The 143,401-nt window shown below is 44.0% G+C and overlaps 3 protein-coding genes across 8 annotated transcripts; 1 reads left to right on the forward strand and 2 right to left on the reverse strand.

The window, feature by feature from the left end:
- Nucleotides 1-9,877: 9,877 nt before the first annotated feature.
- Nucleotides 9,878-19,330, reverse strand: TMEM230 (transmembrane protein 230). Of its 3 annotated transcripts, none has more exons than XM_087445573.1 (4): nt 19,210-19,330; nt 17,006-17,119; nt 15,579-15,701; nt 9,878-10,964 (listed from the first exon to the last, which is right to left on the reverse strand). In XM_087445573.1, exons 2-4 carry the CDS (start codon nt 17,102-17,104, stop codon nt 10,824-10,826), a joined length of 363 nt encoding a protein of 120 aa, XP_087301699.1. In that variant the 5' UTR covers nt 17,105-17,119; nt 19,210-19,330; the 3' UTR covers nt 9,878-10,823. The 3 variants fall into 3 exon arrangements, with proteins under 3 accessions (XP_087301699.1, XP_087301698.1, XP_087301700.1); XM_087445572.1 differs by lacking the exon at nt 19,210-19,330 and adding an exon at nt 19,060-19,175; XM_087445574.1 differs by lacking the exon at nt 19,210-19,330 and adding an exon at nt 18,715-18,833.
- A 551-nt stretch (nt 19,331-19,881) lies between these two features.
- On the reverse strand, nt 19,882-27,406 carry PCNA (proliferating cell nuclear antigen). Its single transcript, XM_004433778.3, has 6 exons — nt 27,016-27,406; nt 26,010-26,107; nt 25,780-25,847; nt 23,846-24,040; nt 21,265-21,388; nt 19,882-21,180 (listed from the first exon to the last, which is right to left on the reverse strand). The coding sequence occupies exons 1-6, from the start codon at nt 27,234-27,236 to the stop codon at nt 21,101-21,103; spliced, it is 786 nt and encodes a 261-aa protein (XP_004433835.1). The 5' UTR covers nt 27,237-27,406; the 3' UTR covers nt 19,882-21,100.
- An 8,460-nt stretch (nt 27,407-35,866) lies between these two features.
- Nucleotides 35,867-92,355, forward strand: CDS2 (CDP-diacylglycerol synthase 2). Of its 4 annotated transcripts, none has more exons than XM_004433777.3 (13): nt 35,867-36,180; nt 75,061-75,197; nt 76,448-76,544; nt 77,280-77,377; nt 79,108-79,247; nt 81,309-81,367; nt 81,997-82,079; nt 84,718-84,805; nt 85,319-85,387; nt 86,297-86,449; nt 88,872-88,991; nt 89,439-89,542; nt 89,805-92,355. In XM_004433777.3, the coding sequence occupies exons 1-13, from the start codon at nt 36,124-36,126 to the stop codon at nt 89,935-89,937; spliced, it is 1,338 nt and encodes a 445-aa protein (XP_004433834.1). In that variant the 5' UTR covers nt 35,867-36,123; the 3' UTR covers nt 89,938-92,355. The 4 variants fall into 4 exon arrangements, with proteins under 4 accessions (XP_004433834.1, XP_014645581.1, XP_087301702.1 ...); XM_014790095.2 differs by lacking the exon at nt 35,867-36,180 and adding an exon at nt 58,219-58,316; XM_087445575.1 differs by lacking the exon at nt 35,867-36,180 and adding an exon at nt 74,186-74,236.
- The last annotated feature ends 51,046 nt before the right edge of the window (nt 92,356-143,401 follow it).

Consider the following 143,401-nt stretch of genomic DNA (forward strand, 5'->3'; position numbering starts at 1 on the left):
AATTTTATCTAATGCCTTTTTGGCATCTATCAAGAGGGACAGAGGATTTTTCTCCTTTAACCTATTGAAGTAATGAAGTCCAACAACAGATTTTCTTTTTCTTTCTTTTTTTTTTTTGTGAGGAAGATCAGCCCTGAGTTAACATCCATGCCAATCCTCCTCTTTTTGCTGAGGAAGACCGGCCCTGAGCTAACATCTATTGCCAATCCTCCTCTTTTTTTTCTCTTTTTCTCCCCAAAGCCCCAGGAGATAGTTGTGTGTCATAGCTGCACAACCTCTGGTTGCTGTATGTGGGACGTGGCCTCAGCATGGCTGGACAAGCGGTGCGTCAGTGGGCGCCCGGATCCAAACCCGGGCCACCAGTAGCGGAGCGCGCGCACTTAACCGCCAAGCCACGGGGCCGGCCCCCAAATTTTCTTAATATACCTTTGACTTTGCCTATTTCTTTTAACCCACAGCTGGAATTGATCTTCTTATAATTTATTCACAATTTTTAAATCAATATTCATAAGTGAGTTTGGTGTGCACTTTTCTAAAACATTTATTAGGGCAAGCTTTGATATGGGGGCTACACTAGGCTTATAAAATAAATAGTGATGCTTCTAAACTTTTCTCATGCTGTAGATTCTAGAAAGTAAAAACTATCTATAGTCTTTCTTGAAGATTTGCTAGAAACTTTCCACACTATTGTCCATCCGGGTCTGAAAATTTGGGGGAGTAAGACCTTTGAGGACCTTTTTCCTACGACTAGAGTTAGTGGGTCTGTTCAGGTTTTCTACTTCCTCCTGAGTCAATTTTAGTAATTCATGTTTTATTTTAAAAAATCCATTTCATTTCCAATTTTAACTCACATAAAGTTGTACCTAATATTCTGTTATCTAAGTGTCTATCCCTGAATCCTAAGTTTCATCTGAAAGCAGCATTCTTGGACTCCAGGTTGCCCTCTCCAATCTCACCACGAGTATGGATCTCCCTTTTGTACAAATTTCCCGTTAAAAACTCTCCTCCAATTTTCTTGCTCCATTTTCTTTTGTGTTCCTGAATCTTTTCACTAGCCAAATGCTTCTTCTCATCTTTATCCAAAGGAGTCTGTTTTTGTTCAGTGTCAGGAGTTTGATGGGCTTCATCAAAGACTGGGGTTTCCTGTTCTAACCTTCTAGTCTCAGACAAAGTCTCTGGGCTTATTTATCAGATTTAGAGGATGAGATGAGAGTGAAGAGAAGAGCTGGGTCCCCAGCTGGGGTAGGGGACATTAGGTCACACTCTTTCCCACGGCATAGAGGGCTCTCAAGAGCCCACAGGCATCCTCTCCCAAGGCCTCTCCTGTTACAACCTACCAGCCATAAAAAAGTCGGGCAGGGGCCGGCCCCGTGGATTAGCGGTTGAGTGTGTGAGCTCTGCTACTGGCGGCCCGGGTTCTGATCCTGGGCACGCACTGATGCACCACTTCTCTGGCCATGCTGAGGCCGCGTCCCACATACAGCAACTAGAAGGATGTGCAACTATGACATACAACTATCTACTGGGGCTTTGGGGGAAAAAAAAAACGAGGAAGATTGGCAATAGATGTTAGCTCAGAGCCGGCCTTCCTCAGCAAAAAGAGGATTAGCATGGATGTTAGCTCAGGGCTGATCTTCCTCACAAAAAAAAAAAAAATTCTTCAAACACAACTAATTCTAATTCAATTTCCCTTTAAAAAAAAAAAAGACACGGTATTTTCCATGGGAGATAGAGGTTTGAAAAGGAAGGAAGCTATTCCTATTTTGAGAGTGTCATAAAATATATTTATGGAGCACTTCTGCTCCATAAGTGAAGCAGTCAGTGAGTGAAGTGGTGTCTGCGCCTCCTAACTTGGCTAGGTCAGAAGTGTGAGCAAAAGCCAAAGATCCAGGTCTAATAATTGAGAGGGGGCACTGGTGATCAGAGATGAAGCAGCAAATAGAATGACACTGTTGATGACACAAGCTCATCTGAATATGGGTGGTGGGAATGCAGCAGAATCCAGGTCCTAGAAGGGTTTGTGGGGAGAAGAGAACAGGGGTATGAGCAAAGGGCCTGTGGTGGGGATCCATGCAGGAGAGCAGGAAGGAGGGATAAGAAAACAGAGCCAAACACAAGAACTGGGTGAGGCAAGAGGAACAAGGTCAGGGCTCAGGTACTGGAATCATAACTCATTTTGCTTCCCATTCATGGCACAGAAAGCAAAGAGAAAAAACGTTTGTGTGTTGCTTTGCTGTGACATTGACAGCTGGAATCCTTTCATCCAGGGCCAATACAGACCTCAGCTAGGACCCCAGGCAGTTCTAGGAGAGCAGTTCATGTGCTCAGTGTCAAGTAGACTGGGCAGACCCTCCCACTCTCACTTTACTCCCAATTACTAGGGAATGATGAATCCTGATCATAGGGGAAAAACCAGAGAAGCAACATGATTTTGTATACAGAACTACCCAAAACTCAGGAATTGATGATGCCACGTACCTCTAAAAGCAGGTGTAAAGGTGAAGCATACATGAGTGAATTGGCTAAAAGTCCATTTAAGAATTAGACTTTATGTGTTTGCTTGCTTTATAATAATACATCAAGTTTTTGATTTGTGTACTTTTCTACATGTATACTATACTTCAATAAAAAGTAAAAAATAAAATGAGTTAAACTCTACCTCTCCTCTCCAACTCTAAGCAACAGGGCAAAGATCACTCCCATACCCTGGCAGAAATCTGGAAGTTTGTTCTTTGGAGAGGGATTCTGAAATCAGGGTTGTTGTTTTTTTTTTTTTTGTGTGTGAGGAAGATCAGCCCTGAGCTAACATCCATGCCAATCCTCCTCGTTTTGCTGAGGAAGACTGGCCCTGAGATAACATCCGTGCCCATCTTCTTCCACCTTATGTGGGACGCCGCCACAGTGTGGCCTGACAAGCAGTGCATCGGTGCACGCCCGGGATCCAAACCCGGGCCTCCAGCAGCAGAGCGTGCGCACTTAACTGCTACACCACGGGGCCGGCCCAAATCAGGGTTTTTGACTGAGAGGTTGGGAGATACCATTTACAGTTGAGGTGGGAGCACTAAGATGAGAACAAGGGGTTAAGTAAAAGTCTACATACTGAGTGTTGAGACTCCCAGCCTTCTTCACCAACTTGGTTCCCAGACATCAGTAGCCAGCCCTGTCTGGGAAAGATGAGCCTCAGGGAAAGATCTAAAGTTACTGACTGTCGGTATTCCCCAATGAATGACCCAGGCAGATTGTCCCACAAAGAATCCCACAGTCAACAAGGCCCTTCCACAGGCACAGAGCTGCATTGGATTTTGTATCCTCACTCTTTATAATGGGTTGACAGCCAAGCATCACCTGAAAGAAAGACACTAAAGCAAATAAATAGAAATAGCAACATAGACAAAAGACAGGCATGAAGGGAGAAAGAAACTTCAAAAACAAATCATGAATATCTTCAAAGAGATTCATTCATTCATCCTTTCACTCAACAAAGATTGTTCACGTCCCATGTGCCAAGCATGGGTCTAAGGTGCTGGGAACAACAGGGAACAAAACAGAGATGTTTGCCCTTATAAGCTGATATTCTAACTGAGGTGGGGTGAGGGAGTGAAATCGAACAGAAAATGATGAAGAATACACACAATAAATAAGTAAAATTAAATAGTAGGTTAGAAAGTGACAGTTGCTATGGAAAAGAAGAGTGGAACAGGAAAAGAGAGACCAGGAGTGCTGACCTAGGGATGGGATGGACATATGGGCAGGCTGCAGTACTAAACAGAGGCCAGGGCAGGCCTTTGAGAAGATGTGATTTGAGAAAAATCTTGAAGGAGTGAGGGATTCTAGGCAGAAGGAACAGCTAAAGCCAAGGCCCTAAGGTGGGAGTGGGCCCAGAGAAGTCAAAGAACACCGAGGAGGCCCGTGTGACTGCAGCAGAGTGAACAAGAGGTAGAGAGGCCGATGACGTCAGGGAGGCAACAGGAAGAGAGATCATATTGGGCTTTGTCGGCCAGGGCAAGAATGCAGGCTTTTCTGTGAGTCAGATGTGGAGCCACTGTGCAATTTTTAGAGGAATGACATGATATGACATATTTTAAAAGAATCACTTTGGCTGCTATGCTCATAAGTATATATTTTATGTCGATGAGAGCATATTGAGATAAGAAAAGACATTACAGCCACAAAATAAAAATTCATTTCTATAAAAAGAACATGCAAAACATTAAAGAGAGTCCTTGGACATTAAAACCACGATACCAAAAAAATAAAAAGTATAACAGAAGAGTTGGAAGATGAAGCTGAGGAAATCAGAATTCCATAAAGGAGATCAAAAAGACAAAATACGGAAAGAAGACATAAATGTGGAAGATAGGAGAGCAAAGATAACAACCAACATTCCTTGTTGATGCCTAGCAAAGTGCTATGTCTACAGTAGGTGCCCAAAAAATGTTTCATGGATGAACTCAGAAGTAGAATTCAAGGTGAATTAATAGGCAAATTTAAATCAAAGTCTGGAGATTAGACTAAGGTTAGATTCAAGCTGTGACTGATAATAGTTAGGACATGCAGAGGACCTAATTGTATCAAGATGGACCTGCTTTCAAAGCTCTGTGGTCTACTTTATTTGGTTAATGTTTAAGTTGAGTTGTTTTAATAAAGAGATATCTTCCCCTCAAAGTACTTTCATGTATCAAGTTTCAGTGACCCGGGCCTTGGTAAGTATGGGTCCACCCAGCCAACACCCTATGTGACTTATAGACTTTGTGCCTGCCTTCTTTGTTTTTCTCAATTGTAAAATCCTAATCTTTGTGCCTTGAGAAGTTAAATTATTTTATTGCCAATCAATGAGATAAGACCGGAAGAGAAAGAAGACTCCTTGGCCCCCTGCTGGAGGCAGGAAGCAAACACCTGGGAGAGCAACACAGTAGAAGATCATCTTGAGTCAATGTTCTGAATGAGAAGGATTGATCCTGGGCCAGCAGCATTCCACAGCTCTTTTGGTCTCACTCCCTATTAAATGGGGGAAAATACTTGGCATTTTCTGACATCCCCAAGAAGGGGAAACAGAACTCTCAGCAAGTCCCCTGTCAGTAGCTCTTAAGTCTTAAAATGTTCAAATCACAGCTACAGGGACAGGAGCTTGTAGCTATGTCCAGAGAGATTTGATTTACCCCAACTCCTCATGGTCGCTCCTCTTGCCCGATGCAAGTCACCTTCTACCAGGTCACAAACCCTCCTGGGCTGTGCTGGTGATTCTGCTGCTGCCATCTTTTCAGTTGTAGGGGGATACTGGTCCTGTGGGTGGTGGTCTCAGAGCAAATTCTGTGGATATTAATCCCAGAGAAAACCTTCTTGAAGGATTAGCATCTTGGCCAAGAGACTTGATCCCTCAGATTAGAGCATTTTCTAGTTGGCTTTTCTCAAGTTAGTGAGAGGAATGAAAGAATGGAGGCATCAGAGACAGAGGGAGTAGTGCCTGGGAAGAAGCTGAGGAAGGAGAGAGACAGGGAGGAAAGCCAGCACCTCGTGTTCAGGATAAACTCCCGAGCCACCAGGCGTGCCTCCCACAGAAACTGAGAGAAAACGTACCCTGCCTCTCACTGGGTCATAAATCACACATTGTTCCCTTCCCCTGGCCTTCAGAGCACCAAAGCGTGTGTCCACCCCTACCACAGACCTTCCCCAGCTGTGAGACTTCTGTTTTGATTTCTCACTCCTCACAAAAAGGATCTTCACAAAGCCTTCTTGTGTTGTTTCTGTGCTATTTCTATGAAGTTTCTTCAAGACCCTGGAAGTTACCATTTTAGCTTGAGAATAATGGTGGATTGAGGAAGAGGGGTTATACCTTCTTGGGTGCCCCCCACCCCCACCCATGGGCACTACCAGAGGTCCAATCCCAAAGTGAGGAAATGGACTAGGAGGAACAGGGCAGCCCAGACCAGTGCTTCTCAGACCTGATACATAATGGACCCCTTAGAGGTCTTGTTTAAATGTAGGTTCTGATTCAGCAGGGCTGGGGCAAGCTCAAGATTCTGCATTTCTAACAAGTTCCCAGGTGATGCTGATGCTCCTGGTCCACAGACCACACTTGGAATAGCAAGGGGCAAGACTGAGGAGAGGAAGTGCAGAAAGAGGTGAAAATAGAGCCCATGGAAAGAAGGGAGCAGAAAGAACCACCTCCAGGGAGAGGCGGTCTGATGGTGCTCCAGCTGCATCACCTTGTCTTCACCGCCTTCCCTGCAGGGCCTTCCGGGGCAGGGGCCTCTGTGGCCCATGTCTCGGCTACAATGGGGTGCTTTAGTCCTCCCCCTTCCTCTCTTGTTCCAGAACTCTGGAGCACACAGCCTCCCAGGCCCAGCTGCATGCTAAAGAAGGGCCAGGAGACCTCCTCACACCCTCCCATTGGCAGTTCTGTCAGGGAAGGGAGCTCTGCCTTGGCTGGGGCTGCCTGCTGTGCTGGTTCCAGCCCCGGGCTCTGGGGTAGTTCCACCATGGAACAGCAGGTTCTTCAGATCGGCCCCAGGGACAACAAATGGTCTCTCTCTCCTCTTCCTCAGCTTCATCCCAGGCACTACTCCCTAAAGCCAAAGGAAGGACCTTCTTCACTTTCTCAAACAGCAGCTTCTATTTACTGAATGCCTGCTATGTGCCAGGCTCTGTGCAAAGCACCCTCCCATATTGTTTTATTTAATCCTCACAACTGCCTTACGGGATAGGAACTGGTTTACCTCCACTTTACAAGATAAGGAAACTGAAGCTCCAGAGATAAACTGCAATACCTTGTAATAAGCTAATAAGATTCAATCTGTTCCCTTCCCACCCTGGCACTAAACCATGACTGAACTTGACAGCTCTGACGCCAGAAGCCTCTGTGACTGAATCTAGGAGAGACATCCCAGGATAGGAATTTAGATGACAGAGCAAGGCAACTAAGGTGTGTTGATTTGGTTTAAGACCCTTGGAAGGTCAACAGAAAAGTCAAGCCTGTTATTGTCCCTCTACCAGCTTCCCTCATGGCACCAGTAATAGGAAGCTCTTCTGTGCCAGCTGGCAGGGATGAATGACCCTGGAGGAAAGGACTTGCAGATGATTGTGAACTGGACTCACTGGCCTGAGCAGAGGGTGCCAGGCAGAGACTTGACTTGCCAGGTAGCACCCAATCTGTTTGAAAAGTAGCTGGCCTGCCAGGCAGCTGACAGATGGTCACTTAGGAAAGTCTGAATCAAATGGTACCAGCCCACCTGTTCATAACCCAAAGGAACATGGTATCCTGGGATGGAAATGCACTCTTGACTTGGGTTCTTCATTCAATAAACCTAAATGCCCACAAGCACTGTGCTAGACTTTGTGGGACCGTAAGACACACTCTTTGCCCTTTTTTTTTTTTTTTAAAGATTTTATTTATTTTATTTTTTCCCCCCAAAGCCCCAGTGGATAGTTGTGTGTCGTAGCTGCACATCCTTCTAGTTGCTGCATGTGGGACTCGGCCTCAGGATGAACGGAGAAGTGGTGCCTCGATGCGCACCCGGGATCCAAACCCGGGCCGCCAGCATCGCAGCGCGCGCACTTAACCACCAAGCCACAGGGCCGGCCCACTCTTTGCCCTTAATGAAGAAAATTAGCAGGTTGGGTACAAAAGTAGTCAAGCAGTGTTGGGAACTGCAGTGAACTGGAGACTTCTGCTCAGCCAAAGCTGCTTCACTATCTTGTTCTAGTTGGTTGTAGCCTCTCACTAACGAAGAAAAATCTATTGACTTTTCAAAAGCCCAAAATCAAGATCATGTGAATCTTTCCACTTTTAAAAACAAAATGCAGGCCAACATGTGCAGCCACTAGTTTGCAACCTCTGCTCCTCACTGACCAAGCCCTATCTTGTCCTGTTGTACCCTCAGCATCTAAAAATTCCCAGTAGAAAGCAAGTAGTCAATGTGCTTCTGGCACAATGGCCAGGTGAAGCTCATCCAAGGGCAATGGGTCTGGAATCACCATATGTGGAACAGCTGATGCAACTGGGGAGGATTTTTAGCCTTGGAAACGACTAATGAGAGGCATAACAGTTGTTGCAAATAAGAAAATCCTCATAAAGCTAGGGCACATGGTTTGGCCAACACTATAAAGAGGGGAGGGATGGGCCAGCCCTGGTAGCCTAGTGGTTAAGTTGGGTGTGCTCTGCTTCAGCAGCCCAGGTTTGGCTGCCAGGCACGGACCTACACCACTCATCTGTCAGTGGCCATGCTGTGGCAGTGGCTCACATACAAAAAGAGGAAGATTGGCAGCGGATGTTAGCTCAGGGTGAATCTTCTTCAGCAAAAAAATAATAATAAAAAAATATATAGGGGGGAGGGAGGAGATGAAGGCCATTTTTAGGTAAAATACACATTTGACAACTGACCTTGGTCCCGACTACTGCTGTCCATGCCTCTACACTCCCCCCATTTCTTTACTTGTCCAGCCCCTAAACACATTTGGCTTTCATACTTGGTAAAGAGAATTCAGGCTTTGCCTAAATTTGAGTCTTGAATATCCAACCTATTACCTCAGAATCTTACCCAACTCAGGGTTTTTCAAAGGATTAAAATGAAACAGATTACATAATAAAAGTGCTTGGCACAACATTTGGCAAAGGGTTCAAGAAACATTCACCATTATTATGGAGGTTTAGAAGTTTTCTATAAAACACTAGAATATACAATTACTGTTAATGCATAGTTACAGGGAAACTGATTTTGGCTTAATAAATAATACTTCTGTAACAATGCCAACTGGAATGAGAATATGAGCCTGAAAGTTCAAATAGAACAGCAAGTGCTGTTCCTCATCTGAGAGGATATTTCTGCTCCAGGAACCTGACTTTTACGGTCTCTGCTCTTAGGACCCTATGACTACATGCACAAACATGGAAAACTATACTTATAATGTATATTAAAAAGAATGTGGCTAATCTCCATGGATATGGAAAGATACACAAAATAGAATAAGTGGAAAAAAAGAAATTTTAGAACTATAGAATGGGAGCCTGAGTTTTTAAAAGAAGAATATATATGTTTATGTGCTTAGAACATTTCTGGCAGAGTATACAAGCAACTTAATTAGATAATGTTGGACTGGGCTGGGGGAACAAATGTTTACTCCTCCCCACCAAGTGCTTACTTTTGACTTTACACCCTTCTGTTCCATTTTGATTTTTTTTCTCTTACCAGCCACATCATTACTCTTATAAAAACAACCAAATAATTTGGCCAAAACCTTCTGGTCTGAGCTTTGCTTTGCAAACACTGCCCAGGATAAAGCCTTATATTATTTCCCCACATCTTCACTGTCAAGGCCCAAGAACTTTAATTAGACTACTGGAATCCCCAGCCTACCCTCCCATTACCAAATGTACCCTAACCTGGGAGGCTGCTTCATGTCACCCTCTTTTTCGTTCTTCCTTTCTTGAGTCCTAGTTTTTTTCCCATGTGCACTCACTCCATAGGTCCCCAGGGCTCTGAGATATTGTCCCAACACTGACTCCTAAATTTCTATCTCCAGCCTAGACTCTCTTCCTGAATTCCAAACCTGCACACTGTAATTGCCTACTCAACATCTCCACTTGGATGACAAGCAGATATCTAAAATTTAACAAACCCAAAGTTGAACTATCTTCCCAATAAACTTGCTACTCACAGCCCTCCAAATCTCCAAAGCCATCCCTCTTGATGGCACGTGGAGGCTTCCAGTCACCCATGTCCATAACCTCAGAGTAAAAGAATGACTGGAAAGCAGTCTGACCCACAATGCCAGTTATCTAAAAATTAAGGCAGTCTTGGGTATTGCAATCAAAGATATCATATAGTCATTAAAACATTTTCTGAAATATGTTTAAAGTAAACTCATTTTAAGTCTAGGATTTAGATTTTGACATTTTAATTTCTTTTGACTATAAGCCACTTTTTGCAAGCTAGGAAACAGAATCAAACTAAGGCAGTCTAGTCCTCTAGGGATCCAGGCCAAGTCTTGAGATCTTCAGCAGCATGACATCATAATACAAGGTGCTAACAATGGGGTTATAAAGTCTAAAAGCCACTTATCTACATTTTTCCTTAGGAAACAGCCAAAAGTCCAGTCCTTAAAGGCATGATATACAGTACATCTTGATCTACAAAGGACAGAATGACCTTAATTATATGCTGGCCAACCTACTGGTGAACCAGATCAGAGCTGGCCAAAGATTGGTGAAAAGAGAAAATGTTTACATTTTGAAAACTGCTCTGAGGTTTAAAAAATTCCTGGTTGCTGGTTAATAAGCAAGCAAGTAAAAAACATTACAGATGCACCCACACTGATATTTGACTTTGCCAAGGTCTTCCACTAGAACACGAAGTTAGAGATGAGTAGAGGGGATAACTTAGATATTTTCAAAATAAATTACTTAGTAATAAGAAATTTAACACACCATATTCTTCCATTTGTCACAAGAGCAAACTGATGATGAGAACTATTTAAATAAATGCTCAATTCTAAAAAGGGTGGTGGCAGCAACACTTTCCACTATAGAGTACCCTCCTGCTTTCCTGTACAATTACCACTGCCATTCTTGCATGATACACATTCATGTGGAAAAACTTGTCACAAGCTTTTTCCAGGGCCAGGAGATGAAAAGTAGAGCATGTCCTAATCAGCTATTTGTAACCTCAGTTAACATCTTTAGGGTGGACCCATAAAATCTGGCCATTGTTTTGTTAAACATCTGCAAACTGCAGAATTCCTTAGCCCTTAGTCATAGTTTCTGCTCAATGTCTTGAAGCTGGGCTCAGTCCCATCTGTGACTCTTCTCCTCAGGGCTGATGTGGGTGCTAGTCATCAAAGTCTGGAATGTCATCGTAGGAGTAACCCCGGTAGCCTTTGTATGCATAGAAGGCGATGCGCAGGTGGTAAAATCCTGGCAGGAACATCAAGATGCCAATGATCAGGAAGGGAACGGCCTGGTTTGCCTCCTGGTGGCAGAAGGAGGCAAACGCATTAGCACCACACAAGTTACAAATTTTAAAATAAAATAAAGCCATGGGTCCCAATTCATAGATCAGTATCTTAATTTTCAGAGCATTTTCTTCAGGTAGTACACTACCAAGGGAAAAGGTTTACATCTCTTTTCCTCCTGATTATCAATTGTAAAAAAACTGCAAAGTACTAAAAATTATAGAGAAAATAAATTATCCATGTTCATCCATAGATATTTTAGCTTATTTCCTTCTGCTCCCTCTTTAAAGTTTTTAGTTGGGAACACATCATACTCTGACTTGTTTTTGCCTCTTATTAGAACAAGCACTTGCCAAATTATTATTAAAAGCTCTTCATTGGGGGGTGAGGGGTGGACGAAACGGGTGAAGGTGGTCAAAAGGTACAAACTTCCAGTTATAATATAAATAAGACCTGGGTACATAATGTACAGCATGGTGACTATAGTTAATAATACTGTATCGTATATTTGAAAGTTGCTGAGAGAGTAGATCTTAAAAGTTCTCATCACAAGAAAAAAAAATTTATGTGTGGTGATGGATGTTAACTAGACTTACTGGGGTGATCATTTCCCAATATATACATATATTGAATTATTATACTGAACATCTGAAACTAATATAATGTTATATGTCAACTAATTGTGTGTAATATTCCACTGTAATGGATGTACCACAATTTTACTTAACCACTTCCCTAGACTCTTGGATAATTTGGTTGTCTCATTTTTTTGTCATTGTACAGAATACCATAATAAACTTAAGTGTTTTTCTTGGCCTTTCAGATTAATTCCTTACTGTATATTCCCACAAGTACAATTCACACGTCAAAAAGAGAGGAATGGTGTTTAGTCTCTTCATCAGTAGGGCTTCAACTTTTGGGAGAGTTCCATGAGGACAGAGACTTTGTTTAGCCCTGTATCCCCAGCGGTGCCCAACATATCGTAGACGCTCAATAAACGTGCTGAATGAATGGATTCACCTTTATAAAATTACTTTGTCTTGTTTTTTTAGGTGCAGTCTTAAATGTTTATACAGTTAAATTTGTCCTCCTTTTCCTCAATGATTTTTCCATTGTTTTTAAGCTTAGGAAGATTTTCCTCATTCTAAAGATTTACACACAATCTAAAAGTCTCCTTTTGGGGCTGGCCCCGGGACTTAGCGGTTAAGTGTGTGCACTCCGCTACTGGTGGCCCGGGGTTCAGACCCTGGGCACGCACCAACACACCACTTGTCCGGCCATGCTGAGGCGGCATCCCACATACAGCAACTAGGATGTGCAACTATGGCATACAACTATCTACTGGGGCTTTGGGGAAAAAAAAAAAAAAAGGAGGAGGATTGGCGATAGATGTTAGCTCAGGGCCAGTCTTCCTCAGCAAAAAGAGGAGGATTAGCACGGATGTTAGCTCAGGGCTGATCTTCCTCACAAAAAAAATAAAAATAAAAATCTCCTTTTACAGGGCTATTTACACAATGTATATTGACAAGTTAACTAATTAATATCATTTTGGCTGCTTCATTCACATATAGGAGTATTTACTTCATACAGCTATAGTGAAAATTAAATGAGGTAATACATGTAAAGCAAATGGCCCCAGCTGGCACACACTAACTCAATAAACACAAGCTTAAAACCAAGGGAAGAGAACTTGAAAGGGCTCCCTCAGGCCAAAGATGGACTTTGTGAATGTCAAAAAGAATAAAGTCTACAACTTCACAGTTGACATACTTGGTGCTATTTCTGTTATCATATTTTACATTTTCTACCTTTCTGTTTCTTTTGTTGTTTGCAGGATTTTGAATGTACATCCCTAATGGGATATATCCTAAGGATTAAAAGAACTGCAAAGAAAATTTATACTGCATTCAGACTTCTTATACTTAGCATTAAGACTGCTACTATTATTTTGAAGCTATTATATGTATAATTTAGAATAAGGCAATTAAGTATATCAATATCATTAGGATAGACATACATAATATAAAATCAAAGAAATGAAGCTCAAACTCTAATCTTAAATTTGCATGGGAAATATCTATATATTATTATATCTATGTATATTACATAAATGTTATTTTCCCTTGTTTTCTATTTTTTTTTTTAAAGATTTTATTTATTCAGTTTTTTCCCCCCAAAGCCCCAGTAGATAGTTGTACGTCATAGGTTCACATCCTTCTAGTTGCTGTACGTGGGACTCGGCCTCGCGTTGGACGGAGAAGTGGTGCCTCGGGGCGCTCCCGGGATCCGAACCCGGGCCGCCAGCATCAGAGCGCGCGCACTTAACCGCTAAGCCACGGGGCCGGCCCCCCTTGTTTTCTAAAAGATATCTATTTCCTGATTCTGTCACTGAAAAGGCCTAGAAACAATGAAAACCAATAGCAATGAGCAACACTAATGCCCAGTTTGTGGTCTCTAAATCTAACCCCCATAAAGAAATCAGGGCTCTTTAGAGAAATGGCTGTTTACAAGTTGGGGTGGGGGAAGGCAAGAAATGTATAGATGCGCTGGGATAACTTGTGCCAGAAAGCTATCAAAAGCTACTGGGGTCAGGTTTAAAAGACACAGGAGTAACTTGAAGGGGCTCCTACTGAGCAAATATAGGACAATTTATATGTTAAAGACTGCAACTGATTGAAACACAAACATACTTAAAAATGATGAATTTATAATGATACTAACAACTCTTTGGTCGCCTTTTGGGGTCGCTAGGTGTATTTTTACAGAAGTTGATCAATAAAGAGAAATAGTCAAACATTTTTTTCTACCTTCACTATACACATTGTATTTCAGGGTAACCAAACAGCAGATTTGAGAAAGTTCTTTATAGAAGAATTTCAGCTGATAAATGCAGAAAATGACAGAACTGGATTACCATTAGTGCAGAGTAATGGTGAAATTTATAATAAATGAATTAGGCTGAAGACACTTGAACCCAGTAATCAATCTTGAAATGAACTAAAAATTAGGATAACCATTATGTGCCTCCTAAAGTAATGCTATAGCAATGGTTCTCAAAATGTGATCCTTGGACCAGTGGCATTACCTGGGAACTTGTTAGAAAGGAAAATGCTTGTGCCCTGCCACAGATCTACAGAATTAGAATGTCTGGTAGTGGGGCCAAGGAATCTTTGTGTTAACAAGTCTGCCAGGTGATTCCGACTGACACTGAAGTTTGAGAACCAACGTGCTATAGCAAATATACAGCACCTCCTATGAAATACTCTTTCTAAAACAAAACTAAATTAAATCTGAATCTAAGCAAGTCCCTAAATCTAACAGTATGCAAGAAATAATACGCAAGAGAAAAATAAGGTAAATGATATTAAGAAAGCACCCCTAGATTTACGTAAAAACTGTTAGAGATGTATACTGAAGATGTATACTTAAAAATTTACCAGCAAAATGTAAATCTGGTATTTGCTTTAATATACAGAAAAAAAAGTTGGGGGGATAGATGAAACAAAATGTCTGTAACTGTTGATGCTGGGTGGTGGTCACATGGGGGATCGTTATATTATTCCATCTACTTCTGTTTTGTTTGATATGTCTGTAATAAAAAGTGAAAAAAAAAACCAAAAAACAAAACAAAATCTATTGGTGATTTTCTTAATTAACATCTTTATCCTTATTTATCAAGTAGTCTTTTACAAACCACATAAGGTGAAATGATACTTATTGCATGTGGATCTCACCTCCGCTCTCCATTTGTATAACATCATTAGTAGATGCCTTATTATACCCCTGGGATTAATACTGCTGCAACGAAAGTTAACTGAAGGCACAGTCCTCAACTTAGGTGTTCAAATTGAGACTGCACCAAGTAAGCATCTGGTGGCCATATAACAGTTTTAAATAGCTAAGGACCTAAGGCAAATCAGATACACTTCTTAAAAGCCATATGCAGCCATTTTATTGTGACAGTGCTACTATTCCCAATTCCAATGATAATTCTCAGTTTTAGCTCTTGGCTGTGTTCCTTCTGCAGAGCAATATGATCACCATACCCTTGCCTGGTGTGTGCTGAAGAACAGACATGAATTATGGTCAATATTAATTCAGTACAACTTAGACACTGTGTGTAAGCATCTGTATATAGCCCAAGAGAAAACCACCAGACACCACTAAGGCATCATATGGAAGCTCAACAGGAACTCCAACCAAACCCAACATTAAGAAGGATCTGATTCATAAGTCTAAAGTCCTGAATTGGTCAGTGGCCCAGACCTATACAAGCCTCAGTGCTTCTCCCCAAACACTGACTAGTATGTCTGCGGCACTGCAAAGCTACAATAACAGCATTCTATCCCAGTTACAGCCTTTGCTGTTTCAAACTATGACAGTAGGAAAATCGCCCAACATCTCAGAGGGAAAATTTGCCTATCTGCCACCATCCACCTCATAGGAATTGTGGGAGAAGTCTGCTTTTGCTCAAGAGAAGAAACACGTTTTGTTATCAGAGGAAAAAATCTAAAAGAAAACCTTTTTCTTTCTGCTGGAATCTGCTGTACTAGATAGAAATATAAAACAACAGAGCTCTGGCTCACATTTTAAAGATCTCATGGCACATTCCCACAAACCCTTCAGCTTACCCCTTTGCTGATATAGCCCGCCAGCAGGAGGGAGCCTATGATAATAAGAAAGGCGCCAAACAAAAACAGCACTGTAGCAAGCGCAATGGCCTTATATGGGATCTTAGGAGGGCTTTTCTTAAACTGGAAGAGAAACAAACAAAAAAAATACAAGGAAGAGCATTATGAAAATACCAGGGCTCAGACACTTTACAGCAGGGAGGGGAACAAGAACCAATCTAAATGCTTTGTGTCTCTTGAAGTAAGTCCCACCACCCAGTGCAGCTCTGGGAGAGGAAAGGGACAGGCAGAGATGAAGCTCTAGTTACTGCTCAAAGGAGTCCCAGCAAAACGTTATTCTTTCTAGTTCTAGCCTCATTCCACGGATCATTCATTGTACCATAAAAAACTATTTTCTTATACAAACAAAAAATACTTTATGGTCATTCATTGATTAGACATGTGTTTATTAAGTGCTTGGCACATGGAAGGCTGTACTAATCTATAGGGATTCAAGAGTGAACATCATGCTCTGGAGAAGTAAAGAAAATAAGTAATTTCTGGCATTCAAAGTCAAGTCAGCACATAGTCAAAGGTTTTAGAAACAGCTTTTTCTAAAGCATTAGTTGCCTGCCCCATGGAGCAAGTAACCTGCCTTATCAACAAGTTCAATTCAAGATTAAGATTCAGAGACAAACTTTCTAAGGTTTGGCTCATGGTTGTATCTGACCTAACTGGCTGGAAGCTTCCCAGACGTACTTTTAAAAAAATCTCTCTCCTTCAAGTGCGGGTCCAAAAACTAGAAAAAATAATTGATTTGTTTATTTTCAAAAGGATGGGTTCCTGCTACTCCCTCCTTGGCCCTGGTTCCACCTAAAATATTCTATTCTAAGGAGAAGTGGGCAAAAGGAGATGTTACATGATTAAATATTTTATAAACAATGATCAGAGTAGGATACAAGATAAATATTCTCTGTTTTACTCACTGTTTGCCACAAAAAATACCTTTAATAAATTGGATCTCATGACAGCAGGAAAGAAGGAAGATTCCCACAATCTGCTGGCTTTAGAAGTTAGTTTCTCCCTTAAAAGATGAACTGGCTTTGACTAAAGTGTAAACAAACCAATGACACAGTCTTTAAAAAAATTCTACTTAATAAAACACAATATGATTATTTTCCAGATAAACTAAATAAAATTTGCAACTACTGGCCTCTGGTGTTACAAATAAAAAATCTTAGAAATGGACATTTATATTGGCTTGAAACTGCTCTGCCAAGGTCCCTCCTTCTGCAGGCTATGGCTGAAAGGGTCTCAGAGGTTGTTTCCCCTCCTGCTGCTTACTCTAATCCCCAGGGACAGTTAGCAAAACCTCGACCTGGAAGCTCTTCCTGCTAACTCAGCAGAAACAGTGCCAGCGAGTCTCATCAGCACCCTTCCGCATTTACCTGAAGGTCAATGTAGCCATCGTCTGTGCTGGAAAGCCTTGAGTATTTCACTTTACTACTGGGGATTCCAGTAGCCAGGTTGGTACGAGACGGCATCATAACACGCTGACACAGCTACAGTCCGAAAACAAAAAGAAACCCTGTTATTGTCTGCAAGTGACAACAGTGTGTTATATATATCAGCGTTCTGGGTTGCAATGTCATACCAGCAACTGGCAATTTAGGCTCCGCTGCTCTTAGAATGTTTTATTCCTTTGACAAAATGAAAACACTCTCATTATGTATCTACTCTAGTTGTCCTGGTAGAATGAGAGTCACGACATTTGCCAAGAACCAGATCTGATGTCTATCCTGCCACTAACATTCCCCTCCCTCCTAATTTTTCCCAAGTCACACAGAGAGTAGGTAGGAAGAGTGGTAACTTAAATCCAAGTCCACCTGACACCAAAGTCCATATTTTCAACCATTCTGCTATAGTATTGCCTGTCCCCTGTCCCTGCTTCAGGAAAAATCAAGAGGAGCATATACTCAAACGATTCTCTCATTCGCCAGGGAAAGGGTGGAGGGGGGGGGGGGAATACACTCACATCAGCATTTGCCTCTTTCCCCCTGATGGATATCATCCTTTTAATGCAGAGGATCTGTAAAGCTTCCTCTTGTAAATTTGTTTTTTTTTTAAATTTATTTATTTTTTCCCCCAAAGCCCCAGTAGATAATTGTATGTCATGGTTGCACATCCTTCTAGTTGCTGTATGTGGGACACGGCCTCAGCATGGCCCAGAGTGCGCGCCTGGGATCCGAACCCGGGCCGCCAGCAGCAGAGCGCGCGCACTCAACCGCTAAGCCACGGGGCCGACCCACCTCTTGTAAATTTGGATAAGCTACTGGCTCTGGCTATCAGTACTGTACCAGTGCCTCCTGATTTGCCTGTCTCTCTGCCCTACTCCAAGCAGTGAAAGTAGTGATTTCATTTCCCAGATTACTTCTTTCGTTGCATTAAAAAAAAAACTGAATAAATATCTGGTGTTTGTTCAAAATAGTCAAAGCTGACTTCAGTAATGAAATCACGGTTATTTTGTCACCATTTTAAGAGACAGTAAATAAGAGTTAAAAATGACATTTAAATCAAAAAACATTTGTAATTTGTGCACTTTTCCTTTATAAAATCAGTTATATTTATAAAACGGGTAAATCTATTTTAATCGTTGAGCTATTTGATTTCTAAAAATGAAACATCTTTAGAAAAAAAATTATTTCAATAAAAGAAACAAAAATTCACATAAAGACTGGCCTTCCTCTAGTATGACACTTTGCAAATAATCATTATTATAACAATGGCAGGTAATAATTATCTAGCGGTGGTTAGGTGCCAGGTACTGTTCCAAGTGCTTTATATATATATTTAATCCCGAATATTAATGAGCTGTTTTAAGTGGCCTGCAGTCAACCTAAAATAACTACCATTATGAAGGAACTGGCGCTAGTCAGTTCCCTTTTTAGTAATGACATACTGGGGCAGAAATCAAGTACTGAAAAAATAAGAGTATGCGTCAAATACTAAGTTTTTAAGTGTCGCGATCCAAATTACACGATAATCTAAATTTAATTCTATAAAACTTCAAGTCCAAACTACAAATATGTGGGGGTTTTGGGGGCATTTAACCATCTCTAATTTGTATCAGTCTTTTTTTTAGTTTTACGTACTCTACCTTTAACTATTCATACACCCGCACCACACATAAAAAAGCGCAGGGCGTGAGGGAGAAAAGAATGCGTATTGATGGCAAAAAGTAAGAATTCTAAAAGAGGGGAAAGGAAAAATGTATGTCGATGTTATCAAAGTACCAATCCAATTTCCCAAAAGGCTTTTTTACAGCTCCAACGGAACCCCCAAGTTCCCTCAGCACCCAAATGTTGCAAGAATTTTAAAAGCACCAGCAAAGCACTGAGCACAGTGCCCGGCACTACGCGCCTGCACACACACTACTCTCTGCAGGCCTCGCTCGGAAGAGGAATAAGAAGCGACGCGAATTTAGACGAAAAACAAACAAAACCGGTTTCTGGAAAGAGACCACCATGCCCTGGGCGGGCGAACGCTCCACATCAAGAATCCGGCGCTTGCTTTCTGCGGGAAGCGTAACCTCAGCCACGCCTTGAGCCTGAGGAGGGCGCTTCTGCTCCCGCCCGCCGCACGCACGCCTTACCGGAGCGCCGCGCCCCGCAGCCCGCACGCCCACAGCTCGCTAACGGTTGGCCGAGGCGTCCGAAGGCTCATCGCACGCCTCACCTAGCCGCCGCCCCGCCCCGACCTGACCGGTGTCGGAAATGGCGCACCGGAAGGCGGCGCGCCGGAAGTGGCGTCACCGGGAGCGACGCCTTCTCGTCCCGCCAGCCGGGGACGTCCCGTTTAACTCCTACGGTAGTGCGGGAGGTGTTGGAATTCTCGGGCGGCGCGGACAGAGGCTGCCTCGTGTGGTTTCGGGAGGCGCCACGGCTTGCGCTTGCTGCCGGTCACCTCTGCAGGGGCGGGCGGGTCCCTAGGGTGCCTGGCCGCCTGGGTTATAGTCAGGCCCGGGGCAAGCCGGCCACGTTTGTTTCCCTGACCCCCTCGGGCAGTGTAGGGAGCTCAGCGGCGTCCCCCGGGAGGCGGAAGCCGAACCCCTCGGAGCTCCCGGAGGACCGGAGCTGCCAGGTCGCAGATCCATTGCACAGGGCAGTCAGCCCTCTATAGGGGCGCGCCGCGGTCTCTGCCCGTCAGTACCCCACCACTACTCTCTTTAGCAGCCCCACGTTCTTGTGCTTGTTTCCTTCTCCTTATCACCAAGCCTTGCCCAGGTAAGAGGCCCGCCCACAAGGGACATTTTGCTACACGTGAAGCTTTTTAAAATGTCAGATTTATTAAGGTACAATTTAAATACAGTAAAGTACAACTGGATGAGATGTGACAAATGCATACAGTCTTGGAACCATCACCATAGTCTATTTTTATCACCCCCCAAAAGTTCCATCAGGCCCCTTTGCAGCCAGTCTCCTTCCCCCAGGCACACACAAGGTAATGAATAAGTTACCTGCTGGATGCAGGGAGTTCTCAAGTCCAGTAACTAGAACTCAGTCCAGGTACAACAAAATCATTTAATCCACCAAACACAAAATACACTGGGAAAAAGGACTATAATAAAGTAATTCTCAGTATGTAGCATGCCAGTTTGTGTCCCTGTTTTAAACAGTCTATTTCACAACTGCTGGGCCTTGCACTTTCTTGGTTGAATCCAACATCCATGCCTCAAACAAGGCTACTTATACTGGAGAAGTTATTTTTGCATTAACATACTCCTTGGGCCCTATCAGATCTACTAAAACTTCCAAGGTTCTTGTAAAAGGTTCCCTAGGCTAAAGAAACACTGCCCTGTAACAATGCTAGTCATAAAACCCACACAACTTTGAGTACATTAAGCTGCTGAAAAGGGTTAGTTTTTGCTAACAAACATGACAGAATAATGAAATACATAACGATTTGTTCTACTCTCCTCTGTTCATTTCTTGACCTCAAATTAGAATACCAAAATAAGTTTGGCAAATGAATCCCCCAAAATACCTCATCACCTACTGTATTTGGAATACTTTTAATTATTATGTCTAACATATTTATATCAGGCTGCTCTAGACTGAAAAAAATAAACACATTTACATTCCAGGGTAGCTTTAGCTGTGAATTCCCTAGGATACTTGCAACAGTCGTTGTCTAAATGAAGGCACTGTCCTGTGATGTTTAAAATTCAAATAACTTTTATTTAAATTGAAAACAATTCTTAAAACTGCATTTAGAGTCACAACCCTTTTGTTATAAAAATCACAAGGAGTATTTCTAGGTAAGGCAGAAGTCTTTCTAGGTTAACAAGACCAGATTTGACTTTGGACTTTATTCTTTAAAAAACTGTAGAGAATGGAGAAAAAAATAGGTTATATACAGAAAACATTATCTACATATGTACTCAGAGGTACAAATTTGGTGACAGAAGACACTTAAGTACATGGTGGCATCTCAGAAGCAGTTCTCCAAGAGCTTAGTTTTATTTTCTTATCTTTTAAGAATGCCTAAGATGCATCTTCATCTTCAATCTTGGGAGCCAAGTAGTACTTTAAATGTCCCATATCAGCAATTTTATACTCTACAACTGAAAGAAGACAAAAACATAGTTCATTAATGAGAAGTACCACATATACTACCTACAAAACAAGATTCAACAAATTTATCTTACCAAGGGGTACATCTGCAGACATACTGAGTGTTACTGTAGGAGAGAGTGGAGTGGCTTTTGTGAAGAAGTTCAGGTACCTCAGTGCAAAAGTTAGCTGAACTGGCTCATTCATTTCTATGGTAACCTAAGGGAGAAAACAAGATTCATCATATTGAAAAATGTCAAGCAAGTTGCAACCCATTAGTTTATGATATATATTTAAAAACAAATTAAAAAAAACCCTTTATTGGTTACTTTGGAGGATGCTCTGAAACTAATTTTTAAGATAGGTAAATAAAGCAAAAATAAATAAATAAATCAAGTATTTAGCCTGCCTTTCCTATAGGTAACCAAATTATGTGATGAGAGCTTCTTTTTATGGAAATATTTTCTAATAAATAAATCAACTAATAAATGAAGAAAGAATTAAATATATTAATATATTACAACTCTGCAAACCCTAATGACTTAATGAATGTAGACAATGCTTACTATGGCTGCTAAAATCACAAAAAGATATCCAGATACTTCATGCCTTCTACTGGAGGTACATACCACTGTCTATCAAGTGTTCTTGCTCTCCCACCCCCAAACAGAACACCCTGAATATCATCAAGCCTCTAAAGCTATGGCTACCAGTTTATAGGAAATACGAGGTAGAGGAACATATTAATTGACACAAGGGTACAATCGGCAAAATCCAGACTCTGGCAAACTCGATGACAAATGACCTAGTTTCTTCAACAAATAAAACTGTAATAGACAAGGGAAAAAAGAAATTGGAGAGAACCAATGGAATGAAAAAAATTTAAGGGGCATACCAACCAACTGCAATGTACGGACCTTATTAAAATTTTGATTCCAACTGTTCTGAAATAACTAAGGAAATAGGAACACTGATAAATTCCTTAATATTGAATAATTTCCTTAGATGTGTAAAGTTTAATGTTTATACTTGACATAATATTAAAATATTTATGGAAGAACTAATATTTGAGATTTAAAAACGAAGTTGGCAGGGGAGTGAAATGTAATTTAGGAGACAAAAGTCACAATTAGCCTCTGGGCTTTTGTTATTAATATTTTTTTAAAACATCTTTATTTAAATGGAGTTTTACCTTCATTTAAACTGAGGGTTGGGGGCCGACCCCGTGGCTTAGCGGTTAAGCGCACGTGCTCCGCTACTGGCGGCCTGGGTTCGGATCCCTGGCGCGCACGGATGCACCACTTGTCCGGCCATGCTGAGGCGGCGTCCCACATACAGCAACTAGAAGGATGTGCAACTATGACATACAACTATCTACTGGGGCTTTGGGGAGAAAAAGGGAAAAAAAGGAGAATTGGCAATGGATGTTAGCTCAGGGCCGGTCTTCCTCAGCAAAAAGAGGAGGATTGGCATAGATGTTAGCTCAGGGCTGATTTTCCTCACAAAAAAATAAATAAATAAATAAAATAAACTGAGGGTTGACTACTCATGCAAGGGACAAGAAAATAATATCTAATATTTACTATAGACTTACAATATGCCAGATGCTGTGTTAAGCACTTTGAATGTTACCATATTTAATCCTGATAATCCTGTGAGGATAGGACCTTTAATTGTCCTTGATTTACAGAGAGTTAACTGATGTTCATAGGCTGGCAAGTATAAGTTTTATTTTAGTACAGTTACCAAATACTAGTTTATAAATACTCCAAGGATCTAAAAAAAGGACTTGATTACAGGAAAACTCTAATTTAAGGATATTTAGGAATTAGCATGTGCTTTATTTTTTTGGTTAAATGAGGGTTCTCTAGGCCCCCTTTTGGGCCTACCACAAAGAAAGTTAGTATGAGGATTACATACCCCATAACAGCTAGATTATTACCCTGAACAAGATCCTTCTGGTGAACGGCTGTCCTATGCTCAATTATTTGCTAAAAGCAGAGTAAATACCTCCAGAAAGCTAAAGGTTAGAGACACCTAGTTTCCCAATCCTGTCCATAGAGTATGTGTGGGTTTGACACACAAACCCATTGTTCTGTGGTTTATAAAGAAAGCACTGACTTTGCATTCCCTTCTCACAAATTATAAATTAAACGGCACTTATAAATCACCTGCAGATTTCAACACTATCTTTTAGTTCTCACAAATTAGTTACTCAGAAATGCAGTTGTCTATTTTTCTTTAGAGTTTTCTTTAATTTTAGCAATTACACCTTGTTCTAGACTGAATGTTTGTGTCCTCCCCCCAAATTCATGTTAACATAGAATCTCCAGTGTCACGGTATTTAGAGATGAGACCTTTGGGAGGTACTTAGGGTCATGAGGGTGGAGCCCTTACAAATGGGATTAGTACCCTTATAAAAGAGACCCCAGAGAGCTCCCTTGCCCCTTCCACCAGTGAGAAGGCTGCCATCTGTGGACCAAGAAGCAGGTCCTCATCAGACATAGAATCTGCCAGCTTCCCAGCCTCCAGGACTGTGAGAAATAAATTCCCATTGTTTATAAGCCACCAGTCTATGGTATTTTGTCATAGCAGCACAGACTAAGACATAACCTAATGTTAAGCCATGTTACAATTCTCTTCAAAGTATTTTCTGTTTACTTAAAAACTACTTACAGCTTCCTCCTCTTTATCAACATTACTTGTTTGTGACAACTTAATATTTCCATTTCCAAGTTCTCCACTTGCAGAAAATTTCACTCCATCTTTTGCACAGGAAATTACAACAGCATCTCCAATATGACTGAGATCTCGGCATATACGTGCAAATTCGCCAGAAGGCATCTTCACTACACAGCTATACTCTTGTTCCTATAGAACAAAAAAAAGTTGCTGGAAATTAAAGATTTGTCACCCTCACTTTCTGAAGAATCAGCATCTAAACAAGAACTCAGGGGGCCAGCCCGGTGGCTGAGTGATTCCAGTTCGGCACGCTCGGCTTCAGCAGCCCAGTTTTGTGGGTTCGGATTCGGAGCATGGACCTATACCACTTGTCAGCCGTGCTGTGGCAGGTGACCCACATATAAAAAATGGAGAAAGAATGGCACAGATGTTAGCTCAGGGCTAATCTTCCTCAAGCAAAAAAAGAGGAGGATTGGCAGCGGATGTTAGCTCAGGGTGAGTCTTCCTCAGCAAAAAACTCAAAAACAAACAAACCAAGAACTCAGAATTTAAGATTTTCTAATTTTGAAATATCACTCATTGTGCAATTCCCTAACACACTCTAACCACTCAAAAAATAAATGCAGATATAAATACGTATGTTATAAGAAAACAAATAAGAAGTTAAACCTTTGACACTAAATGCACTGTCCAGGGAACTAGAGCCTCCCTGTAATAACCCTCCAGGGCTAAATCAAGAGGACATTAGAGAACGGCATACAAACTGCAAACAATGATGGTGCAAGCAGGCCTACCTGCCTCCCAAAACAAAACAAGAGAATATGATATTAAATATTTTATTTATTTTTTGTGAGGAAGATCATCCGTGAGCTAACGTCTATCACCAATCCTCCTCTTTTTTGCTGAGGAAGATTGGCCCTGGGCTAACATCCATGCCCATCTTCCTCTACTTTATATGGGACGCTGCCACAGCATGGCTTGACAAGCGGTGCGTCAGTGCGTGCCTGGGATCCGAACCCTGGGCTGCCGCGGCGGAGCACTCGCACTTAACTGCTATGCCACCGAGCCGGCCCACTGATATTAGGTATTTTAAACATCCCAACACCTCTTCTCTCCTTTGACATTGATAAACCTAGTCTTAATAAAAACCAAGCATTCTAAGGGGAAAAAAACATGCATGGAGGTTAATGCAAATATGCACACTTGGCAGCAACGAATTCAACAAATGATCCATTTTAGAGTACTGTAGTATAATAAAATGACAAATGTGTCAGTCTAAATACTAAAACCCCACTTTGGAACATGCATCAGCAGATATATAGAAAAAGTTCTATTAGGAAGTAGGCTTTAAAATTATTATATTAACATGTGTAACTATCATGGCTATGTACAGTACACTCATCAGAAACTTTGAGGGGCTGGCCCCGTGGCCTAGTGGTTAAGTTTGGCATGCTCCGGGGGCCGGCCCCGTGGCTTGGTGGTTAAGTGAGCGCGCTCCACTGCTGGCGACCCGGGTTCGGATCCCGGGCTCGCACCGACGCGCTGCTTCTCCGGCCATGCTGAGGCCGCGTCCCACATACAGCAACTAGAAGGATGTGCAGCTATGACACACAACTATCTACTGGGGCTTTGGGGGGAAAAAATAAATAAATAAAATCTTTAAAAAAAAAAAAAAAAGTTTGGCATGCTCCACTTCAGTGGCTGGGGTTTGTGGGTTCAGATCCCGGGCATGGAGCTACACCACTGTCAGCCATGCGGTGGCGGCAACCCACATACAAAATAGAGGAAGATCAGCACAGATGTTAGCTCAGCTACCAACTTCCTCAAGCCAAAAAAAAAAGAGGAAGACTGGAAGATTGGAAACAGATGTTACCTGAGGGCAAATCTTCCTCAGGAAGGAAAAAAAAAAAAAAAACTTCGATACTCACTGGAATTCCAAGTTGTTCAACATCTAAATCCATCAACTTCATTTCATAGTCTGAAACCTTTTCTTGATCTACCAAAAGAAAGCAAATGTTGAAGAAAAGCATGTAAGTTTATAACTATAATGTAAATTTTACAAGCATCATAAACATCATCTTAAATTTCTCACAGCTTTGAGAAATACTGACACATTTTAATTTTCTCTAGCATAACTCAGTAGAAGAGTATGACTTACTTGGAGCTTCAAATACTAGTGCCAAGGTGTCTGCATTATCTTCAGCCCTTAGGGTAATGATGTCTTCATTGCCAGCACATTTTAGTATTTTGGACATACTAGAACGTAGAAGACACAGGGTTTAAAATCGACACCATCTTCTCAAGATCATTAAATTTCTAAGCAATTAAAACAAGGAATTACCATTTTTACCCATTAGGCTGTCTGATGAATTGGAGAGTGAGGTAAATGTACTGCAGGAGGATGTAGAAACCGTTCCAGCCCTTTTGAAATGCAATTTGGCAGTATTTGCACTTAAACTAAAAAGCCCACACCGTACCACCAGCAGTTTCATTTCTGGATATAAATAAAAGAGCAGTATTTTCTGAATTGCAAATCTCTTTTAGTGGGTGAAGTAAATTATTGGGCCGCGATGACCATTATAAACGATCTAATACACCTATTAAAACACACTGCATGTAGCATGGGTAAATATTTCTCATAAGCTTTTTACAACTTAAACATGTGTATGTGCTAGACAGTGACCAAAAATTGAAAGCCACTGCCCTGGAGAAATCGTTCCTCAAATCCAAGACCTTGGGTGCTCACTGCAACTTTGTAATAATAAGACACCAGCAACAACCTATTGTCCCTAAGTAAGGAGACAGGCCTAGAGATCGTTATAAAGCGGTTAAAGTCAGCCGGGACCAAGGTTTCTCATCCAAGGCCCCCGGCACCCAATGACCAAAGAGCTCTGGAACAGTCTTTTCCTGGCACCGCAGAGAAGCCCGTCATTTTCCCGCCACCACCGCTTTGTGACTTTGGCGCGGAAAGAGCCGGTTCGCGCGGCCGCCAGCGCGGGCTTTCGGAACCGCGCGCTGCGCTGGGTCCCGCCCCCCAGCACAGCAGCCCAATGACAAAGCACAGATGGCCCACGCCGGCCAATGAGGACCCGGCTCGGAGGCGCTCCCGCCAAGAGCTGGGGTCGCGGGCACCAGGGCCGGCTCCCCGCCGCCCTGCGGCTCACCTGGTGAGGTTCACGCCCATGGCCAGGTTGCGGTCGCAGCGGTACGTGTCGAAGCCCTCCGAGCGCAGGGTGAGCTGCACCAAGGAGACGTGGGACGAGTCCATGCTCTGCAGGTTCACGCCGCTCGAGCTGATGTCCCAGCAGGCCTCGTTGATAAGGTCCTTAAGAGCCTCCAGCACCTTCTTCAGGATGGAGCCCTGGACCAGGCGCGCCTCGAACATGGTGGCGGAGTCACAACGAAGCGGCTACAGTCAAAGGAAAGGAGGAAGGTGTAGCCGGCTTAGGCTTCACAGAATGAAAGCAAGCGAGCGCACGCAGCGGCAAAAGCCCGAGAGCGTGGAGAATCACACGCCTGCCCCGCCTGCGACCGTTTAACACCGCCGCGTCTGCGAACGCGCGCTCTCTTCCCCTGCGCCCCTTGCCGAGGCGTCACCACGCTGCCCGCCCACCGTCTGGGTGGAGAGACTCCAGGGCCAGTCGCGTGTCTCCTCCGCTCAAAGCCCGCCCACCCCGAACATCCATTGGAGGATGAGGGGGTGGAGGTGGGAACCCAGCGCCTCCCCGGGCCAAGAGGCGGGGTCAGGCAGGACTCCCCGCCTTTTTGTCCTGTTCCGGAGTCTGGACGCTGGACAAGTCCGGGCATAGTGAGGGCCAGGCCCGGGCCGGGAGTTGTTGAGCGCCAGCTTTATGGTGCCTCCTCAACCTCCGGCTTTGGGAATAAAGAGTTTCCAGTCACGCAAGTGAAAGTGAAACACAAATCCAGCCTACCGGGAGGAAAACCCGCCTGTAGCCTGAAGAGAACAGCTGCTTTAAATGTGCATTTTATTATTGCTATTATAGAAGTCACGCGCTCCTAAAAGTCCAACGATAAAGAGGTGTACAGTTATGATAAAGTTATCTCAGCTCCCCACCACACACCCCCCCCCAAGCTCATACCATGCAATCGGTGCTTTTATACTGCTTTCTAACCTTTTTTTCTGTACAAATACACATTTTTAAAAACAAAAATGGGTTCATCCTGTTAACACTTCTGCAATGTACTTAATAAAGTATGTTTTATGCCACGTTCATCTGTTTTGTATCAGTATCTTTTTAAAAGATGGCATAATATCCTATGTATGTAACCTAATTTACCGATTTCTTGTAATTACGAACACCTTTGGGCACTTAGGTGATTGTTCTGAGCTCAACTCCTTGAAGTAGTATTGCTGGGTCGAAGATCATACATATTAAATTTTGGTAAGTGTTACTAAATTGACAGCTAAAATATTGCAATTTACGTTCCAGCCAAGACTGTGAGCATACTCATTTCCCCTTATTTTCCTAACTATAGATATTAGCAATCTCATTTTTAAATTTGTGCTCATTTGTGTGAAAATTTCAATTTGCATATTAAAAATTGTTACAGGTTGGACCTCTTTCATGTATTTCTTGACTATTGCATGTTTATACTTTTTCTATTGAACTTTTTCCTATTGATTAAAAGGAGCACTTTATATATTATATTAATCATTTCCATATTATATATATCCCCTTGTTTCTCTTTTGGTTTGATTACAGCATTTCCTTTTAGTAGCGGTTGATATCTTATCTTGGTCTGTAGAATTCTTTAGTTTTTCTACCATATATCTAGGATTTGGTTTTATTTATCCTGTTCAGGGAATTTTGTGTTCCTGAATAAGAAGATTCATGTATTTCATCATGTCTAGAATATTCGCAACCATTATGGCTTCAAATATTGCCTTTCCCCAGTCTTTCCCTCCCTCTGGCATTGCTATTAGATGTGTCTATTTCATTTAATTGAAGATACCTTCAATTGCTGTTGTTTGTTTTTTTGCTACTGAGTTGTATGAGTTCTTTATATGTTTTGGATATTAGCCCCTTATCAGATATATGATTTGCAATTATTTCCTCCCATTCAGTAGGTTGCTTTTTCATTTTGTTGATGATTTCCCATTTGTAAATTTTGATACTAGCACTTTCTTGCTGTATGTGTGATCAGTTATCCTTTTGCATACATCTATACATCAAAATATAACAGCTTCATCTTTTTGTGAGTATTTTCCTTTCTTAGGTCTTTTAGAGTCTCCATTCCTTTGCAAAACATGGAATGTGTTCATTTCTCCAGTGAGGAACATTGACTTCACTAATAACCAAGGTATACTCTGCTACTCTGTTTCTGTGGTTTTTGCTTAGATAATGAAATTTTGGTTTAATGCTAAGTCAAAGTGTAGTAGATTTGAAGACATTTTAAATGGCAATTAAACTCCACCCATGTAGTACCCACAATGCACATGATCAATTGAAATGAGGGCATATGAATGGCTATGACCTGTGGTCAGAGAAGGCCTCTCCAAGGAGGTAGCATTTTACCAGAGAAGCTAGCTATTTGGAGAGTGGAAGAAAGAGTATTCTAGGCTGAAAGACTAGTATGTTTTAAAAGGACAGCATGCTTAGAAGGGGTTAAGATAGTAGTTTTAGAATTCAAAGATTTTGAGGGGATATGTTTAACTGAGATATAATTGGCATATAATAGAACTCAAAGATTGGTGTATCTGGGGCCAGCCTGGTGGCGCAAGTGGTTAAGTGCGCGTGCTCCGCTGTGGCGGCCCAGGGTTCGTGGGCCCGGATCCCCGGTGCGCACCCTCGCACTGCTTGTCGAGCCATGCTGTGGCGGCGTCCCATATAAAGTGGAGGAAGATGGGCACGGATGTTTAGCCCAGGGCCAGTCTTCCTCAGCAAAAAAAGAGGAGGATTGGTGGGCTCGGCCCATGGCTTAGTGGTTAAGTGCACGCGCTCTACTACTGGCGGCCCCCCCGTCGATCCTGGGCACACACCTACGCACTGCTTCTCTGGCCATGCTGAGGCAGCGTCCCACATACAGCAACTAGAAGGATGTGCAGCTACGACATACAACTATCTACTGGGGCTTTGGGGGAAAAAAGGAGGAAGATTGGCAATAGATGTTAGCTCAGAGCCGGTCTTCCTCAGCAAAAAGAGGAGGATTGGCATGGATGTTAGCTCAGGGCTGATCTTCCTCATAAAAAAAAAAAAAAGATTGGTGTGTCTGGAACACCATTGAACAATAGGGAGAGTGGTGCAAGATGAGGTTGCAAAGAGAGGCAGGGGTGAATTCTCATAGGACTTTGCAAGCTCTCTAAATGCAAGGGAAAGTTATCCAAAGAAGGTCTTTGATATGATCTAATTTGTTTTAAGAGATCACTTTAACATCTGGTAAAGGTACTATTCCAATCAGTGAGAGAAAGAATGAATTAAGTGATTATGATGAAACAGTTGGTAAAACTTCTAGGAAAGAATAAAGCTATAGATTCTTCCTAATAACTGTTCACTGAAATAAATTTCAGATAGATTAAAGAATTAAAATTCAAATAAATGTAAACCCAGTAAGAAATGGAAAAGTATTTTGGTAAATATTTATGACATCTTTCTGTGAACATCTAAACATAAAAAGAAAAACCTGTAAAACATAAAGAATGACATACATAAGTTTTAAAACTTTGGTATGCTTAAGAGAGCTGTGTTGGTTAGTACACTTTATTTTTTTTATAAATTCTAATCATTAGTTACTATTTTTTATTTATTTATTTTCCCCCCAAAGCCCCAGTAGATAGTTGTATGTCATAGTTGCACATCCTTCTAGTTGCTGTATGTGGGATGCGGCCTCACATGGCCGGAGAAGCGGTGCGTCAGTGCGCACCTGGGGCCCGGGATCCGAACCCAGGCCACCAGCATTGGAGTGCGAGCACTTAACCGCTAAGCCACGGGGCCAGCCCAGTTAGTACACTTTAAATTTTCATGACAGAGAACCCAATTCAAACTGATGAAGAGAAAAGGAAAATTTATACATCTCAACAAAAGCCACAGAGGGGCCGGCCCGGTGGCACAAGTGGTTAAGTGCACACGTTCCGCTGTGGCGGCCCGGGGTTCGCCGGTTCGGATCCCGGGTGTGCACTGACACACCGCTTGTTAAGCCATGCTGTGGCAGCGTCCCACATAAAGTGGAGGAAGATGGGCATGGATGTTAGCCCAGGGCCAGTCCTCCTCAGCAAAAAAAGAGGAGGATTGGCATTGGATGTTAGCTCAGGGCTGGTCCTCCTCACAAAAAAAAAAAACCAAAAAAAAAAAAAAAAAAAAATTGGGCCGGCCCTGTGGCTTGGTGGTTAAGTGCGCGCGCTGCAATGCTGGTGGCCCGGGTTCGGATCCCAGGTGCGCATCGAGGCACCACTTCTCCGTCCATCCTGAGGCCGAGTACCACATACAGCAACTAGAAGGATGTGCAGCTATGACATACAACTATCTACTGGGGCTTTGGGGGGAAAAGATAAAATAAATAAAATCTTTAAAAAAAAAAAAAAAAACCAAAAGCCAGAGGTATCTGGCTTCCAGTGTCCAAGGCCAAGTCTTAGTAAATGTATGAAAAAATGGTTAGCCATATATTTGTGTGTGTGTGTGTTTAAGGAAGATCAGCCCTGACCTAACATCCACGCCAATCCTCCCCTTTTTGCTGAGGAAGATTGGCCCTGGGCTAACATCCGTGCTCATCTTTCTCTACTTTATATGGGACGCCGCCACAGCATGGCCGGACAATCAGTGCGTCGGTGTGCGCCCGGGATCCGAACCCAGGCCACCAGCAGCGGAGTGCGTGCACTTAACCGCTACGCCACGGGGCTGGCCCTGGTTAGCCGTATTAATAGGCAAAGAAATATAAATTAAAGGGAGATAGAATTTTAACATACTGTATAATAAAAATTGTGTTAACACCCATTTATTAGGAAGGATTCAAAGAAGTGGGCACTTTCATGCATTGAAGATGGGAGTACAAATTCGTGTGACTTTTCTAGTGGTAATTTGGAAATGTGTATGGAAAGCCTTAGAATTTTGTTTATTCTTTGACACAGAAGTTCAATCTCTAGACTTTTTTTCTAAAGAAGTAACCAGAGATACTCACTAAGATGAAGCATGTTTAAGAATGTTTCTTATAGAATTATTAACAATTCCCCTGAAATTGGAAATAACCTTGAGGTCTAAAAAATATGGTCTTTGTAAGGTAAATTATGGTAAATCTGTAAGATGGAATACTATATAGCCTTTCAAATACTATTCTCAAAGGGCACTTAATGATAAAGAGAAAAGTCATGTTATGAAACAGTATAAACAATAGTATTCCAATTTTCTAAAATTGTTATATCTGGGTGTAAGTGCACAGAAAATAGAAATAAAAGGCAAGAATATAAATATTAACAGTAATTATCTGTGGCTGATGATACCACAAATCATTTAAATATTTTTCATTGTACTTTTCTGCATTTCCCACACTTTCTTCATCAAACATGTATTGATCAGAAAATGTTAATGAAGGTTGGGAGAGAAAAATGCTGTAAACGATTTTATACAATTTCTGGCAAATTTCTTTACAAGGTGATATCATGTATTAGAGTGATTCTCAATCCTGGCTGCACATTACACTCACCTGGGGAGCTTAACAACAACAACTAAAGCCTATTTCCTCTAGGCTCCATCTCCAGAGATTCTTATTTAGTTGGTCTAGGGTGGGCCCTCCATTAGTATGTTTTAGAAGCTCCCCAGTTAATTCCAGTGAATAATCAGGACTGAGTAGGACTGTCTCAGCACGTGTGATCAATAGATGCGTATTTGTGCTTAAAGCCACCTGCGCCCCCATGTAGACTATTGGTTTGAAAAAGTAAGACCTACAGTTTATCAGAGAGGTGACTGACATTATAGTTTAGATGGACTGTCTAATAATCTAATAGGTCTATTAGTCTGAGAGAGTACAGATTTTGTATTTTTGAAGCTTTAAGAAGTTTGACAGTTCTGCCTAGCCCATTCTCGAGTCCATTTTGCATGTCATCTCATAAAACTGAATACGAAGTTTTAGCTGAGAACACTTGTCAAACTAAGAAGTAGAAAGGCAACATGAAGGGCAAGATAAAAAGCAGATAAAGCCTGTTTTTGTTTATTGACAATTCTTTTTTTTTTAAGGAAGATGGCCCTGAGCTAACATCTGTTGCCAATCTTCCTCCTTTTTTTTTCCTCCCCAAAGCTCCAGTAGATGGTTGTATGTCATAGTTGTACATCCTTCTAGTTGCTCTATGTGGGATGCTGCCTCAGCATGGCTTGATGAGCGGTGCATAGGTCTGCACCCAGGATCCAAACTGTTGCCGCCGAAGTGGAGCGTGCGAACCTAACTGCTATGCCACCAGGCTGGCCCCTTGAGAGTTCTTTAAAGAATTTATTGTTTAAAGAATTGTTTACTGACAACTCTTCCCCTCAAAGAGAGGAAAAACACTATTCAGGGAACTAAAGAATTGTCACTTGTACCAATGCAGTTTTCAAATATCAAGAAGTGGGGAGATTTTTTTTTTTGTGTGCTGAGGAAGATTCGCCCTGAGCTAACATCTGTTGCCAATCTTCCTCTTTTTGCTTAAGGAAGATTTGCCCTAAGCTAACATCTGTGCCAATCTTCCTCTATTTTGTGTGTGGATCGCTGCCACAGCATGGCTGCCGAGGAGTGGCACAGGTCCATGCCCGGGAACCGAACCCTGGCCACTGAAGCGGAGTGTGCCAAACGTAACCACTAGGCCATGGGGCCAGCCCCTGGGGAGGTGTTTTTATTATAGAATGATAATAATTATAGCAACAGCTGCCCACTTATACTGAGCTCACAGTCAGCCTGCACATTCTGAGGAACTAACAATCTCATGCTAGTTACTTCTACTAACCAAATAACATCTGAAAACAATGGAACTGACCAATGAAAAGAAATCACTATACGAAAGACATGCCACAAGCCTGGAAGAAATGAACCTAGAGGAAAGAGCTAATACGAGGAATAGAAGAGAAAAATCAGGGATAGAGGAGGAGGTGTGAGGTGATGTAAAGGAACAAAATTCTTCTTTGGGCTGGAGGTGGGGGGAGATTTTTACTTTTAATTTCTTTCTACAATTGAGGGAGGCACTCTAAAGCTGACCTAAAGTCCTGTTAGCATGACTTCCAGAGGTCTGAGTACCTGATTTCTATTCTCCATAGCACTGACTTCAGGAATGGACTCGGTCTGAGCTCAGTTAGCCTGGGAGGGCTGAGTGTGATGGGTAAGAAGTTTGTTCAGGCCAAATTGGAGGGGGTTATCTACTCTAGAAATAATGCTGTACATTCTGAAACTCTGATCTAGGTACACTGCTTCTCCAGCCTCCTTTATAGTAGGCTGGGTTTGAAAGGGAACATCTGAGCTTCTGGAAGGACTGATGCGATGCTTACTCAGATGTGACCATTCACAATTATGTTCCCTAAAGGTGAGGATCTGGATACTAACACCTCCACCTGTCTCAGAGGATGACCTTGTGGCTCCCTCTGTGTTGATGTCCTTCTGTGTCCTTTAGATAATAGAGCTTGCTTAATTTACCCAAGAGGTGTTTGGTCTTTAGATCAAGAGGTGACCACTGAGATTAGTCAAAATGGTGGTCACACAGTCCTTGACAGATTAAAAGATTTTTAAAGTTAACATCAGCATGTTATTTACTTTTATAAATAGCATTAAAAGATAAAATAAAAAACAAAAACAAAGCTTTCTCTAAATAAATTATGGTCTGAAGGGAGTGGTATCTACAAAAAAACCCCGCAAGTATTTGTGCAATGTTGGTAATAGGAAACATAGCATTCCCTGAGTTCAGTGTTCCTCCACATCTTTTTTTACTGTCACTTTGAAGCACTGTTACAGGAACTTGGGAATATAGGACATACAGAAATCAAGAAAATATAATGTTCTTCTCAGAATTCTCACTACTTTCCCAGAAACCCACAGCTCAGGTCAAAATTGCTAATAGGAAACTGCAAGTCCTATGTGTGCAAGTTTCTCTCCTTGTTAAATTACAATATGTTTAAGGGACGGGACCTCGTTTTATACTTGTTTTACATCACTTACAAGGCAGCGAATAGGAACCGCTAAAGGTAATGCTTGAGCACACGGGTATTAATAATATATTTAGGAAGGCAGGCAGTATGTACAGTGGTTAGTGTGAACTGGTAACTGATTTGTGTTCTAATTGTTAGTGGGCACTTTCTAGCAGTGAGATCTTGGCTAAATCATTTTCCTTTAGGAGAAAATTTAAACCAATTTAATAATTAGGATGTGTCAAGTACATAGGGGATCCGGCTGTGAACAAAGCAGGCAGCGTGCCTGTCCGAAAAGGGTCTTTCAACAGTCCAGAAGACAGAAATCTGAAAAACTGCGGAAGATCTTGTCTGTAAAATTAAAATCATATCCACTTCCAAACGTTGTGCGGATTAAACGAGCTAAATTAAAGCGATTACTTAGTTCAGTGCCTAGCACATAAATAACGTTCAACTAGTACTAGAGACAGCTTGGCAAAGCAACGCAGACTTAAGTTTGGCGGGGGGGGGGGTGGTGGGCACTTCCTTATCACGTGATCCCCTCCTCTTACACAGGCGGGCTCCCCAACCCTTTCCACTCAGGACCTAACAAGCGTCTACTTATATGTGTGAGGGAAGAGCCCTGGCTACGGTGGACGCGAAGCCGAGAGCAGCAAACAGCAGGCGAGCCAGAGACTCGGGGTTACCGCGTCTGGCTCCCGGCAGCCCAAGAACCAGCGCCTGTCATCCTCGGGAAGGCGCGAGCTCCCATTGGCTAGTCTCCCTCGGAAACGCGCGCCTTTCCCCGCCCCGTCACGCTGCTGTCCAATGCACGCCTCTCCGCTTCGCTCCGCCCCGCCCTCACTGCCCGCCTCCCTGGCAGATTCGCGCCATTGGTGCATCTCCGGGGCCGTGATGGCGGCGGTGCGCGTGCGCGCTCGCTCCGGGGCCCTCCTCCGGAGAGAAGCAGCCAGCGGGCCCGGGACGGGCCAGACTGACTGCGCCCCGCCAGAGTGAAAGGGCGGTGGCGGCGCTGGGCGGGGCCGAGCTCCAGGGCTGGCAGCGGGGCTGCGGTGGGGCCTGCGAGCCGCTCAGGCGTGGCGGGGCCGGCCGAGCGGAGTCCGCGCGCGTCCCCGCTGAGCTGCCCGCTCCGACGGCTGCGCTGCTCCCCCGCGGCGACGTCGCGCCAGTGTCTCCAGCATGACGGAGCTGAGGCAGAGGGCCGTCCGCGAGCCGGACGGTCCGCCCGAGGACAAGGTAGCGGCGGCGTCGGGGTGGGCGCGGCCGGGGCGGCGGCGGCTCCCGGAGATGCGCGGGGGGCGCGCGCAGAGGGGTCGTCTCGCCTTCTGACCCTTTGTCTCGGCCGACAGTGGCACCCGGGCTGGGCAGCGCGGAGGGTCCTCGGGTGCGGGGCCCCCGGGAAGCGCGCGTCAGGGGTCAGCAGGTAGGGGTCCCGGGGACACGGCTCTGGGTCCAGTTGGGGTTGGTATCTCTGGGGCGTAGGAAGGAGGGCGCGGGGGGTTGCTCACGGCCGCCTGCCTCGCAGTGCTGGTTGGGGGTCCCCTTCCAGTCCCCCACCTCCCTGAGGCTTTCTTCGGTGTGAGGACGTCGAGACCCCGTAAAGCCTTCTCTGGCAGGCGACTCCTTTGAGCCCAACTTAGGGTCTCCGCTCACCTCTAAAATGTTATTTTTTTGGTGGGGGCCATGGGAGACAAGGCCATTGGATTTGCCTCTTAGGCGATTTAAATCCCTTCGTGAAAGTTAGATCTGTTCGCTTTAAGCAGAGTAGTTTAAGTCACACAGTCAGCAGGTATTGGAAGGATACTCCCAATAGATGGGCTTGTTTCCTGCTTCAAGTGTGGGCATTGATGGGGTAGAGGAGGAGGATAAAAAAGAGGCCATCTTGGCGGGGATGCAGCTTGTTGCGGGGTGAGGGATGAGGAGAGTAGATTCCTTTCCTTGACGTGAGAGGTTTGTGTGGGGGAGTTGAGGAAGGTGGAGAGTGGCTGTAGGGTTGGGACTTCGTGGTAGTATTTTGAGCCTCGAGTTAGCAGTGATCAGGAGCAGTCTATTTGGTAAATTGATCTGGCAGTGTGTGTAGAATGGACTGAGGGAGCCTGGACCAAAATGAGACTGGTTAACTCGGGGATTACCAAAGGCTGATCTGCAGATGTTTTCTTTGGTCCTCATGTTGCTTTAAAAACCAGAAGATTTCTCCTAACAGTCTCAATTTCTTACCTATCTTGGATAATTGGAAGATCTGCCATCATATTCCCACCTGATAACATTTGGCTGGAGCTGAGGAATAGCTGTTCCCACCAATCTCTGTTGCAGTACACCAGGCCCACAGCACCCACTTATGTAGCTTGCAGGTTTCGATAACTGAAGGAAAGGGACATTAGGGGAGACACCAGGAAGGAAGAAAGCACAAGATTTGGTGACAGAGTGTTAACAGAGCAGTTATACTAGGAGGAATGTTTTGGGTGGAAGATAATGGGGTTTTAAACAACCTTTTTGTTGTTGCTATTGGCAGTAGGATCATCCAAGAACTCTCCATATTGAGTTTTAGAATATATTTTGGAGAAAATTTAGGGCTTTGGTGCAAGTTTAGAAGTTGCTTGCAGAGCTAAGGTACTTTGAAATCTCTAGTCTTCCCGTTAAAGATCCTGGTGGGGCCTGCAAGAACTCTGTCTCCACCCTACATACAGTAGTTGGTGAGTATTCAGGTGTTTGGAGGCTGTGGAGCTCCGTTTAAGGGTGACAGATTAGACTTGATGTTAATGGGACTTTGTGGGCCTAGAAGGTGTTAGAAGAGGGAGAAAAAAGAAGGCATGATAACTAGTGGGCTATATTTTTGAAGAGCTAACTATTAGTAATAAGTAGACATACTGGTCAAAATAAAACCACACAAACCCCATGGGATTATAGATGAAACAGAAAATTTCTACTCTTCCTACCCAACTCATTGCATCCATCTCCCAGAGAAAAAGTGCTAGTTGATTCTTCAATCCTTTCTCATCCCATGTTTTAGATAGGGAGGGCATGAGGAGCTGTCCAGCTAAAGGTGCCTTAATTTTTTACAACTACACTTAAACTGCTTATACAGTGACAGACTGTCTGGGGTTGCGAAGTCCTCTAAGTGCGTGTTGCTCCCTAAAACATAGTAGCTACTGCATTCTGCTAAAAGCCTGATCTAGTCCATTAGCGCAGAACAAGGCAATCAGCCCGTCACCCCATCACTCAGTATTTCTGAGTTATCATGTATGGGATTTTTAATAATAAAGATACATTTTAAGAACTGTGAAATGCTTTATTTGCCTTTGATGAATGTATATAGTACAGCTTTTTAAAATCTTGATTTATTCTATTTCGTAGTTTGAAAAAACCTCCTTCCATGATTCTGACTTTGCGGATATTCTTGTGTTAGAACTTAAGAAAATTAGAAATAATAAAACATATCTTATTAGGGAAATGAATTGTGAAATGAGAACTTATTTCATAGTAGAAGAATTGAGAAAACAATATCAGCTCAATTCATTAAAAGAACTGGAACAAATTTGAAAGATTCTTTAAAATGTTACAGTTGCTTAACTGCTGTTGCAAAATTGTCTTGTAAATAAGCAGATAATCATTAGTTTCAAAATAATCTGGAGAATGTGTTTGTTATGAAGGTCAGAAGGTATTTTGTTATATTTAGCATCCTAGAATGGAATTTTCAAAGCCAGTTGCTAATAAAGGAAATGTTTTCCTCTGGGAACCGTGCTTATAATTTTAAAGTCCCAAAGCACAGTATTATTGCCAAACTAAGAAACGTGGAATTTAAGCTTTGGGAATGAACCGCTTCCTGCCCAACCATGTGTTTCCAATGGAGCTTAGGAAAGAAAAGGATGAAACATGGCCCAAGAGATTGGCATCTTAAAATTTATGATTGGGTTGGCATTTCAGGAGAGTTTGTCTTGGAGGTTAGAGTGAAGGTTTTGGGATTTTCTGCTGTACTTAGATGCTGGAGTGCTATTTAAATTAGACCTTTATTCATTTCAAGGCTTCTTTTCTAGATGGATAAAACCAGTATGGGGAGGGTCAGCCCCCTGGCTTAGTGGTTAAGTGCGCGCACTCCGATACTGGCGGCCTGGGTTCAGATCCTGGGTGCGCATCGACGCGCCGCTTCTCCGGCCATGCTGAGGCCACGTCCCACGTACAGCAACTAGAAGGATGTGCAGCTATGACATACAACTATCTATGTTGTATGGGGCTTTGGGGGAAAAAAAATAAATAAAAAAATTAAAAAATAGTATGGGGAGGAAATAGTGACATCATTTAGAAAGGGGAGTTTAAATTTTAACTGAAGACAGTAGTTAAGAGCAGAGGCTGAAGAGTCAGCTAGATCCATCTTGAGCCTGGGTCTGCCACTTATCAGCTGTGTAATTTTGAGCTAATCACTTATATAAAAGCCTGTTAGTCCATCTTTAAAATGGAGGTGATAAAATAGCATATACTTCAGAGAAGATTTATGTGGATTAAATGAGTATGCATGTTACTTAGGTAGGGCAGGAACTGTCTCATTGTAATGATGTGTTAGCTTTTGTCATTTCTGGTTGAAACATAGTTTTATAGGAAAAGACTTTAGTATTCACCTTCCACTCTAGGAAGATGATTAAATCTTCAAGTTACAAGTGTTTAGAGTCATCTTTTCCTGTTCATCACCTTTTAAGGAAAGTGTTATGGGCAGGGCTTGGCCTTCTGGGACCTGTCTTTTCAGTTCATTTTCCTGCTGAATTTTTCAGTGGTAAGAATCACAGTCAAGCTTTAGCTGTAGAAGGAGCATTGCTGTGTGCAGTTATCTTCCCTTCATAGCACTAGTTGTAATATATTTTAGGACAGGGGTGAATAATTAAAAATGGTTTTCTGATAGACTTTTAAGAGTGAACTACTGAAAAAAAAAATCTTATTTTAAGAGCTAGAACTACTTCAGATGTAGAAAAAATGCTTTATTTCTTTCAAAAAATTTTTTTTTACATTGAGAAACACTTTGGGTATTGAAAAATCAGTAAACCGTAACTATGGTTCTCAGACTTAAATAAGGAGAAAAGGCAAAAGATTGATTTGTCATATAACCCACCATTTTAAGTTTCTTCTTTAGGTTGATCAAACAGTATAATTTTATTTTAAAAACTCAATTACTTCCCAATTTATGACTACTTAAAATTAATTTTTTTAAAAAGCTAATTTTGTTTCAAATGTTTTGTGTTTGCACAAATTTGTGATATTCATTAGAAGAATTTATATCTTTTAAAAATGTTAAATTGCTCTCATCAGATGTTAGAACTAGAAGGCATCTTAGAGGTCATTATTTGGGGCAGCCTGGTGGTGTAGTGGTTGAGTTCGTGTACTCCCCTTCGGCAGCCTGGGGTTCTCGGGTTCGGATCCCAGGTGTGGACCTACACAGTGCTCATCAAGCCATGCTATGGCAGGCGTCCCACATACCAAGTAGAGGAAGATGGGCACGGATGTTGGCCCAGGGCCCATCTTCCTCAGCAAAAAGAGGAGGATTGGCAACAGATATTAGCTCAGGGCTAATCTTCCTCACAAAAAAAAAAAAAAAAAGGAAAAAAAAAAAGAGGTTATTATTTTATACAAGAGTATACCATAGCTCAGAGAGTTTCTTACTCATTCAGGGTCCCACAGCTGGTTAGATGCAGAATGGTTAATAGTATGAAGATTTTCTAATTCCTGTTTTTTCTCTCATGTTGCATAATGCTGCCTTCAAGGGTACAGAACTAATTTACAGACTTTACAAGCTCTGCATTGATTGACTTAATAGAAAAAAATGCCCAAATATCACCTATTTTTCTTATGTGGCTACAAAAATCAGAAAAATAGCAAAATAAATCTTTCCAAATGTCAAATATATTAAAAAAGTAAATTCTCAGATAGTAAATGTGGAGATTCTGAGGAAAAAAATTTTTTTGGTAGAAAAAGTTGATTAGGATCAGTTTTCCCAGTTATTGGGTGACTAGTGATTTATATATTTTAAGCCCATCCCTGGGAGCAGCCGCTTGAGTATCCTTGAAAGGAACTCCCAGCATGGTGCGGGCCCTCACTCTGAGCTGCTTGTCAGGCCGCTTGGAATAAATGCTTTCCAGCTGATGACTCACTATCAGAACTGTTTGTTCTAGCAATAATCATTCATTCAATATTCACACACCTTCTCCTTAGAACATTCACTGTTCCAGTGTCTGCTGTATACAGTCTCTGTTAGCTCTGAGAGAGGGCTGATATCTGTGTTCATGAGGAAAGTGTCCAGGATTTTATACCAATTTTGGCTCTAAATCCATTCTTTCTCTGCTGACTTAAGAAATCATATAGCTTTGAATGCATCTGGGAAACTTTTGAAATGAATCTTGTAACTAGTTTCACAGGGCAGATAATCATCCTTTAAACTGTTTGAAAAATTGTGAGCATCAACATTTCTTTTTTTTTTTTTTTAATTTTTTGTTTATTGCAGTAACATTGGTTTATAACATTGTAAAAGTTTCAGGTGGACATCATTGTACTTCTATTTCTGCATAGATTACATCATGTTCACCACCAAAATACTAATTACAACCCATCACCACACACATGTACCGAATGATCCCTTTCACCCTCCTCCCTCCCCCCTTCCCCTCTGGTAACCACCAATCCAATCTCTGTCCCTATGTGTTTATTGTTGTTATTATCTACTGCTTAATGAAGGAAATCATACGGTATTTGACCTTCTCCCTCTGACTTATTTCACTTTGCATTATACCCTCAATGTCCATCCATGTTGTCACAAATGGCTGGATTTCATTGTTTCTTATGGCTGAGTAGTATTCCATTGTGTATATATACCACAGCTTCTTTATCCATTCGTCCCTTGATGGGCACTTAGGTTGCTTCCAAGTCTTGGCTATTGTGAATAACGCTGCAATGAACACAGGGGTGCATGTACCTTTGCAAATTGGTGTTTTCAAGTTCTTTGGATAAATACCCAAGAGTGGAATAGCTGGATCATATGGTAGTTCTATCCTTGATTTTTTGAGGAATCTCCATACTGTTTTCCATAGTGGCTGCACCAGTTTGCACTCCCACCAGCAGTGTATGAGAGTTCCCTTCTCTCCACATCCTCTCCAACATATGTTGTTTCCTGTCTTGTTAATTATAGCCATTCTGACGGGCATGAGGTTATATCTCATTGTAGGTTTGATTTGCATTTCCCTGATAGTTAGTGATTTTGAACATCTTTTCATGTGTCTGTTGGCCATCTGTATATCTTCTTTGGAGAAATGTCTGTTCAGGTCTTTTGCCCATTTTTTAATTGGGTTTTTAGTTTTTTTGTTGTTGAGATGCATGAGTTCTTTATATATTTTGGAGATTAAGCCCTTATCAGATGTATGGTTTGCAAATATCTTCTCCCAATTGTTAGGTTGTCTTTTCGTTTTGTTGATGGTTTCCTTTGCTGTGCAGAAGCTTTTTAGTTTGATGTAGTCCCATTTGTTTATTTTTTCTATTGTTTCTCTTGCCTGGTCAGATGTGGTGTTTGAAAAGATGTTGCTAAGACCGATGTCGAAGAGCGTACTGCCTATGTTTTCTTCTAGAAGTTTCATAGTTTCAGGTCTTACATTCAAGTCTTTAATCCATTTGGAGTTAATTTTTGTGTATGGTGTAAGGTAAGGGTCTACTTTCATTTTTTTGCATGTGGCTGTCCAGTTTTCCCAACACCATTTGTTGAAGAGACTTTCTTTTCCCCATTGTATGTTTTTTTTTTTTTTTTAAAGATTTTATTTATTCATTTTTTCCCCCGAAAGCCCCAGTAGATAGTTGTATGTCATAGGTTCACATCCTTCTAGTTGCTGTACGTGGGACTCGGCCTCGGGTTGGACGGAGAAGTGGTGCCTTGGGGCGTGCCCGGGATCCGAACCCCGGCCGCCAGCATCAGAGCGCGCGCACTTAACCGCTAAGCCACGGAGCCGGCCCTCCCCATTGTATGTTCTTGGCTTTTTTGTCAAAGATTAGCTGTCCATAGACGTGTGGGTTTATTTCTGGGCTTTCGATTCTATTCCATTGATCTGTGTGTCTGTTTTTGTGCCAGTACCATGCTGTTTTGGTTACTATAGCTTTGTAGTATATTTTGAAATCAGGGAGTGTGAGCATCAACATTTCTGATTTGTGCATTCTCCCATGTTTTCTAGGATCCACATATGTGGAGTATATTGAACCTGTTAATGGACCAGTGGGCGTGCAGAGTAACTCTCCTGCACACAGCTTCTTAACCTCTTCCCTGTGCTGTGACAGCCTCCCCAGCCTTCCTGACTGGCGCTGGAGGCTGCCGGGGTGAGAAAGCACAGCCTTGCACAGACGCTGCCACTGGTTTGGAAAAGAGATTGAAGGACCCTGTCTTTTGACTATTAATTTTGCCAGGGTCTTGTTGGAGGAATCCTAATTTGTTCCTGCCATTGGGCAGAGTTCTTGCTTTCCAAGCTTTGTCACGCGATGGTCGCCTGGTTGGTGGTGCGGCACCAGCGAGGGCCAACCTGGGCCACATTAGGCAGCTCGCCCTGCCAGTCCCTGATCTTTGTTCTCATGCTGATTGCCTCAGCAGTGGGTATGGCATAGGGCCCACTTAGTTGAGTGACCTTTTAAAGAAAGTTAAACTTTATTATGTTATTTTGGCTGGGCAATGCGTGGTTCAGAATTTGAAAGGTGCAAAGGGTACACTGTGAACACCTCCTTCCCACCTCCCTAGTTCTCCTCCTCAGAGGCAGCCCCTGGTGCCAGGTTGTGGTGCTTATGAGTACCTGCTGTCCATGGGGAAGGACCTGAGCTCTCCTTCCCAAATCAGATGTTCTTTTGATTTGTTGCCCTTTGGCAGCAGCTCCTTTGTGTTAGGGTCACCACAGGGGTTCCTTTGAAGACTTTGCTGCGTTTTTGAAAGCCCTTGAGACTTGGGATTTAGTGGCAACATTCTGCGCTCTTGGGTCTCTGACATCGAGAGGATGTCTGTCATTGGCCCTGGATCCCTCAGTGGGCGACTATCAGAGCCTCGTCCCCACAGTCTGTGTCCTGCTAGTCCTGTGGCTTCGTGGCTTCGTGGTCTGCAGGACATTCCTAGGTGCATGTCCCTAGTCAACGCAAACTTACTTTGTCTTAGATCTGACTTTTCTCCTTCTGGACATTGACACTCCTTCTTCTGTCTGCTGTGCAAGTAGAATCAGGTCTCTGAGTTGCTCCTGCTTGACATCCATTGGTCCCTGTGTCTCTGTTCCCTCACCGAGTCCAGGTTACAGGTTCTAACCAGGTGTTACCTCAATTCCTTATCTGTTGCTTTTGCATATTTCACATAGTTGGGGAATTGATGCCTGCACTGTTGTAAACACTTCTAATTGAGCTTTCTCCCTTCAGAATTTGCTCTCAGCCCCTTCTAGTATCTGTCCTTTTAATCTTCTAACAGCTCTGAAACCACCTTATGACTTAGGAACAGAAAAAAAAAAAAAAACAAACAATTCCAGCCCCTTTTTCATGTCTCTTGAATTTGGTCCTTTATAGCCTTCTCGTCTAACCAGCCCCTCCTCCTGCTTGGTGCCTCTGTGACATGGATCTTGGCTCTTGCTATTTTCAACCCCTGACATGTGCTCATTTTCTGTTACCCTTCTCCCCTCCTCTACCTATTTAAATCCTGTTTTCTCAAAATCCATTTTAGATCTTCCCCATCTCAATACTGTTTCATCAGGCATGCATTTATTGTAGAAATCACAGAAATGTGTACATATGAGAATGAAATCCATCTACAATCCCATTTCAGAGAAACAGCCATTGTTCAGATGCATAGCTTTCCCAGGTGTTTTGCTACACATGGCTGTAATAGTAGTTACCATGAGTGATCTGATAGCTTGTCTTCTTAAGCTGCCAGAAGCATTTTCCTGCATCATAAGGTTCTTTTTTTTTTATTTTTTGTTTATTGCAGTAACATTGGTTTATACCATTGTATAAATTTCAGGTGTACATCATTATACTTCTATTTCTGCATAGATTACATCATGTTCACCACCCAAATACTTTTTCCTGCATCGTAAGGTTCTTTACAGATAGTATTTCAAACTTTTTTTAATGAAAGAAACAGATGAAGGGGCTGGCCCCGTGGCATAGTGGTTAAGTGCGCGTGCTCTGCTGCTGGCGGCCCGGGTTTGGATCCCGGGCGCGCACCGATGCACTGCTTGTCAGGCCATGCTGTGGCGGTGTCCCACATAAAGTGGAGGAAGATGGGCAAAGATGTTAGCCCAGGGCCAGTCTTCCTCAGCAAAAAAAGAGGAGGATCGGCAGATGTTAGCACAGGGCTGATCTTCCTCACAAAAAACAAAAAAAAAAGAAACAGATGAAAATAAAAGGTATTCATTGTAGAAGCACCAAAAAGAAAAGAAATCACCTTAGTCCTGCCACTCAGAGATAACCACTCTTAACCACTGTTTTGGTGTGTATCCTTTCTTTTTATACACACTGCACATTCCTGCACTATGGGTATTATTGTTTTATAACTAATTTTTTACTTAAGACTATGTCAGAAACATTGTTCAGGTTTTTAAACATTTTAACCCAGCGTTTTTAATGGCTGTATGTCATTTCATTGTGTGGTTATATTGAACCAGGCCTTTAAGTTGTTTTAAACTTTTTGCTGTTGTAAGCAAGCTGCAGAAAATACCCTTGTTAAAAAAAAAAACTTTCTCCATGTGCATGATATCCTTAGATAAGTTCTATGTTTAGAACTGCCTACTCAAACAGGGATGTATGTTATTTAAACTTTGATACAAATAATATATTTTCTTCCCACAGTAAATTTGTAGCCACCATAACTGCATGAGTCTTTGACCTTGTGGTCTCTTCTACCCCCAAAGGAATACTGAGTACATGGTTACTTGTTTCTTGATATTAGGAGAGGCATTATAGCCTAGTGGTTACAAACAGACTCTGGAGTTGGAGTGTCTGGTTTATAGCTTGGTTCCATGAATAATTTGCTTCAATTTTCTCATCTAAACAGTGGGGCTTAGAATGGGGTAGTTCTGAGGCATTATCATGCCTTTTTTTTTTTGTGAGGAAGATCAGCCCTGAGCTAACATCCATGCCAATCCTCCTCTTTTTGCTGAGGAAGACCGGCCCTGAGCTAACATCTATTGCCAATCCTCCTCCTTTTTTTCCACCCCCTTTCTCCCCAAAGCCCCAGTAGATAGTTGTACGTCATAGTTGCACATCTCTCTAGTTGCTGTATGTGGGACGCTGCCTCAGCGTGGCTGGACAAGCGGTGCGTCGGTGCGCGCCTGGGATCCGAACCCAGGCCTCCAGTAGCAGAGCGCGTGCACTTAACCGCTAAGCCTTGGGGCCAGTCCCTATCATGCCTTTCTTATATGAACTGTACCTTAGAGTAACCGAATAATTGATTAGGAGAAGTTTTTCTTTATAGAGTAAATAGAATAGGGGTGATAGAATCAGAATATTAACATTTTCAGCCCCCATTGGATTAACAGAACAAGGCAGTAACCATCAGTGCTGCTATCATCACAGAGACAACCGGATATTGTGTACCTTCTGATAGAAGTATACAACACTACTGATGGAGGAATCTTGTCCAAAAATGATACCTGAACCTCATCAAGACTCTAGTTCTAAGTGCTAGTTTACAGGAAATTCGAGGGACAGAAGAACAGATTGAGAAACAGCACTGGACAAATGACCTGATTACTTTAGAAAATGAATGGCAAGGAGACATAGCCCCCACCCATAAAAATAAAGAGAGAGGGAAGAGACAGGAGTGATAGAGATAGATACAGAGAGTAAAACCTTCAGGTTAAAAGACTTAAGGCCTGTTAATGATTTCTGGACCTTAGTTGGATTCTGATTCAGTCAAACTGCTGTAAAGAGAAAAAGATTGAAATTATTGGGTAGATTTGAATATTGGATATTTAATATAAGAGAATTATTAATCTTTTTTAGGTGTGATAATGGTATAGTGATGTTTAAAAATCCTTGTTAAGGGCTGGCCCCGTGGCTTGGTGGTTAAGTGCACGCGCTCTGATGCTGGTGGCCCAGGTTCGGATCCCGGGCGCGCACCGAGGCACCACTTCTCCATCCATCCTGAGGCCGAGTCCCACATACAGCAACTAGAAGGATGTGCAGCTATGACATACAACTATCTACTGGGGCTTTGGGGGGGAAAAAAAAAATAAATAAAATCTTAAAAAAAAAAAAATCCTTGTTAAAAAAAGCACTAACTATAAAGGAAAGAATTGATAAATTGAGCTGCATTAAAATTAAGAACTTTTGTTTATTGAACTATTGAGAGAGTAAAAAGGAAGGCCACACACAATAAGATATTTATGAAAAATATATCTGACACAGGACTCATATCCAGAATCTATAAAGAATTCCTACAAAATGAATATATAAAAAAGACAAGTCAATAGAAAAATGGGCATTTCAAATGGTCAATAAATATATGAAAATTTGCCCAACATCATTAGTCATCAGGGAAGTGCAAATTAAAACCCACAGTAAGATACCACTATATACCCACCAGAATGGCTAAAATTAAAAAGACTGAAAATACTAAGGGTTGGCAAGTATGTGGAGCAAATAGAACTTTCATATGCTGCTTGTGGGAGTATAAGTTGGTACAGTCACTTTGGAAAACTGTTTGGCAATATTTACTGAAGATAAATATACACAAACCTTATGATCTAGTAGTTGTACTTCTAAGCGATTACTCAATAGAAATCTCTACATATGTTCACTACAAGACAAGTTCTAGAATATCGAAAGCAGTGTTCTTTGTGGTGGCCCCAAACTGCAAACAACCCAAATTATGAATAATGCTTCTGTGAACATGAGGGTACAAATGTCTGTTGGAGTCTCTGCTTTCAATTATTTTGGGCATATACCCCTAAGTGGGATTGTTGGATCATATGATAATTCTATGTTTAGCTTTTTAGGGGAACCGCTATACTTACGTGTTCTTGTATTTTAGAAATTTCTTAGTTTTAATTTCTAATAATGGCAAGTATGGATAGATATAACCTACATAAACAACTATTGAGGTCCTCAGTAATTAAGAGTGTAAAGAGGTCCTGAGATTAAAAAAATTCAAGAACTGCTGCTTTAATGAACTGTATTACTCACCAAGGAAGAGAAGAGTTGAAGCAGTCATTGTTAATGGGTGTGGATGAGGTGAGTGATGAGTAGGGTGACACTTGTTTGCTCTCCAGTGTCCCAGTTTGGAGGACACATTATATGTTCACCCTAGTGATGGGGTCTATATCAGGTGGCTTGTCAGACTTGGTAACCTTGTCACCTTCGTTTTGGTGGTATTGTAGAGCTTCCTGAACTGGCAAGCTTTCCTCTTCCCATGGACCACGGTGGACCATGTTTTAGAATGAAAAACTGCAGAATGAAGCTTTGTTAACGTTCCTGATTGATACCTTAAAAATTTCTTTGTGTGGTGCTATAAGATATCAGGCCATTTTTTAAAAGAAAACTTCTCATCATATCTTCACCAAGCGTGTGTTGCCAACACGACTCTCAAAATACCAGTACCTTTGGAGGCCATACATCCTTTTTGAAATTTGACTAATGATTTGAAATTTGTGTAATGATTCTGATCTTCTCCCAGTGTTGTTTGAAATGTAACTCAAAAATTTCCCTATGCATTGTTTTGTTAAAAATGGTTATGGCTTTTTGAGACATAAATATACATTTTTTTCCTATATGAACATTGATTGAAAATGTCGTGTTGAGGATCCTGTGCGTTCTTTGAAGTTTGTGTATTAACAATCCATGTATATCTTCCCGGGAAAACGTTATCTGGGGAAAGTTTGCAGAGTGTGCTTGCTTGATTCAGTCTTCTCCTCTTCTGGCTTGCAGAACACATCGCTTCCTCCCAAGGCAGGCAGCACAAAGCCTCATCCAGTCCCTAGTCATCGTGTGCGGCTCAGAGTTCTGCATTGCAGTTTGATGTCCAGTAGTCTCCTCGTTGGGTTTGGTGACCATGCACTAAAGGGTTATCTATCATCCCTCTCCCTCCAAGTACAATTGTGGAAGAGGGACAGGATGAAGGGGGGCAGGATAACCCAAATAAGCTGTCCCATTCAGACAAGGAAAGAATAGGGGAGATACACAGCAGTGTCTTGGCTCACCTCTCTCCTGACTGGGAATTTGACTGAGACCTCTAAGCATAGATGGGGCCTGTTGCCTGAAGGCTTCATTTTAGGTTGAATGGGTGGGGAACAGAACCCCCTAACTCTCATCTACCATGCCATATGTCAGATCTCAGTCCAGAGCTTCTCCAGGGTTTCAGAGGGCAGAGGGCTCCTACTTTTCCTGAAGTCTCCCTGAAGTATACACTCTTGACTGCGTTTTATGTTTTATTTCATCTATTTTAGTTCTCAGTCTACTTTGTCATCCAGAAATTTGTTGAAATCTCATATCCACTGATGATCCTTGTTCTCTGTTATTTCTGTCTAAGACCATGGTTTCATTCTTTTTTTTTTTTTTTTTAAAGACAATCTCTCTCTTTTTTTTTTTAATAACTTTATTTATTTATTTATTTTTTCCCCCAAAGCCCCAGTAGATAGCCGTATGTCATAGCTGGACATCCTTCTAGTTGCTGTATGTGGGACATGGCCTCAGCGTGGCCAGAGAAGCTGTGCGTCGGTGCACGCCCGGGATCCGAACCCGGGCCGCCAGCAGCGGAGCGCGCGCACCCAACCGCTAAGCCACGGGGCCGGCCCCCATGGTTTCATTCTTTACTGTACTCTTTGACATTTGTTTCAGTGGGATATTGAGGTCAAAAGGCATTGGCTCTGTCTGCCTTCTTCAACAGGAAGTTTTGAGTTTTGAGAGACTGAGCTGATCTTACAGCATTAGAAACAGGTAGTTGCAACACTTCTGTTGTGTTTTGTGTGTGTGGTGAAGTATAAACATGGTTCCTCTTGGTTGATGACACCTGTGAATTCTGGGCTTCTGCTCTTGACATTAAGAAGGGCAAGAGCTGACGACTGACCCTAGAAAGTGCCTGTGTTTGGTTGGAGTTGGCTGATGGAGCAGAGGAGACTGGGAAGGAGACTAGTGAAAGAGTCAGGAGAGTGTGGTTTGCGACCAAAGCCTGAAAGAACCAGTTTTTGAGAAGAAAGAAAAGGTCAGGGTCAAGTACCACGGAGAAGTCAAGTAGAATGAGGAGTAGACATGGTTTTATCCTGGCCACATTATTTCCCACAATGGCCCCAAAATCATTTTAGGGAAGGTGATATCTCAGAAGGTGCTGGGACCTTAGTTTTTTTGAACAGTAAACCTTTGTACATACATTTGCCATTTTATGGATTTTGCTAATCTCTTACGATATTTTTTAGCCTCTGTTACCTTATGAAATAACTAGCACTGTGTGTTTTGTAACCCATTTCTTTAAACATTACAGCAAAATCTCAGACTTTTATACCAAAAAGTAGTCCCTGCCCTGTTTAACTGCAAGTTAACTGAAAACCAAAAATGATAGTGGCTTAAATGAGATAGAATTATGTATATCTCCCTCACATAAAAGAAGTCTGGAGGCTGGCATTCCAGCAGCTTCACAGTGTCAAGGATTCAGATTCCTTCTCTCTTGCTGTTCTACCATCCTGAGTGTGTGACTTCCACCTCTAGTACAGGATGGCTGCTGGAATTCCAGCCATCACATCCATATTTCAGAAAGCAGGAGGAAGGGAAGGAGAAAGAAGAGGATTGCCCCTTTCCTGTAAGGACACTTCCTAGAAACTGCTCTCACTATTTCTGCTTACATCCCATTGGCCAGAACTCTGTCACATGTCCTTGCCTGGCTGCAAGGGAAACTGGGAAATGTCCCTTCTAGGTGGCCGTGTGATTGGCTAAGCTTCGGGGTTCCTGTTACAGTGGAAGAAAAGGAGAATCGATGTTGGGACAACCAGTGATCTCTGAGCACTTCCAAAGGCCTGAAGATGTGTATTACAAATTGGCAGGAGATCTACGAAGCAATGAACAAGACAAGCTGTGGGAAGAAGAGGGTGGAGAGTAGATGAGACCGGTTTTGGTGGCTGAGGGTCTCCTCCAGTGGTGGCAGGGAGCTGAGTCACTGACAGCGAGGCAAAGAGAAAAGGGGGACTGTGTTGCAGGTTGGGGGATGGGAAGGAAGGGCCGGGAGTCAAGCACAGGCAGCTGCCTGCTCCTCAGTGGGGGAACTCGCAAGGCCTTGAGGATCTTTTGGTGTGTGGTACCTAGATCCACACACACATCCCAGGAGCTCCCAGGTACGTCCAGCACCACTTTTCTAAAAGTAGAGGAATAACCAGGCGCTCAGTTCCATGTCCCTCATCATCTAATTTCTGTCTTTTGATGTATCTATAGGACAGAGCAGTAGTTGCTACCAACAATGATGATCTTGAATTCTTACGAAATTGTATGGAAATGACCTGTTGAAGATAGCCAGAAATGGTGCTGCTTTAACAAGATGACTATGGATAAAAGTTATCATCGCACATGCACCCACTTCCTGCCATTGCAACAGAAGTATATGTTCCCTGGATGTTGGAGCTTGCTAGATGTGGCACAGGTCCTGGCAGGGCTGGCATTGAGACCCAGGTGTCGTGCTGGCTGAAGAGCCTAATGAGGACACCATGGTTAGGCTCTTATTAGCACCATGTGGCAGTTCTCTTCGTAGAAACGAGTCAGTTATTAATACATGCAGTCTGCAAAATAATAATAGTCTTCTAAATAAGAGGTCCTTGGTGGAAAAATAACTAAAGGGTAAGGTTTGGGAAATAGCCCCATTATGTTACATGTAGAAACAGGTCCCGGGAGACTGCCAGCTAGCTGGAGTTCTGATTACCTCTGGCTCTTTTTTTCCATGGGTTTAACTCCAAAGGCATAAATCATAAGTCTTCTCTATTCCCTTCCACTGTAGGTTTATAGTGTCCCATCGTTTTTTTTTTTTTAATTTTTATTTATTTATTTATTTTTCCCCCAGAGCCCCAGTAGATAGTTGTATGTCATAGCTGCACATCCTTCTAGTTGCTGTATGTGGGATGCTGCCTCAGCATGGCTGGACAAGCGGTGCGTTGGTGTGTGCCCGGGATCCGAACCCGGGCCGCCAGCAGCGGAGCGCGCGCACTTAACTGCTAAGGCCATGGAGCCGGCCCTATAGTGTCCCATCCTGCTTTGAGTGTGAGGGTGCTCGTGGAAGCCCAGGGACCTCCTTCATTGCTGATCTTTGGCTACTTGGAATAGAGTCTCTCGCTACAGTCCAGTCTGTGCTGTGCTTGGGCTGGTATCTGTCCCTTCCTGTAGATTTGGGAGAGTAAGAGCCACATGAGCTTTGTTTTCTCACAGGAATGTCAGCCAAACATCCAGTTTTCTCTTGAACAGTTGCCATTTCCGTCTCTTATGTGTTCCACAGAATTCTGAGAATTTTCAATTTGCACATAGTGGTCTGTTCAAAAGGTGCCACTGGAAAGTAACTATTTTGAGAACTTCTGACAAAAACCATTTCTTCCAGAGATATCAGCCTTTCCTAGGGCTGACAAGTGACATCTCATCGTTCTGGAGGATCTCGCTTGAGTCCTGGGAGCTGTGGGTAGACGTCTCGTGTCCTAGATCTCAGGGAAGAATTGTTTCGATGATTGGGTTAGGTGTCCTAACACATGACTTACATTTCTCATTGGTCTTAGAATATCCAAAACACTAGAGTGAGCCACTATTTGAAGTTGAAGAAACAAAAACTTTTAGTGTCCAGAGGATCAAAAAGGGGAAGGGAAACCAGGATGGTTTGAGATTTTTTCAGAGCCCTTCCTTTTCAGGGAAATTTGGCCCAGGACTTCCAGCCTTCATCGACTGCTAATCTCTCTTAGCTTGGATGAGTTCAGTGTAGGTAATGTGGTGTGGAAGCCGACCCTGGGTACTGGTTCTTTTGGTTGCTTTGAAGAATCTCGTATTGCCTCATGTAGTCATGTGTGTGACTCTAGGGCTTGCTCAAAATTCTGAGGTATTTAGCACTGCCTGAGGAGGGGTGGAGGATGGGGCTTGGTGGGGGTGGTGACGTTTGAGCTGGAGGAGCAGGAATGTGCCTGGAAGGATGGACAGAGATGAGACAGGGGTTCCGATGCGAAGGCCTTGAGGGCCATGCCAGAGAGTTTAGGGGGAAGCCAGAAAAGGTGCTGGCACAGAGGAGTGAGAGGCTTAGATATGTCCATTTTGTACTTTTCTAAATTATGGAAGCAATACTTGTTTGGTGAAAATGTGGAGGTGACAGGAATGTAAAAAAATTTAAATTACCTTTAATTTTATTACCCAGAATATAATTGCTGTTAACATTTTCATCATGTCCTGCTAATCTTTTTCCTGTGGTTTTAAAATGGCTGCTTGGTATTCCTCCGTATCTTTGTTAAATAGATCATACAGAATCTTCTATTTTTGGACATATAGGTTGTTTCCTCTTATAAATAATGCTGTGATGAATATCCTCGTATAAGTTGTATTTCTCTAGATATTCACTTAGAGTATTTTTCTCAACAGGCTAGATCAGAGGAGATTTGAACCATTTAAAGTCTCTTAATACATATTTTCAAATTGCCTTTCAGAAAGGTGGTACTAGTTTACATTCCATGAATACTGTATGAGTGTACTGGTTTTCTCCAATCCTGGTCCACAGTGAATATTCTTTTCATCTTTTCATTCAATCTGATGTGAGAAAAATGGTTTTTCATGGCCATTTTATTTTTTATGTCATTGATTATTAGCGAGGTTAAATAAGTATACAGGTGATTTGTATTTGGCAAATTGTCTTTTTTGCTGATTTTTTCTATTGGCATGTTTACATATTTCTTATTTGTAAGAGTTTTCTTTTTAATAGTTAAAGAAGTTGAAAGATCTAAACTGATATTGTTCTTAAAGGATTTTCAAAACAATCATCCATTTTTCACAGACATGCTGCTGTGGTAGCCTAGGGGGGATTTGGGGCAGGGGAGCTGCTCAGCAGGGCTGTGATGTTATTACAAGACCTGACCATGCAGTGACCAGCTGGCCACTTGTATATGTTTCTAAAGGGGGGCTTGCTGGATTATCAGAAGTATTGGCTCCTATTTTATAGAGATGAGCAAAAATTCAAGTTAGAGTGAGAACCCAAGTAGGCTGAATCTGAGTCCCATGCTCTTTGCCGTAGTCATTCTGCCTCCCTGGCATCCTGATCTCGCCGGTCATTTTTCTTCCATGGTTTGGGCAAAGATCCGCTAACATAGGAGGACCTGTGAGCGTCTCAGGGTCAGTTAGCCAACAGGGCCATGGGGGTGGGGGAGCCTTTGCCTCACTCTGCGCTGTCTTGGAGAGAGGAGGCCGTGACGGTGGCCACTGAGTTTCTTGGTGCCTGCAAGCTGGAACCAGGGGCATCTCGGCGCAGACCCCGCAGGCTGCAAGCAGGATGGGGGCTACACCCATGTGAGGCCTGTGTGGCAAGGAGCCCTTTTCCCCTGAGGCCCAGCTCAGCCCCAGCCTCCTCTGTGGAACTCTCTTGAGTCCTGCACCCCCTCTTCTCTAGGCTTCGGTGGAAATTGACTGTCCAAGTCCTGGTTAGCTGCTGTCTCCTTAGCAGGTGAAGTCTCTGGAGTTGGGCTCCTTGTCTTGGATTTCTGTAGCTCCCACGCGATTCAGTTAAGGCATGATGATCTATCATGGGGTTTCTGGCAGGGTGGCAAAACTGACTGTCCCAGGGAGCACAAAGTAGGCAGAGCTCAAAGGCACACCTCTCCTGCTGACTTGATAATAAACTCCTGCTTGCTGTCAGTTGGCTGTTTGTAGCACGTAAGGTTGTCAGGAGGTTGAGTGATGCTAAGTCAGCTGTGAAGATTAGCAACTGGCCGGGCAGTGAGAACCAGGCCTCTGGTTTCAGGAGGAATTTGTTGAGCTTAGTGATTAATGTTGTGGAGCAAAAAGAAAATACTGGCATGTCAGTATATTTACTGTTAGTGTTGAAGTACCATGCTGACGTTAACATATATGCTTAGTATCAATCTCAACATTTTGTTAAAAAGTGTTTAGAATTTATGAAATGAAAAAGTAAGACTAAGTGGTTCAGATGTACAAAGTTTGAACACACTACAGAATATCAAGTAAAAACTTAAATTCATAAAAATTTAAATGCTAAACATAAAAATTACTCTTCCTATATTGGTAGTAGATAAAGTAAAATTTACATTTTATTCAAAATTAACATTTGCTCAAATGTACTAAATTAAAAATTAAAACTTACTAAAATTTAAAATGCAGTACTCTTTTAAAATATACATCAGTGGTGACATTGATTTAAGCATAGCATTTTTGTTTATTTTTTACCCTGTGCTGAAAAACTGACTCTGGGAGTAGGGAAATGATGAGACCACTGAACTGTAGCTCTTTTCCTCATCATCTTTCATCTCCAAATGATCCCACCTCTTGTTTGATGACTTTGAGAATTTTTTTTGGCACAGACTGCAGCCTTTTAATTGCTAGGGTGCTGTGGTTTTGGTTCAAAGACAGCATTTCCTCTTTGTCTTGGTGTTCTTTAGTCTCGTCATTAGTTTGGAAATTCTTTGAATTGGCGTAAGAATTAGTCTTCAGGCAGAAGTTTTGCTTTGTTGGTTGATTTTCTTCCTGAGGATTATGGAGAGAAAGAAAAAGGCTTCTAAATGGGAATATGTAAATGTGGGTAAGTCTCAAGTGTAAATGGGGCGATGGGAGAAGCACGTCGTTTAGAATGCGTTGTACCACGCAGGCACCATGTTTTTATGTTTTAGTTTTTCATCTGTAAAAGGTCACCAGTGCTGTGTCTCCCTCTTATTCTTGCCCCCACATAACAACCAGCATTTGTGTGATAATTTAGTTTGTACTGTATTTCTCTGCATTGCTTCAGGGCCTTTCAGGCTTTTTTGGACCTTGAGCCACAGGAATAAATACATTTTACACTATGTCCCAATACAAGCTTGCATGTATATATCACTTTGAAACAAAAGTGTCATGAAGCAGGACTTTTACCATCTGGGATACATTCAGAAGTTTCTGTTCTGTTTTGATTCTTATTCTACTTTTTATGTAAACTTTTTATTGAAGTGTAACATATGTAAAGAAATATGTCTCTATCATAATTATACAGTGGGATGATTTTTCATAAAGTAAGCACATCTCTGTAGCCAGCCCCCAGGTCAAACAAAACATTACCTGGGAAGCTCCCTCGTGATCTCTTCTAATCACTGCCTTCTCTCAGGATAGCCACTTGCCTGAGTTCTGGCACCATATTTTATTTTATTTTTTGCTAGTTGTGATCCACTGAATTGATTTTAAAACCCAATAGGTCTCTGGGCCAGCCCTGTTGGCCTAGTGGTTAAGATCAGCATGCTTGGCTTCAGCGGACTGGGTTTGGTTCCCAGGCGTGGACCCACACCACTCATCTGTCAGTGGCCATACTGTTGCAGCAGCTCACATTAAAAAAAAAAAAAAAAAAAAAGGAAGATTGGCAACACATGTTAGCTCAGGGCAAATCTTCCTCAGCAAAAAAAAAAAAAAAAAAAAGCCAGGAGCTTTCAACCCACAGTTTGAAAAACATTGCCTTATTCTGTCTCCCCAATACCCTTGAGATAGGAATTGTTTCTGTTTTTTAGATGAAAAGGCTGAGGCCCAGATGGTGATGTGATTTCTCCCAAGATCACACGGCTAGTACTTGCGCCACCTTCCCCATGCCTATGAGGTCCTCTTCTCCCTGAGATGGAGTGACTTGCTGCTTTGGAAAGTCAGTTGCAGCCTTTTATGTTTTATGTCTAGTTTATCACTCCCTCTTGTGTTTACAGGATTGATATTCATTATTCATATAGCTTTAGTGAATTCCGCTGTTACCATTCTTAAGTACCGAGAATGTTTTTGTGAATATGAGTTGTGTACAGTTGCTCACTGCTTTGGAGGTTGTGTGGTTTGGAGGCTTTCATGGCAATCATCCTCTTCCTCCCCCGAGTAGGATGAACCTCTGCGGGGGCATGGAAGGCATGCAGGTGTGACAAATGACTTGGACTGGGTGTGCATCGCTCCCCACGCTCACCCCGCAAAGCGCTGTGCTGACTTGCATTTCCTTCCCTGCCTGTAGGCTTTGCCCGTGGATAGATTTCTTCCCGCCCCGTGTCTCTCTCAGGCTCCAGAGTACCTACCTGCAGGACCCAAGTGCTGAGCTGTCCTGCCATCCTCAAGCCTTTCTGGTTGAGAGATTGTTGCTCCTAGTGAGGGCCTCTCCAAGTAAATGTTCTGAGAAAGCTGGGGCCAGTATCCCACAGTCCATGCCCAGAAATCCTTGACTGGGCGCTGAGCCCGAGAACGCTCTTGGGCTGTGAACTGTTCACTGGCTCTGTCCATTCTTAGCTCAGGCCTAGTTCTAAGAGCCTTGGCCTGCTGAGTTCTCTACCCTCAATGGAATTCTCTGGGAGAGTCTGCTTGGAAACACCCTCAAGGTGGATATACACATAGCAAGTGGCCTGAGAGTGAGGGAAGATAAACTCTAGGAGTCAAACTCCAGCACTAAAGCACAGCGTCTGTGTTATTGGGGCAGACATCCTCCTCACTGCTTAGCTCGTGAGGCCTGAGCATGCAGAAGAGCAGTGGAAATTCAAGATGTTAACAACAGGACAATAGGCCCAAAATGGAGTTGCTTATGCTAAGCCCTGCGGCACCAAACTGATGCTTGATTACAGCGATGGCTCTCCCAGAATGAAATCTTAAACTAGTCAGCCAGGAGTCTCCTGATCAGCGCTAGTCAGGTAATCTGCCTGATAGACTCCTCTCATCCCCTAAAGGAAAATAGCCTTGCAGAAACCAATCTGCTTTTTTTTGCCTAGTGTAACTTCCTTGTTCCTGCTTTCTTCTGCCTATAAAAGTCTTTCATTTGGTACAATTCCTCTGAGCTCCTTTCTGTCTGCTAGATTGGATGCTGCCTGGCTCATGAATCATTGAATAAAACCAATAAGATCTTTAAAATTTACTCAGTGGAACTTTGTTTTATAACGAAAGAAATGTAGGATAATATCTTGTTAAAGTGTCCTTGTTGCAGAGGTGCATAGTAATCTTTGGGTAGAAGATTTGCTACCCCAAACGTTTAAAAGAAGCCATTTTTTATTGATGAAGCAGCTAAGTTTTGGTTATCTAGAAATTTCACTATGGATTAGCAGGTTTGTCGTTAATGCCAGATAACTGAGGTGTTTGAGTTTATTTGATTCAGCAAACCTCAACCCTCAGCTGAGACGGATTTGGGTAGAGACAACAACCAGCTTATTCAGCGTGAAGACTGAGTGGCCATAACTGTTGGATTTGTTATTGAGATGGTGAGTAATTTCTTTTTTGGTTGATGCATCTGTCTGTCTTTGCTTGGAGCAGAATCCAATTTGGCAGTGTAGGGGAGGAAGAGATTTCGTCTATCCACTCTAGGTCCTTCTGGCTGGGCTACAAATTAAATTGACATGAGACAGAATAACGGGAGAAAATCAAGCAAAGCTTTATAACATGTATACATGGGAGAGACCCAGGAAGACTGAGCAACTCGCCAGAATGGCTGAAGCTGCCGGTTTAAATAGCATCTTCAGCTAAAGACAAAGGAGGATGTTGGGGGTAGTGGTTTGGGACTTCAAATGAGGGGAAGGGAATTCACCTGGAAATGGAAAAGCAAATGTTAGGTAGATAAGAATGGGCTTAGCAAGGACCCTCACAATCCGAGGCAGAGTTATCTATGGTGATGGCCTGTCCTGGGGACAGGGCTTTTATCTTAAATTCTTTTAGGCAGTTAGGGGGAAGCTCAAAGTTTCTCTCAGTCTTTTGTTCTATCAAGGCAAAGAGACACATTTTGGGGTGGGCAATTTTGATCCCCCACAGCAGGGAGCTCAGCTTCTGGAAGTCCAAGATGCAAGAGGCAGGTATTTCCTTTTTGTAAGAATGCTGGAGGAGAAAGCGGTCAGCAGCTGCTTGAAATTTTCTTCTCTTTCTACTATCTACCTCTATTTTCCTGGATGTTTGAAGGCTTGTCTTTATGACATTCTGAGGAAGAGTTTCACATTCCTTCCGCTTATGGAACCTGCAAATCCATGTAAACATGGTGAGATGGGGACATTTTGTGCAAAGTGGCTGGCTATTGTGGTGTGATATTTATGCCTCCATTTTAACCTACAGACTCAGAAGTGGAGAACTCCTTAACTTGTCTTAATTCCTTAGCTTGTCTTCTTCCCTCCCTTCCTCCCTTTGTGAAGAAGCATTCATTGAGGATCTTCTATACGCCAGTCATTGTTGTAGGCCAGGGACTATAGCAGTGAATAAAATCCCTTCCACATGGAGTTTATGTTCCAGTGTGGGAGACAGACAAATGTGTAATAATTTCAGGTGGTAGTGATGTTACGAAGAAGAATAAAGCAGGTGTTTCTTAATATGAGGGTAGCATTTGAAGTGTTAGCGTGGGAAGGGGGCTTCCAGTTGGCAGTCCAGCTGGCTCAAAGGACAGATGTGTTTTGACTGCCTGAAACATTTCCCATTATTCAAGGGAAATAAGTGAAATGTGCACAGATATACACATTCTATAGGGCAGGATGGAATCATTTAGGGCTCTAAAAGGTTTCACTGTGTCTACTTATTCCATTATTCCTGGCAACACATTAGTTGCTGTCCGGAAATACAGCTCATTACCACTCTGGGTTTTCATAGCCACTCTGGTGCCTCCTGGGGGCTCCGTTCCCCCCCAGTCATTTTCACCTTTGGGAAGGGCTGAAAATGCAGCCTTTTAGTCATTAGTTGCATTTGAATAACTGTAGCCGTAGGCTGTCTTCCCCACACAAATGCTGGCACCCATTTTTCTAGGCCTTGTAGATAAAGGTTGATGAATTTGATTAAAATTCAGTGAGTTTTAAAAAACTCTCATTGGGCTTTCACCAGATTCAAGGCAAGGAGCTCTCAAGGTAAACGAAGATGAATAGGGCAGTCTTTACTTTTGACAAGCTTGAAATCGAAATTAGATTTTAGAAAATGCCCTCTTACCATAAATACAGAGCACAGCAAATGGTGGTGGTGGGGGAGAGTACCTGTGAAGTGCTGTGGGAACTTTATTGGAAGAGAGATAAAGTTGGTGAGCAGGATGGGGTATTAGTTGCCTGGGGCTGTTCTAACAAATTGTCACAAACTGGTGGCTTAAAACAACAGAAAATTACTCTCTCACAGTTTTGGAGGCAGGAAGGCTGAAGTCAAGGTGTTGGCAGGACTGCCCTCCTTTCAGAGGCTCTAGGGGAGAATCCGTGCCTCCCCTTGTTCCAGCTTCTGGTGGTTTGACATTCCTTGACTTGTGGCTGCTCTGTCTTCACATCTCTCTCTTCTGTCTTTATGTTGCCTTCTCTGAGTGTCTGTGTCAGATCTCCCTCTGTCTAGCTCTTATAAGGATAAAGATAAATGTGATTACGATTATCCCAACTGGATAATCCAGAATAAACTCCTCATTTTAAGATCGTTAACTTAATCACATCTTTGCCGTATAAGGTAATATGTACTCTTTTGCCATGTGATGTAATAGTCACAGATTCCTAGGAAGTCAGTTTATTTTGAGGTGGGAGCTTTTTTTTTTTCCTGTCTACTATAGATGGGAATCAGGGAAGACTTTCCCTGAGGAGGCTTAGTGCTTCTAAGATGGGACTTGAGGGAAGAATAGGGAGGAGAAAAGCCTGGGAGCCAAGGGGGAGAAGAGGGAAGGGTGGGATGTAATCAGGGCCAGTGGTTATGCTTGGTTGGAGTGTGTGGTGTGTGCAGGGTGTGGAGGACCTGCAGTGGGAGGCAGTTTGTCTTTAATTTACTAGACAAAACTGGGGGGAGGAGGAGTGTAACCCAAGCTGTGCTTTATGAAGATTAATCTGGGAGTGTGTGGGGAGTAAGTTAGAGAAGGGAGGAATTAGTGGAGAAACCAATTGGGAGGCTAGTGTAGTAGAGAAGGGTTGAGGTGCACACTTCAGCAAGGCAGTGAGAATGGGAATAAGGAGAGACCCTGTAGTGACAGGATCACACAGTGTGAGAACTGATGAGGTGTAGGGCCGGGGATTTGGAGACAGTGGTGAGGATCAGTGTTCCCCATGGAACACATCTCAGGTAGATTAGGGTGTTGAAGAAAAACAGGAGGAAGAGCTAGTGTGGGTGGGAAAGGAGGTGATTAGTTTTGGACCTGTTGAGTTTGAGGTGCTAGTTGGACATCAAAGTGTCTTGCTGGCAGGTTGAAATGTAGTGCTGTAGCTTGGGGGAGGGGACATAACTAATGTTATAGAAGGTGAGTCCATAGAAGAGAGGCTGATGGTAGTGGATCACTCAACTAAGGGTGCAGTGTAGAAATAACAACCTTGGGGAGCACTGGCATTTAGGAAGTGTGCAGACGAAGAATAGAGAAGATGTGACTGGACAGGAAGAAAACTAAGACTGTTTTAGTTGTAAATGCAGGAAGCCGCTCAAACTTGATTAAAAGAGAAAAAGGAATCCATTAGCTCATGTAATTTAAAGAGCAAGAGAAGTCTAGCTTCAGGCCTAGTTTAATCTAGTCACTAAGCCTTGGTCTCCTTCCATCTCTTGGATCTCCTTCATGTTGGCTTCATTTCTAGGCTTCACATGGTAGTGAGATGTTGTCCAGTAGGTACAAGTCCCGTGGGTTAAGGTCATGCCTTCTTCCTGGGCGCTCCAGAAGAAGTATAGAGAATTGCTCTGACGGGGTCGTGTGTTCACCTCTGACCTGGTGGTTGTGGTCAAGGGAGTACAGTTCTCTCACTAATTAGGTCTAAATTACCTGCCTACACCTGGTGGGGGAGGAGAGGATTACCCAAAGCTGATTAAGGCACTTTTATCACAGAAAAGGAAACTGAAGCTGGGTAGTAAAACACTAAATGTCTAGTACATCAGGATTGATCCAGCCCAGCAGTGTCACCAAGGATGCAGTCCCAGAGGCAGTAGATTGATAGCTGACATGATAACTGACACACGTCAGCTGTTTTCACGCTTTATGTAGCTAAAACCCAGTATAGCCATAGTTTTGTATTCTGCCTTTTTCATGTTGCTACGTGGTGTTTGTAGTTGTCTTGTTAATAGCTGCACAGAAAATTGATTTACCATAATTTACCTAATAATTTTCCCTGGTTAGGGATATAAACCTGTTTCTGCCTTTTTAACACTGCAGTGATGCATGTTCATTTCCCAAGTGACCCCAGGTTCAGCCCCTCTGGTTTCTTCAGCTGTTTCTGTTAAATAAGGTCTTGCTCCTTTTGTGTCTCCTGTTTTAATCACTGTTCTGGCCATATTTGCCCCTAGGTAAGGTCCGACCAGTGCCAACTAGAGCAGGACCATACCTGTGTTAATACAGCCTAAGATTTGTTAAAAGACAAAATTCAACTAAGTAAAATTCAAGGATCTTATTGGCTTTATTCAATGATTCATGAATTGGGCAGCATCTAATTTAACAGGTAGAAAGGACCTCTGAGGAACTGTATGACACGAAAGACTTTTATAGGCAGAAGGGAGCAGGAACAAGGAGGTTTTATAGATTGCTTATTGCAGGTTACTTTTCTTTAGGGGATGGCAGGCGTCTGTCAGGCAGATCACCTAACTAGTGCTGATCAGGTGACTCCTGACTGACTGGTTTAATATTCCATTTTGGGGAGAGCCAAAACTGTTATTAAATCAAGTCTTGGTTGGTGACATGGGGCTTAGCATAAGTGACTCCATTTTGGGCATGTTGTCTTGTTTTGAACAGATCATGTTAGTTTTTTGTTATTCAAACTGACCTATGATTGTCAACTAAAGTCCTTAAGTATTTATGTGTGTATGTTACTGTTAAGCTGTGTCTCCCTTAATTTTGCTTCTGAGCTGGTAGTTAAAATCTTGTGTTAATTGCAGTCTAATTTTATATCTGTATAACTGGCCCATCTTTCTAGCACATTGATTTTTTTTGTGTTTATTTTTCTGTGTTTATCTTTGTGAGCTTTGTGTCACCTGCATGTTTTATTAGTGAGCCATGAGTAGCTTCATCTAAGTCGTTGATGATAGAGGTGAATAGGAAGCAAAACAGGACTTGGGTGTGTGGTGTGATTACAACTGTTATCCCCCCCTAAAACATGTATACATAGAAAAAGACTAGCATGAACTATACCAGAATGTTAACTATTTTGAGTAGTGGGACCATAGGAGGGTTTAAAGATGCATATCCCAGTTGTCTTTAAGGAATATGTATTATTTTAAGAAAAATACCAGATGAGGGTAGACCAGATGAGGGTAGAGCCATATGAATTTCCCCTAGTGCCCTCCTTCAAAGTTGATGTAATAAATTTCAGGCATTGGTTAAGTGCTATAAAGAAAAGAAAGCTTTCTAAGGGGAAAGAGAATGATGGAGATGGAATTGGGCCATTCTTTTAAGTAGGGTGGTCAGAAAAGCCCTCTTTGAGGAGAGGATGTCTGAGTAGAGACTGAGCGAGGTGGCTGGTTGAGCAGTGAGAATATTCCTGAGTCAGGAGTGAGCTCAGTGTATTGCGGGACAGCAGAAAGAGCACTGTGGCTGTGGGTCCATCCTCCCTGGAGACCACTAAGGTGTGGAGAATCGGGGGAGAGGTAAGCTGGGACCTGGTAAGTCATCCTAAGGTGGTGAGAGGTCACTAAAGGGTTTTAAATGGGGGAGATGTGTAAACTGAAAGACATTTTAGAAAGATCGCTGGCTGTTTGTGAGGAGATGGCAGGTGGAAGGAGCAATTAGGAGACCATTGCAGGTGAGAGATGATGGTGGCTGGGATGAGCCTAGTGATTGAGAAGATAGATTGGCTTAAACCATTCTCTGTCCTCCCCCCACTCTGCTTTCAGGTGTTGGCATCATCCTACAGCTTCTGTAGAGCTGCAGGCTAGTGCTGGTAGCTCCACCTGTTCCCTTTCTCCTCAGGCTCATGGGGGAAAGAGAGCGCAAGTCTTTCCCCACAGCCGTCTGACTACATACCGGAGCTCTAATTTGATTGGACTATCTTAGGCCAAATGCCTACTCCAAACGGTCATGGTGCCCATGGGCTTAGGCTGGGGTTTAATGCCTGTTTGTGAAACTGTCACTGTGGAGAGGGGATGGGGTTAAAATAATTAGCCTGTGTGGGCTCCTCCACGCCATGGAGGAGGAGTGGAATGGATTTTAGGAGGGAGTCAGCTGCAGTGTCAAGTACCTGGGGGAAGATGAGGAGAGAGGAATTAAGCATGACTCCCACATTTCGGGCTTATGTGGGATGTAGATTGTGGTGCTATCAACTGGCCAGCTAGGCAAGACTTTAGGATCAACAGTTTTGTGGGCAGCATCAGAAGTTCTGTTTAGATATGTTATATTTGAGATGCCTGTGAGAACTTTCTGGTGGAGATGTCAGAAGTAGTTGGAAATAGGGGTCTGACACTGGAGGAGAGGTTAGGGTTGGAGATACAAATGTGGGAGTCATTGCCATGGAATTGGTAACTAAAGCCAAGGGGTTGAGTGGTAATACTTAGGGAGAGAGCATATTGGGTCCAGAATTGAGCCCAGGACCGGTCCAACGTGTTGAGATCAGGTAGAGAGAAAATAGCACAGGAGACTGAGAAAGAGCAGCCAGTCAGGTAGAATGAGAACCTGGAAAGAAAGTATGTGTTATGGAAGCTGAGAGAAGAATGTTTCAAGGAGGACATGGTTAACTAGGTATAATATTGCCGAGAAGTACGGTAAGATGACGAGTGGAAAGTCCATCTGATTTGGCAGCATGGAGGCTGTTTTACTTACTTCATGTGTTAGAAATTTTAGATTGATTGTAGTCCCCAGAGCCTGGGGCATTGCACTGCTTTTTATCCTCTGAGGTACTGGATATCTGAAAGTCATTTGCAGTTCAGCTGACCAGGCTCTCCTTTTTTTTTTAAACTTGTTGTTAAAGGAACTTTTCAAACACAAAAGAGAAGAGTTTAATTAATTTTCTGGTACTCATTGTACAGAAGAGTGTGCTAAAACAATCTTTCCTTTTAATTATTGGTTTTAAAAAAAATCATCTGGTGTCCCAGCAACCTTCAAGGGTGGCTTGTGTGGCTTCTTACAGTTATCATTATGAACTCACAGATTTTCATATACTTGTGTTTAAATTACTTTTAGTTTATTATTTATTTTAATGCTCAGATTGGCCTATTTTTGGTCATTAGGAGTCTTTTCTTTCTTAAATGGCATTCTCATTTTCCTATTTCATCTTTTCCCAGGCATGCTTAATGATTTATCAAAAAAAGAAAAACTGTTTTGCATTGTTGCTCTCATAATTTCTTCGACTAATAGGACAATTTTTTGTGTGTGTGTGTGGAAGATCATCCCTGAGCTAACATCCATGCTAATCTACTCCTCTTTTTGCTGAGGAAGACGGGCTCTGCGCTAATATCTATTGCCAATCCTCCTTTTTTCCCCCCAAAGCCCCAGTAGATAGTTGTATGTCATAGTTGCACATCCTTCTAGTTGCTGTATGTGGGACTCGACCTCAGCATGGCCGGAGAAGCGGTGCGTTGGTGCGCGCCCGGGATCCAAACCCAGGCCGCCCGTAGCAGAGCACATGCACTTAACTGCTAAGCCACCGGGCTGGCCCTAATATGACAGTTTTACAATCGAGAGCATTAATTTCTTGTTCCTCAAGGAAGAAATATTAGAATCTGTTTGATTGACACTTGTTTCCATGATTATTGGTTGTGAACCAGGAATACCAAAAAAGTGACAGTATAATTAATATTCCAATACAATACACAGCTCAGGATGCTTGTTCATCTACAGGGCAGGGGAGGTTGGGGCATGAGGCATTGGGGACATCAGCTCTCCTGTTCACTCACCTTGTCTAGTAAAATTTGTAGTAAGCACTGTTGGAGATGGGTGACACTGAGGCAGGTACTGGATGGTGGTTTATGTTAGGGGCTCATCAGATAAGGGAACCCAGCACCTGGTCCTGGTTCCACTTCCTGGCAGAGGTCTGGGGAGCACACTTGAGCCCAGTTTTGAGATTGCAAATGTATTTTTCTTTCCCATCTTTTCTGATCTTTTGGCAATATTTGACAAACTCCCTTCTTTGGAAGAGCCTTATTCCAGTAAAGAGGAAACTTAGAGAAAAATTACTTACTCTTCCAGTAAGGCTGAGGCTCATTTTTCTTTAAATACTAAATAGAGATGCCTGATGATGATAAGAGGACCTATTGGATTCCAGCAGGCCTTCTAATTTTTGGTGTCTTTGCTGTAACCCTGGAGGGCGATGGAAAAACAAGTGATATCATCAGAATAGATAGCATCAGAACATGGTTCAGAACATCTGGACCATGCGCATCCCAAGAGACAGCAGTGATTTTTCCACCTCTGGTAGTCTCTGTCCTGAATTAAATAATGTCTTGTGATGATAGTTGGTACTAGATTAGAGCTGTACACTTGTTCTTTTAGTAAATGGGTGCATTTACTCTTGAGTGAGGCTTTAATGGGGAAGGTAGGGGAGAGTGTTGGGAGAAAGGAGAATTCCTGTTTATTTTATGTTATCCAAGCTCTTGCTTTAATGTATGACATTGGCAGTTTCAGGGAGCTTGGGACCCAATCCAGTGGTGTCTGTCTGAATTAGAAAGCCTTGCATTCAGGCAGGCTTCCTTTTTTCTGAACTCTTTCTCAGACATACCTCTACCACAAATCCTGTGCTTATTTGAACCCTTTTGTATCATTTAGGATACATTTGGCCACAAATGACAGAAAACCCAGAATAACAGTGTCTCTCCAAAATAGAAGCACTTTTCTTTTCCATGTAATAAGCAGTCCAGGGCCCATACTGCTTTTGTCTTGTGGAGTCCTCCTCTGTGGGTAGTTTCTGCCTCATGGTCTACTCCTTTCCTCTCGTTGCTTAGTCATTCTTTTTTTTTTGTGAGGAAGATCAGCCCTGAGCTAACATCTGCCAATCCTCCTCTTTTTGCTGAGGAAGACTGGCCCTGAGCTAACATCTGTGCCCATCTTCCTCCACTTTATATGGGACGCCGCCACAGCATGGCCTGACAAGCGGTGCCTCAGTGTGCGCCTGGGGTCTGAACCCCGGGCCGCCAGCAGCGCAGTGCAAGCACTTAACTGCTACACCACGGGGCTGGCCCCTAGTCATTCTTAATAGGTGGTTTTTCACCTCATAGGCCAAGATGGTTGTTGGAGCTCCAACTAGCCTGTCCATATTCTAGTCAGCAGGAAGGAAGAATGGTAAAATTGCACACAACGCTTCTGCTAACATCTCATCGGCCAGAATTGGAAAATGTAGTCTTGGTTCTAAGCCCAGATGAAAATCAGGGCTTCTGTTACAATGTCTAAGAAAGAAGAAGAGATGGACAGTGGGGCAACTGGCTTCAACCCTGGAATGCCTCATATAGTCCTCTTAAGAGTGCAGAAAATGTTGAATTGATGAACTAAGCTCTGTGTTGCCCAGCTTTCTGCCAATCTGGTAAATCCTGGATCCTCTCTGAATGATGGGCTATGGCTGCTTATGCAGATGTCGTGAGACCTACTTACTGTCTTCTCTGTTCTAGGCACCATGCCAGATGTTGGGGGTATTGTGGTGAGGAAGTTGACATGGTTCCCCCCTGCTCCCCACAGATAGGGTCTTTAGGAGGAGACCATACAGTGTGGGGAACACTCTTGGAGAAGGACATGGGGCCACTGGGACACACAGGCAATGGGGGAAGGTTTGGAGAGAAAGGGATCTCTTAGCTGAGATCGAAGGATAAATTAGAATTGGCCAAAAGAGAGATGGGTGTCTGAAAAGACTGTTTTAGGTAGGAACAGAATGAGCAAAAGGTGTAAAGGTGAGAAAGTACAACCTGTTCTGACTGTAGTTCAGAACAGCTGTGAGAGATGAGGCTGGAAGGGCAGACAAGACCCTGATCCCGAAAGGGCTTGTACACTATTTAAAAAAGTTTAGACCTATCCTATAGTTTAGTCTATCCTTTAGACTACCAGAGGTGGGAAAATTGCCTCCATTTAGACCAGGGAGCTCTGGAAGGAGTTCAGGACAGGGAGTGACACGATCGGATTTTCTTTCTGGAAGGTCCTTCTTGGTGCAGTGTAAGGAGTAGAATGGAGGTAAGAGTGACTCAAGGCTAGAGGTGAGATGTCTGGTTGGGCTGTTGCAGTTATCCAGAGGAGGGATGATGTTGGCTGGAATTAATGGGAATGAGTAGATGGAGTTGAAAGCCGTTTTGGAGGTCGCGTGAACAGACTTGGTGATAGTTCTAGGGAAGGAGCCCCCAAGAGTGATGGCCACATTTCTCACTTGAGAATTCAGGGGAAAGGGAGTGAGTTTGGTTTTGCACACATGGAGAATTTTGAATGTGTACGGGACATCCGAGGGGAGAGACATCTAGTACGTTTGGATAGATGAGTCTGAAGCTCAAGAAGAGGGAGCGAGAGGCATCAGAGTGAATGAGATTACTCAGGGAGAGTGGGTAGTAGAGGAACAAGAGAGCCTAGGACGAAACCCTGTGGAACCCCCAAAGGACAGGTGAAAGAAGAGGAAGTTGCCAAGGAGAAGGCAGGCTAAAGAAGGCCTGGCGAGAGAGACAGGAGGATGTGCTCCTTGGAAGCCAAAGGAAGAGTGTTTCTTGATAAAGCTTCAAAAGCTGCTGTGAGGCTGAGTGAAATGAGAACCAGGCATGCCCGTGGGTTTAGTGATTTGGTCGTTGCTGACCCAGGAGAGTGCTTCAGTGGAATGACTGGGCGTGAAAGTGGCTTGCTGTGGCTTGAAGAGTGAGGCACAGTCAGCGAGGGGAATGGGGTGTCCGCAGCTCTTCCCAAGGGTTCACCTGTGCAGTGGGGAAGAAAGTGCACTGGTTGGATGAGCTGTCAAAAGCTTTTTATTGTTGAGCCTGCTTAAATGGTTGTAAGTAAGGGCCTGTGGTGAGGGGGAGGTGGGAGGACAGAGAGGAGAGAGGGAGATCAATGGAGTGAGGTCTCAGAGCAGGTGGGAGGAAAGGGCATGGCGAGCATGTGGGTGTCGCCCAATGTGCTGTCTTGGGGATGGTTGTCCTTTCAGCAGCAAAGGCCCCTGTGGCCCTTTGTAAATATCATCTGGAGGTGGAATTGCTCATGGCCAGAGTTAGGTTTTAAAAAGCTGGCTCTACTACACACACATACACATGCACCTTTTTTTGTCTTTTTCTGGAGCTCTTTGGTGTGGAGTGCAGTTACCTATGGAGGTACTTTAAGGAAGCAGTCCATCTGGAGTGGAGCTGAACACTTTTTCTGTAGATCACATAATTGTTAGGAAGCTTTTGAAGACAGGGTGTGGTCATATTGGAGATGATTCTAAACTTTCAGTGTGGGGTTCCTCCTCCTGTTTGATCCTTTGTTCAGACAATTGACCTTGTCAAACGGGGTTAGTGTTAGAAACAGCTAGAAATATTTTCTTTGCTATTCCTAACACTACACACAGACACACATACATACATACATATATATATATTTTTTTTCTCAGTAGGAACTCAGATGAAAACCTACTTGGCTTTTTCACTGAGAGGAACACGTAGGTCCCTCACACTCTTATTAAGGATAAATCTGTCACTGGTAATTTCTCTCCTGGGGACATGTCTGTAAGTGGGGGAGTCGATTGCCCTGGCAGCTGATACAGGGCTTGATGAAAAAGATAGCAGGCACCATATTTAGCAGAAAGGTTAGGCTTAGCCTAATGACGTTCCTCTGGGACAAGGTTTGTAATTTGCATCTAAAGCAATGCAAAAAATAGTTTGTGCAATTTACGGAGTCACTCAGTAAAGGAAACTTACGAATCTGAGTACCAGTGGAAAGGACAGAGTTATTGGAAGCATAACCAGCCAGTGCATTGACCACTACCTTTTAATGAAATTTCCTTGGAAATGAGAAAGAGAAGAAAAGCCTAGTGGTTGGTACCACTTTTCTTTCCCTAGTTTTAAGCTCCTCTGAGGCAAACATGAACGAAATACGGTCATGCACTGCATAATGACATTCCTGTCAACGATGGACCACATATACTACGGTGGTCCCATAAGATTAGTACCATAGAGCCTAGGTGTGTAGTAGGCTGTACCATCTCGGTTTGTGTAAATACGCTCTGTGATGTTCGCACAATGACGAAATTGCCTGATGACACATTTCTCAGAATGTATCCATGTTGTTAAGTGACACATGATTGTATTAATATATTTTCTTTAGTTAGGTACAAAACTGAGTGGGCATCTGGTAAAGAAATGGGTTGTGGGTTGAGTCCTATCTGCTTGGAGCCTGGTTGGCATAGTGCTAAGTGCTCCTGTCCAGTCAGGCCACAGCCACACTTTTTTTGATCAAGCTCTGACATTGTCACTTGTGGATGTCACTGCAGAGTCTTGAGAAACATTGAGGTCAGAGGGTGGGCCCCTGACACCAACTTGTGACTGAAAGAGAGCCTCAAAAGGATGCTGTCTGGTAAGCTTTTGTAAGCCCAAGTCAGGCCTTCAGGATAAGAGGGAGTGGGAAGACGTAGAGTTTTCCACTTAGAGAATAACAGTGAAAAAGTTCTACAAATGCTGTTCCAGACTGAGCCGAGTCCCTCCCCAGGCCATGAAAATCCAGGCCTTGACCACAAACAGCTTCTCCTCCCACGCTGTTGCTCCCTCTGGTCTTCCCTCGCTGCCTTCTCTTGCTTCTGTTGAAGGAAGGCTTCTGTGCTGTTCTGAGCCCCAGGTTGGTGCTGGGGTTGGCTCCTGGGCAGTTTTGGCAGGAAGAGGGGATGCCTTTCTAGCATGAGTTTCTCCAGAATGCCCACAGGTCTTACCTGAGCCCTTGGTACCCAGGACACTGTCTCTCTCACCCTGAGTGCTTTTGCCTTTCCTGATAGGGTCTAAGTGAACCAGAGGCCTTGGAGGAGCTTTTATTTTTCCTTCCTTTTAAAACAACACTCGTGTTTCCTGTTTGTAGCAGCATGACAGCTCCTTTGGGAAATGGCTAAGGGACTGTGAGAAGATGGGCAGTGGTTCAGACAGAATCTGAGAGACAGAGTCTGCTCCACTCAATCTCTGATCTGGGCCCTTGGCTTGAAAAGGAAGGAAGGAAGGAAAGAGCAGGGGATGCCTGCGAGCTGGGCTGAGATGGCTTAAACAGGCAAGACGGCCTCTTCCCTCTGCCCTGTGCTGGTCCCAGAGCTACTAAGCTGGGTCCTCCCACTCACCTCCCAGCAGGGAGGGGGCGGGAGTGAACACTAGTCTGATCCTGCTTCAAGGGCCACCGTGGAGGCAGGGACGTGGGTTCTTGCACATGAGCTGGAAATCAGAGTGAGTTCTGTCATACTCGCCGTGCAGTCAGGACACTTTGGTCCATAGTGGGTCAGGTGGAATTAATTAGCTCATTAGTTCAACAAATCTTTGGGTGCCTGCTGTATTCCAGGCACTGCTCAGTGCAGTGGGAAACAAGTAAGCCCACGGCTGCTGATACACCACTATGTCTGACGTGTATGTAATGTTTTAACTATGTACCACAGCTTGCACAAACTTACTGAGTTACACACAGGTATTGATAGGTCTATGATAAAGCATGCACAAGAAAGAAAATATGAACGAGATAAATAGAAATAAGTTCTAATATTTCCTCCCACACCTTAGTGGCTTGCGTTGCTCGCATTCCACTTCAGAGAGCACTAGCATGTACTGCTGCCTTTGTGTTTCAGACCTCCACCTTCCATGTAGCTTTGGGAAGTGGACCATTTTGAGTTGGGGCTGCCTGTTGCATGAATGGAAGGTGTGAAAGAGGAAGCAAGGCAGGCAGATGCTGAGCTCTCATAATTGGTTAGCACACGGGCCCAGCAAGGCCTGATGACCACCATTCTTTCCCCACTCCACCCTCCTTGGGAAGGGTGCCTTAAGCTTCTCATGCTCCTGTCCTTTATGCTGTGGTCAGGCTCCTGAGGGGTGGCGTGTTGTTATTCAGTCCCTTTATAGTTTTCATAGATGTTGAATTGGGTCATCCCACCAGCCATCAGAGATAAAGGATCCTTTCCCCACTGGAAGACCAGAGAACGGAGGCCTGTGCTGAGTGTGATGAGCATCAGAGCCGGGACCTGGGCTCTGCCTTCCCTGACTGGCTGCTGCCTCCTACTGCAGAAAGTCCTCCTTGACATCTGCCTGTCTCGCCATCCCCTGGAGGAGCAAACCAATGAACAGGCTTGGCACCTCTGACTTTTGGTTCAGCTCCTTCAGACTCGTTCCTTCAGGGAGTTTACTTCATTTCTTAGTTGTTCATCCCAGGCCCCCTGTTGTCTTGGTAACAACAATCACAGTGTCTTTGTGACGGTTCTCTTTTACTACTTTTTGTCTCAGAATACCTCGCTTCACTTCACTGTTTCCTAGCAAGGAAGGAGAGGAGCCCGATAGTGCTGGGCTAAGGTTCATAAAAAGACCTGGAAGGTCCAGAGACTCAGTACAGAGCCAAGCTCCCTGTTCTCCTCTGCAGGGGCTCTGCCTGGGCTCCTTCCTGTCCTTGTGAGTGTCCTTGACAACAGGATGGGTAAGTTAAAAATAACCTTGTGCTGGGCCTTCTGTGTGTGGTGTGAGTGTGTGTGTGCGTGCATGCGTGCAGGGGTCCTCTTGCGTGCTGTGCTCGAGCTCAGTCCCTGTGGCTTCTAGATGCTCCCAGAGAGCATCTGTGGGAGGCCTCGGTAGGGCCCAGGTGCTTGCATGTTGCAGCCCTACAGTTTAGGGGTCAGATCTAGATAATCTCGCAGCCTCGTCACCTCGTAGGTGTTAATGTTAAAGAATGGAAAGCCGTTTTGAATGCCTTGGTCTTCATTCAGTCTAACTGCAGAGGGATAGTCCTGGAGGTGTTGCCGTGTTTGGGAACCTCTTGGGGCTGTGGAATAGGACACAGCCCTGGGTGGGAGTTTGGTTGGATCTCTTCAGGGAACCCCCACAGGTAAAGAGAGCCCTTTCTGGGCCCCTTCTATAAGATGAGAACATCAGAGTACAGAGGCGTTTGGGTGACTTGTCCAGATCCCCCTGGCTCAGCTGCAGCAGAGTAAGGAGCAGTGACCCATCATCAGAAGCTGTGGCTCTTTCCCTCAGATCCTACTGACGAGGCCACCTCGTTAGGTCCATTACTAAAGCCCCTTCTTTGTATCAGCAGTTCCGCAGTAGTTAAGATCCTCTGTTTGGTGGTGTTATCACAGTGGTAAGTTAATTTAGAAATAGCCATCTCCATGAGGGCAGGGGCTGGGTATCTCTTTACCACACCTGGAATTAATTCCTTGCTTCCTCCCTCCATCCTTCCTTCCATCTGTTAGTAAGTATTTTGCTGTGTGCCAGGTGTGGGGATGTCACGAGAACAAGGTGTCATGGTTGCATCTTTAGGGAGCAACAGACAATTTTGAAAATCTCCCCCTAAGTCCTCTTTGTGGCCAGTGCCGAGAAGGTCTGAGTATTAGGAGAGGGAATGACTAGGGTGGGGGTGGGGCTAGAGAAGGCTGGGAGAACATATTCATGACATGAAGTACTTACATCTGGAATGTATGAAAAACTCCCACAAATAATAGAAAGGCAGGCAGAAAACTCTATAGAAAACTGGCCAAGGACTTGACAGACACTTCACAAAAGATATCCAAATGGCCAATAAACATATGAAATGGTGTGCAATTTCATATATCTGTTAGGGAAATTCAAGTTGTTAGTTCAACTTACAAAATATAAGTGTTGCTGTGTATGCACACATAGATAAATGAAATCTTTGAAGATGTGGTGAAACATCCTCCTGCCATTTCTAATTTACTTCATTCTGAACTTCTTACTGAAAAGTAAAATGGTTTCCAAGATGCTTAACTAAAAGGAAATCTAGTGGGATGAACACAGTGAAGTCAGAAGACCTGGGTTAACGGGATTTGGGGCCAGCCACTGAACTTCTCAGAGTCCCTGTCTCCTTGTTTGTGTAAATAGCGATCTTCCTGTCTTCCTTCCCTTCCTCTAGAACTGCTCTGAGGTTCACAATTATGGGAAATGCTCTTAAAACTGTGAAAGACTCCACAAATACAAAGTGTTATTGTTACTCTCTCTACTTCTAAGTGATTTGATTTCTCCTCTACCTCTTCTCACAGCAGCTATTCTAAATTTTCCTGAGAAATAAACACCGAGTAGTAGGATGGTCCCTAGCATTCAGAGCAGCCTGCTCCGTGGTCCTTCGGATCAAGAGCCTGTTGCTGGCATGGCTCTAGTCCCCTCACACTGGCTGGGGAGCAGGGTGAGTTCCTACAGGCATTCCTTACGTGGCTGGGGCCTGGACAGCAGCTCTGTGAGTGATATTGCAGGGTCTGCTAATGCCCAGGCCTGATGACAAGGAAAAGACAGAGACGCACCAGTTCTGGTGAAGCATTGACTCGAGTGAGCAGTACTATGTGGGTCCCACACTTACTGGGGCTGGCCTCCTCACAGAGTGCTCTTGTGAAGTCTGGAAGCAACACTGTGGGCTTTGGGGAGTCCAGTGAGGGGCAATAGGCTGTACACCCAGCTTTCCCTGAGAGGGCCTGGCCAGAGTTACTGGTGGCTCTGAGTGCACAGCATGTTGTGGCAGAGCAGGGACTGCTCCCTGTATGTTTTGGGTGTTGGTTGAAAGGGGTTTTTCAGAGGTGGATGGGTCTTCCTGGTGCCCACAGCCGAACCTTTATAGGCAATAAGCCCGGAATACCTGCAGCAAGGGCAGGGTCAGGAATGAGGCCCTGATGAAATCCAGCCACAGCCCCCTTTTGCATTCTTTGGATGCAGAGCAGGCCCTTTCTTCCTCTTCTGGACTGTTGCCTCCCTGGTTCTCTTGTAAGGCAAGGAGGATGAGCAGATCACGGCTGGTTCTCATCCTCCCGTGGTGCAGATGCACGCGGGAGAGCTGGCCGCTTGGGCACAAGTCAGAACAGTGTCGGATTGCTGTGAGTGCCATCTCTTCTGTCACCTGACTGTTCCAGGTCCTCAGGCCTGTTTGGGGTCTTTTCCCACAGATCTCCTGTGATAGGCGTGTACAGCAAGCTACTTAGCATTTTTGACCTTTTCTTCTTCTGTTTTTCTGCTGTGTAGGAGTCAGAGTCAGAAGCAAAGGTAGATGGAGAGACCGCATCAGACAGTGAGAGCCGAGCAGAAGCTTCTCCCCCACTAATCCCTGCAGATGATACCCCGGAGGTCCTCAACAGGGCCCTTTCCAGCTTGTCTTCAAGGTAACCTGGCTTAATGATGCAGGTGCTTGTTGGAGGCCTTGCACTGTGTCCAAGTGCCATGGAAGACCCAGAGTCCTCAGAGAGTCTGCGGTGTATTAAAGTGTGTGGGGCAGACCTGCCCACTTGCAGTGGCCACAGTCTCCCCTGCCTCTGCCCAGGGCTCCACTGAGTGTCATGTAGGCCTTAACAGCAGCTATGAGCACAGCCTGGAAGGATCCGGTCCTTGAAGGGTGCTCTAGGCTGGGCTGAGAGGCACAGTCCAAGGGGGAGGAAAGTGTGGACAAAAGGCTGGTGGTGGGCAGGGTTGCTGACACAGTCATGAAGAGAAATGGTCCTTGGGGTTTGTGACTAATGAGTGGGCTGCTTCTCACTGAGGAGCCCAACTTGCTAGTTCAAAGTTTAGTTTTCCCTCTCCCACACACATCATTGTGAACATTCCTTAAATTCTTCTGGAAGAATTGAGAAACATCTCAGCTTCGGTGAATCTAGGGTTAAAATTTTGGTCCCTTGAGACTCTGGTCCCTCCAATACCAACTATGTGAGTAGATTAAAAATATAAACTGAAAGACCCCAAAACATTATCTAAAAGTGTTCCTGTGTGTGCCTTCTACACACGTGTCCCTTTGAAAAGCTGTGTTGTGCAGTGGTTGAGGACGTGGATTCTGGAGCCAGACTCCTAGGGTTCAAATCCCAGCTTCACCACTACTGTATGACATGTGTGTCCATTTCCTTATCTGTGAAAGCTAGTAGTGTTGAGAGTTGGGTGAATTAGTATACGTAAAGTCCTTGTAAAAGTCCCTGGTGCATATTTGTGATAGGTATAATTATTATTGCTTAATATTGTTATCACCATAACGACGCAGGGGCAGAGCAGTGTAGGATTCTGCTGCAGGAAAAATGTGCATAGTTTTTTCTTCAGGTAGAGATGGCCATAGAAGCCATCCAAGTAGATGGCACTACATTCGCCTTGGGATTTTTTGCCTGATTCCTTCATTAAGACTTAAGCTGGGTGTATTTTTCTGTAGGCCTTGGAGCACCTGCTGAGTTTGGTGTGGGTGAGGCGATGGCTGTAGTGGCCCTGCTCCCACCAGCATGTGACTAGTGCCTCCATCAAGGTGAAGAAGGTGGTCTGGAAAGGATTGACCTCAGGGCTCTTCTCATCCCAGAAAGAGCCATCCCCCTCGGGGTTTGTGCTTCGGTTCTTTCTGGGCTCCTAACATATTTTCTCCTTCGCCTCCTCTCTAACTTAGATGGAAGAACTGGTGGGTGAGAGGCATCCTGACTTTGGCCATGATTGCATTTTTCTTCGTCATCATTTATCTGGGACCATTGGTTTTAATGATGATTGTAAGTACCCTTTGCATGCTGTTTTAGTTTTGCCTTCGGTTTTTCGCAGGATTGGTCATCTTGAGTACCAGGTGGTGTACTGGTTCTGGGAATCATTTGGGGTCCAGGCTCCTCAGAACATTTCTGCGTTAGAATATCCATGACTTCTCACCTTTCATTAGCGAACTGGAGGGACATTGGTATAGCCGTTGTAAAGATTTCTCTTCATTTTAACAAGTGACTTTACTGTTTCAACTGTTTGATTAAACTGTGACCCTGGCCATGACTCTGTGTGACTGAATTTTGTATCTTGTTTTCCTGGGGCCTCACTCACAGGCTTAGGACTTTCATTAACAAATCACCATCCACTGTGCTACTCTCAGTCTTCCCACTGTTGTGGACAGGGTCCGGTGACTGACAGGTGACTGCTGAGCAAAGCAATTGGGCTATTTCTATTCAAAGTCAAAAGAGGAAGAGACTGATCGAGTCCTGGGAGGTTCTAGAATAAAAAGTTAATTGAAACTTCAAGAGCGTCTATTTATTGTGAAAAATTGGAACTACTCCTTGTGACACAAAGGGCTATATTGCCATTGTGGGATGGTGTGAGAGAGAAAGGAGGAGGAGAGCAGAATCATCATAGGACTGACACTTTTCTTAAATATAATAGTTTTTCTTGAAGGCCATGGCCTGTTGGTTTCTGTTTCCAAAGATCGTAAGAATTGGGGAGTTAGCAAGTGTTCTGTTTTTGTCCTGCAGGTGCTGTGTGTTCAGATTAAGTGTTTCCACGAGATTATCACTATTGGCTACAATGTTTACCACTCCTATGACCTGCCCTGGTTCAGGACCCTCAGCTGGTAAGCTCTCTAGCCCCACAGGGACCCTTAACACATTTGGATGATAAGTGTTTGTGATAGGTATTTACAGTGGTGGGGTGGGGGGAGTGATGGCCACAGACTTGCACAGCACCTTTGAGACCCGAGTATTTCATAGGCCAGACTGTGTGGAGTCTTTAGTCTTCAGGAGTCTTGAGTAGTTACCAGGAGTCTGGAATTCTCCTGAGAAGAAACCAGACTGGCTGCATCTGTGACCACATTTGCCTCAGTATTTGGATTCTTTAGACTTTGCACAATGGCCCCCCTTTTCTAGATGAGCATATTTTTCATATCCCAGCATCCCACGAGATGTCTGGGAGTTGTCAATGCTGGTGTTGCTATCTCTGGAACTTGGTTTCCTCATCCTTAAAACAGATGGTTAAGATGTAGTTGTTTTCAAACTGTGATTTTGGAGCCCTAGCTCCTTGGAGGTGCCTGAGTGGGCAGGAGTACGACTGAATGCGTAGGATCTGGCCTCCTCAGGGAAGCTCGGCTTTCTCCCTCCCCTAGGAAAGGGCTCGGCTGTCTTAAAGCAAAAACCAATCAAAACCGGTAGTGCAGATGATGTCTGGGACCCCTTTCCTGACCTGAAACACTGCTTTATTGGCCATACCGTCCTCAGGCTGTGACGGGCGAGCAGAGCACAGCCCAGTGCTGAGACGACTTGGGGCAAATATGGACCCTTCTCGCCCTGCGGTGCTGGGACTCAGGGATTAATTCCATGACTCAGTAGACCAGAAAGCAGTGTTTTGGGCCCCAGCAACTTGGTCATGGCCAAGGGAGCTGACGTGCTCAGACTTGGGCTGGACACATCTTTCCAGAAGTACTTCCCCATCGCCCAGCAGCATAGGCTGCCTCGTAGTCTCCATGTGGGCTTGTGCTTGCCACCTGGGTTAAGATGTAGGTCTCTCTTGTGGCTGTTCCATAGCTGGAAAGCAGTGTTTTGAATTTTGTTAACTTAGGATGTCTGAATCCTGACTGTGGTCACTATCCAAAGGAAATGTTTTTCATGTAACAGAAAATAAATCCAATATGGGAGTTCTTGAATTTCCACAATTAAAAAAAAAAATGAGAGAGAGAAGCTCTCCCCTCTCTTCCCTATCTCAGGATCCTTGTTGAGCGTTGGGAGTGGCGGCTGCGTGCTCCCATTCTCGGAAGCACATCAGAGGCTGCAAAGGACTAGGAGCCATGGCTTCTCCTTTCCCTGAGCTCCAGTTGAGGAGAGAGGATATAAACAAGTGAAGGGTTAATGCTAGTGGAAGATTTACATGTCAGAACCACATGTGAAGAAATGGATAAGTGAAGAAAATGCCCTAGGCAGGGAAAAGACAGGTGGCAAAGCCAGAGTAAACGATTTTGATAGGCATGCAGGGTTCCTGTTGGGATGAGTGGAAATAAGACTGAGGAGGCAGGATGCCGTGTGTTTTGGAGGGTTATCGTATGGTTTGAGTGTTCTTACAGGGGCAAACTGTCCCAAGTTTGTGATAAATGGAGTGAATGAAAGCTGCCACAAGGTTCTAGGTAAACTTCTCACGTACGGTGTCACCAGAGAACAAGGAGCCGTGGTCTCCTTGTCTCTCTGAGCTGCCCCCGGGGTCTCAAGGGTTGGGTGGACTGCTGCTCTGGTTCTCTCCTCGGGGTTTTCTGATAGCCTCGCTGTAAAGGAGAGGCTGCGTGTGCTTCCCATAGCAGTGACCTGTCTTCATTTACAGGTACTTCCTACTGTGTGTAAATTATTTCTTCTATGGTGAAACAGTGACGGATTACTTCTTCACTCTGGTCCAGAGAGAGGAGCCTTTGCGGATTCTCAGTAAATACCACCGGTTCATTTCCTTTACTCTCTATCTAATAGGTATGCATTAAGCAGTTCACCTGTTCTTGTGTCTGTCTTGTTTTCATATGTCTGCTGCTGAGTAGGAGTCAGGGGATTTCTTGACTAATGTAAAGTTTTGATGGCGTTTACTCTGACCGTGCAGGGGAGCAGAGCTGATGCCTCTGCCTTTCGTCAGCTGTAGCAGCTCTTTGCTAAGAGAAATGAGGCTGAGGAGCATTGTTAGTGTGGGGACTACAATCTATGCCACCTGTCTTGTGTTCCACCCTCCATTGGAGGACAGCATAGCATGGTCCTGTCCTGACTCTCCTGTTGGCAGAGATTCTGTGGTGTGACCAAAACAAAAACCACCCTGGAACTTATGTATAAAAATAAGTCGTGGGGGCCGGCCCCATGGCTTAGCGGTTAAGTTCGCATGCTCCGCTACTGGCGGCCCGAGTTCGGATCCCAGGCACGCACCGTCGCACCACTTGTCCAGCCGTGCTGAGGTGGCGTCCCACATACAGCAACTAAAAGGATGTGCAACTATGACATACAACTATCTACTGGGGCTTTGGGGAGAAAAAGGGGAAAAAAAGGAGGAGGATTGGCAATGGATGTTAGCTCAGGGTGGGTCTTCCTCACAAAAAAAAAAAAGTCGCCATCTTCAGAGAGTCATCTTAGGAGACTAGGAGACTGCCTTGAAGGACATTGCAGTATGGTGGAAATTTTACTGATTTGGGTTTAAGAAGACTCTTACCTCAGAGAGCCGGGAGCTTAATCTTTCTGAGTCTTAGCTCTTTTGTAATCTGGAACTAAAATTGCCGAGTTACTATGAGGATTAAATCAGATACAGTAAAATTTGACAAACAGTAAAGTGCTGTGTCAATCTAGACTCAGTGAAGACTGTACCCTAGGGCCGGCCCCGTGGCTTAGAGGTTTGGTGCGCGCGCTCCGCTGCTGGCGGCCCGGGTTCGGATCCTGGGTGCGCATCAACGCACCGCTTTTCCGTCCATGCTGAGGCTGCGTCCCACATGCAGCAACTAGAAGGATGTGCAGCTATGACACAACTATCTACTGGGGCTTTGGGCGGGGGGGGAATAAATAAATCTTTAAAAAAAAAAAAGACTGTACACTAGTTCTAGTAATGCTAGTGTTTTTCATAATTATCTTCAAAGCCAGTTTGAGGCACATGAGAAATTTGTTCTGACCTAAATTTGTCTGACCTATTTTTTATAAGATTGATGGCAATACTTGACTCTGTGAGTGACACCTGGCTATTAAAATACAAAATCCATGGTCAGGGGCCTGTTGCCATTGAGGATATTCAGAGAGCATGCCTCAGACCCTGAAAGCAGCCCCCACAGAGGGAGGTCAAGGGTCTGGATTGGTGACATACTCTGTTCTGGGCAGGACTGGTTTTGAGGGGCCCAGCTTGCTTCTGGGTAAAAGTCCCTTTCCTTCCTGGAGAAGCTGGGGCCTGCAGATCTTTTTTTTGACACCATATGGGTCAGTGTGAGAGAGATGGTAAGGGTGGCCTTGACCCCATACCAGGTGGCTCCCCCCCTCCACCAGACCTATTCTCTAGGACAGGGGTACAGGGGCTGGCAGAATTTTTCGTAAAGGTGCAGATAATAAATATTTTAGGCTTTGGGGGCCATAGGGTCTCTGTTGCAACTCCTCAGTTCTGTCCTTGTAGCACAAGAGGAACCCTAGACAGTCTGTAAAGAAAGGGGCATGGCTGTGTTCCAGTAAAATTTTATTTATAAAAGCAGGTAGCTGGCCTGACCATTGTTTGCTAGCCCCTGCTCTAGGATCAAAACAATCCTCTTTGGTGAACAGGGGCCTAAATTAAGTGTAGTCTGCAAGATTTTAAAATATTGCGTTCCTTGGATTATCTTGAAGGAGTTATTGTTTTCTTCTGACTGCTATCTGAATAACTACTAGTTTTTCTTCCCTGGGCTTTGGAATTGTGCCCTTGTTAACTGCTGCCAGAAAATTAGCCAAAGGACCACTTAGCATGGCTAAAGGAAATGACTAGAATAGAGATAAGTGCAGAATGTGATTCTTTTTGCTCTTTCTCCTCTGCCGTCCTCAAACTAGGATTCTGCATGTTTGTACTGAGTCTGGTCAAGAAGCATTATCGACTCCAGTTCTACATGGTAAGGGAATGTATGTGTGTGTGGGAATTCTTGGCTTAAATGAAGTTCTGCAGAAACTCAACAGACCTCTCATCCTTTCTGTGATAAATTAAAACTTCTGAAATGCAGTCTGTTCTGTATGCATCTAGAACCCAGAGCATGAAGGAAGAGGGCCTATTTAAGTTGGCGGCTCTACATCCACCTACCCAATCACTGTTACTTAATTCACACCCTAAGCAGTCTCTCCTCTAAGACCAGAAGGTGGGCTCCAGGGGAAGCTTCAGGCATTGCCCACAGGTACCCAACTTGCTGCATCACTCCCTCAATTTGAAAACATCCCCTCTCTGAGTACCCCAAGCACTCAATAAATACTTAGTAAAAAAAATGAAAAGTACCCAGGCTCTTGGAACACAGAAGGACTCACTCACTGGTGGTCTGTGTGGTCCCTGCTCTTGATGGGAACTGTGGCTGGGGGACAGAGTTACTCCCAGAAGCCTGTTCTGTATCTTTTCACTTCCACTAAGACAGGTACAGAAGCAGTTCTTTCCTACCTGTTTCTCAGCAGTTTTCTGTTTGGTTATTGACTGTTACTTGAAGTTCCTTTCAAGGTAAACTGATAGGTAAAGTGTATTCTTTTCCTTTGTTTGCAGTTTGGCTGGACCCATGTAACGTTACTGATCGTTGTAACCCAGTCCCATCTTGTCATCCACAACCTGTTTGAAGGAATGATCTGGTGAGTGATGTCAGTGAGGGGGATTTTCCCTTTCATTTTGTGGGTGTTTCTCATGTACAGGGGGCTGAGAACACCTGCCTTACCCTCTAAGGCTGTGGTTCTCACCTTGAGCCACATCAAAATCCCCTGCAGGGCTGGTTACAGCACAGATTGCTGGGCCCCACTACTGAAGTTTCTGCCTCAGGAGATCTGGGGTGGGGCCTGAGGTTTTGAATTTCTAGTACATTCCCAGCTGTGCTGCTGGGCAGGACCTTTGAGAACCACTTTGAGAACCACTGTTCTAGGCTAACAGGTACACGGATATTTAAAGAATCAAAGACAATGCAACTGTGTGGCAACAAATATGAAAATTAGAGGAAGATTTCATGATTTCCTGGCAAAATGTAAACTACTAAAAGTCCTGAAGAAGAAAATTTAAATAGATCAGTAACTACAGAATAACGTTGAAAATTGCGTAAGAATCCGCACCTGGAAAAAGAAGCAACCAGAGATAACAGCTGAGTTTTATCTCACCCTTAATACAAAAGCTGATAGGCGTAGGGAAGGAGAAACAAGAATGATAAGCTGATTTTTTTTAATGATTGTAGATAAACCATTGTAAGTAAACTGTTAGTAAATAGACTCTGACAATGTTTCAAAAGAATGATATACTGTTACTTAGTAGATTTTATTCCAGAAATGCAATGGTTTGAACAGGAAACCTGTCAGCATTGATAGAAGTCAGCAGGCTGACTGAAGCAGCTAGATGATCTTAGTGAAAAAGTGAAGGCATACCCTAGTGTGTATAAGGGATAGGTACTAAAATATTGTGGCTAAGACCCCAGACTGTGCCTCTCTTTGCAGATCTCAGAATGAGGATCCATCTCCTGAGGAATAAATTAGGAAATGTATGTAAAGTGCTTAGAACGGAGACTAGCTCATATAGATGTTAGCCTTAGGCATTATTGTGTTTAAGACAATGATCATGGCCTGGGGAGGCACACAGCTCCTTCCCTTGTTTCAGAATTTTTGTTAGGTGATTCTAAAGAGTGGCTCAGCCTAAGTCCTTATCTTTAGGGCCAGACATACCACTTGGTTCTACAGTGAATCATATTAAAATCTCGAGTTATTGGTTTTCAGACTCAGCCTACAAGACTTAATTATAGTTGCAGAGCAGAGAATATGTACTAGAAGCCTCGACGAAGTAATTAATATTGTGGTGGGGTTGGGAGGGTACAGACACTCTAAATCCCTCCCTTAACAGACTGGAAGTCAGAAAATATTGCCTAGAGTTCATGGGCCAGGAAATCGAGATTTATATATATGATGTTAAACCGTAATAAAGGAAATTAAAAAGCAAGTGACTCTCAGAGAGTGGAGCATGAGGAGAGGAGGGAGATGGTCCAGGTGTGGGAACTGCCCCCTTTTTCACAGTGGGGTGAGCAGACCCACAGGGGAGGCAGAGAAGTCTAGCTGTGTGTGTGGTGGTTTTGCTCTCAGTGTGATCCTGGGGAAGGGCAGGGCTCACTAGAGCTAATCATAAACAGTAAAAAAAAAAAAAAAAAAACAGTAGGTAAACTATGAAATAGACATAAAATATATCACTTAGAGTTATGAAAGTAACTACTAGAAGAAGAAAAGTCAGCAATGATTAAAAATAGTTATTTTGGAAAGACAAAATCATCCCGTTTGCAACAACATGGTTGGACCTTGAGGGTATTATGTTAAGTGAGATAAGCCAGACAGAGAAAGACCAATACCACATGATCTCACTCATATGTGGAAGATAAACAAACACATGGACAAAGAGAACAGATCAGTGGTTACCAGAGGGGAAGGGGCTTGGGAGTAAGCAGAAGCGGTAAAGGGGCATGTATGTATGGTGACGGATAAAAATTAGACTATTGATGGTGAGCACGACGCAGTCTATATAGAAACTGCTAAATAATAATGTACACCTGAAATTTTACAATGTTATAAAACATTGTGACCTCAATTTAAAAAAAAGGTAGTGGGCTGGCCCTGTGGCTTAGCGCTTAAGTGCGCGCTCTCCACTGCTGGCGGCCCGGGTTTGGATCCCGGGCGCGCACCAAGGCACCGCTTCTCCGGCCATGCTGAGGCCGAGTCCCACATACAGCAACTAGAAGGATGGGCAACTATGGCATACAACTATCTACTGGGGCTTTGGGGGGTGGAAAAAAGGAGGAGGATTGGCAATAGATGTTAGCTCAGAGCCGGTCTTCCTCAGCAAAAAGAGGAGGATTAGCACGGATGTTAGCTCAGGGCTGATCTTCCTCACAAAAAAAAAAAAAGTTATTTTGGAGAATGGAGATAGGGATGGGGGAAACAAAACTGTTTTTTTCTCTCCTTTACAGTTTAAATTTATATCATCGTGTGCATATATTACTTTATAATGAAAAAAGAACAAATGCATTTTATAGAATACCACCTCCATTTATTCAGTAAACGTTTGAATGCCTGCTATGTGCCAGGTACTAGGTATGGCTCATATGATATTTTATTTCCTTTTAACTTACTCCTTAATGGGTAATGAGTACTCTGTGGGTTCTTTTGGTACTGGAATTTATGAATGGCATTGTTTTGTGGACTTCTGAGGCATTGTCACTGTGGTAGAATTGATCCTTGTGTTATTTCCTAGGTTCATTGTCCCCATCTCTTGTGTGATCTGCAATGACATCATGGCCTATATGTTTGGTTTCTTCTTTGGTCGGACCCCACTCATCAAGGTAAATGGGTCATCCCAACATGAAATATCACCATGAGGGAAGGGTGGTGCTGTCAGTATGAGGAGATCAGCTTGGGAGCAGAGAGGAAATCTAGCTGGTGTGTATGTGTTCACGTCATTCTGGAGAAAGGCTGGTGATAAATTAGTTTTAAGAGAAAAGCCGAAGGAAGACATTGACAACTACTTATAGGAAAGAAAGATCTAATAGAGAAAATATTTTTATACACTGTATAGGTAGACTTTTGGGGCTTTGATCTGAGTTTGAGTGTTGTCATTTAATTAGTGTCTTGTTTTATAATAGAATTAAATTATTTGAATGACCAATTGCAAGAGAAGGGACACTGAGGGGTATCAGGCAGGGAATAAGGAACCAAGTGTGGGGATCTTTTAGAAGGTGAGGTGATTAACAGTGAGGTTTTCTTCTATAGTAGGAAGATTTTTAACAAGTAATCATTGTTCCCAAAGCTAGAGTTATCAAAATGCGCTTTGCTCAGAACTTGCTTTCTGTCCACAGCTGTCCCCGAAGAAGACTTGGGAAGGCTTCATTGGGGGCTTCTTTGCTACTGTGGTGTTTGGCCTTCTGGTAGGTTGTGGCTCCCGGCTGGGTGGGGGAGTGGACAGAGGCCTCACACCCACCTTCAAAGCCTGTCCAGGGCTAGAGAGCATGTTGCCTGAGGCCAAGGACTCTGTCCTGTTGAATGGTAACCTCGCCCTGCAGAGGGGCACGAGCATGGCACACTCCGTAACTGGCACAGGCAGCGCCCTCTGTCCTTTATCCACCAGCTCTCAAGCAGAGTCTTGGCAGTTGAGGAGCTGGGGGTGTGCACACCTCATACTCCTTTCATGCTGAGGCATGGCGACACTCAGCAGGTGGCATTCTTGTCCAGGCATTTGATATCTCAGGGTCGGGGTGACTGGCACCTGAGAGTGAGAGGTGAGGTGAGATATGCCACTCAGCTCAGATTTTCTCCTTTATGTGCCCTGCTTGGAGGTGGATGATCTTCCAGCCCTTTCTAGAGCACCGTTCCCTGCTCCGACCCTCAGGCCAGTCTCTCCTTTTTCAGCGTTGTCCAGCTGTCCTTCGTTGCTGACTCCCCTACTTTATTGCTCTTCAGCCTTCTTCCCGGCTGTCTGCCTCTCATTCTACCACTCCCCCAGCCTGCCTCCAGTCAGCGCTAAGTTTATAGATCCCAAGAAAAATGGACCATAGCTCCCCTAAATGGGGGGAAACTTCTTGTAGCTCTTTGCTCAAATTCCTTCAGGTCTTTCCTACATTTATTCAGGACCTGGGTATTTGGGCAAGTGTGTGTGAGACCTCAGTGGGCTATGAACCATTTTTTTTTTCCCCCCCAAATTCAGGTGAAATACACATGTGTTGAAACCTAAACTTCTGATTTAGTGCATAGGAATGTGGTCAAACCAGGTGTCTGCTACCCAGGCAGGATGGCTGGAACTTGTCTCCCTTGCCCGTCTCTCTGTTCTTCATTCTCAGCTGTCCTATGTGATGTCTGGGTACAGATGCTTTGTCTGCCCCGTGGAGTACAACAATGACACCAACAGCTTCACTGTGGACTGTGAGCCCTCGTACCTGTTTCGCCTGCAGGAGTACAACATTCCTGGGGTGATCCAGTCGCTCCTTGGCTGGGTATGTGCCACTCACATGGGGTGAACTGTCCGTGGTTGGATAGTGACTACAAAGAGAGAGCCCCCTCTTCACCACTCCTTCCTCCCTCCCCAATGATGTTATTTGCCTTTTTCACTTTTTTTTTTTTAAATTTTTTTATAGAAGACCCTCATCAGTGGAGAGGGCTTCTTTTTTTTTTTTTTTTTGTGAGGAAGATCAGCCCTGAGCTAACATCCATGCTAATCCTCCTCTTTTTGCTGAGGAAGACTGGCTCTGAGCTAACATCTATTGCCAATCCTCCTCCTTTTTTTTCCCCCAAAGCCCCCATAGATAGTTATATGTTGTAGTTGTACATCCTTCTAGTTGCTGTATGTGGGATGCGGCCTCAGCATGGCCAGAGATGTGGTGCCTCGGTGCGCGCCTGGGATCCGAGCCCGGGCCGCCAGTAGTGGAGCGCGCGCGCCCTTAACCAATAAGCCACCGGGCCGGCCCTGCCTTTTTCATTTTATTGACATTTGCCACAATGGTGCAAAAGCAGTGGTGGGTAAACCTGTTGGCACCTTAGCATGCGTGAAGACAGTGGCACCAAAGTGGACTGAGTCATTGGATTCTTCATGCCACACACTTACAGTAAAAATAAGCCAGTTCCTCTTGAGTATCTTTGATAAAACAGTAAAATTATTTTTATTGAATCTTGACTTTTTTTTTTTTTTTTTTTAATTTTTTGTTTATTGCAGTAACATTGGTTTATAACATTGTAAAAATTTCAGGTGTACATCATTGTACTTCTATTTCTGCATAGATTACATCATGTTCACCACCAAAATACTAATTACAACCCATCACCACACACATGTACCCAATTATCCCTTTCACCCTCCTCCCTCCCCCCTTCCCCTCTGGTAACCACCAATCCAATCTCTGTCCCTATGTGTTTGCTTATTGTTGTTATTATCTACTACTTAATGAAGGAAATCATACGGTATTTGACCTTCTCCCTCTGACTTATTTCACTTTGCATCATGCCCTCAATGTCCATCCATGTTGTCACAAATGGCTGGATTTCATCGTTTCTTATGGCTGAGTAGTATTCCATTGTGTATATATACCACAGCTTTTTTATCCATTCGTCCCTTGATGGGCACTTAGGTTGCTTCCAAGTCTTGGCTATCGTGAATAAGGCTGCAATGAACACAGGGGTGCATGTACCTTTGCAAATTGGTGTTTTCAAGTTCTTTGGATAAATACCCAACAGTGGAATAACTGGATCATATGGTAGTTCTATCATTGATTTTTTGAGGAATCTCCATACTGTTTTCCATAGTGGCTGCACCAGTTTGCACTCCCACCAGCAGTGTATGAGAGTTCCCTTCTCTCCACAACCTCTCCAACACATGTTGTTTCCTGTCTTGTTAATTATAGCCATTCTGACGGGCGTGAGGTGATATCTCATTGTAGTTGAATCTTGACTCTTGAGTACACACCTTTGTAATACTCTGTACCAAAGTGGAAAGTATGCATAAAATGCTTCTGCTAAATACTGAAGTCCAGTGCTTTCCTAAAAGCAGAACATGTGTACACTTGTTTTAGTTTTGAGCTGGACTATCTGCTTTTTTATAGGAACATAATGTTTACTTGAAAAGAACTGACAAACTATAGTTTTTCAGACTGGGATATTCGGCAGACGTTTTTCTTGAAAATGAACAAAGTGAGCCTGTCACTTCAGGGAAAACAACTGACAGTAACTGTTACCAATGAGAAAATTTGACTTTCAAGTGAAAATTAGAATTTTGGAAAGCATATACCTGCCACTGTGAGCTTGATAGCTTCCTAATACCTACATGCTTTTCTGGTGAGATTGATGGTGATTTTAACATACGATGTTTTGACATGGTATTGCGAAATGTGTCTATTTGGAAGATTTACGTGACTCATTGAACCAGTATTTTTGAAATGGCCAATGCATGGTGTTGCACAGTCATGCTTGGGTAAAAGATCCATTCAAAGTGCAAGATAGACTGATGGGTTTTAATATAAGAGTACAGAAAGTTTATTGGTGGGATTTCAGATTCCATATTGCACCAGATTTTTAAGAAATTACCACTTGTCAAGTTCTGGTGTTGTGTCAAAGAAGAATACCCACAATTCTCTGAAGAGACAGTTCTAAGATATTCTTCCTTTTTTCAATGACGTATCTGTGTAAAGCTGGAGTTTCTTCATAGACTTCAACTAAAGCAACATATCACAACAGACTGAATGCAGAATACCTTAATGTCTTCTCTTAAGCCAGACATTAGAGATTTACAAAATAAAAAATCCAGTCTTCTTACCTATTTGGTTTTTTGGGGAAAATATAGTTAGTTTCATAAAGAGCTATTTTTGTTAACAAGTAATGACGCTGGCTTGTAGGCATCTTGACCTTTACTTCCTTTGTTCTTCTCAGAAAACAGTCCGGATGTACCCCTTCCAGATTCACAGCATTGCCCTCTCCACCTTTGCCTCGCTCATCGGCCCCTTTGGAGGATTCTTCGCAAGTGGATTCAAACGAGCCTTTAAAATCAAAGTAGGAAAACCCTATTCTTTGTTCTTCTCGTTGTCTCCCAGCCAGATGCCTCTTCACTCATCTCCTGTCTTCTTCCTCCTGTCCTGCCCCGTCACCCACCACCCGCTTCAAAATACTGGGCTATAAACCATGACTATTAGTGTGTGCTCTTCTTCCATGCAGAGAATTTAGGCAGGTTAAATGAAAATATAATGTTTTCAAAAAAATTCAGTAGTTGGATTTTCAGTTTATTTGTTAATATATCTTGTATCTTTCTTCCAAAGAAGCATTTTGTAGTTTAGTAAGATTGTGTCCTATTATAGCCTCATCATTTGAACCACTGCTTACTTCTCACTTTCTGTTGCCCTCGGCTACTCGGGATAGTAGCTGGACCTGAGGTGGGACCACAGGCCAGGGTTTGATCTTGGCTGAGCCCAGGCTCACCAGTCCCTCCCCTGCCTCTAACAGGACTTTGCCAACACCATTCCTGGCCATGGAGGCATCATGGATCGCTTTGACTGCCAGTATCTGATGGCCACCTTTGTCAATGTGTACATCGCCAGTTTTATCAGGTACAGTGCCTTTCCATCTGAACATAGTAGGTGGATTTTTAAGTATGGTGAAAATCTAGAATTTTAGCTTCATCTCAGTTTGAGTGTAAAGCATCCCAAATATGAAAGCAGTTTTCAGTTGCTACTATTTATGGATTCTGTGAGGCCCCCCCCACCCTCTGTTAGTAGAGAATCCAGAGAGGGGGAGCAGCCACTTGGATAATCAGGCCCTAGAAGTTGCTGGGCCCCCTGCTCAGTGCTGTTTCTGCATTCTCCTTTCCAGGGGCCCGAATCCGAGCAAGCTGATTCAGCAGTTCCTGACCTTGCGGCCAGATCAGCAGCTCCACATCTTCAACACGCTTAAGTCTCACCTAACCGACAAGGGGATGCTGATGGCCGCCACGGAGGATGAATAGGGGCCACGCAGGGTCGGGAGAGCAGGAGCAGGACCGAGCGAGGGGCAGGGCTCCAAGGCAAGCCCAGCTGTGTGACGTAGATGATGACAAGGCTTCAACTCACTGTCTTTTTTTTTTTTTTTTTTTTTTGTAGAGTGTTTTTTATTTGTGGGTTAAAAAGAAATCTGTATATACAGTCTGTGTGCTTATGATTTGGGTTGTGAGTAAACTATAGCTTTGAGTTGGAAAGAAGTCACAGAGGTAAAACCATGGTGTTTTTTAAACAAAAGTTTTTGACAACCGAGAAGACAGTGTTGCCCAGCTCGGGAGCATCTGCTTGGCGCTTCTAGCTGCAATCAGTTGAACTGTTTCTGGGCTCGAGCAGAGAGTGGACATACATCTGTGTCCGACAGTTCAGGGGACCCCTGCCGTGTTGGTAGCTGCCCCCGAGCAGGGAAGAGGAGCATGGCTTGGATGTCTTTGCTGCTGGAGAGCTATCACCTGGGCTTCTCAATAATCCCTGGCTTGGAGCTGCAGGAGGGTTGCCTTTTCCAGGCCGGAAGGATGAAGGCTTATTAATCAGATAAGCATTCTCTCCACACAAAATCCTGCGGAGCATGAGCTCTGCTTTCTGATATGGGTTCACCTTACTTCATCACACACTGAAAGAAGGTTTCAGCTTTTGTTTTCTTCAGAAAGCACGAAAAATTATTTATAATAGTCTGGGAAAAAAAACCACACTGTAATATTTCAGGTGTGTGCAGTAGAATGTACTGTAACCGAGCCCTTTCCCACAGGTTTTAGGGTCAGGTGGCTCCTGTAGGGCAGTCCAGCTAACCGTGTCTTTTCGGGGGCGATGCCATTCACCTTTGTGCTGTAGATTTGCTGCTGAATCCTTCCTGGGGGCTTTCCCGTTAGGCAGGGGGCAGAGGGCTTCTGGTTCTTGCACCTTTTGCCTGACCGACCACCCATGTAGCTGCTGTGTTGTATATATATTACTCTTAAGGCAAGTGTGTATCTGTGTGTGTTTTAAAAATCACTTATTTCTTATAGTGATTTCAAGTGTACCATGACTTCACTGAAACCACAAAGTCCTGCTTTAAACTCTGGAAAACCTAACCCGATTAGAGATTTGACTGTTGTGAAGATTAAATGCACACTTTTTATATAATGTGACCAGTTTAAATGTAGTTTGTATTTTACTAGGGGACCTTTTTCTTTTAAACTGTGATTTATTTTTTTCCCTTCCTAGTTACAGGGGTGGACTTTGGGAAGACAAGTTCTTTGTTGGGACAACGAGTAAGGAAGTGCAGGAGAGAGAACTTGGTGCCCAAATGTGTTAAATTATTCTGTGCCACGGTTGTTCCTCTTGCCAAATTAGGGTGTAATGGTTTGCTTGGCACCTTGGTCTGGTGCTGGTTGCTTTGTTTCTGTTTAAATCAGCCTTCCTGCCTCCCTGAAAGCCCACAGTCAGCCCAGACCACTGGAGCGTCCAGCTCAAGGCAGACCCCTCTCGACGTATCAGCTGACAATCACTGCGTGACCGCCACATGCAGGCAGCATTGAGGCACCCTCCTTCTGAGCTTTTCCTTCCATTTTACACTTGGCTTTTCTTTTTCACCTCTAAGGGCCCCTTAAAAACAAAATGTATTTTTGCACAGGGGTTTCAGTCCTGGCTCTGTCACCCTGGGCAGGGTGCATCGCTCTCTGGGTCCTTACTTTCTGAACTATCTTCTAATTCCAGCATTCCGTGGTTCTGGCTGAGCAAGTTCATGTCATGGGCTGCTGTGGGTGTTGTCATGTCCTGGGCACCCAAAAAGCAGGTGCTTTCAGGCCTTTTCTAAATGCTTGTCCTTATGATGTCAGTATCTCAGCAACAGTGGAGACGATTAGTAACGAATCAGTTTTCTTATTGAAGAGTGAACTTGGTTCCCCAAACCAGGGACAGAAGGGCACCTCATTTGTCTCTGTTGCCCCATTTTGGGCATATCGTGGGGTCCTTGGTTGCTAAGGCCCAGCAGCAGAGAGGCACTCTTGAATAGGGCTGCCTTTGGAATCAGGGAGCCTGGCACATTCCTTTGTGGAAGTGGTCACTGTTGGGGGGTCCTGGGATGCTGGGAAACTGAAGCTGGATGCTCATCAGAGCTGCTAGCAAGAAGGCGAGAGGGTCAGCTTGGGTATATTTTCTTCTGATTTCCCCACATGCTTTCTGGTGAAATAAGGAATTTTCTAGTTGAGTAGCCTGGAGAGCAACACCACCTTGTGTCTATATAGCGCAGTGGTTTTCTTTCTCCCATTTATTGAAGATATTTCATCATACAGATAAGATTCGAGACTGTTTGAACATACACCTGTGCAGATGTTAATGAACAGCATAACTTGCTTCAGATCCATTGTTTTGTGTGTATGAGAAATAAAATGTGACTGAAACTGTGGGCACTCCCTTGTGAATTCAGTTTCTCACTACCGTGCGTGATTTTGTTTCCCACTTGTTTTTGTATTTGTTAATATTGTGCAGTCCTGATTTAGAGATTTTTGTTGTGTTTTCCAATTTGAATCCTGTACATTCTCACAACAGCCTTCTGAGGTACCTCAGGCGAGAGTCGTGAGCACCTTCCCAGTGAGGAAGCTGAGGGCCGGAGAGGGGAGAGAGCTTCCCCAGGGTCATGTGGTAGAGTCAAGACTGATTCCGTCTTGCACTCCGCCTGCCAGGACAAGGACTAGATCGTCCCCAGCCCCACTTGCCTTTGAGGAAGTGGCACGAGTGCACCTGAAGTTTTGCAGAATTCCTTCCCTCAAGCTTAGGAGGCCTGACCTGTGCACCAGGTGAGGGCTTAAGTTGCAGTTAGCTCATAACTGGTGACATGAGCTGATGACCAAGAATGGCACAGAAACCAGGGAGTGTCTGCGGAGGGCTGAGCCTGGGCGTCCTCCCTGTGGGTTCTACTTGGGACCATTCACAGGACACCTGAATCTTTTCCCTTTGTGTGCGCAGGCCACCGCCGTAACTGCGCTCAGCATTGAAAAAGTACACATTTGTGTTTTACTCCTGAAAGCGAAACCCTCTAAGGCAGCCTGGGCCTTATTTATGTGTATTATTTTTTGCCTGTTTCATATTCTGAGCATTTTAGTAGCTGTAGTATAACTATATTTAAAACGTATTTACTCTTAGTATTGTAGAATTCTATAATGTATGTTTGAAGCTAGTGTCTCTCAGAAGGGGCAAATTATAACTTTTAACCTTCACAGGTGGACTTTGAAACCCTTTTTATGGTATTTATTTTTTCCTACTGGGCTTCTTATCCTGTAGCTTGACATATATTATGCAAGAAGATTCCAAAAATATATATATATATATTTTTTTGTGAGGAGATCAGCCCTGTGCTAACATCCGCCAATCCTCCTCTTTTTTTGCCGAGGAAGACGGCCCTGGGCTAACATCCGTGCCCATCCTCCTCCACTTTATATGGGACGCCGCCACAGCATGGCTTGCCAAAGCAGTGCGTCGGTGTGCGCCCGGGATCCAAACCAGCGAACCCCGGGCCGCCGCAGCGGAGCGCGCGCACCCAACCGCTTGCGCCACCGGGCCAGCCCCTCCAAAAATATATTTTAAGCGAGACTAAAACAGACCCCGTGGTTTGAGTCTAAGTTAGTTGCTGAGTTGGCTGGAGGCTGATTTGAATGGATCCTTGAGTTCAGATCTTCAAACTGAGTCCCCAGCAGGCTCAGGAGCATCCCCACTGTTGACATGGGTGGGCGGGGGAGGATGTGAAGGGCTCAGGGCAAAGAGCGGCACTGTTGGAAAACTTCAGCAGTGGCCTTGCTCCGTAAGAAGCCCGCCCGGGTTGGTTTCCAAGGGAGTAGATTTTCATTACTTGAGCAAATGTGATAGGTCATTGCTGAAACCTCTTCCTGTGTCGCTAATGCCTTAGGCATTATTGCCTTTTGTCTTTTGGAGTATCTCCCGTCTGTGCCCACCTTGTGATCGTGTGCTGAGAAAAGGGTGGAGTGGAGTAGGCAAGGGCAACATCACTTAGACCCAGGGTTCCTGTTCTTCCATAGTCAGGGAGGGGAGGAAAGGTGAAGAAGAGGATGTCCAGGTGGCTGTTGGAGATATGTCATGAGACAGTGAACCGTGAGCAGACGCTGCTTGTCTGCAGCAGGGCTCCAAAAGAGCAGCTGGAACAAACCATCAGCTCCCTGAAGAGAGGGGCTGATTCTTGGGCAGAGCCTTGTTATCTGTCCTTGTCTTGGCCAAAACAGACTTCCTTTTCCCTTGATAACCCTCCACACCATTGCCCCAGCTTCCAGATTTAACAGCTCCCACTTCCTGACTTGGTTTCCCTTGTTGGGTGGGTGCATGACATACACAGGGTGCTGGGGTTTGGACCAATGGTGATGAAAGAGCCTAATTTAAAGGCCTCTTCTAGGCTGACCTCCTCTGCTCATCCACATCCCCTACAGAAGGTGGACCCCATTCTCAGGAACAGTCCAGCTGCTGACTGCCTGTGTCATTTGAAAGTGGCCCCATCTTTCTGTTCCTCCCAGCACTGCCTCCCCACCCCCTTTTCAGGTTGACCAGCAGTGACCTTACTCCCCTGGGCTCTCAGGTGGGTCGAGGCTGTTCTTAGCCAGGGCTGCCTCTTGATTGAGTAAGGCTTTTACTGTTTGCATGTTTTCAAAGGCAAAGAGATCTCAGCTGTGAGGGCAGTTTGGGAGCTACACTTTGGATGCTAGAGTGTTGGGGTTTTTAGAAGATGTGGATGATGTATGATAATAGAGGGACAGAATATGTGACATCAAGGATTTTAATGGCCAGTGGGTTTCAAATCCCTTGGCTGTTTGAAAACCCTGTCCCCTCTCCCACCCTCTCACCAAATGCCTAACTGCTGAGGCTCCATTTCGTTTTATTGTTGAGCCAATAAGTTACCAGCAGTGTGTTATTTAATAATAATTGCAATAATAGTAATAGTGCTTAATATGTGCCAGGCACAGTGCTAAGGGTTGACATACATTATTTCTTTTAATCCACAAAACAACCTTTGATTTGGTATCATCTCCATTTTGTAGATGAGGAAACTGAGGCACCGTGACAGGCCAAGCACTGAAGTTAAGAAGATAGATGTTGGGCTCAAGTAACCTGAGGTCTGGGCAGGTTACCAGGTGCAACTCGGGCTCAGTTGGGTCTGGTAATAGCACCTCCCCAGTGGGATTGTTGAGGGTTTTATGAGATAATGCATGCAAGCAGTTAGCACGGTGCCTGGCACATAGTTAGTTTGGTTGAACTCAGCTGGTGGTTTGAACCCAAGTTGGTGTAGTGTCAGAGACTGGGTTCTTAGCCACCACACTGCCACCCGCCCTGCACACAGCCTGGGGTTCAAGGTCTAGAAGGTGACCACACTGTCCTGAGAGAAGCAGTCCAACCTTAATACCCGCCTACAGCATCAGGGTGGTTTGAGCTTCATTGAGGCCAGGCTGACAGAAGGAAAGAGAACATTAGGATGTCCCGAGATTCTCCATTCTTAGGGGGAATGGTTTGCCTGAGGTCTTGCCCACTTCCTGCCGCCCCTGGTCTAGACTTTCCATGGTGAAGGGGGCCCTTTCTTCTTGCCCACTGGTGCCTCCACTCTGTGGGCAGTGAGGGCCTATCTGTGACTCGCTCTGGACTCCAGTTCCCCCTCTGGCCAAGGGCTGTGCTCTGGGCACACAGCTCAGGAACTTGCAGCAGTTCACCGTACGAGTGGACATCTCAGCGGCCAAGAAGAATGGAAGAGAAACCTCTGTAGCAGATTATTATACAGACGGAAAGCCTAAGAGCTCTTCCCACACCCTGACAATGTAACAAGGTGGGGGCCTTGTGTTTCATGCTTTCTTAAAAGTATTAACAGGATAGAAGCAGAGGAGCACTGGAGGAAAGATGACGTGGGTTGTTTCTGTTGGATTCTAGGTGAGGAAAGGGTCACATGGGTGATTCATGAAGGACGGGAGAACAGGCACAGGACTGAGTGAGAAATGTTTCTGTTTTCCAAGTGGAGACGGGGGTGTGTGTGTGTGAAGTGGAGGGTTCTTCACTTTGAAGGAATTGTGTTGAGAGAGAGGATCCGTGAAACTCTCAAGCCAATGGAATCATGATAACTTAGAACTACCGGCTCGACCTGGACTGTTTCCTGGTTGTTAGTGGGAGTGATGACCAGACCCAAGGCCCGTTGTGTTTAAATAACGGTCTCTCCCCTTCAGTCAATGAATGAGTGATTTAAAGCAGGATCAGGAGCATGTGGCGGTGGAGCTGCTGTAACGGACGGGTCCTGGGCTTGTCCTCTCGCCCTCCTGGACTCCGCGTTTGCCAGGCGTGGCTCTTCCTCCCTCATTGTTGCATCTAACGGACCCAGACAGCTTTTTAACTGTAGAGAAAAAGGCTCCAAACTGAGGGCAAGGGCCTCTGGGCATTGGGCTGAAAATGCCCTTTCAGTGCTCTCCCAGGCGTTGGGCAGGGCCTAGCCCTTTGGAGCTTCCCAAGGGCTTTCCCTGTATGTAGTGCCCAGAGGGTTTAGCCACCTGGTGATTGTGTCCAGAGAGATTGTGTTTGCTGATGTCACATTGCTGTCTTGGCTGCTGGAACACCTGTTTCTCCCCTCCATCAGGTTCATGTACTGGTTTTGCTGGCTTTGTGCGAAGGAACAGCAGACTAGAAAGGGATTAAGAAGGTTTTCTCGTGGGCAGAATGTGCACACATGTAAGGGTGTCCTTTGTGTGCTGTTTCTTTTAAATCCTCCACAGAGCAGCTGGTGGCTGTCTTCTTTCACACTGACTGGGTGTCTGGGGCCTGATGACAAGAGGGGAAGAGCTGAGCGGACGTCAGGGTCAAGAAAACCAAAGGACTCGGAGCCAAGAGGACAAGGCGAGGGCAGGATGCAGCGATTCCTTGTTGTCCAACCGGAGGACTGTCGGGAAGCTGCGGGGGCAGCAGCAGGAGGAACACGGGGGAGGGAGGAGTAGCTGGAGTGCCAGTGCCAGGAGGCCTGTGGCTGGGGGCAGACTCACAGGCCAGCCTGTGTCTCGTGGCTGTCAGGACCAGCTTCTGAGCCCATCAGGGAGATTCCAAGTTCATGGATTGTGAATCATCTTCTAGACTCCATGCTGATACCAACTTTTAGTTTTTATTGATGTTTAATACTTTCCAAAACAGGAGGGGAAGACCAAAGGGACAGTAGGCCCCTCTATTGAAGATTCTTGGGAACTGTGGTGGTGGTGTGTGAGTCGGGCAGTGTGGACCTCCTCCTCAATTCTGTCTGCTCTGAGGGTCTATTTAACGGGAAAGTTTCCCAAACATAGAAATGGTCTCACTGCCCCCGTTGGGGAGTGCCAGGCGTCACATGTAGCCCATCATTGCCACTGTCTGTGCCGCCCAGAAGTCAGCCCTGTGTTTGCCCTGCCCCCTCCGTGGCAGGGGCAGACCCCCCCTGGCCCAGGTCAGTTTCTCTGCTCTCCCTTTGTGTGGATGGACACAGTGGGATTCAGTACAGTCATGTGCCACATAACGACATTTCAGACAGACCGTATGTACAACGGTGGTCCCATGAAATAAGTACCATAGAGCCTAGGTGTGTAGAAGGCTATCCCATCTGGGTTTGTGTAAGTACACGCTATGACGTTCGCACAATGACGAAATCGCCTAACGACACATTTCTCAGAATGTATCGCATGACTAGTCTCGCGCTGATAAGCTGGGTGTTGATATTCGGTTTTCCCGCCCTCAGACACGGCTGACCTTGGGGCAGCTGTTGGGTGTGTGTGGAGCTCCTGTGACAGTCCTTAGGGCCTCCCCAGATAGGTGTGTGCCTGTACACTACTGCTGTGCCCTTTACCCGGCTTGGCATTTCGCTAAATTCATGTGTTTTTGCCACAGCTGACCTTTCTCTGCATTGTCTGATCAGTCTTGAGCAATACATGTAGATTCTTCTTCAATGCAGTGTCAGAACATGATGTACTGTACATTGGAAAGTATTCACCTTATTTATATGCCTGAATGTTCCTACTACACAAATAAACATCTATTAAATTGTAGATCCCATGTGGTTTTGATGGGGAGTGCTCACTGGTGTGAGATGTGGGGGTGGGTTGTGTGGAACCAGCGTCACTTCCCAGGATGCTGCCGACCACTCCCTGCTCCTAGACGCACCCTCTGCCCTTGGCCTTCGCAGCCTGCTCTCCCCACCTTCCTCCTGCTTTGTTGGCTGCTCCTCCTCAGCTGCCTTTCCCTGGCCTGGCCCATAGATGGTGGCACTCTGCCCATGGCTCTCTTGCCCCCACTGAATTCTCTCCTGAGTGTCCTCACCACTGTCAGGGCTCCAATTACCACATGATTCCCAATCCATGTCCCTAACCACATGGGCCTGGGAGGCCTCTTGATGTGGACTTTGCGTGGCCAAATCCAAACCCTGGCCGTTTTCCTGCACCTGCCCCAGTGCAGTGTTCTGTAACCGAGGCCTGCCTGTTCTACCTTCTAAATATACTGCAGATTCGTCCCGACTGCCTGCCGGCCCTGCCACTGGGCCACCTCTGCTCACCCACTCCTTACACTAGAGCTGGGGGGAGCTTTCTCTGCTTGGAACCCTTCAGTCTCTTCCCATGGCCTTAGGTCAAAGTTCAGACTTGTTAATGAGGTTCCCCAGGCCATCCAGTGAGTCTGACCCCCACACTGGGCCTGCCCTCTCACAGCCACACTGGGTGCGTGTCCCTTCTTTGTCCCAGGCGCTCTCGTTTCCTGGCCTTTGCACGTGCGGATTCCTCTGCCCACTTTCTCTCCCTGGCTCTCCTCAGCCTGCCTAACTCCTACTTTTACCTTATGGTTGTGACGTGGTTGAAACCTTGTTTATGACTCGTTTTACAGTTTCCGTGAGAACTCCACTCAGTCTCACATGCCCCTACTTAATTGCCTCAGGCTGGGAGTGAAGGAATTTACCTCAGGAGGTGATCAATGACTTTAATCTGCCTACGTGTTCCCTGAGGCAAACTTTACCTTGGAATGCAAGGACACATCTCATTCATCCACCCCCATGCCCTAATCTTTGAGGCTAACCAGACCACCTAATACTTTTTCCTTTGCCGTTTCTTTAGAATAGTAAAATAGCTAAAATTGTATATAGTGGCCCCGCACAGACACTTGCACTGCTCTTTACTGCCCATGCATCCTGTCCCCATGCTGAACACAAAATACAGGTGCACGAATGAACAAACGGCTCATGTCTGAAAATTCTTTTTCGACTTGCGACTCAGCAGCCCCACATGAGTCGCATCAGCAGCACCTGTTCCGGGAGGGAGGCCTGTGTGCTCCCCACCCCAGGACTCTGCTTCCTGGCAAGGCCATGGGCCCTGGTGGGAGGGTGGAGGACGCCCCCAGTCTGAAGTCCTGGAAGCCAGTGGGCCAGCCCCACCTGGGCAAATGCCTCAGGCCAGTGAGACCTCTAGCTTGTTTGCCTTTTGGACAGGGGCCTCTGCCTTTCTCCCCCACAGGGGTCCTAGTGGTGGGACTTTTGGAATGAATTGCTTCCCAACACTTCAGGTGCAAAAACTACTGTATTTACTTACTTTCCTAAGTCCAACAGAATCTGACTCCACACCACTGGTTTCCAAGGTGGATGAAACCCAGCATTAGTTGTTTTCCCTGGCTACCCTGCTCCCTTTTGTTGTACCAGGAGCCAAGGGCTCGCGTGGTGCTGGAGAAGTGGTGTGGGCCCCTGGTCTCCAGTCCATCTGCTGAAGGTTCTCATCATCCAGGCTGGTGAGGTCCAGCCACACACTCTCAGGAGGCCCTGGTCAGTGGGATCAGGGCCCACCTCCCCTGGGTCCCCATGCAGCTATCTGCATCTGGCGTCCTTCCAGCTTAGAGCCCCAGCACTCGGGCCTTGACGATCTCCCTGCATTCAGCAAATGCTTGTGGAGTGCCTGCTCTGTGCTCGGCCGCATCTGGACACTGGGGATGCAGCGACAAATCAAGCCGGCAAAGTCCTTGTCCTTGTGGCTCTCACTTTAGGAAAGGGTGGCAAACACTTGAAAAAGGTAGCATATTAGATGAAGAAAAATGTAGTCAGGAGAGGGGAACCAGAAACACTGGGGAGAGGTTGCAATTTTAAACAGGCGGTCAGGGAAGGCCTTATTGCCAAGGTGATGTTTGGGCAAAAGGACACACACCTGAGGATATGGGGAAGGTGTTCCAGGCAAGTGCACAGCAAGTGCAAAGATGCCTGTGTCTTTGAGGAAGCGTGATGGTGAGTGGGAGGGGAGTCCGTGGTGGCAAATGAGGTCTCAGAGACAGCAGGTAGTTAGCAGCGTCAAGGCCATTGGCTTTTACTCTGAGTAAGATGAGAAGCTGTTGGAGGGTTTAGAGCCAAGGAGTGACTTGATCTGATGTTTGTTTTCAAAGCGTCACCCGGCTGCTGTGCTAAGGCTAGATTTCAGAGGCGCAGTGGCAGAGGCAGGGAGATCAGAGAGGGGGGAGCTGCAACAATCCAGACGAAAGGATCGTGGCTCAGTGTGGGTGGTACGGTGAGAAATGGTAGATCATCAGAATTGGCTGAAGGATTCTATATGACGTGGGAGAGAAAAAGAGGAGTCAAGGACTGCCCTGACATTGTTGGCCTGGGCAACTGGAAGAATGGCGCTGCCATTTTTCTGAGCTGAAGAAGGCTGTGGGAGGACAGATTTGGGGTGGGAGGTGGAACAGAGAGGGAAGATCAAGAGTTTGCTCTTGGATACAGTTGGTCTGACATGCCTGTGAAATATACACATGGGGATGTCCAGTCCAGAGGAGTGGTCAGGGTGTGGGTATTATTCTGCACCAAGAGCCAGGAGACTGGATGAGATCATTGACAGAGAAGAGTTGAGGTCCACGGCTGAGCCTTCCGTCGTTCTGGACTTGGGGATTTGCTTCTTTTTGGCTAGGACTACTCAGTGGGACAACCTCTTCAATGAGACTGGCTTTCCTTCCTCAGGGAGCCTCAGACAATCCAGCTGTCCAAAGGCCTGGATGGGGTTTGTCTTCAGGTTGGCCCCACTCCCACCTGACAGCTGAAGCAGCTGCTAACTTCCTCCTGGGTAAGGGGGCTGGAATTCTAGAGGCCTGGGTGCTCTTTCTTCAGAGAGGAAGGGCACCATTACCTTTCTGGTCTCTTGGGGGAAGGTGGGGGAGGGAAACAAAGCAGGAGTGACTTCTATATTTGGTTATTCAGAGGACAGGCAGCTTGGGTAGAAAGCCCCAGAGAATGGACCAATGGCCTGGCCATGACATACTAAATCAAAAACCATTGCCTCTTCATATTTACCAAAGGACATCACCAGTTCCAAAATCGACCAAAACCCAGGGAGATCTCAAATGGAGTAAAACTGCCGCCACTTCCCTTAATGTCTCTTTTCAATTTTAACAAGAAACCTTGGCACATTTTCAGGGTCAAAAGCACGTCCATCAGACAGAGACTAGCTTCAGAGTAAATTCTGATCTCCGTTTGACCAAGAATGGAAGTTATTATTCCTGCAGCAAAGATGGGCCCTCTGATGTTGTCCATGTGGCCCCAATTTCTCTGAGATTCAAAGAGCCTTAGAGGGAGTGCATTCCAAGTCAATGATCCTCAGACTTGGCTGTACATTAGAATCACCCGAGGAACTTAAAAAAAAAATCTCAATGCCCTGGCAGCACCCCAGACCAATTGCATCAGAATCTCTGGAGGGGGGTGGGGTCGGCCCGGTGGCTTAGTGGTTAAGTGTGCGCGCTCTGCTGCTGGCGGCCCGGGTTCAGATCCCAGGTGCGCAACGACGCACCACTTCTCTGGCCATGCTGAGGGTGTGTCCCACATACAGCAACTAGAAGGATGTGCAACTATGACATGCAACTATCTACTGGGGCTTTGGGGAAGAAAAAAAAAAAGGAGGATGATTGGTAATAGATGTTAGCTCAGAGCCAGTCTTCCTCAGCAAAAAGAGGAGGATTAGTACGGATGTTAGCTCAGGGCTGATCTCCCTCACACACACAAAAAAAAATTAAAAAAAAAAAAAAAAGAATCTCTGGGGGTGGGAGTCAGGCATTAGTGTTTTAAAAAATATTCCCCGGGTGATTCCAACGTGCAGCCAAGGTTGAGAACCAGTGGTTGAAACTCCCTCCAGTGAGCGCATCCACCCTCACCCGCAATTCCCCCCTCCGCACCTCACAAGTGGTCACTGCCTTCTGCTGGAGCATCCCCAGTGGGGAGCCACAGGGTGTCCTGGGGTGAGCCTTCTGGTGTAATCACTGGAATGATGTTCCACACCACAAGCCACGGTGTAGAACGACATGTGCCTCCAGTACTTCCACCCAGTGTTCTTCTGTCTTCTTGCATCTCAGACAGTCTGCTTCTCTTTTGCCTGACAAATGTCTATAGTGTTTCTCATATGCCCCCAGCTAGGTCCACTCCTTGCCACCCAGCCTTCTCTTCCCAAGGTCTTCATCCTGTTCTCTTCACACTTCCTCACAAGAAATGCCTTCCAGTGCCTTCGCTATGCTGACCTGTGGCTGGACACACACAAGCTTATCCTTTTTGGAGGTCTCTTGTCATTGCCTGTAGTTGTGAATATGTGTATTCATTGGAAGGGTGCACACGGGGTGCTATGGGAAGTGAAGACCCCTAGTAGCTACTGCCCAAGAGGCAGCTTCTTCCTCCTGTTGTCTCAAGGGTCTGTATACCTACTATGGTTGTCGTCATGAAGAAAAGCCAAGGAGGGAGACCCATGGATAATAAATTTACAGTTCCCTACAGACTCCCTCGGTTACCAGAGAACGTCCCAGGAGAGCCGTGATGGCTGGCTTCTTGAAAGTGCAATTACTTAACTTTTTGTTTGAAATAATTTCAGACTTACAGAAAAGTTGTAAGAAGAGTATAAAGAATTCCCTACATACTTCACTCAAATTCCCCAAATGTTAATGTGGGGGAAGAGGTTGAATCCACCTCTGCCCTTTCCCTTAAGGTTCTTATGGCTGGCCAAATAATTAACAAGACAGGTTAGCAGGAGAAAATAATACCACGTTTAATAACATGTATACGTGGGAGAAACCAGGGACACTGAGTTGCTCAACACAATAGCAGAGATTCTCATCTTAAATACCATCTTCAGCTAAAGACAAAGGAGGATGTTGGGGGTGGGTGGTGTTTTGGGATTTCAGAAGGGAAGAAGACAATTTACATGAAGAGGGAAATGTAAATGTTTGTCAGACAATGCTTTACAGGGCTACCTATAGAGAAAGTGGCCAGAGAGACAGGAATTATAGTAATCAAGAGTATGTAGATTTAAGTCTTCTTCTTCTGTCCTGATAAGAGTTTTCACAGATAAGGTCATCCCCCCCTCTTCCCACTACACAGAGGGAGACACCTTTACAAATGTAAATATTTGGTAAACAGAACTTTGAAAAGAATGGGCTTAGCAAGGACCCTGCCAGTCTGTCTATACCCAGAGTTAAATTCCTTTAGGCAGTTATTGGGGGAGGTCAAATGTCCGTCAGACAAAATAATCAAAGTAAAGAGAGATATTTCAGGGTGGTCAATTTTGATCTCCCACATTAACATTTTACTAAATTTGTTTAATTTTTCTCTGTCTCTGTACACACACACACGTTTTTTCTGAATTGTTCGAAAGTTGTAGACATGATGTCCCTTTACAGTTATGTAATCTGACTCAAATTTCACCAATTATCCCAGTAAAGTCCTACATAACAAAATAATACATATAGTTTTGCCTGATGCCATTTTAGGGTCTCCGCAGTGGCTTTGAGAACCAGAACTACCCTCTCTGCACCCCCCCCATCCCTCATCAGATGGAATCTCTCAGCCTGCTGTGTGCTGGAAGCCTAGGTAACATGTGGTACCAGGTACTGCAGGGCAGTGCTGTTATGTGCCCAGCAGAGGGCAGCAGTGGGTCATAAGTGAGACGCAGGGCTCTGGAGTGAGTCATGTCTGGGTGGAATCCTGGCCCAGCGGTCATTAGCTTTGTGACCTTGAACAAAACACTCAACTGCTCAGCCTCCTCCTGTATAAAATGGGGATGATTTTTTTTTATTGAGGTATAATCGACATACCACATTATATGAGTTTCAGGTGTACAACATAATGATTCGCTATTTGTATATCTTGTGAAACCATCACCACAATAAGTCTAGTTAACATCTGTCACCACATATAGTTACAGAATTATTTTTTCTTATGATGAGAACTTTTAAGATCTACTCTCTTAGCAATTTTCAAATATACAATATAATATTATTAACTATAGTCATCATTCTGTACATTACATCCCCATGACTCATTTATTTTATAGCTGAGAGTTTGTATCTTTTGATCCCCTTCGCCCCTTTCGCCTACCCCTCACCCCGCCTCTTGCAACGCCAATCTGTTCTCTGTATCTATGAGCTTGGTTGTTTGTTTTAGATTCCACATACAAATGAGATCATATAGTATTTGTCTCTGTCTGACTTCATTTAGCATCATACACTCAATGTTCATCTAAAATGTGGATAATTGAGAAGATAAACAAAGCACTTGTCCAGCACCTACTAATCACTCAGAAACTCTTATTTGTAATATTACCCCTTGCTCTAACAGTGAATTTCTAGGGGATGCAGGGGAAGGAGCTGGCACTGATGCTGCAGTGAAGGCAGGGGCAGGGCTGGCCATTGAGGCTGCGTCACAGAGAAGGAAGGGTGAAGTTGGGAATGAAGGGGTGGGAAACTGAAGTTATAACTGCGGTTGTTTGCTTACCTTGGACACCCCAAGGCCAGTGGGAACTAAACTTCACACTGGAATGCCCGCTGAGCATTTCACAGCATTGTGCAGATTCCCCCCTCCACAGCCATCCTTAGCAAATCCATGAAGGAGGAATGGTTTGTCTTCTTTTCTCTTTTGGTTGGGAGGGTGCCTGAGTTCGACTCCTGACTCTGTCGTTTACTGGCTGTGTGACTTTGTGGCTTTGGGCAAGTTATTTAGCCTCTCTGTGCTTCAGTTTCCTCATCTGTAAAGTGGGAATAATAACAGTGCCCACCCATGGTATTGTTGTAAGGATTAAATGAGTTAGTATTGTAAAGAGCTTAGATTGGCTTCTGGCACACAATAAGTTTTCATAAGTATGAGCTATTATTATTTCAGTGTCCCCACCTTTTCTTCCTCATCTGTGTGTTTGGCCTTTTCATATGATCCCCAAGATGGTCCCATTGCGGGTGGGGGAGTTAGTCTTGGGTCTGGACCTCCCTACCCAGAACATATCTGTTGTACATAAGCAGCTGCTCACACTGACCTCTCTGTAGCCACCAGTCAACCTTGTGGAACTTTCATCTGACCAAGGGCTCTCTACCTGTCCAATATCTATTGCTACAAACATACCAGAAAGCAAGGGAGCTATAAAAAACAATAGGGTCATGACAAAATGCCTCAGAGCCAACAAGAAGAGGCTCCCAAAGATGGGACATTTGGAACATCAATAAGAATAATAACTGCAATTGATTGAAACAGATCAAGTATGTTTAAATACATGAAATCATAATGATACTTAAAAAACTCAGTTGATCACTACTGGAGGATGCTAGTAAACCAAATCTATTTCTTTTCCTTTCTTTTTTTTTTTTTTGCTGAGGAAAATTCACCCTGAGCTAACATCTGTTGCCAATCTTCCTCTATTTTGTATGTGGGTCACCGCCACAGCATAGCTGCCAACAAGTGGTGTAGGTCTGCACCCAGGAACCGAACCAGGCTGCCAAAGTGGAGCGCACCAAACTTAACCACTTGGCCGTGGAGCCAGCCCCCAAATCTATTCCTAAAACTAGTAAACACAGAGAAAGAATCAAGCATTTACCCTCCCTTTTCTAAAGAAACTGTACCTTGGTATTATACCTGTTGCATAAAGATGAACCAACTAGCAACCTCGGTAGTAATTTAAAAACTGGTAAATAAAGTGAAAGAATTAAGAGCAGGGAAACAGATCTACACATATATGGTCACTTGACTTATGACAAAGGTGATGGTGCCGTGGGGAATGGTTGGTTTTTCAATCAACGTGCTGCATCAGTTGGATATCCATGTGAAAAAATTACTGTACGCCTTACCAAAAAAATCAATTCCAGGTGGATTGTAGGTCTAAATGTGAAAGGTAAAATAATAAAGCTTTTGAAGAAAACATAGGAGACCACCTTCATGACTTGGAGTAGGCAAAGATTTCTTGAACAGGACACAAAAGGGCTAACTATAAAAGACAAAATTGGTAAATTAGACTAAAAGGCTACTGTGTTAGTTACCTTGAGGGATGTAATGATAGCAAAACCTGGTTCTAGTCCTAATGAAGTTTATAGTTAAGGCTGCCTATTGTTTTCTTTTTCTTCCTTTTTTTAAAAGAGCTTTTAAAGCTGGCTGTAGGCTCTCCCTGGGTGGTGGGCTCCCTTCTCAGTCGCCCTGCTGTTATCTTGCTGAGTGTCCTCAGAAAGCCTGTCTCCCTGCTGAATAATCGATATTTCTCCTTTGCCTGGTCTACATCAGCCTCAATTAGGAGAGGAGGTTTGGTGGTTGAGGAATAGGGACGGGGTGGGAGAGGAAAAACTGGTCTCCTCTGCATCACTGACAACCGATTTCTGTTGTCAAGTGTTAAGGTTGTGAACTTGTCAATCGGTGATGATTAAGATTCTGTGGGGGTCCGGTGGGGATGAGAGGGGTGGTGGCGCCTGGGAACGTAACCAGAGGCATTTAGGGAGTAGAAAAGTCGCTGTACAGAGCCTCAGCCTAATCACCCACTGGGCTCAGAGATAGTTCCTTCCCTTCCTTTCCTTCCCCTCTCACCTCCTCTCCCTTCATTTATACTGTAGGCCTTGGGCCTCAAGTGTTGAAAGGAGTCAGAAAAAAATAAGTGGCCTAGGATTATTCTTTCAATTGTTCACCAAAAAAATATGCAAGGACAAATAAATCATTCGCTGCCCTTGTTAGTATGAGAGATCAACACTTAAAATGGACCATTACAACACTGTATGTAAGGATTGTTAGTAGCTAATCATCAATGACATTTATGAAAGCTTTCCATGGATCAAGTGTTGTGCCTGACACTTTGTTTGCATCATTTCCTTTAATCCTCATAACATCCCTGTGAGCTAAATATTATTCTACCTATTTTATAGAGTATGAAATTGAGGCTCATAAGGATTTAGTCACTTGGTCAAGTATGTTATCAAGGATCCCAAGACAATCCTGGCCCCTCAATCAGATGCCACTTGGCAATAACTCTTTCTTGCTTTGTTATCAAACTGTCTCCCAAATTATTTAAAGCCTGATGCCTTAATTAAAAATCTAACTGATGGCACCTGATCATAAAGTGGCAGAGTGCTGATGCCATGTTGGAAAGAGTGTGATTAATTTTTAGCCACATATTTAAAAAGGAGTGATGGCATCTACTTACATCTCAGGACAGCACTCGCTTGATGTGCAACCTCTTCAGGAAGGGTTAGGCTTATAGCTAGCTGGCCCCAAATACAGAAAACTCAATGGTTATCTTTCTGGAGTGGCCTAAGGCACAGGATACAAACTTGTCCATGCCACAACCATTGCACCTGCTGAGACACACCCGTGGAAGTCTGTCTTCCCATGACAAAAGATGGAAGGACCCGGTTTCTTCAGGAATGTTCAGAATATCAGAAAAACTCTGTCTGCTTTTTCTGTGTTCAACATGTACTATGCCCTGCCTGGAGTGGTAAAAAATAGAAACTCCTAACTTTATTCTTTTCCTCCTTCTTGTTTCCCATTAGTTCTCAGGAGGGTGAGAGGTGGCACTAACCTTCTCGAGCTTAACTTTTCATCTTACGCTGAATTTCCTTTAGGTTCTAAGGGGATCTGACTGCATGCAGTTTATTTGGGAGGTGGTTCTTTAAAGCTAGAAGGGGATGAGGAAGTTTGAGACAGAGAAGGAAAGAAACCCAACACCTGGCATGCTAAAGAGTGAGTACCTCTGACAAGTTAAGATGTATATTGTAAGCCCTAGAGCAACTGATAAGAAAATAACTAAAAAATATAGTGAAAAAATAATTAAAGAAATTATGATGTTACATTAGAAAATATTTACATAATATAAAAGAAAGCAGGAAAGGAGGAACAGGATAAAAAAGATATGAGATGTATAGAAAAAAAAGTAAAATGGCAAATGTAAATCTATCTATATCAATAATAACATTAAATGTGGACGGATTAGAAAATTTAATAAAAAGGTGGCAGCTGTTGGGGTGGATTAAAAAAACATGATCCAACTATATGCTGTCTACAGGAGACAAACTTTAGATTCAAAGATACAAATGGATTGAAAGGAAAAGGACGGGAAAAGATATATCATGCAAACAGCAACAGCCCTAAGAAAATTGGAGTGGTGATATTAATATCACTCAAAATAGACTTCAAGATAAAAAGTGTTAAATAGAGGGGACCATTTTATAATGACAAAAGACTCAGTGCATCAGGAAGGTATAGCAAAGATAATATATGTTCACCTAACAACAGAGCCCCAAAATACATAAAGCAATAACTGATGGAATTGAAGGGAGGAGTAGACAATTGAACAATAGCATTTGGAGACTTCAATACTCCACTTTCAGTAATGGATAGAACAACTAGGCAGAAGACCAACAAGGAAACAGAAGACTTGAACAATGCTGTAAACCAACCAGACCTAACAGACATGTATATTCCACCCAGCAATAGCAGAGTACCATCCTTTTCAACTACACTCAGAACATGCTCCAGGTCAGACTAGGTACTAGGGATAAAATGAGCCTCAGTAAATTTAAAAGGATTGAAGTCATACAGAGTATGTTCTCCAACCACAATATAACAGAAGGAAATTTGAGAAGTTCACAAATATGTGAGAATTAAATGACACACTTCTAAATAACCAATCTCTTATTTGGAGAAGAAGTCACAAGGGAAATTAGAAAATACTTTGAGATGAATGAAAATGAAAACGTGACATACCAAAATGTGTGGGATGAAGCTAAAGCAGTGCTTAGAGGAAAATTTATAGCTGTAAATGCTTACATTAAAAAAGAATTCCACCTTAAGGTACTAGAAAAAGAAGAGCAAACTAAAGCAAAAACAAGGAAGGAATTAAGAATGATTAGAAAGGTAATTAATGAAATAGAGAATAGAAGGGCAATGGAGAAAATCAATAACCTAAACATTTGGTTCTTTGAAAAGATCAACAAAATTGACTAACCTTTAGCTAGAGTGACCAAGAAAAAGGAGAAAAGACTCAAATTCCTAACATCAGGTGTGAAAGAGGGGACATCACTACTAACTTTACTGAAATAAAAAGGACTATAAAAGAAAATTATGAATAACTGTATGCTAGCAAACTGAATAAATGAAATGCACAAATTCCTAGAGAGAGACAAACTACCAAAACTGACTCCAGAATCAGACATGGCCAGGTAAGAGGCTACTGCAGTAATCCAGGTGGGGGTGCTGATGACAGCTTGGACCAGGGTGGTCGAGCTGGAAAGGGAGAGGCGTGGGATCCTTGGGATATATTTTAGAGGTGGGACCAGTGGAGCTGCTGATGAATTGGGTGCAGGGTGGTGAGGGAAAGGAATCAAGAACAAGTCTTAGACATGAGCCTTGCCCAACAGGTAGACAGGGTGCCATTGTTTCCTCATAGGAATCTCACTCTTTAGTATAGGACAGAGGCTGTTATGGAGACAGGGAGAGATAGGGAGTGGGAACATAACTGGGCAAAGGTTGTGGAGGATGTTTCAGAGGGAAAACATCTGAAACATCTCTCCCTTTCCCTCTCCCCACTTTGGAAATCAAAACTCCTCGTGGTCAAGTTTTATTCCTCTGGGGGTTGATTACACTGACTGAGGCTGATTGCTTTGCTGAGTTTGTTTCTGTTATCTTTGTTTTGACAGTCTCTCTCTTTCTGGCATTTGGTGGGTGTCAGCGTAATTAGGTTTGTAGAAATAACACTAGTTCTTATTCTGCCCACTGAGTGGGACTGATTTGAATGTCATTTGCATATGTTCAATTCCTCTGTGAAAATTACTTCCTGTCTACGCTGGAGTCTGAATAACCAGACTTGAAGACTTGAAGGAAGAATCAACTAATCCTTTAAGCAACTGCTTTAGGTTGGGCTTCTCCAGAAGCAGACCCCGAGACAAGGAGTTTATTTGGAAATGAGCTCAGGAGAAGCCTGCAGTGGCATGGCGAGGAGAGACAGAGAAGCGTGTATTAATGAGCAGGTTGCAGCTGGGGGCACCTGGGGCTTAATCCCCCTGCAGAAACTTGGGAGACTATGAAGAGCACATTCCTCAGAGTTGTCACCACCGAGAGGTGAGGAAGTTCCTCTAACCTGCTTTGTCACTGGCTGAGGAGAGCTTCTGGGGGCACTGAATCCTCCAACACATCCCACCAGTGGGCTGAGGACATTCCTGCAGCCAGAGGGGCGATGAGTCACAGCACTTGCTATAGGAAGCCGTTGAGTGTGCTCAGGAATGGTGAGGGCCAAGGGGATGTGGGTGGGGCACTGACATTATTTGCTGCAACAGCCTTTAGGGAAGACATGGGCTGCTGGACCCGAGGCACGACTGGGAGGGCACGCAGACAGTCTTGACGTAAAGGATGCCATTGCTGCCTGTGGCAGTTCATGGTTTGAAAGCCTCACAATAACTTACAAACAACAGCAAAAGAATTTCCATGATAATTTAAGCTCCAAAATATTCCACTAATTCCTGATATTTCATTCAATTATTCTGTCGTTTTAAATAGCTTGTACCTAGCCCATGCAACCCCGGCAGAGGGTATGGGCTGGGGGTGGCAATCTTTTCTAGGAATTCATGCGTAAGGTATCTGGATAATTGGCTGGCTTTAATTTATTGATACCTGGCTGATGTGGGCTCAGCCTGCCAAGTACTATGGTGCAGATTGAGTGCTACACAAGGGCGCCAGATGATAGGTGCTGAAATACAGAACAGCTACGTTCATCAAGTCCTGCGTCCTACAAGGAGCCCCTTCTGAGGATGTATCTTTTTCTAATTTGCACGATGTTGCCATGGGAGTTAATGGAAGCACTAAATAGGAAAAGTGAATTTAGATTTATATCCACAGTATGTCATTAGGGCGACCGTCAGGTATAATAAAGGCCGTTCATTGGCATTCAGTGTGGACATGATGATGAGTCACGGTTAGTTCTGGGAGCTGCCACAATTCTTCCCACATCAGTCCAAATACACACTGGCCCTTTTGAGGACACTTAACTGTTAACCTGAGAAGGATAAAGTGGGAAGTCACACCAGTTGTCTTTAAGAACATCTACTTCAAAATAGCAGTAGCAAGCACCAAACAACCGCTCACCCCCACTCTACAAATAAGGGCAGGAGGAAACACAGGGGCCTACCAGTTCGGCCACAGAAAGTCCACATTTTTAACGAGCTTCGGGAGGTGCATGGAAGTAAACAAGACGATGCTGACTTCAGAGCCCCCTGCAATTCAACATCCAGTGACAAGAGTGGGTTAGTTGACCTCAAATCATGTAATAGGAAAGTTGCAATCTGAACTCAGCTTTGGGCACCTTATGGGAATGGACCCTCCTTGGGCAAATCAGTGCAAGTTCAAAGACGGTCTTTGCCACAGGAAAAGGAACTAGGAGGAAGAAGTGAGGCACTGGCCGAGTTACTGGACACCACCCTGGCCTCTCGAGCCCCCAGGCAGTGTCACAGGCACTCACACAGGCAGTGTCCATGTCCAGCTCTCTTCTTGTCATTTAGGTTTTTATGACATGGCTGTTTATAACATCACTTCTGGCAGAAATGATGCCCTTTTCATCTGATCTCTTCTCAACCCGTGCTATGACCTTGGAATGAGCCACTGTCATCTCACACCTAGATTATGGTGCCACCTTCCTAACTGGTCTCTCTTCTACTGTCCCTGTCCCTGTCTTCAGTCTACTATCAACAGCTGCCAGAGTGACCCAGCTCACTCAGATCCTGTCTCTCATCAGCCCAGAACCCTACAGGGGCTCTTATCTCCCCCAGTAAAAGCCAGAGTTCTTACAATGCCTGTGTGATCTGGCTTCACTTCCTCCTCATGTCCCCTTCATTCACTCTGTACCAACCACGCTGACCTCCTGGAATAGCATGCTTTTCCAAGCATGTCCCACCTCAGGGCCTTTGCACATGCTGTTCCTGTCAGCGCCACCTAAGCAGCTGAAATAAATACAGCCAATGGTTAACATATGTTAGCATAAGGGAAGCCATCTTATAGAGGGGAGCCATGTTGGAACTGTAAATGACCCTGATCACCAGACACCCCCTTTACTTGTCAGCAATACTTTCGTTTGCACGTAGCCTAGATAAGTAAGCACCTGCTTGTGAGAAATATGCATGCTCTGCTATTTTCGTAGCCTTGGCTTATACATAAACCTCCCTATTGTGATAAGGTGATAACTTTGTTCTCTAAGTTTTCTCTCTTTCTGGGAAAGAGCCCTATGCTGGTATCCATCACTGGTGACAGGAAAAAGGGATGATCTGGCGTCTCAAGGACTGCTACACCAGATGGTCAACATTCCGAGACCCCCCCTTTTTTCAGCCCATTTTCCTTATATAACTGCTTCAATATTTTGTAGTTATAAGATGGTTCTTTAGGACATTAGTCTGCCATCTTCCCCCTTGTTAGCAAGCTGTAATAAAAAACCCTTTTTCTCCCACCACCTCGCCTCTGGACTGTTGGCTCATCTTTGCGGCGAGCAGAAGACCCCTTTTGGCAGTGACATTCCCTCCGCCTGGGTTGCCCTCACCCCAGATGTCTGCACGGCTCCTTCACCTCCTTCAGGTCTTTACTCAGATGGCTCCTTCTTGGCTGGCTTTGTCCGGCTACCCATCTAACAGTGCACACGCCTACACCCCAGTCACTCCTCGCCCTGTCCTGCTTTATTTTTTTCCTTAGTACCTGTCTCTATCTAACATACTACTTATCTTACTTATTTCTTTGTTTGTTGTCTCTCTCTCCCTCTCGAAGGTACGATTCCTGAGGGCAAGGATTTTGCCTGCTTTGTTCACTGTTGTGTCCCCATCACTTAGAGCAGCGCCTGGGCCACAGTTGTTGCCCTTCAAATACACATTAAATGAATACATGTGAAGAATGGGAACCTAGAATTGCCCATTCTATGAGTTTATCAGCGGCCATCCTAAGTGGCCATTGGGATCACCTCCCTCTTGGATTCCGAGATGCATAGAAGGTTAGATGTTTTGGTCTCCTGCCTAATTTCCTGCCTCTATCTGGCTGTGTGGACAAAAGATGCCGTGAAATCTTCTGGGCTACGGTTTCCTGTAAAGGAATGGGTTTGAACTGGATGATGTGAGACTTCTAATGCCTAAATTTAGTCTCCTAAATCTTAGATTTTTAAAAAAATTTTCACCTTCATGTGGCCAATCTTCAACCAGACTATATTATCAGGGTAATTAAGGGCTCCCTTTGGTGAGTCCCTCTCTCAGCTGTTTGCTGCAGACACTGGAGGGAAGGAAGACAATTCCTCTACCCTTTAGGTCCTTCTGGCTGGGCTACAAATTAAATTGACATGAGACAGAATAACAGGAGAAAATCAAGCAAAGCTTTATAACATGTATACATGGGAGAGACCCAGGAAAACTGAGCAACTCACCAGAATGGCTGAAGCTGCCCATTTAAATATCATCTTCAGCTAAAGACAAGGAGGGTGTTGGGGGTAGTGGTTTGGGACTTCAAAGGGGAGGAAGGCAATTCACCTGGAAATGGAAAAGCAAATGTTCGGTAGATAGAACTTTGATAAGAATGGCCTTAGCAAGGACCCTCCCAGTCTACAAATACCCAGAGTTATCTATGTGATGGCCTGTCCTGGGGACAGGCCTTTTATCTTAAATTCTTTTAGGCAGTTAGGGGAAAGGTCAAAGTTTCCTTCAGAATCTTTTGTTCTTAAAAGTAATCAAGCCAAGGGGCTGGCCCTGTGGCAGCCCAGCGGTTAAGTTCATGTGTTCCGATGCATCGGCCTGGGGTTTGCTGGCTGGGATCCTGGGTCTGGACCTACTCATGGCTCATCAAGCCATGCTGAGGTGGTGTCCCACATGGAGCAACTAGCAGGATGTGCAACTATGACATACAACTATCTACTGGGGCTTTGGGGAGAAAAAGGTAAAAAAGGAGGAAGGTTGTTAACGGATGTTAGCTCAGGGCCAATCTTCCTCATAAAAAAAAAAAAACCAAGCCAAAGCAAAGAGACACATTTTGGGGTGGCCAAATCTGATCCCCCAGAACACCATCAGTGACCAGCCTAACTCTTGACACTCACCATTCCAGGACACGCTGACTGCATTCCGCTGCAACCTCCTGCGCCTTTCTGCCTGAGGGTTTTCTCCCACAGTAATGGAGGCTGGAAGTTCTGGGGAGGAAGCATTCCTGGGAGTGGCCCTCAGCCAGTGACGCAGGAGCACTGGTGGATAAATAACCCAGCCTGTTGCCCCTTTGGTGGGCTAACTCTGAGCCATGTTCTGAACTGTCTCCCAGCAAGATTGAGCCTGGCTGCCCATAGTAATGTCCTGCTCATTACCACTTCCTGCCATCCCTATATCCCTCACCCTACTCCCCTTACCAGTGTCTTCTGGGGTCACCTCCCTAATAACCTGCCTGCACTCAACTCCTTGTCTCAGGGTCAGCTTCTGGGGAACCCCCCTAAGACGCTGCTCCTTGACTTCTGCTCAGTCACCCACTGCACCTGCTGCCTCAGGGGAACTGAGCACCTCACCATTTCCTCCATGGCCCCCCTTTCTCTGGCATGATTGCAGTACTGACCCCATCCTCACACAATCTCCATTCTATCTTTTCCAGGCCCCAGCAGGCAACTTCCAAGTTATTATGCAGAGTGATTTAGCTGTTCTTTATCCTCTCCTCTCTCACCTAAGCTACGCCCCTGGGGATCTTTACCTTCTCTACCAACCCCACCTATCAAGACGCTTGGCTAAGTAAAACAATAGGTCTCCCCCTGCATGTTTTCTTTAAATTTCCAAAAAATATATTTTCCTTATTACATCTGACACTGTGAGAAAAAGTGAGCTCGAGGTATACTAGGAAGACTGAAAACCACAGCTGCAGAGTGCTGGTCATTCACAGAGCATTTGGGGTAAGACATACTCTGCATTGGCCAGAGGAATGACAAGCAGAGATACAGACAAGTTGCACAGGAAAATAACATTCCTTCTTCCTGGAATCTCTCTACAAGAGAAAGGATGAGGACTCTGGATCTTATTATTTTAAAAATTGACATATAGCATCAAATTGTCAATCAGCTACAAGCATACACTTGAACATATAATTATTCTTAAACATCTAGCATACATATGTCAGCCTCCATGTCCTTAACTAGGCCAGCAGCATGGACAGACTATTGTGGAATGCTGAATTGCCTGCCTGTTGGTAAGGTGGATTTGACAATAAATAACGCATTCCACAAGCCCACGCAACATCATGCTCTATGGAGCTTTGAGAGATGCAATGTGCTACCCTCACTCCGTGCTCTTCAAGCATTTATAATTAACTCAAGGACCGCAGGCCCCTGTGCAGAGTTGAGGGAGATGGTGTGCAGAGGGAGCACAAGCCAGAGAGGTCTTTGCCTTCCTTCTCACTCCTCATCTCCATTTGGCCACCCAGACCAACTCTTTGCCTCAAAGAGGAGGAAAAATAAAACCCCAAAACTCAACTAACTATAAGTCTGTCCACTTAAACATCCAACCCTGGGATCCAGCCAGGTGATCAAAGTGTGACCATATGATGGAAATTTGAGACCCTTACAGTCATGTTCTAAAGAACATTGACTTACAGGGGTAAATGCTCACAATAGATTGCAGACTGCAAAGCAGAATGTACAGGAGGTCCTGATTTTGATAAATTGTATAGGCAGACATAAATACATTCGTGAATTACTCCCATAGACATGACAGATGCTTGTATTACGCACATATGTAAATTACTTATGTACATAAATCACACATACAAAACCACGGGGAGAGTAGACATGACCATATTCAAATGGAGACGTTGGGAGGAGGGGTGATTTGGAGCTTTTGGAAAGATGCTATTTGTGTGTTTTCAGTGTTTTACATTGACCAAACATTTTTTGGAAATAGAAAACTGTATCAAGAAAATTAATAATGTCTTTCCTCCTGTATCCATGAGTATTGACACACATAGTTTGAGAAAAACTCCTCTTTCTCCCAGCTGCCTCTCTTTCAACCTCAGATGCAGCTCTTTTCATCCATACTAACATACTTCACCTCAGCTGCGGGTGCTGATCAAAGGGTGGGTGCTGTTAAAAGGTCAGCTCAGGGACCGGCCCCGTGGCTTAGCGGTTAAGTGCACGCGCTCCGCTACTGGCGGCCGGCGTTCGGATCCCGGGCGCGCACCGACGCACCACTTGTCTGGCCATGCTGAGGCCGCGTCCCACATACAGCAACTAGAAGGATGTGCAACTGTGACGTACAGCTATCTACTGGGGATTTGGGGAGAAAAAGGGGTAAAAAAAAAAAGGAGGAGGATTGGCAATAGATGTTAGCTCAGGGCCGGTCTTCCTCACACACAAAAAAAGGTCAGCTCACTTGAGGCCTAGGCTCCTCACTCTGAGCCTCTATCCCCGTAAAGAAACAGCACTGTGCCCCGTAAGCCCTGTCAGACCACATCGCTGACCACGGTTGTGGTGGACCTTGCTCTTCACCGTCCTGTGTATCAGCTTAGACAGTGGGGAAACTGCTTTCACTTCAGAGACAGCCCCAGTTAACTACACCATTGCCCTGCTCTACCACAGAGATGGAGCCACCTAATGGTCCAACAAGGGCTCAGCCAGTTTTCACAATGACCTTGTTACATTGAGAGATCACTTGTTTTAATGTCAGAAAAATCTGGATTTAAGTCTCAGGTTAGATTCTCAGGCCTATGTGCTATGTGACTTTGAGCAAGTTACTTAACGTCTCTGAGCTTTACTTTACCCATCTATAAAATAGGATCCATGAGGGCCGGCCCCGTGGCTTAGCGGTTAAGTGCACGCGCTCCGCTACTGGCGGCCCGGGTACGGATCCCGGGCGCGCACCGACGCACCGCTTGTCCGGCCATGCTGAGGCCGCGTCCCACATACAGCAACTAGAAGGATGTGCAGCTATGACATACAACTATCTACTGGGGCTTTGGGGGTAAAAAAAAAAAAAAAGGAGGAGGATTGGCAATAGATGTTAGCTCAGAGCCAGTCTTCCTCAGCAAAAAGAGGAGGATTGGCATGGATGTTAGCTCAGGGCTGATCTTCCTCACACACACACACAAAAAATAGGATCCATGAGAGCGCTGTTGTGAGGATTAAGAAAGTCCGTAGCCCTGTCCCTAACATCTGGTGGTCACTCAACACATGATGGTCATTATTTAGATCTACTTCTGTCACTTACTAGTTTTCGACCTTGGGCTGCAACTCTGTCTTGCTGAGCCTCAAGTTTTTCATTTATAGAATAAAAACAACAACAAAACAACCAAAGTTGCCTGGGTGACCCAGATGAGACTGAGGTGAGGTTTAAGTAAGGTAAAAGTGAGAAATGGTTAACCAAGACCAATGGGAAGAGCCCAGTATTTGGTCCTGGAGAGGCAGCAGAAAGAAGATTAATGAATCACTCTCTGTGGATTGATTGCAAAAGTAACTCCAATTCTTTCTCCTTGTATCCACGCCCCTTGGCAATGTGACTTTGTAGCTCCCCCCATCAAGAGGTGGAGTTTATTTCTCACACCTTAAATTGGGCTTGGCCATATGACTTGCTTTGCATTGCAAACAGAAGCTTGAAAAGTGCTTGCACGATGAAGCTTGCTCTTGGGAACCCTGTGACCACCACTACGTGAATGAGCTTACTGAAGGATGAGCAACACATGCTCTGATAAAGGTCCGTTTATCGTCTCTGCCAACAGCCAGTCATCCGGCAGACATTCAAGTGAGATCATCGACCATGAGCTGACTGCAATGCACCAGGGAGCCCAGCCAACACTGTGTTGAGCAGCCATCCCCGCTAGCCCAGCCCATCTATCACACACAACATTCCTCCATGTCTACAAGTGAAATCAGTCTCTGAATTATTGCCCTTATTAGTTACCAATCTACAGTTTAAAACTTTTTCATTCTTGTTCCATGTGTGTTTGAAAGCAAATGGTATAGTTCCAGGGGCAGACGAGGTGTTTGTTGGGTATTTATAGACTGGCTGGATAGGCGCATTGATGGATGCTGTAGGTCAAGGCAGGATACGAGGCTGGAGGGTGTCGGTTCTCATGAAGAATAGTTAGAACAGGCTTTCTCAACCCCAGCACTACTCACATTTTGGTCCAGATAATTCTGTTGAAACCTGCAAACATTTAGCCATTGATGATTAAGTAGCTAGGAACTAAAGTTTTTTTCCTTTTTGCAGTTACTGATTGTAGCTTTTAGTTGTTCCCCCGTCGATTGTTAACTGGGTTCTTTAGGCAATATGCTATCTGACTCCCACTAGGTTCCTATAGATAACATCTCCTTGAAGCCTGGGTCACTATGGTAACGGATTTGTGAGCTGTTTTTCAGGAATTAGAGCCCCTTGTCCACTTCGGGCTGGTTGAGACCACCAACCTACCAACTGGGCCTGTGCAGATGTCCGATAAGCGACATTTCGATGTCAAGAGGCTAAAAACTCCACCCTTGGATCATGCCAACCCCACCATTTTGTGAACATGCATCCTATGAAGAGGCACGAAGTCTGACTACGCTTGCGCAGATCATCAATTACCTCACCTCTCCTCACCTCCAATCATCTATCTCCACATTTCAGACCACCTTGCCCCCTATTCCATAAATATCCCTGAGTCCCCATTATCGGGGAGGCAGATTTGAGACTTGTTCTCCCATTTCCATACTTGGCTGCCTTGTGATTAAACCCTCTCTCTGCTGCAATCTCGTCGTCTCGTGTTTGGCTTTCCGGGCAGCGGCAAAAACAAACCTGGTTCGCTAACACTGTTATGTGTGTGAGGTGCTGTCCTGTGCGTTGTAGGATATTTGGCAGCACCTCTGGCCTCTATACACCAGATACTGGTAGCAATTCCCCTGTTCCCCACAGTGTGATGAAAAATAATGTCTCCTCACATTGTCAGATGTCCCCTGGGGAGCAAAATCACCCCCCACAAATCACCACTGAGTTAAGGCAGAAGACTGAGCAGCTGTGGAGGTTACATCTGCGTAATGGTAGAGCAGCTGCCTCAGACAGAGGGCTGTATTCAAGGACCCATGAACAGGACTGAGAGGTCAGGAAGGCTGGCTGATGCTCTGCGGCTGAATGCCAGAGTCATTGAGACACTGGCCCTAATCATGCTCTGAAGGGCAAAATGAGAATTGAATGATCTAGTTTGTGATACACATCTCCCCCTTCTCTCCTGTCTCCTCTGGAGCCTGCCACGCCACCTCTTCATTGGTATTTCCATCAGTCAATGGACAGAAGAAATAAGACTGAAGAAACTCTGGGGAGCCAACATTGTTATTTGCTTTTAGGGTCTGGGGAGGAGAGAGGAAAGGAATTGAAATTGCCTCTGTGGGAATTTCAGTCTCCTCAGCCCTTTGTTCCCCTTATGGAAAAGGTAATTAAGAATTAGCTTTATTTCCATAAACAGTGACATGTGCCCAAATCTACAGTAGTTCCTTACCAAAAAGCAACTAATTGCCAATTGCTTAGAAGAAGATGGTAAAATCAGAGCACTATATGTTTTTCCCCACACAACATAGCAGAAATCGATAGCTATTTGAGTACTTCTCCATAATTATCCAACCATCAGTAAGTCTCTGGGTAAGACTGTGTTGTTATAAAGCCTTCATCCATCAATGATGTTTTAATATCCCCCGACACCATTATGGAGTAAAGATGCTCTGTAGACAGAAGACAATGAGCACGCCTGGTCTAATAGCTTTTCTCTCCCACTGTTATTCAAACCACCCTAATGCAGGAGTTCTCACATTTGTAATTCTTAGCAAAACAAAGTCTGCTTCCTGGCTGCATAAACCATGCTGATATGGGTGTGGGAAATACACTAATGAGATGCCTGAATGTAAGTATGTTTCCACAGACACAGAGTGTCAGATGAGTTTGTTTCTATTGGTGGCCTCTGGACATTGGGAATAATGAAACACTATGGCCAGTGTTTTCTAGCACGGTTGGGAGATGAGATTTCCAGGCTAACCAAACATCCTGGCCTTTGGCAAGCTAATGAATATAGGTGACTGTATTAGTTTACCATAACAATATACCACAGACTGAGTGGTTTAAACAACAGAAATTTATTTTTTCACAGTTTTATAGGCTAGAAGTCCAAGATCAAGTGTCAGCAGGGTCAATTTATTCTGAGGCCTCTCTCCTTGGCTTGTAGATGGCTGTCTTTTCCCTGTGTCTTCATATAGCCTCCCCTCTGTGTGTGTCTGTGTCCTAATCTCCTCTTCTTATAAGGACACCGGTCATATTGGATTAAGGCCCACTCAATGACCTCATTCAACATTAATTACCTCTTTAAAGACCCTATTTCCAAATACAGTCACATTCTGAGGTACTGGGGGTTAGGACTTCAATACGTGAGTTTCGTGGGGTGGGAGGAGACACAATTCAGCCCATAGCAGTGACTATAGGCAGGCACACATCCTTTCTCTTCTGTACGCTCATTGCCAACTGTACAGAATGTCAGATCTCCTTTATCAGCCAGTGTACTCATCTCTCAGCTGTTGTGAGTGTTGGCAAGTAACGGCTCACAGTTGCCCCCTTCTGTGCAGAATTTTTCTTGTTCAGGAGCTTCCTTGCTCGAGAAGTTATGCCCCCTCTCTGGCAGCCCACAGCTAATGACTGACTGATATGTGGGCACAAGGGGCCAGCCCCCTTGCCTTAAGGTGGGACCAACTCTGTGGTGCATTTCACGCTCCAGAGCTCCCCTGGACCAGGCTGATGCTAGACTCCAGAGGAGACCACATCCTTGCTCAGTTCCTTCCCCTGCCTGCTCCTGCTGCTCTTACCCACCTTCCCCTGAGAGTCACTCTCAATAAATCATGTCCACCCAAATCCTGTCTCAGCCTCTGCTTTTAAGGGACTTACCTTGAGACTGTGAATTTCAAAGAAATCACTCAAATACACTTAACAAGAACACTCTTCAGAAGATAATTCAGTTGTTCTTTGATGATTCAGAAGATACCCCCTGACTGTGTAGGGTCACTGGACTTTTATTATGAACATCAATTATTTCTACAGGTGGGAGGAAATATCCTTGAACAGAGCACTCCTGTGGCTAGAGGATGTGATTACACATTTTGATTTAACAGTAGCCAGAACCCAGCCTGTCTGGGTCCAAATGAAGCCAAATCTGACGGCAGAGCCAGAAGTCAGAATGATCTCTTTAGCTGACATCATCCGAACCGACAGTCACAAGGCATAGCCACTGGGCTCTCACAGGTGTAGCTTCCTGCTCTGACAGCATTTCACATGGTTCATCTCATTTATAGACACATAGGACATTAGAGCTGAAAGGGTCCATAGTCATTCCTCCAACAACTATTTAGAGCTCTGTGATGGGTTGAATTGTGTCCCCCAAAAGATATGTTGAAGTCCTAACCCCTGGAACCTCAGCAGACGACCTTACTCGGAAATAGGGTCTTTGCAGATGTAATTAGTATGAGGTCAGCTGGAGTGGCGTGGCCTCTAATCCAAAGCTTGATACTTTCTCATTGTTTTGTTTTTGAAGTCATGGGAAATCTGATTCAGAACTTGACAAAATTTCATTGAACTTAGTGACAAGTACTTAGAAAGCCTCTTTTGATATCTCCTATTTAAGGGTGAAAGACGAAAAGCTACATGCCATTGTGTAAAACACTGTCTCATCCTACTGGAATAAAAACGATTGAAAGAATGATTGTTTCTATGTGGAAACAATACAGTAGCAAAATAAAAGTGCAGTCCTTGGTCAGAAAGTGTGTGGAAGACACCTAGGAAATATTTCTGGAGATTTGGAAAATAGTAAAACAAATTACACAGCTGGGAAGTTTCCAATACACTTTGATAAAAGTACAGCTATTTGTTCCTAATGTCTCTCCATTTATCCTTGTTAGACTCTGTCAGTAAGAAAATGCAAGAGCTAGTTTTTAATGATCCATGAAAATAAAGATGAACTAGATAATAGTCTCAACAGTAAGGACTTTTTGAATAAAGCTGGTGTTTGATGGAAAGTAAAAATAAAAAACTTATAGCCACCAAGAATCATCTACTTTGACTTGAGAAGGGAACAGAAAAGATTTGGGGGTGAGGAGATCGAGCATCTCATAAAAAAATGCATCTGCCATTGTTTCAGAGGCTAGATGTTACAGCAAAGAGGTGGAAACCCGAAATGGTCTGTTGATGTAGCTAGTGGAATAAGGACATTTTTGAAAGGATGAGCATGAAAATCATTTGGCTACACAGGAGTTCACTGGTTATCAGGTGGCAAATTTTGTAAAAGAGCCTCTAACTTAAAGATAAATCACACCGTTTTCCTTTAAAAGAAGACAAAAGTTTAAAATTTGGGAGCCTCTTCTGGGAAGGCAAGTGACTATGAACAGAATTGACAAGTGACAGTAGAGGGCTCAGCTTGGCAGAAAGCCAAGAAACAAACATGGATGGGTAATCAATAAGATTCTCTTATCTCATGGATGGGGAAGGAAGTTTGCATAGTCAGAATTCACCGTGAAGAGATTAGGAACATCGAGCCACGCAGAGGTGTAAACTCGTGCACTAAATCTTCTCCCAGAGCTACACAGTGTCAGATGACAATATCTGACTGAGTGAGGATTCCATCAGACCTTCTGGAAGCCTAACTGTCTCTCTGGATCCAGACTTATATAGTAAGCTCTGCACTAGAGCCAGGAGCACCTCATCACTCTCAGAGTTTATGATATGCAGTATTATTACAGGTCCCGGTACCCTCAGCCATGAACACTGCCTTCTGTGTCCCCTCTGCCCCTGGAGGCTAACACAGTCTTGTTCAGACACATTCTTGAACTTAGCGCTGTCCAGCTGTTTTTGGATTAAGAGGGACTTGAGAGACCTAACAACCAAGTGCAATGTGTGGGTTCTTGTGTGGATCTTGGCTCAAATGGACCAACTGCAAAAGATATTCTGGCAACAATTGGGGAAATTTGAACATGGATTGGGTACTAGACGATATAAAGGAATTATGGTCCATTTTGTTAGGTATGATAATGGTATAGTGGTTATATAGGAAAAAGTCATATTTTTAGAGATGCATATGAAAGTGTTATGAGGTAAAATGTCATTGTCTTTAATTTATTATAAATACTTTGGCAAAAAGTTACATGAAGCAAATCTGGCAAAATGTTGAGAACAGTTAAGTCCAGGTAATGGGTATAATGCAGAAGATTACACCATTTTTTTTCTACTCTTCTGTATGTATGAAAATGTTCATAATAAAGATTTTTATAATAAATAAAAATTAATAAACAAACACAATCTCTACCATCAAGGTAAAAATTATGTTTCAGCATTGAGGAAGAAAGCAAATATTTTTTTGGAATAAAATATATGCAGAGAACATTGTGAAAGTTTCCATTGTTATACTATTTTATTGATAAAAGAAACACAAGTGGGTCATCTACCAACTTTCCTCCTGCTGTACTTAAAAAAAAAAAAGTTTGGGAGGGGCCGGCCCTGTGGCTTAGCGGTTAAGTGCATGCGCTCCACTACCGCCGGCCCCGGGTTCGGATCCCGGGCGTGCACCAAAGCACCGCTTGTCCAGCTTTGCTGAGGCCGAGTCCCACATACAGCAACTAGAAGGATGTGCAACTATGACATACAACTATCTACTGGGGCTTTGGGGAGAAAAAAGGAGGAGGATTGGCAATAGATGTTAGCTCAGAGCCAGTCTTCCTCGGCAAAAAGAGGAGGATTAGCATGGATGTTAGCTCAGTGCTAATCTTCCTCAGGAAAAAAAAAAAAAGTTTGCGAAAAACAAAGAACAATCTGAAAAGGAAATTAAGAAAATAATTCCATTTACAATAGCATTAAAAAGAATAAAATACTTAGGAATAACCCTAACCAAGGAAATGAAAGATTTCTATGCTGAAAACTATAAAACATTATTGAAAGAAATTAAATAAGACAGAAATAAATGGAAAAGAGATCTTGTGTTCATGGATTGGAAGACTTGATATTGTTATGACATCAATACTATCCAATGCAATCTACAGATTCAGTGCAATCCCTAGCAAAATCCCAGAGGCACTTTTCATAGAAATAGAAAAATTCACCCTAAATTCATGTAGAATCTCAAGGGACCCCCAGTAGCCAAAATAATTTTGAAAAAGAAGAAAGTTGGAAGACTCACATTTCTTGATTTCAAAACATATTATAGAGCTACAGTAATCAAAACAGTGTGGTACTGACATAAAGACAGATGGCTAGAACAATGGAATAGCATAGAGAGCCCAGAAATAAACCCTTGTCTATACGGTCAAATGATGTTTGACAAGGATGTCAAGACCTTGGGGAAAGGACAGAATCTTCAACAAATAGTGCTGGGAAAACTGGATATCCATATGCAAAAGAATGAAGTTGGACCCTTATCTTATACAAATAAAAAATTAACTCAAAATTGATTAAAGACCTAAACTTAAAACCTAAAATTATAAAACTTCCTAGAAGAAAACATAGAGGAAAAGCTCATGACATTGGACTTTGCAATGATTTCTTGGATATGACACCAAAAGCATAGGCAACAAAAACAAAAATAGACAAATGAGGCTACATCAAACTTAAAAACTTTCACGCATCAAAGGACACAATCGATAGGGTGAAAAGGCAACCAGTGGAATGGAGAAAATATCTGCAAATCATATATCTGAAAAGGGGTTAAAATTCAGACTATACAAAGAACACTTAAAACTTAACAACAAAAATTCAAATAATTAAAAAATGGGAAAAGGACTTGAATAGATATTTCTCTAAAGATGATATAGAAACGGCCAGCAAGCATATTATTATTATTTTTTTAGGATCTATTTCTTTTTTTTTTTTTTCCCATCTTCCTCTACTTTATATGTGGGACGCCTGCCACAGCATGGCTTGATAAGTGGTGCATATGTCTGCGCCTGGGGTCCAAACCCGCGAACCCTGGGCCACTGAAGCAGAGCACGTGAACTTAACCACTAACACGACTAGGCCGGCCCCCAACAAGCATATTAAAAGATCCTCAACATCACTAATTATCAGAGAAATGTAAATAAAAACCATAATAAGATATCACCTCACACTCATTAGGATAGCTACTATAAAAAACAACAACAACAAAAGAAAATAAGTGTTGGTGAGGATGTGGAGAAATTAGAACCCTAGTGCACTGTTGGTGGGATTGTAAACTGGTGCAACTGCTATGGAAAACAGTACAAAATTTCTTCCAAAAATTAAAAACAAAACTAACATAGGATCCAGCAATCCCACTTATGAGTATATATCCAAAAGAATTGAAATCAGAATCTTAAAGAGATATTAGCACACCTATTTCATAGCAGCACTATTCACAATATCTAAGAGACAAAAGCAACCCAAATGTCCATCAACAGTTGAATGAATAAACAAAATGTGGTATAAACATACAATGGAATATTATTCAGCCTTGAAAAGGAAGGAAATCCTGACACATGCTACAACATGAATGAACCTTGCGGACTTATGCTAAGTGAAATAAGCAAGTGACAAAAAGACAAGTATTGTATGATTTCACTTATATGAGATATCTAAAGTAGTAAAATTCATAGAGAGAGAAAGTAGAATGGTGGTTATCAGGGGCAGGGGAGAGAGGGGAAAAGAGGAGTTGTTTAATGAGTATAGAGTTTGATATTGGCAAGATGAAAAAGTTCTGGAGATCTGTTCACAACAATGGAATATTTAACACTACTGAACTGTATGCTTAAAAATAATTAAGATGGTAAATTTTATGTTTTGTGTTTTTTGCCACAATAAAAAACGAGGGGGAGGGAAACTTTAGGAACAGAATTGTTGAGCTGTTTAAAAGCTTCCAAATGAATTATTTCCGTAGGTTTCGAACTGAAACACTGTTAAATAGATAAGAATACAGCACACTCTGATTTGTCTGCAAGAACATCAGGGAACATAGTGATTTACTTGCCAAGTGTCAACAAGAATCTTTGCAAAATTAGTGGTGGAAGAGAGAGTAAAATGAATAACGAGATTTAGGAGAGCACATCCAATAATGTCCTTACCACATTTACTTTTTGTGAGAAGTCTTTTTCAGTTATGACAGTAATCAAAAGCAAGTGTTGAAAGAAACAAACCTTCAAGTTGTATTATCACAAAATGTTAAATCAATATTTAAAGAAAATTAAAGTAGGTTGAAGTATGTTTAATTCAAAATACCAATAATAAACATATAGTAATGCTATCTTAATAAGAACTATTCCTTATAATAAACTATTGACCTATTAATGAATAAATTTATTAAAAAAATTAAATATTTATTTCATATTTAGTTCATCCTTTTAAAATTTCCTTTGCAACTCAAGTAATTTTACTGATGGGGTGCTTGTATAACAAATTTGGGGTCATTGCTGTAGAGTTCAGGAGGTTTTTTTTTTTGTGTGTGTGTGAGGAAGATTAGCCCTGAGCTAATGTCTATTGCCAATTCTCCCCTTTTTGCTGAGGAAGACTGGCCCGGGGCTAACATCTGTGCCCATCTTCCTCTACTTTATATGTGGGACGCCGCCACAGCGTGGCTTGATAAGCAATGTGTAGGTCCATGCCTGGGACCCGAACCTGAGAACCTCGGGGCCGCCAAAGAGGAGCACGCGAATTTAACCTCTACCCTACCACGCCAGCCCAGGAGTTTCTTTGCACCCACAAACCTTGGAGAATCCTGTCCAATCTCTGCCAGGAATTCTGAGCCAGATGTAAGAGGAAGAGGCTGTGGTAGAAAGGGAGGGAAGAAGGAAGGAGGGATGAGAGGAATCAAGGAGGAAAGAGAAAGACTTTTGTTCTGATATGATTTTTAATTTTTTCCAATCATCAAGAACAACACTGTATAGTAGAGCTTTCTGTGGTGCAGGAAACACTCTATATCTGTGCTGATATAGTAGCCACTGGCCGCATGTAGCTACTGAGCACTTGAAATATGGCTAGTGGGACTGAGGAAATGAATTTTAAATTATGTTTAATTTAAACTAGGTAAAATTTAAATAGCCACATGTGGCTAATGGTTACTGTATTGTCAGTGCAGCACTAGAAAGAAACCACAGCCAAACTTGCCTAAATGTCTAGTGACAGAGGGAAAATACGAAATGTCCGAGCCTAGCAATGAACTACGCATGCGCCAACATGAACAAGTAAGTTGGTCCAGGGATGTAGAGATGGTATAATCTGAAGGATGTAGGTGGCTGAGTTATACCAAAGCAGCCTCACATTTCTTTTCAACCTTGATAGAAGATTTGTAATTTCTATTTGTTGCAGAATGAAAATGTAAGTTATGTTTCACAATTTACCTGCCTACAAAAAGGTGTATGCAACATAGTTTTTGTCAGTTTTATCATATTTCATAGTTTCAAATTACTTTTCCCTTGGGAAGTTGCAGGCAGGGGAATGTGCACCCCTCTTCCTTTATCCCGTACTCTAGGCTTATTATTTCATCAGTGCCAATTGGACAGCTTCAGTCTTTTCCTCCTCGGGGCTGTACATGGCCACTAGATTTCAAGTTCTCTCCTCCTTTGTTAAGCCCCCTCCTTCAAAATATGTCTCCTCAAATGCTGACATAAAATTCTGTTAACAGCAGGCAAAGTTTTTTGTTTCCCAATTAGAGATAAAAGCATTATGATAGAAATACTACCTGACATAATACAAGAAACTCATACGTGCTAAAGAAAAAAATCAATCAGTGAATTGAAGAGACCTTCATCTCCTTCTCTATGAGGGAGAGGGTGACTGAAGATGGGAAACCATTGGTTCCATAAAGAAAGGGGTACAGATGGCAAAAGCTTTTTTGAAAGTATATTGTGGGGATAAAGAAAGAACTATATTTTTAGGCATCATCATTGCTTTGCCTTGGGCCAAATAGGAAGAACAAATTGAAATCAGTGGTTGGGATGCTTGAAGCTCTGGGCTGTGGAATTTAGAATGACAAGTGGTGACTTGTCTCTATAGGGACATTGTGAGTTCTGGGAGGACAGGGACCAACGACAGTATACTTCCCACCTGCTCTTTGGTAGCCTCCAGCATGGTGCCAAGTGCATGGGGTATAAGTGTCTGTTGGAAAAGTGAAAGTATAACTTTTGAAAACCTATTTAAATCCTGGAGCACTGTCTAAATAGCAAGAGTTTTCTTTTCCCCTTGAACAAGTGGATGTGAAAATTAACTAATTAAGACCTCCCAAGCATGATGTTTCCTCCTAGCCTTTGCTCCTCACTGATGAGAACTTAGACTGAAGAGCTCTTCTTGAAGTCCTACAGCGGCAGCTGATTACTAATGAAAATCAGTGCTAACTATATGAACACTGTGGAAATTAAGATAAGGAGGCTTTCCATGTAAACTCAGAATTTTTACTTGTCAGAGCAAGACATTACAGGAAAAGTGATAAAATTTTATTGAAAGATATTAAGGAATGTCTAAATAAATGCCAAGAATTGCCATGTTTATGACTAGAGAGATGCAATACCACAAAGGTGTCGGTTTTCCCAGAATCGAGCTATAATACAATGTAATTCCAGAAAAAATTCCAAAAAAAGTTATCCTGGAGCCCAACAAACTGATTTGAAAATTTATATGGAAGAGTAAAGACCCAAGAATAGCCAAGACACTCTTGACAGAGAAGAACAAGGTAGTGGTGAGGTCCTGCTTTACTAGGTATCAAGACTTATTAAAAGGTTGGAGTCCCTAAGGCACATGATATTGCCACAAGGAGAGAAAACCAACTGATGGCACACAATAGAAGGACCAGAAACAGAAGCACGGGTCTGTTTCTGTAAGGAAACTGAAGATGTGTCATTGGGGGCCTCTGCAAGAGGAGGAAGGGATGGGTTGGTTGATAAATGGCTCCGTGATTCCATAATAGACTTCGTGCTCTATGCTTTTAGTTCCACTCACCCATCAGTCCAGATGAGCACTGCTTTTTTCTCTTTTGTCTCATTCACAAACTTGCCATCACTGAGAGTGTCTTATTCCCCCTCTTTGCATCACCTAACACAATGTCCAGCACATAGAAGAGTCTCCTCAAGATTCAGATCCATCTTTTATGAAAATGTAGCATCTAGTCCATGGAGTCACTGTGAGAATTAAAAGAGAGAATTTAAGTGAATCTGCTAGAGCCATGTTTTGTACAGAACGAGCACCCCAAAATGGTCATCATCATAGTTAATGTTTATTGAGTCCTACTATGTGCCAGGCACTGCACCAAGCTCTTCATAAGAATTATCCCAGTGTAATCTTTGCAGCAATCCCATGAGCCATGGGGAAACTGAGGTACTGAGAGGTTAGGTACTTTGTCCAAGGCCATATACTAGAAGATGGGAATCGAGGCTTTAGACCTAAGCAGTCTGGCTTCCATTGGCGCTCTGGTGTAATCTTAACCACTACATTATACCATGCTTCATACTAGTGCCTTAGTTTTGTACAAAGGACCACAACAAATATTTGTGGCACGCATGAGCACGTGAGTGATCCTGAGTCCTCAACAAAATGTTGAGAAGCAGGAAAATGTGTGACAAATTTTTGAGATTTTCATTTTATTTAATATTGAAAGAGCCCTGGTTAGCTGGATGTGTAACAAGTGTGATCCACCTCATCTCCAAGTGTGCAGGAGAAAGAAGGTGTTAAGGAATGACAACACTCCCCACCCCACCTCCAGTCCCCAGTGAGACAAGGCAGGCACCTGCAATTCCTGGCCATCGTGCTGTATGGAGCAGGTGTGTCCCTGGCCTGCCTGGGGGCCCTGTGGGAATGTTGGGCTGAGCAGGGAGGCTGGATGGAGATGGGGCTGCGTGAGCCCGTGACAGCTTGGGACTCCCATTCTGAAATTATGCCTAAACCACCATGAGAGGTCACTGTACACCCATCAGAATGCTTAAAATAAATTGTGATAACACTAAATTTTCTGGTAAGGATTCAGAAAAATTAGATCACTCAGACATTGCTGTTGGGAATGTAAAATGGTATAGCCACTCTGGAAAACAGTTTGGCAGTTTCTTATAATGTAAATATGCAACTACCATATGACCTAACAAATGTGCTCCTCAGCATTTATCTCAGAGAAATGAAAACAGGTTCACTCAAGAACCTGTACATGAATGTTCATAGCAACTTTATTTGTAACAGTCCAACACTGGAAACAACCCAGATGGGTGTTTCCTTCAATGAGTGAATGGTTAAACAAGCCATGGTGCATCGATACCATGGAATACTACTCAGCACTACAAAGGGATAACAACTGATACATGTAACAACCTGGGTGGATCTCCAGAGAATTATGCCAAGTGAAAAAAACCAGTCCTAAAAAGTTACACACTGTATAATTCCATTTATATAACATTCTTATATATGTTAGGACAAAATTATAGAAGTGGAGAACAGATCAGTGGCTGCCAGGGATTAAGAAGGGGGTGTGGATGGGAAGGAAGTGGGTGCGGCTATAAAAGCGCAATATGAGGGATCCTTGTGATGATGGAAATGTTCTGTATGTTGACTGTATCAATGTTAATAACTGTTTGCAATGTTTTACTACGGTTTTGCAAAATGTTGTGATTGGGGTAAACAGGACAAAGGGTATATTGGATCTATCTCTATTATTTCTTGCAACTGCATGCGAATCTTACAATGATCTCAACATAAAAAGGTAATTAAAAAGAAAAGAAGGGCCAGGCCCTGTGGCTTAGTGGTTAAGTGCGTGTGCTCCGCTACTGGCAGCCCGGGTTCGGATCCCGGGCACGCACTGACGCACCGCTTCTCCGGCCATGCTGAGGCCGCGTCCCACATACAGCAACTAGAAGGATGTGCAACTATGACATACAGCTATCTACTGGGGCTTTGGGGGAGAAAAAGGAGGAGGGTTGGCAATAGATGTTAGCTCAGAGCTGGTCTTCCTCAGCAAAAAGAGGAGGATTAGCATGGATGTTAGTTCAGGGCTGATCTTCCTCACACACAAAAAAAAAAAAAAAAGAAAAGAAGACCCATCATCTTTTTATAAAATATTTTATCTTCATATTTAATTTCTTTAAACCTATACATAATTTTACATAAGTGCACAGAGTTTACTCAGATGCGGTCTTTTTTCTTTCTTCTTTTTAACTTGCTTCTTTTTAACTTCTTCCTTCTCAGGTTTTTTTCCACATCACCCCCCATCCTTAACTGTTGTTAACAGCCTTCTACGGAAAAAAGGAACCATAGACACATTTAGTAGATAAATGATAGATTGTGAAAAATATCAGTAATGTAGATGACAGAGTTAATATTGTTAATATTCAAAGAGGTCTTACAAATTCACAAGGAAAAGATCAACCGCTCAACAAAAAAAAATGGGCAAATATTTGAAGAGATGATTCACCGAAGAGCAAATTCAAATGGTCAACTTACATGTGACAAGATGCTCAAACTCACCAGCAGCTGGGGAAATGCAAATTAAAGTAATAGGTATCACCTTATACCCATCAGACTGGAAAAAATCATCACTGGCAGGGATGTGAGGGCAAAAGGCACCTTCACTTGTTGCTGTGGAAATGTGAATTCTAAACAGCAATCTGGCAACATCTACATATTACAGTTAAAAAATATGTATAGTCTTTAAAAATTCATTGAGCCATGCACTTAAGAATCGTGCACTTTACGGAAATATATCTACCTTTGCCCCAGTAATGCCCTCCTAGAAATCCATCTCACGAACTAAAACCACTAGTCTGTACAAAAGGCCATTGGTACAGAAATGTTTATGACAACACTGTATGTTGTGCCATAAGAAACCAGGAATAGGAAAGTGCCCACAAATGGAGGTATGCTTGAATATGGTATAATTACATCATGGAATATTGTGCAGCCATTTAAAGAGTGTACCAGAGTTACATAGATGACTTGGAGGTATTTTCCCAAGTATTGTTGAGTGAGAAAAGCTGGATGTAGAAAAGCATGTATAATATGATCCCATTTTTATAAAATCATTGCAGAGGAACCCTGTATATATGAATATGTGTCTGTTTGCATATGTATAGTCATGTATATGTTCTTGAATTTCTTTTCTCACAATCATTATTTTTATTTTTTTTAAAGATTTTATTTATTTATTTATTTTCACCCCAAAGCCCCCAGTAGATAGTTGTATGTCATAGCTGCACATCCTTCTAGTTGCTGTATGTGGGACACGGCCTCAGCATGGCCGGAGAAGCGGTGCATCGGTGTGCGCCCGGGATCCGAACCGGGGCTGCCAGCACCGGAGCGCGCGCACTTAACCGCTAAGCCACGGGGCCGGCCACACAATCATTATTTTTAAAGTTGAGAGGGTTATCAAGTTGAAGATTTATCTGAACTTGCTCCCACTTCTCATACTGTGCATATACACACCCAACTCCATTTGGGGAGCTGGTGAATTAGCCTTACTCATCTGTCAGTGAACTTTCCAGGCTTTTGGGATTCATGAGTCAGGGGAGCTTCCTTGGCAGCAGATGGATGTCTGTGTTAACACTGCCACTTCCTAGTTCGTCACATGCAGCAGTATCAGTGACTTAATGTCTCCCACACACAGCAGAGGACTCTGGAATGGAATCAGGTTGCTAAATTGTGTACTGTGCACTCTCTCCCCATGGCATCTGTTTTCACTGTCTCCTTATGGAGCCGTCCCCTTTCCCAACTCCACTTAAAATACATTCAGTTTCTATTTAAAGTTGTTTTCAAACTTTTTGGGATGTTCTGGGGTAATAATGTAATTGTGATATCTAAAGTCCATTGAGTCTGGTGCATGGTAAGTGTTCTATAAATGTTAACCCCTGAGTGGCAGTTGGAGGACGAAGGATGGAGGAGAGGAAGAAAGGGGGAGTGAGGCCAGAGGGTGGAACCGGCTGTTGTGGAAGGAGGAGATGCTTCCTGCCCCTTCCCACAGACCCCTCTGGCTTAAGGTGCCCTTCTGACATTGATTCTTATGCAGTAGCCTGAGGATGGAGGCCAACTTTCTCCTTCCTTTAGGGAGGAGACATTTAATGTCAGAAAACATTTTTAAAAATTGTAATTACATTAAAAAATTAATTCAAAAATTGTTACAAAATTAATGATAATACCACTCCACGCCTATCAGAATGGCCCAAATCCAGAACAGTGACAACACCAAATACTGGTGAGAATGTGGAGCAACAGGAACTCTCATGCATTGCTGGTGGGAATGCAAAATGGTGCAGCCACTTTGAAAAACAGTTTGGTGGTTTCTTACAAAATTAAACACACTCTTACCGTAGGATCCAGCAATTGTGCTCCTTGGTATTTACCCAAAGGAGTTGAAAACTTATGTCTACAAAAATATCTACACATGGATGTTTATAGCAATTTACCATTCATAATTATCAAAATGTAGGAGCAACCAAGATATTCTTCAGTGGGTGAACGGATAAACTGTGGTGCATCCAGACGATGGAATATTACTCAGTACTAAAAAGAAATGAACAATCAAGTCATGAAAAGACGTGGAGGAACCTTAAATGCATATTAATGAGTGAAAGAAGCTAATCTAAAAAGGCTATGTACTGTATGATTCCAACTATATGATATTCTGGAAAAGGCAAAACTATGGAGACAGAAAAAGATCAGTGGTTGCCAGGGGTTAGGAGGAGAGAGAGATGAATACGTAGAGCACAGAGGATTTTTAGGGCCGTGAAACTATTCTGTATGATACTGTAATGGTGGATACATGTCATTATACATTTGTCCAAACCCATAGAATGTACAACACCAAGCATAAACCTTAATGTAAACTATGGACTTTGAGTGATAATGATGTGTCAATGTAGGGTCATCATTTGTAACAAATGTACCACTCTGGTGAGGGATGTTGATAATGGCCGAGGCTATTCATGAGCGGCGGCAGGAGGTATATGGGAATTCGTTGTCTTTTCTGCTGGGTTTTGCTGTGAACCTAAAACCACAGAACTCAGAATTGCAAAATTGCAATTTCCTTTGTTTTCTGAGAATGAACTTAGTCATCTTGAGCCTCTGCAGCAGGCACTGTTGATGGCCCCCACAAATCCCTTCAGCATTCATTGTTCCAGTACAGGCTAACCCTATGGCTTCCTGCTGCACCTACTTCCCTGGGGGCTTTCTTTGGCCGCTCCTGATGGATAGGGCAGGCTGGAGGACCAGGGAGTTGATTGGGGAGCAGACTCAACCAATGACTGACCCAGCTTCCTCGTTCCCATTAATGGTGGTGAGAACTCCAGGGGTGCTCCACGCAGGCTCCCAGATGTCTTTCAGGTTGAGCCCAGTTGCCCACAGCAGTCATCTTCTCAATACACTCTTTATGGGCTGGCTTCCCTTCTCTGTCTCACTTCCCCACTCCTTTACCAGCATTTTCTGAGACCATTTCCCAAATAAGCCACTTGCACTTAAATCTTTGCCTCAGGGTCTGCTTCTGGGGTGGCCCAAACCAAGACAGCCCCCCTTTCCAACTGAATACATAAAACTTAATCCAGTCATTTTCAGGCAAATGTAGTTACTTGAAGATTTTTTTTGTCATTTCAGATTTCCACTCAGTCAATTCAGGATTCCCTCCTCCACCCATACTGCAACCTACCCCAAGATTCTCCTAATGTGTGCCTTTAGGTGCCTGGGGTTGGCAGGGATGGGAGTCGGGGAGAGCTTATGTGGTGTCACAGAGCTGTCCAGGGCAGTGCGGGTGGGATGTCCACCTGTCTGGGCTGGGCATAGGTCATAGGTACGATGGAAGGAAAAGTGACAGGGGAGGTCTTGTTTATATCTTGGAATTACTGTCCCACCATATGCCTACACAGGGAGTGGCTGCCTTTAGCTATCTAAAGGCTGTGCATAGGGCGAGGTCCTGAAAACATTGTGAAAGACCTGGTATGAATAAACACCCTAAGATTGGAATTTTGGATTAAACCACTGGTTTGTTTTTTGGAAACAGAGCTGAACCCCATCACGTAAAGCTTCCAGGTGCTCTTTTAACAAGCCGGCTTTAAAAGTTTCCCTCTCTAGCCCCCCCTGCCCACCTCCCTAATATAACCCCTTCTGTGGTTGAATGGACTGAGCACTGGAACCCTGTTTGTGAGAGATTTCCCAAAGCCACTTCAGATGGAAACACGAAGTGCAGAGTCAGACCTTGAAAAGTTACTTTCTTCCAGACAGAGGAATTCACAGGTGAGTCTTATAGGTGAAATGTGTCCTCGTGGCTTACTCAGTTTTGCTTTGAACATTCTATTTATGTCTCCCTGTGCACACGTATAGGAGGAATGGAGTTGCCATATGTATCATATATTATATTCATGTATAGTATGTTATATATTAATTTATACTATATATTTATATAAAATACTTTGATATATAATATTTATATATTTATGATATGTATTATATATGTCTATTTCTCCCTTCCAAGTTATTTTTTCTAATTATTGTTTTTGTCTCTGTCCATGGCTTTCCTCAGATTTTTGGTTGTCTGCTTACCTTGAAGTCCTGTTCATTAAAATCAATAGCAAGCTTTGTGACCATGAGTGACACATGTTGACCTTTGGGTTGCACTGTAGACTGATCTGGCTGGGCCATTTTGTCAGGGGAACTCCATGTCAGTATCTTTAGGTCTTTCCTCTTTGGAGTGGGCCAATTACAAGAGAAGAAAAGTTATCCAGCCCCAAAGATACAACCCTGGCTACCAGAATTCAAGGAACAAGAGGAGGAAGAGGGTTGGGGTGTCAACATTCAGGAAGTAGACAGATTTTTGCTTATTTTCCAGTTTTCAATATGGTACATCCTGTCCTCAGCTGTGTCTGGTGTTTCCACTTTGTTCTCTCCAGGGAAAAATCCTTCAGCCTTTGGACAGTATGGAGGAGGAAGACCTGGGTGTCTATTTGCTTTGTGACGAGACTCTCAACCTCATTCCTCTTCAGCATCACTCTCAGTCCTGCCCCCAATAATGCCTGGAACTTTTGAGGGTTCTGCTGAGCAAAGCAGGTTGCTTCTCAGATTTCCCCACTGCTGACTTTGGAGTCCACTTTCTTGTGTCCACTAACTCGGTTACTACACATCCTTCTGTTACCCAGTTCCAAAATGGGGTGGCTGTCATTTCCTCTCCAGCTGTCTTCATTTTCAGGGTTTATGCCCTTTAAAAAGGCTTTTTGTTGTTGTTTTTTGGGTAGGGTTTGGGGAGGGTTAGGAGATAACCCCAACCTACTTCTTCTTACCAGGTTCTTAAAATTGTCAATCTGGGAGTTGGCAATGGCCATAGTGTGGTTCCCCACCTCACAGAGCACTGGTTCTCAGTCCTGGTTGGCCCTTCAGAACCACCTGTGGAGCTTATCGAAACATACAGACACCCAGGCCCGCTGCCAGAGGTTCAGATTTAAAGCCTGGAGTGGGGCTTGGGAACCTGTATTTTTTTTTTTTTTTTTTTGCCGAGGAAGATTAGCCCTGAGCTAACATCTGTTTCCAATCTTCCTCGTTTTTATTTTTTGCTTGAGGGAGAATAGCCCTGAGCTAACATCTTTTTCCAATCTTCTTCGTTTTTATTTTTTGCTTGAGGGAGAATAGCCCTGAGTTAACATCTGTTCCAATCTTCCTCTACTTTGTATGTAGGTCTCCGCCACAGCGTGGCTGATGAGTGGTGTAAGTCCGCGTCTGGGATCTGAACCTGTGAACCCGGGCTGCCGAAGCGGAATGTGCTGAACTTAACCACTATGCCATGAGGCCAGCGCTGGGGACCTGTATTTTTAACATGTTCTATAAGTGTTGTTTGAAGACCATTGCAGTAGAGAAACTCCCTGCACAATTTCCTGACAGATGGTCAACCAGGTCTTAGTTCACACCTGTATGGGCAGGCTGTGCAAATAATTAGATGATTCTGAATATGAGGAAGTGATTTAATATGCATAACTCAAATCTGTATCCCATCTGTATCTGTATTCTGTCATTGTTTGCGGTTCTACTCCTTGAGATTATACCCCACATGCATGGTTACTGCTCATATGATTAGCCTTCAAATATTGAAGGCAAATACTATTCACACTTCTCCCTTTGGCCTCCTCTTTTCTTGGGTGAACTCTCCTACTCCTTCCTAGAGCACAGCTTTCAGACTCTTCACCATCCTATGTAGCTACTTATGGCAACCAACTCCAGTTTATCAGCATCCTTCGTAGAAACATGGTGTTCCAAGTGGAACCCAATATTCTGAGTGTGTGAACTTCCGAGCATAGGGTGGTTTTCACGTCCCTAGAGTCAGACCTTACATAAATTAAAGTGGCCATTGATTATACTGTTTTGTTTCATTTTTAAAGCCCATTATTCCTGATGGTTCAGTTTGGTCTTAGAATTAGATACCCTCTCCCAGTAAGATCTTCCATTTAGATTCCTTAAGTCAAGGCTCCCACTGCTACACTCGGTAATGGATTCTCTAACACTGTGTTGAATGAATAAATAGGTGGATGCATGTGTGAGTGAATGAATGGATTTTAACAGAATGTTGAAGGGGATTTACCTGATGTCATGGAATTTTGGTGAGGCCTTAAAGATGAGGATAGTAGGTGAAATTTACCCTCACTTTCCAGAGAGAGGTACTAGAATGGACCATGCAAGATGTGTTTACCCTCATCCCAAAGAGAGGTGCTAAACATACCTATGCCAGACTTACTAGAAAATATTAGAACAAGTTCAATGGCCATCAACCCTCTTTCCTCCCTCTAGTCTTTATAAGAAGACTATCTATTTGAAATGATTATTGGGGAGTCACTGGGAAAGGAGAGCTCAGCCTAGTGGGAGCTGCTGTGGTGTTTCCTCTTTTCTCTCCATGGTTTTCCACACCCTCCTCACCCGGCCTCTTGCTTCCTCACTGGTGACCTACCGAGACGCAGAATCCTGTAGCCCCATCTTGGTGTAGCCATGGGGAAGGAGGGAGGTGAGAGTTCTTGGGAGAACCCGGACCTTGGGGACTTATGTGAAACAGGGACTGGAGCCCACGTCTCACCAGCTCATGCTAAAGGTGGAATGTTAGTTGGCACTGCCTCTGATGGCAGGGTGAGGAGCGAGGGGATCAGCAGGCAGATGGCACTCCCTGCATTTGAGGAAGCAAGAGTGGGTGAACGGGTACTACGGACATCACCAGCTTTAAGCAGTCTTGATGGGAGCTCGGCCAAGAGCTGAGGGGATTCCAGCAGGAAGAGGGCTTGGGATGAACTGGTTGGACAAGAATCAGAAAGGAGGAGGCACACAGGTTATGCAGAGAGTACATTGTCCACATCAAAGAACTATACAGTATGGAGGCTCGTGTATAGATACTTCCAAAGGACACAAACATGCACCCCACCAGGTTCAAGATTGAGAGCCTGCCATGTACAGAAGACCTGTACAGCCAAGAGACAACCACTAACAGCACTGGCTAAGTAAATCGATGCTTCCCCATTTTCTCTAATTCCTCCTTTGCCTGCTTTGTCCCACTGGAGGGAGGAAGTGAAGGAAGGGCAAAACAGCTGACAGCCCCGTTCCTCATTGCAAGCCCTTGAGCCACAGTTTAGGTAGGAGCTGCAAGGAGAATTGATGCTTGGAATTGCATATGAGATTGGAGTTTTGATTTGGACTAGACTGGACTTAGCTTTTCAAGAGCTAAATGAATCAGTATCAAAATGAGACTATTCTTGTTACTAAAAGTGATTGATTTGCCTGAGATGTTTTCTAGGGGTAAAGACCGAGCAATTTTGAAGGAAAATGGATAAGTGAAGGTGATTCCTGTATGGACCTCAACAAGCTCAGCATATTTAATATTGAATGAATAAATGGGTTCAGGATTGGCGATAAAGGATTCCTGTCATTGTGCACTCCAAATCCCAGAGAGCTGCTAGTTTCTTGGGTTCCTGAGATCCTTGTTATCAGATCTTCCATTCATTCATTCATTCATTCATGCAACTTTTAGTTGGCTTCTTACTTTGTGCCAGCACTGAGATAGGCCCTAGGGGGCCTAAATGAGTGAGCCGGACCCCTGACATCCAGGAGCTTGCCTTGCTCTTGGAGGAGGAGGGGATTCCACTGAGCCCTGAACGATGGCTCAGGCCTGGGTTGGGAGAGAAGAGGGGGTGTCAGTTCAAGATAGGGGCGCTGTCTCTTGGAGATTGGGCTTCCTAACACCTTGCTCTGGCCCTGGTTTGCTCATTCATTCATTCATTCAAGAAATATGTGTGGAGCATCTACCTACTTTTAGAGTAATCTGCTTGCCATCTTTCTTAGAGGGGCATCCTTGATGGGTAGATCTTTCAGCATGACAAGTCTATTTCTCACTCTGGGAGAAATTCAGGTAGCAAAGATGTTGTGTGCCTTAAATGTTTTGGAATCTGTATTTTCTGACTATTACTTCTCTCACTTGCCCAGTCTTGCTGCCTAGTGCTCTGTTGACTTCAGACTAGAACTAAATCTAGAAAACAGGACAGATTCAATTTGCTGGAGTCAGAGCATTGAGGGCCTGAGCGTCCTCAGGGAAGCATGAAAGGGTCTGTGGCAGTTATAGTGTTCCTGCCCCCCATCCGAACCTTGGGGAATAGGGTTACCAGATAGAGTTGCAATATTTGGACATACTTATTCCAAAACATTATTCATTGTTTGTCTGAAATTCAAAGTTAACCGGGCATCCTGTATTTTAATATGATAATATATCAGCCCTACATGAGAAGGGCTCTCTCTAGCCCAAGAAAGACCATGAGACTCTTCTCTCAGGTTTTCAAGAGCTTCTTCCTGTACAAATTTTCTCCTCACCCCAGCAGGTTGGGCCCAGCTAGACCTTGCTGTTAACTTAACCACTAGCCCTCATGGAGAGGTGGGAGTGTGGATGGCCCAATGTGAAGACCTTAGACTGGGGACAAGGAGACCTGAGTTCTAGACCATAGTCTGCCACCAACAGGTTCAGTGACCTTGCACAGGACAGTTGCCTCTCTGGGCCTGATTTCCCTACTCAGAAAATAAGAGACTGGGGGTTCTATAGACCATTCAAGCATCACACATGGATATAACTTCAGAGCACAACCAGGACAGGAGCCTTTGGTCGTTTGTCCACTCTGTATCCAGTCAGGGCTCTGGGTGTGTGTGTGTGTGTTTGTGTTGAGGGATGGATGAGAGATCCCTAGATAGTGCAAGAAATGGCTTAAGTGTTAACTGCCATGTTTTATCCATTTTTTAGTGTGGCGAAAACTCCTGTGGTGACAGTGACAGCAGTGGATGAGGAAGAGTTAGAGGCCCTGCCCCCATTTCTGTCTCAGTTCACCTCTCTCTGAATGACCTGTCCCCATCCCTCCTCTCTTCCTGGAGAAAACAAAAGTTCTTTCTTCTGTTCCTGGAATACAGCAGGCTGGCAAAAGGGAACAAAGACACAACGGCAGGCCGTTGAGTTGAGCTTGAAAAAGCCCAGCCACAGGGTGGCTCCTGCCAGAGCTGCCTGGGACTCAGGTGGCCCCATCTGGGAGGCTGCTCCGCACAGCCCTGGCTATTCATTCATTCAGTCTTGTTCTGAAACATATGATAAAGAGGAGGGGCAGGTTATACAGAATCTGAGGGGAAGCCAGAAAAATGACTGGAGTAAGAGGGGAGAAAAGTGCATCCCCTCAAATGATGCCTTTGTCCCTCACTCTAGGCTCGTGGACATTTGGCAGGACAGAGAGAGAACTAACTGAGAGGGGGCGGGCAAAGCTCATGCCTGGGCTGGAAAACAAACTAGAGCATCCTCAGAGCTGCCTGGAGGGGCAGAGCGATGGCATCAAGAAGGTTGAGATGTCTGTCGCCTTGAAGTAGAACACTATTAGCTCTTGGTTTTAGAAGAGGAACTGGTGTGTGTCGTGGATACTGTTCTTGTGCCGCACAAGTCCCTGGAGGTCCCTTTTGTCCACTTTCCTGTGTGCATCCCCCAGGTGCTGTGTGTCTTGCTGTGAATGCTGGCACCTGTGCCTTTTGGAAGATTGACTTGGGTGGTGGAGCTGCTTGTCCAAAAGAGAGCTAGAGGGGCGTGGGTGTTCCGTGCCCTTCCCCAGACTCCGCCCTTCCTAGCCAAGGACAGGTCTCCAAGGTGGACAAGATCTGAGGTGACACATATGCTCCAGAGCTCCCCAGGGCATCAGGCTGAGCCTGGGGCCCCACCTGAAATGACCCCCTATCTGCCTTCTTCCCCGTTCACTTCCTGCTTCCCCCACTGTCTTTATTGGTTTCTCCTTAATTAATTGTCTAATTCATTAAGGAACTTATTATTTCTTATTTGACCACTTACACCTGACCTCTGCTTTCAGGGTCAGATTCTGATCTGATTACGACAGTGTTTGAACCCCAGGAGGACATTTTGGTTAACACCCCAGGTTCTCAGGAAGGAAGAGAACCAGGGGTACATCAGCTTCAATCAGCCCTGGCCCAGAAGCAGTAGTGTCATTTAGAAAGGACCCCAGAGGCTGGCCCGGTGGCGCAAGCGGTTAAGTGCGAGCGCTCCGCTGCGGCGGCCAGGGGCTCTCTGGTTTGGATCCCAGGCGCGCACAGATGCACCACTTGTCAAGCCATGCTGTGGCGGCGTCCCATATAAAGTGGAGGAAGATGGGCATGGATGTTAGCCCAGGGCCAGTCTTCCCCAGCAAAAAGAGGAGGATTGGCAGATGTTAGCTCAGGGCCGATCTTCCTCACACACACACACACACAAAATCATTAAAAAAAAAAAAAAAAAAAAAAAGGACCTCAGAGCTCTCATGGGGGGAGAGGGTGGATGCCAGGAGCAGGGCTCCTAGAGGTCTGCATCACAATCTCCCGTGTTTGTGTCTTCACTCGGGGATCTCTGAAGTGATTTATACAGCAGAATCTTAATTTACTGGTCAAGAGCATGTGATCTAGACTCAGACGGATCCGGGCTCCTGTCCCACTTCTGACCCTCACTAGCAGCGTGACCTGGGGCAAGTTATTCAACCTCTCCGAGCCTTAGTTTCTTTATCTATAAAATGAGACTAATAGTGGTTCGTACCTGAGAGGGTAGTTGAAGGGTTAAATGAGCTAAAGTATGTGCCTGCCTGCTGGTGGTGAGTATGTTGGTTCTGGTCCCTGAGTCTCAGTGTTAACATAAAATAGAAGCCCACACCCTCTGTTTTACCAAGATGTCGTTCCAAGGCGGGACATGCCAACTGCTAAATAATGCAGCCATCCCAGGATTTTTGCAAGAGTTGTTATGGCAACCATATTTTTAAAAGGGACTAAGAGTTGGCAAAGAACATGAAATTGGGACTAGGTGATAACAAAAAGTGATAGAGGACATAAATAAACCTAGACAGAAAGGAGAGGAAGGAACTAAGAATATGAGACGCAGGTGGGAAAACACAGACTAAGTCAGGGCAGGATAACCACATGTGTCCACGTGGGGGTTGGGAATCTGTCCTTGGTCTGGACAGAATGAAGGGTGTGAACTTGGAGTGGACACTGTTGCACGGTCTGTAGCCCTCCCTGTCAGGGTTGCCTGAGCCATTCAGCTCCTTGTTGGGCACCCTCTGGAAGGAGAGGAGAGACCATCTCCCTTCACTGTCCCAGGCAAGTGGACCAAAGGGTCGTGGCTTGAGCTTTTAGTCCTGTGGTCTTCCTCCGTTTTGCTTCTGTCCCACCTCCCTGCATCTCCGCTGGGATCTCTCTGGCCGGAGACATGCCCTCCCTGTCCTCTCTCCATAAGTTCCCAGTAACTCCTGGCATCAAAGAAGTGCCAAGGATCTCTCACCCCCCCAGGAATGGCAGAAAGTCAGAGTCATGGTCTCATTTGTAGCTGGGTAGCTGGAATAGCTTTGCGGGAGCCATTATGCCTTGGCTACTGCCGGGTGGACACTTGGCGAAGGACTTAAGAGAAACTCCCCTGCCAAGAGGCCAGGAGAGCCTAAGTCTGGGTGTGATAGAGCTGAAGCTATCATGGCTGCAGGAGAAATGAAGTGCCTGACATGAGAGGTGTAGGCTGCTAGTACTGTTTGCCCACCCCGTGGATTCATTCTCTGCCCTTCTCTGTCCTGCTCTGTGTTCGGAGAGTGACCCTATAGATAGCATTTTTTGAACTCACATACCAGCTGGATTCTGGTTGGGTCTGATGAATGGGAGGCACCTGAGACTGGAGGGCAGCAGGAGAGAGAGGTCAGGGTATACCATCCCTGCCTCCTGCTTTGACAGTGGCTCCATCCCTCCAGAAGTGGCCCCTCCATAGTG

The sequence above is a fragment of the Ceratotherium simum genome, chromosome 21, assembly GCF_057802395.1.
Source record: "Ceratotherium simum simum isolate JZ-2026a chromosome 21, ASM5780239v1, whole genome shotgun sequence".
In the NCBI taxonomy this organism is placed as follows: Eukaryota; Metazoa; Chordata; class Mammalia; order Perissodactyla; family Rhinocerotidae; genus Ceratotherium; species Ceratotherium simum.

What these genes read in the sequence shown, in the direction of transcription:
- TMEM230 (XM_087445572.1), bottom strand. Translation starts at nt 19,083, where the DNA reads ATGGTGGTCTCTTTCCAGAAACCG. An exon ending in TGGTCTCTTTCCAGAAACCG is followed by an intron (nt 17,120 to 19,059) that starts GTTTTGTTTGTT and finishes TTCGGACTGTAG; the next exon opens with CTGTGTCAGCGTGTTATGAT. An exon ending in CGGGCTATATCAGCAAAGGG is followed by an intron (nt 10,965 to 15,578) that starts GTAAGCTGAAGG and finishes TTCTGCCACCAG; the next exon opens with GAGGCAAACCAGGCCGTTCC.
- PCNA (XM_004433778.3), bottom strand. Translation starts at nt 27,236, where the DNA reads ATGTTCGAGGCGCGCCTGGTCCAGGGCTCCATCCTGAAGAAGGTGCTG. An exon ending in ATGGGCGTGAACCTCACCAG is followed by an intron (nt 26,108 to 27,015) that starts GTGAGCCGCAGG and finishes TCTACGTTCTAG; the next exon opens with TATGTCCAAAATACTAAAAT. An exon ending in ACTAGTATTTGAAGCTCCAA is followed by an intron (nt 25,848 to 26,009) that starts GTAAGTCATACT and finishes TTCTTTTGGTAG; the next exon opens with ATCAAGAAAAGGTTTCAGAC.
- CDS2 (XM_004433777.3), top strand. Translation starts at nt 36,124, where the DNA reads ATGACGGAGCTGAGGCAGAGGGCCGTCCGCGAGCCGGACGGTCCGCCC. An exon ending in ATCGACTCCAGTTCTACATG is followed by an intron (nt 81,368 to 81,996) that starts GTAAGGGAATGT and finishes CTTTGTTTGCAG; the next exon opens with TTTGGCTGGACCCATGTAAC. An exon ending in GTCGGACCCCACTCATCAAG is followed by an intron (nt 84,806 to 85,318) that starts GTAAATGGGTCA and finishes TTCTGTCCACAG; the next exon opens with CTGTCCCCGAAGAAGACTTG.